The 143,774-nt window shown below is 41.8% G+C and overlaps 2 protein-coding genes across 4 annotated transcripts; both read left to right on the top strand.

The window, feature by feature from the left end:
- Positions 1–11,507: 11,507 nt before the first annotated feature.
- On the top strand, positions 11,508–34,842 carry DGAT2 (diacylglycerol O-acyltransferase 2). Its single transcript, XM_041422396.1, has 8 exons — positions 11,508–11,641; positions 19,857–19,976; positions 20,959–21,066; positions 21,877–21,947; positions 29,326–29,530; positions 32,620–32,794; positions 33,478–33,680; positions 34,466–34,842. Exons 1-8 carry the CDS (start codon positions 11,602–11,604, stop codon positions 34,618–34,620), a joined length of 1,077 nt encoding a protein of 358 aa, XP_041278330.1. The 5' UTR covers positions 11,508–11,601; the 3' UTR covers positions 34,621–34,842.
- A 12,966-nt stretch (positions 34,843–47,808) lies between these two features.
- UVRAG (UV radiation resistance associated) lies at positions 47,809–140,621 on the top strand. 3 transcript variants are annotated; one of them, XM_041422438.1, is made up of 16 exons: positions 47,809–48,096; positions 62,490–62,607; positions 63,989–64,023; positions 65,759–65,920; positions 66,745–66,819; positions 71,270–71,355; positions 87,067–87,172; positions 89,024–89,150; positions 90,076–90,160; positions 90,620–90,707; positions 91,270–91,330; positions 91,904–91,945; positions 93,336–93,501; positions 109,535–109,613; positions 128,314–128,405; positions 136,959–140,621. In XM_041422438.1, the coding sequence occupies exons 1-16, from the start codon at positions 48,016–48,018 to the stop codon at positions 137,659–137,661; spliced, it is 2,106 nt and encodes a 701-aa protein (XP_041278372.1). In that variant the 5' UTR covers positions 47,809–48,015; the 3' UTR covers positions 137,662–140,621. The 3 variants fall into 3 exon arrangements, with proteins under 3 accessions (XP_041278372.1, XP_041278374.1, XP_041278373.1); XM_041422440.1 differs by lacking the exon at positions 91,904–91,945 and having other exon boundaries at positions 93,342–93,501; XM_041422439.1 differs by lacking the exon at positions 91,904–91,945.
- The last annotated feature ends 3,153 nt before the right edge of the window (positions 140,622–143,774 follow it).

The raw sequence follows: 143,774 nt of genomic DNA, 5'->3' as shown, positions 1-143,774 counted from the left end.
TTTAACAGCATGGTGCACTCAGGCAGCTCTAGTCCATCACACGTAACCTCTACATCAATTCCTGCAGTAGCAGGGCTGTAAAAATATTATGCTTTCCACATTTCAAGCTATTCTAACACAGTGGGGAGGCTCAGGTTATTGCTCAGATTGTCTGGCCCAGGAGGAATTAAGATTCAGCTTCCCACAGGTTGTCCACAAACCATTTCTGCCATGCAACATGCAAAGTGCAGTGGGGATGGTGTGTTAGCTGCCTTCCTGAGGGAAGGAAAGTAATTTCTATTCCGAGATCCTTTTTCATTTATAATGAGGAGGTATTTTCAACCATGCATGGCTCTAGAGATGTGCTTTGAAATTCAAGAGCCAGCATAGAATATCTAACCATGCATGAGTCAAAGACTCAGAGAAAAAGGTGTTCTGGCACCAGAGCCTGGCTAATCAGGTTCTTTTGGGTTCTTTTAGTAGCAAGAGGTGCTGGAGGATGTCCAGAGAAGGACAATGGAGCTGGGTAAGGAACTGGAGCACAGGTCCTATGAGGAGTGTATGAAGGAATTGGGGGGGGGCTCAGCCTGGAGAAAAGGAGGCTCAGGAGGGACCATCTCACTCTCTACAACTCCCTGAAAGGAGAGCGGAGCCAGGTGGAGGCTGGGCTCTTCTCCCATGGGACAAGTGACAGCACAAGAGAAAACAGTTTCAAGTTGGAGAGGTTTAGGTTGGATATCAGGGAAAATGTCTTCACCAAAAGGGCGGTCAGACATTGGAACAGGTGGTGGAATCACCATTCCTGAAACTGAAAGGTGTGTGGATGTGGCACTTGGGGACATGGTTTAGTGTTGCACTTGGCAGTGCTAGGGGATTGGTTTGACTCAATAATCTTAGAGGGCTTTTCCAACACAAAGCATTCTATAACTCTATGACTTTAGGACTCCAAGTGCCTAAGAAGAAACCAAACAGCAGAAGGAACATCAGGAGAAAATCAGGTAGGTCCTGAAACTTTGCTCTAAGTTCTATGCTTTGTCTCTTTGCATCTGTATTTCCAATTTTGTAATTGAAAATTTAACTTTTTTTCTGTGCTAAAATAGCCCTCCATTTTAATTGGTGTGGTGGCTGGTGAGCATACTTGCTCTAAAACATACTTGCTCTAAAGCATTGCAAACAAGCCCTAAAACTTTCCACCATCCATTTCTGTAGCATTGAGATGCAGATTTTTGTAAATAGAGGTACTTCAGGGCAAGAGCATTTGTGCCATTTGTGTCTCCCAGACCACCAACAGTGATGCTGTCCTGCATTCAGAGGAGAGAGCTCTGGGACAGGGTGAAAGGAGGCAAAATCATCTTTGCAAGGCATAATTAGCAAGCAGGGTTTTCATTGCAGCTGTTCTCAAAGGTGAAGGCTTCTAAATGAGCATCTGCAGCAGATCTGGGGCCTCTTTTGAATGTCCTGCTAAATCTCATACCATTATTAGTGATTTGTGTTGCAAGAGCTTCTTATGTGTGGTCCAAGGAGTATCACAGTAAGTTTTGATTTGGTACCACAATTCTGTCTTGTAGCTGGAAGTTGCAGCCAGACTTAGCCAAGGGGAGAAATCTGAAAATACAGGGAAAAAAAAGGTTACATCTCTGGGAGAAATGGTGAAATTAGACTTCCAACATGCCTGGGAAGGAAGAGCATTCTTGGGAAGGAGACTCACTCAGACTGAGACCTTCCTGAGTCCCCTTGTTTTGCTTCCAGCCCCTCATCAGCAGAAACCATTTTATTCAAGACCCCAAAAGGCAGCTTGGACTAATGTGAGCCTCTGCACCACCCATAAAGCACAGGTACGTGGGTGACAGTGTGTTCCCAAGCCTGTGGGCAGACCCACATCGCACACAAAGGGGAAAATGGTGCAGCAGATGGCCATGTATTTTTTCTCTTGCACCTTTCCCCAACACAAAGCTCACAGAAGTTCTGGTCCTGAAGACCAAGGATGGGCTAGGGCAGGTCAGACTGGAAGTTTCAGCCTCAACATTTCAGGGCTAGGATCAAAGAATCATGAAATCATAGCATAGTTTAGGTTGGAAGAGACTTTAAATCTCATCTCATTCCACCCCCCTGACATGGGCAGGGACACCTTCCACTAGACCAGGTCCAAACCCCAACCAACTCTGGCCTTGAACACTTCCAGGCATGGGGCAGCCACAGCTTCTGTGGGCAACCTGTGCCAGGGCCTCACCACCCTCACAGGGAAGAATTTCCTCCCAATATCCCATCTAACCCTGCCCTCTGGCAGTGGTGTCTTGGTTTACAAGACAGGTGTCTGCAAGGCAGAAACCCTCCCTTGGAATGGAGAATGCAAAAACTCCCTCCCTCTGAATTATTATAATTTTGAAATTAAGGGGTTCTCAGGCAAAGGTATGGGAACAGGAATAACAGTTCTTTACTAGTATGTACAATAAAGTAAACAAACAACCACAACTATGACATTATCCCAGTGCTGGAGGAGAGGCTTTGATCCACAAACCCTGGGGCAGCCGGTCCCAGTGCTGGAGGAGAGGCTTTGATCCACAAACCCTGGGGCAGCCAGTCCCGGTCTCAGAAGCAGCAGGCTGGAACGGCATGGAACGGCAGGGATGAGCAGAAAATTCCGGTGTGGTGGACAAGAATGTATCAGAAACTCCATGGCAATGGCTGGAACCTGCGGGATGTCCTGGCAGGGCAGCGGGATGCAGGGCCCAGCAGCAGCAGAAATGTTCCCCACTGGGTTGTGGTGGTGGCAGCGAACTCCTTTTCCCAAGCAGCAGGGATGACCGTCCTCCTTCGAAGCCCGGCAGAGAGAGACCATTCCCAACTCTCCAGCCCTCGTCTTTTTACCTGCCTCTGTTCTTGCAGTATCTCTGCTCCAGCCCCATAGCCCCTTCCCCCTGAGAGAAACTCCCAAAAAACCCGAGTTCTCCCTCCCTTCCCCCCCTCCCTGCCCTCTCAAGCACCCAGCTATCAGTGCTTCTTAGCAACTCAATGGGAAAAAAAATCCACAAGTAACAAGGAAAGAAAAGAAAAAACCCAAGCTCTGACAAGTGGGAAGACATTCCCTCTTGTCCTGTCACTCCAAGCCCTTGGCCAAAGTCCCTCTCCAGCTCTCTTGCAGGTCCCCTTTAGTATTGGAAGGCTGCTGGAAGATCTCCCTTATCCCTGTGCTCTCATGCATATCTCCCTTCCTCTTCTCCTTTGAGATCCACATGCTGGGGGTCATCCACATCCAGTCTTCACCTCCTCTCCTACCACTGAGGCAAATCCCTAGATGTAGATATGAACTTAATAACAAACCAATGTCTGTGTGAAAAATGGTTTTGTGATTTGTGTCAATTGGCAATGGAGTCAGCAAATGCTTGTATCTGCTGTGTCAAAAATATATGCAAAGAACGGTTTTGAAACTTTCTGACTGAATAGCCAAATAAAGCTTCAAAATAAAAGAAGTATAGTAAGGTAAAAGACCATGAGGTAGCAAGATGACTGATGCTTAAAATAAAATAGAGGAAGTTGTGTAAAGCTAAGAGATAGCAACAAAGCAACTAAATATTTATGTATAATAAAAAGCTTGATGCACTTGACAAAATCATGTAGCAGACACCAGTGTAAGGCCTCCCTCCAGACGACCACAAGAAGGACAGGAAGCCAGTGACCACCTGGAAAGATATGAAATTGCTGATCCCAGTTTATTGATATTTGCTGATTCAGACTAACCAAGCACACTGGAAAATGCTTTGTAGGCTTAAATCCAGTATATATACTCTGGTGAACTTGCAGTGGTGTGTGCCGTCAGTGGAGTGGTGACTCCCCAGCCACCCAGCGCTGCTTGCTTGCTTGCTTTCTTTACAGTAAAAGATATAAAAATGAGATTTGGTTTGGCTATTGAAATTTTATACCAGTCTGTTGCCTCCAAACTACACCTCCCAGTTTGCAATCCTAAGGAATGCTTCCTAACATCTTAAAAAGGCCACAAGCATCCTCCCCATAGGAGGGATCCTTCCTCACTTTCTAAAAACCTACAGTTTTCTTCAGTGAAGGGAAGAGAGAAGCAGTCGACAACATGGAGCAGAAATACACCAGCTTAAGGGAGAGAGTCTCCTAAGAAACAACGCACAGCCATTTCTCATGGAGCAGATGTGCCCAAAACATGTTATGCTACAACCTTGAGAAACCAAGTGCCTGTGAGCAGTGGGGAACTTGTCTCTCTGGCACCTAGCAAGGTGGTCTCTTCTCACCAGGCTGCTTTGCAAGGCTGGGGCACATCTTTCCTTCTTCCCTGCTTTAAGTCATCCTCTGCTCTGTTCATGGCTGAAACCTGCAGGGAGGATTGCAGGAATCGGCGGCAAGGGGAGTATTTCCCAGTCTCTGCTTTTCTCTGCAAAGGGTGCTGGTGCTGGAGGGGCCCCAAAGCACTCAGAGAGGTTTGTTGCAATTGGTAGAATGCTTGGAAGCTGGAAGGCACAGGATGTGCTAATTCCATGAGGCAATTCTTGGATATGTCCTTGCAAACTGCAAGGGATATGTTGGGTAAATTTCTGCTTTTTTAAATCCTTTTTTTTCCTTATGATCTTGGGACTGATGGATCCTCCACAGGATTTGGGGCCACACCTGTCATGCCCACGGTGGTGGAGAGCCCTTGAGAGGTGTGACTGGCTGAAAGGCTGGGGGGGGCAAAGGACAGCCTTGGTTAATAGCTTCTTATTGGCCCTTGCTGTGCCCAGGGGATGGAGGGTGTATGATGCATTTGCTAGGAATTTGTCTGGCTGAGAGCTGGGATGGAGGCAGGGAGGTGCAGAGGAGCACTTGCCTTGGCTTCACCAGAAATGCATGGTCTGTGTGTGGCTGGTCACCTTGCCAAGATTTGTGCCTCAAGTTTCCCCATCAGAGCTGTCCCATGGCTGTCTGGTTGCAAACACAGAAAAAAACACAGAGGTTTGTGGAATTCTCAGGGAAGGCTTTAGGAAAAGGCAATCTTCATCATGGGCAAGAGCTGAAAATTCTCATTTTTAAAGAAGTATAGCAAGATGCTTCCTAAAAGATCATTATAATCTCCCACCCTTCAATAATAACTTTTTTTTCCTATTAAATTTAACCACTTTCCAATGTCTCAATCTCCCACACCCCTCTTAGCAAAGAAAGCAAGCCTATTTATGAAAAACACTAAAATCACCTTTTTTGATCTGTGTGTGCCAATTCTTGTTTTACAAAACACCCTGCAATTGGATTAAAAGTGGAGCTGGTCAATTGTCTATTAGTAATTTTCCACCTGGTCTCTCTCCTGTGCTGAAGTAGTGCTCATTCAGCACAGGGACCAAAGTTCTTTGGACATACAGTTAATCTTTAGGTGCTCTAATTTTAGACTGCAGCTAGGCAGCTCTACTGTGACTTGCTGCCAACAGCCAAAATCTTTGCTCCCTGACTTGCATCAATCTTCCTATTTGTCTGCTGGGGAAAAGTGAGGGTGAGACTTTAAAAAAAAAAAAAAATAATGCCCTCTAACACAAAGTTCACTGTGAAGTGTCTCTCTTGCAGTTTTGGCCTGAAGTTTGCTTCCACTTGTGAAAAAGAGGAGGTGTAATTGCAGCTTAGAATGGGAAGAAATGGCTACATTTCAAAGCCTCTGTAAATGTTAAATAACTTAACTACAAGAACAAAAAAGGCAAGTGCTATGAAAACAGCTGATGCCAGCTTTGGGCTTTGAAGTGGTTGTACCATTAACCAGTGAGTTGCAGAGGAAATACTCTTTGCTCCAATACCACAAAAACAGTGGCTGTGTACGCTGAGCATGGAGGTTTGCAGCATTGGTGCTCTTACCCCAGACAGTACCTAATAGGTGGTGTGGCATCAGAAAGGATACAGGACCAGTATCCAACAGGTGGACAGAAGAAATGTGGCATTTCCTCCTGTGCTGGGCACTGCCGAGGCACCTGGGGACAGTTCTGGGCCCCTCACTCCAACAAAGACATTGAGGGGCTGGAGTATACCCAGAGAAGGGAACAGAGCTGGGAAAGGGTCTGGAGGACCAGGAGCATCTGAGGGAGACAGGAGGGACCTTTTCACTCTCCCTAACTCCCTGACAAGAGGGTGGAGCCAGGTGGGGGTTGGGCTCTGCTCCCAGGGAACAAGTGACAGGACGAAAGGAAGAAGCTTCAATTTGCCCCAGGTGTGGTTTAGGCTGGATATAAGAGAAAATTTTTTCCCTGAGAGAGTTGCCTGGCATTATAGTAGGCTGCCCAGAAGTGGTGGAATCACGATTCTGGAAGTGTTTGAAAGGCATGTGGATGTGGCACAGGGAATAGGGTTTAGTGGTGGCCTTGGCAGTGCTGGTTTAACAGTTGGATATGATGATCTTAGAGGGCTTCTTCATCCCAAATGATTCTGTGATTCCATGCTCATTGGGGTTTTACCCTCTGCTTGTCCCTTTCTTGCATCAGTGGTCTGCTCATTAGTCAAATTTGCTTTTAACACAGTCTGGATAAATTCAGGCTTTGCCCCACCAGCTAAATAAATGCTTGCTCTTCCTTAGTTTCTTTCCTGGGGATGTCCTAGGATGCAAAAGTCCCAGGGATGTGTTGGTAGGGGTTTTGAACAATCTGGTGTAGTGGAAAGTGTCCCTGCCCAAGGCAGGGGGTTGGAACTGGATGATCTTTAAGGTCACGTCCAACCTAAACCATTATGTGATTCTGTGATTTTGTGTGTCAGTGTACTTCTAAGGTGCCCATAGCTGCAGAAATCCCTCTAGAGAACAGGGTTTGCAAAGCTCTGTCATGCAAACATCCCTTTCCAAGCAAACTCTTTGAACAAGAAGGGTGTAAAGCGCAAATTGACTGAAAATCAAGTCATGGGCTGGACAATTTTAGGCCATATGATGTGGATCCTCCATATGCAAAGGTCAACCAGTTCAATGATCATGGTGGTGCTCAGATGTCCACAGGTACCTCAGCATGGGCTCTGCTGAGGTCTCCTGAGGAGGGAGGCATTGCTCCCTGCTCATTCAGCTCTTTCTGGCTCTGGACATGGTAGTGGATGTCTTTGCACCCTGGCAAAACATAAGCCAATGTCACTGGACTGTGCCAAGGACCTGGCCCAGAATGACTTCATGCATCTGTAACACATTGCCCTGTTATGCTCCCGTTAGAAAGTGTGTGATGGCTTTAAACTGAAAAATAACAGGTTTAGAGTAGAGATTAAGAAGAAATTCCCATGAGACCTTGGCACAGGCTGTCCAGAGAGGCTGTGGCTGCCCCGTCCCTGGGGGTGTTTAAACCCCGGTTGGATGGGGCTTGGAACAACCTAGGAAGTTGCCCCTCTTCATAGCAAGGGGGCTGGGACTAGAAGATCTTTAATGTCCCTTCTAACTCAAACCATTCTGTGTTTTTATGATCCTGTAGTTCTATGATCAGTGGTTGTCATTTGTACAGCAAAGAATGGCCATGCACAATTTGTTAATGGGTTCAGAGATAGCCTGGTTGACACTTATTTTGCATGTCTGGAGTGTGGCTTCAGAATATGGCAGGAACTTTTCTGGTGATGGAGCATTGGAAAGTACCAGTCTGGGCTCCTAAAATCATAACACCTAGTTCAGAAGCATGGACAGGGATAGAACACTTCCACCCAGCCACAAGAACAAACAGGACTTGAAGGATCTTACCAGGAGCCATAGCCAGAAGCAAGAGAGACCAGGGGGAGCTTTGAAGCTCAGGAATTCAAGACTAAGGAATAGGGTGAAGGACCAAGTGTGAAATTCCCACAACTACCTAAATCTGCATTGTTTCTTCAGCTTAGTTCCCCAGAAAGTTTGTGCCTCAGTTACCTCCATACCCTCGGGTTACATAGCTTTTGGGTTTACTTGAAGTTCTGTAGAGAAGCAGGTGACATGTGGGGATGTGGAAACACATATTTTCTCCCTTAGCTCAAGATATTTCTAATCTATTATTTAGGACTGTTTGCTGATTTTCAGTGAGTGGGATGGGAGAGGAAAAGAAAGGTTTCAGGACAAGTACTCTTCAAAGAAGCGAAATACTGCACTGCACTGCTCAAGTAGTGGGAGTCAAAGAATCTGAGAATGGTTTGGGTTGGAAAGTTCCTTAAAGCTCATCTTGTTTCAACTCACTTCCAAGGGCAGGGTCACCTTCCACTAGACCAGGTTGCTCCAAGCCTCATCCTTCCTGCACTTAAATACTTCCAGGCATGGGGCAACCACTGCTGCTCTGGGCAACCTGTGCCTGAGCCTCACCACCCTCACAGAGAAGAGTTCATTCTAACCCTGCCCTCTCTCAGTTTGAAGGGATTCCCCTGATTTTGTCACTACATGCCCTTGTGAAGGTAGAGGCTGTTCTGGGGCTCAGCTGTATCATCAGGTTGAAGCTTATGTTTTCCTTCCTTACAAGAAACTTGGTGCCACAATTTACAACTTCAGGTCACAAAGCAGCTGCTGAGGCTGAGGCTGTCTATGGTGGTTGCATTTTTACTCCTGACAGTTGTAATAATCCATGAAGCACTAAAGGATTTTATTATTATTAGTTTATTTATTTAAATTTTAATGCATCCCTCTAGGCTGAGATACTATTGCAGCATATGGAGCAAGAAAAGCAGCCCAGAAAATCCCCATGTCCTGGGCCTGGGCTGATGCCACAGCATGGGCAGCAGGGGAGCAGGTGATTCTGCTCCTCTGCCCCACTCAGGTGAGACTCCACCTGCAGAGCTGTCTCCAACATCAGAAGGATGTGGAGCTACTGGGGATCTCAGAGCCCCTGCCAGTGCCTAAAGGGGCTCCAAGAGAGCTGGAGAGAAATTTTGGACAAGGTCTTGGAGGGACAGGATAAGGGAGAATGGATTCCCCCTGTCACAGGGCAGGGTTAGATGGGATACTGGGAGGAAATTCTTGGCTGTAATGGTAGTGAGGCCCTAGCCCAAGCTTCCCAGTGTAGCAGTGGCTGCCCCATGCCTGGAAATGTTCAAGGACAGGTAGGATGCAGCTCAGAGCAACCTGGTTGAGTGGAAGGTGTCCCTGCCCATGGCAGGGGGTTGGAATTGGATGAGCTTTAACTTCCTTACAACCCAGCCATTTTGTGATTCTATAATCAGGATTCAGAGAATTTGCACAAAAATATATAAAAAGTGAATATATAAATAGTAAGATGATAGATCTGGACAGATAGTGATCCCAGCAATTCAGCTATTTTCCATTTGTCTGTCTCATGTCATGACCTAGCAGTATGATTTTTTTTCAGGCTTTTCTTTCAGTTACAATAAGAAGAGATACCTCAGCCCTTCTTTCCTTGTAGGTGACTTTATTTAATTCAACAGGGAACACAGGCAGGCAGGAGAACATTCTCTTTTCATTCAGCAGTATGCTAGAGTGATTTATTTGGGCTCTGGGCTCCCTTTTGGAGGTCTTAGCCAAGACCTGTTGGTCAAGACCCTTTCTTCAGACAGGCTTTTGCAATTTTACATTATTATGCAGATTTCCACAGGCCACTCCAAGTGTTGGAACACAGCCTTGCGGCCTAATGGGGAGCAAACCAGTCCTGGTGCTATTTTGATTCATAAGGTCAGGTGTGGGAATGCCTTGGGACCGAGAAGAAAAATAAATGGTTCTTTCACCTCTGAATCACAGATTTAAGCTCTCCACAGCAGAAAATATGAGCCTTTTTTTTCAATTAAACACACTGCTAGACATGTCTGTCTGTGCCAAAAAGTGGATATTGCAGTAGCATCTCCAGAAGCAACTGGAAAAAACTGCTGACAGAGCTAGACATGATCCTGCTCCCACCCAAAAAACTAGTCAAAAGTTGAAGCATTTTCATGTCTGTTTCAGTTGTGATTGCTACCTGTTTTCTGCATGTAGGAAGCTCTACATAATCATTGCTTTCCACCAGTTTTTCTTTGAGTGATGTTGAAGTGCTTCTTACATACAGATTATTCAATTTTCTCCAAATTACAGAAGATGAAACTGAGATTAGGGAAGAGACAGAGACCTGATCCTTTGTCCAGAGCTATAGCAAAGTCTCTCCTTTACCAGCTTACCCAGACATGACATAGTTATAAAGGATCTGGTTTAATGTCATGGAAGCTGGGACAGACCCATCTGTCTCCAGAAATCTCAAGTGGCAATTGCAGCTACATTAAAACTTTGGTGCAAACCTAAATAGCACCTTGTTTCTTATGGATGAGTTGAATAGACCCTTAAACATGTTGTTGGAAGAAAATGAGGCTCAGTCAGTGATTTAGACATTACCTGTAGGTTATCTTAATGAAAATGATACTTAATGAAACCATTAGAGTTTCTGTTAAGTTTTAATGTTTTCATTAATTCCATTTTCATTAAAATTCCTTTAGAAATGCATCAAAGTGACTAAATTTTCCTCCTTTCTACCTTTTATCTTAATTTCATTATTCTTTCAGGAACCCAGAACTGCCAAAGCCAACTGGGGAGGATAAAATCAGCCAAGAGTGGAGTGGGAGAGCATTTGAACAAGAAGAGGGCCATGGTGTCTTAAACAGCCCATCATTAGTAGAGGAATGCGGCGATCCCCTCCCCACCAATGACGGGGGAGAATGGATTGAGAACAGCCCTGAAATTGAAGACTTGGGTGTGCTGGTGGACAAGAAACTGAACATTCTCCAGCCGTGTGCTTTGCCAGCCCAGAAGCCCCTGTGTGCTGGGCTGATCTCAGTGTGGGGAGCAGGGGAGGGGGGATTCTGCCCCTCTGCTCCACTCAGGTGAGCTCCCACCTGCAGGGCTTCCTCCAGCCCTGGTGACGAACATCAGAGTGACATGGAGCTGCTGGAGTGCATCCAGAGGAGGCCGCAGAGATGCTCTGAAGGCTGGAGCCCCACTGCTCTGGAGACAGGCTGGGAGTGCTGGGGGTGTTCAGCCTGCAGAAAAGAAGGCTCTGGGGAGACCTCAGAGCCCCTGGCAGTGCCTAAAGGGGCTCCAAGAGAGCTGGAGAAGGACTTTGGACAGGGACCTGGGCGTACAGGACAAAGAGGAATGGCTTCCCACTGTCACAGGGCAGGGTTAGATGGGATATTGGGAAATAATTCTTGGCTGTGATGGTGGTGAGGCCCTGGCACAGGTTGCCCAGAGCAGCAGTGGCTGCCTCATGCCTGGAAGTGCTCAAGGCCAGGTTGAATGTGGCTCAGAGCAACCTGGTTTAGTGGAAGGTGTCCCTGACCACGGCAGGGGGCTGGAAATGGATGAGTCTTAATGCCTGTGCTAATCCAAATCATACTGTGATTCTATAAAACAGGGCATGAAACAGCCTGTACAGGGTGCGGGCCTCTGCTTGGTCTCCCGGCTGCTATCCCTATCCCACGTAGAAATCGGCATCGCCGGGACCAAGAACTTCCCTCCACCCTCAGGCCTGGGCTGAGGGACCCGGGAACCCGGGCGGGCTGGGCTGGGCCGGCCCGGCCCGCCCCTCCACCCTCCACCCTCCCTCCGTCTCCTCCTCCTCCTCCTCCTCCTCCCTGGGCTATATATGGATACACGGCTCCAATCTCTCCTGCTCCCTGGCTGCACCCGGGCCGCGGAGAGTGGCGGGGCTCCTCCATCCCATGGCCCTGCCCGAGTCCTGACCGCGCTTCCCCACCATGAAGACCATCATCGCTGCCTACTCCGGCGTGCTCCGAGGTACCGGCGGGGACAGGGCAGGCGGCGGGAAGGGCTGGAGATGAGTGCTCGTGCCCGGAGGGGGATGCTGCGGTGCGGAGCAGCTTTACGGTGGTTCAGGGACTGGGATGGGAGCAACACCGAAACAATCGGCTTTATGATATTCCTCCTTGTTTTTTTTTTTTTTTTTTGGCCGCGGAAACGTTGTTGCAGGGGAATAAGGAGGGAGGAGAGCGATGTGCAATGGCGGGGAGGGAGCTGTAGCTTTTCTTGGGTTGAGGATTACAGGTCTCTGCGCAGGTTTTGTGTTTCAGTGGCTCGGAAGCTCGGGGTGCGCTTCTGGGGCTGTTGGAAGCGGCTCTAGCTGGCCTTGTACATTTTGCTAAGGTGCAAACTACAGTGAGTTTGCACCTTTGCAAAACGTGGGCGTGGGGCACTTGCGTAAAACGAGTCTTCCCCTCCCCCTCAGCCCCCTCCTTTTGTCATGCTAGGAAGAGAAGTGTCGCTTTATCGCACTGCGTGGCTGATAAAGTTCAGTCTCGATTTCATATTCATAGAATTTCATTTAGCTTGGAAAAGGCCTCTTTAGCGAGTCCACCTGTTTCATAATACTGTGTTCCCCACACCTACATCAAGGGGAGAGGGGAAAAATGGCAGCATGTTGCTATTTTTGCTGTCTTATAATGAGGAATTTCGTGGTAGCCAGTTCTGCCGAGTTTGCTTTTAACAGCCCTCCGTGCTGGGAAGTGACTTGTTGAGAGAAGTGGAACGGGTGTCAGTGGCTGGCACCCATCGTGGACAGAGCTGCTGCAGACACTGAACACTTCCCTGCACGCCGGAACATGTTGGTTAAAGGCTTTGGAGAAAGTATGGGAAGTCCCAAATCACAAGCTACCTTGCCTGCTTGTAAAGGCATCTCAAAGGATCTTCTAGGAATAAATTCATCAAGTTTAAATGTTTTGCTAGATAGAGTTTTGTATCCCTTCTGAAAGGGTGCTTGTCTGGAGAAGGGTCAGGATTTGCAAACCGGGGGGCTTTGCGTGAAAATGCAGTTGGACAACGATTTAATCTGTGATTTGTGGAGGATCCTTGGGTGATTGCTCTGTGTTGTGAAAGGCTTTTTGCCCTCAAAAAGCAAACTGCTTCCAGGGATGAAGAGACCTGTGAAATGTTTTATTGATTAAACAAATCATTAGCAGAGCTGAAATGACATGAACGTGGTGAATTAACTTTTGAAGTCTTGTTTTTGCACTGGGTGTAGAGCTGTTGTTGCTCATCTCTGTCAGGATATTAGATTGATCTGAAGGATTGGTTATGAACTGACTGGGGAGAAGATCTGCATGTGTTTCCTGTGTTCAGATCTGTTTCTTAAAATAACTTTGCTTGCTTGCATGACTAACAGAGGACAAGTTATATTTTCAGTTGAGAGAGGTTATGTGAATTAGCATCATCCGAACTGTTATATTGAGAGTTAACTGCGAAGTAAGTGCAGAGAATAAATAATTCAGGAAACCTGTAAAATATGTAGGGTTGACCTGAGACCTCATCAGCCACCTTGTTGGCACTGGCATGTTAATGATGGATCTAGGACACATGCATAATTCAAAATGGACTGTGGTTTAGGGACAGTGATTGGCCTCATCTCTAGATAATCCTGATTAGTGATGGAAAGCTGTCTTAACTCTCCTCAGGTCAGTTTTCCTCAGAGGCACCTCATGGGGATCCTGCAGTGATATTTGTGCTTTTTAACTTAATTTAACTTATTTCTGCCTGGGAAGACAAGGGATGTTGCCTTGGTGACTGCAACATCTACCAACCCCTTGCCAGTGCTGTAGCCTGCATGGGCAGGAAAGCACAGGACTGGCTTCAAAGCCAAATCGAGGTGCCTCCCAGAGGAGTTCTGGCTTGGACTGGGTATGAAGATAGTGGTGTGGGACCCTGCAGATCAAAACTGGCAGAGGTGATGTGGTGTGGAGGTTCATTCATGAGACCTTATGTAGTACTTGATCATGTTGAACAACTTGCCTCACTACAGAAGATGTGTAGAACAAGCCCACTATATTTTTTTTTCCTACTTCCCTGAATATTTTTTTCCAAGTATCATGCTTGTGCAAAGGGCTGACTTCGGAGTGAGCATCTGGAAGGCTCATACTGTCCTTTAGTCTTACTGTTTTCCTGGCATCTGATTTTGCTCTGATGCTGGTAAATTTGGCTGAATTAAGTCTGATTCTATTCAAAAACAAGAAAAAAAAAAAAAGTGCAGGCATCTGCCTTTATATCCATCCCTGTATGTATGCAGAGGAATGTCCTTTGATATCAACCCAGTGCTGCAAAAATCAGAGCAGACCTTGGGCCAATGCCTAGGGTTGAATGATGCTCTGAGACACCTGGTTGGGTAGGAGGGGTTGTGGTCTCCTCATCTTGACCTGCCGCACTTTGGCCATAGGATGCCCAGGAGGTCTCCTCCTTGTGTTTGGCAGAGCAGCAAGAAGGTCTGTCTCATCCCTTCCCCTGAGGAAAGATGATGGTGTGGCTGTAACCTTGAAAGGCTGTCCTGTGCTGAAATGTCTTTTCTAATGTTACTTCATCAGCAAGAAGTTTGGGATGAAGAATATGATCTTGCTCAGCTTTACCTTGGAGTTAGTCTTACACTGCATGTGAGGTTTACCAGACCTGAGTTCTGCTCTGGGGTGGGCAGCCTGGGAGCTCCTGTTTTGGGAGAACAGCTTCACGGCTGGCTGTAAGGAGCTGTTGTCTCTTGACAAAGTTCCTTGAGAGGTGAAGGTCTGGGCTTCCTCATACGAAACCCCTCTTTCAGAGTTCTCATGTGCTCTGGACACACTGAGGAGCTGTAATAGGATGAGTAATTTTCTCTTGTCAGACCTGTTCAGTGTTGCTAACTTAAATCTAAACTTGTTGGCTGGTCTGGGACAGCCAACAAGCTTAGATTGTGGGTCTTGTGGTTACATCACTTTAACATACATATTGCTGTGAGTGTGGAGACCGAGGGCTGAGTTTAGTGCTGTAAATCCAGAACTAACATAAGTAATCATGACAGATTTGTTTCCTGGGTCTGGAGAATCCCAGCTCCTTTCTAAAAGAGCTGATAAAAATTTTTATTTGCATGTCCCTGTTCAAAATATTGTTCATCTCCAGTTGTAGACACACCATACTGCAGATAATACGTAATTGAGTAGCTTCCTGGGACAGGAGCAAACTGTTCTAAAGCTGTGTACATGGCAGAATGACTATACTCTATGCTGATTACTCATTATTTTCTTAACAAATTGTTTACTCTATAGTGAATATGCTTGTGCTTGGGGCACCTAAGTAAACCCAAGACACGACCCAAGAACATGTGTTGCTCAAGGGGTTTTGCAGGTGCACTGTGTGCTGTGTGGGCTCCTGCTCTTGCATGGGTGGCTAAGTCCTCCTGAATATTTTAGTACTGGTCTGTTTTTCTTATCTATCTTTGTTCCAATTTCTGCTTCTCTGCAAAATATGTGGCTCAGAATGTCCACTTGCAGCTTATGCTTTGATGGATCTAATACGGTTTTCCTCTAAATAAGCCATGTGCAGCAGGTTAATTATTGGCCAAGAATTAACATGCTAATTGTCTGGAAAGAGTGGCAGATGAAGCATGGCTTTAACAAGGATTCAGTGTATTTTTAACTGCATGTAACACTTGTACTTCTTCTCAGTTTATTTCTTATGTTGACGTTTAATTCGGTCATGTCAGTTTCGTTTTTCTGGTGCCCACCTTTGAATTACTTCCACTCTTGAGATCTTTGATTCTACTTCCCTGGCTAGATAAATGTTGTCTGTGTAATTTATCTGAAATAAACTGTGCTAGAAGAGCGCGGGATGCTGAGTCTGTAATGCAGGAGTCGAATGCTTGGTCAAACCATTTGCTGATTCCAGGATCTCCTTGGCAGCAACTCCTGCATTTGATGTTAGATGGAACTAAATGATAAAAATATGGTGAGCCCATCACCTTGCAGGATAGCTGGCTAATGTCCCTGAGCTTCCTTGGAAGGCTGCAGATGACTGCCATCTCTGAGCAGCAGGGAGGTCTCCTGGAGAAGTTGTTACTCGGTCCCTTGTGAGGAGGAATGTCCTTGAGAGCCATGCATGGCTTCGTGCAGGGAGTATGCCATCAGTACTCCAGGGAACGGGCTGCAGTGTGAGCTGGAGACCAGCTCATCTGAGACCAGGAAAGCTGTTGGTAAAGTATTTCTTTACCAAAGATATGGTGTGCCAAGGCTGACCCTGACAGTCATAGAATGGCTTGGGTTAGAAAGGATCTTAATGATCGTCTAGTTACAGCTCCCCAGTCAGGCTCTCCAGTTCTGGGACAGGTACCCTGGAAAATGCTCCAGGGCCTGTGCTGTGTGGCCAGCACAGGATAAGCTACTGTCTTCAGTGGCAGAAGACAGGGGTTTGGCTTTCTTCAGGACCCAGGATGTTTCCTTGGGAGAAGACTGATAAGAATGTATACGAATTATAGTTATGTCTACCGGGCCCTTTTAAACTAGGTTGTAAGGATAATCTGTTCCCTGAAAGCTACAGAAAATGCCTTGGGTTTTTAATATGTGAAAGGTGCTTGGAGTGGGCCCTCAGGTGAGCGATTAGGAGGAAGTATTTTCTCTAATGGACTGAGCTCAAGTGTCAGTGTTGGATTTTTCTTCTGTGGCTGAGTGCCAACCCCCCCTTCCCCCCCATTTCTGTTGACTTGTCAAAGCTCTTCCACTCCGTGTAACTAGTAACTGGCCTGGTTCTCTAGAGCATGGAGGGTCTTTTCAAAAATGCCTCCTGGCTACTGAAGCTGAAAGGAGATAAGGCTTGCCTGGGGGGTTGTGTCAGTCAGACATGATGAACAAGAAGCTCAGGACTGTCTGGGAAGGATTGTCGTGGCACTAAACTCTGTAAATGCCTGGTTGATGAAATGGGTTAATCTGGAGTCTGCAGGTTTGGTGCAAAGGTAGACCTGATGAACTTGACAGGTTGACTGACCATTCCCACGGTCCTTTCCTTTGCTACTGGGCATCTTTAATTTTTTAACTGGGAATTAAATGCTAATATTCAGGCCATGGCAACTAATGACTTTCCTGATGTCTTGGTTTGAAAAGACAGGTGTCTGCTGAGGAAGGCAGGAGCCTCCCCTGAACTGGAAACTCTAAACCCTCTCCCTCTGAATTTTTATAAATTTTGCAATAAAGGGGGGCTCTCAGGCAAAGATATGGGAGCAGGAATAAGAGTTCTTTATTAGAGAAGAAAATAAAAATAAAAAAAACCAATGCAGTAAAACAAACCAACACTGACAGAGTCAGGATACAACCTGACACCCTGTTGGTCAGGGTGTTGGTAGCAGTCCAATTAGAATTGTGGCTGCAGTCGTCCTGCAGTGGCAGATGTGGTTCTGTTGGAGCAGGGATCTTGTAGAGGGGTGTAGTCTTCCTCTGAAGATCCAGTGGAAAAGGCAGCTGTTGCTTTGGGAATCTGGTGGAAATGCTGTGCTGGTATCCCAAAATCTCAGATTATATCCAATTAGGAATGCTTGGCTCCTCCCTCTGGGTGGAGCATCTCACAATGGGATGCTGTAATTTTATCAGTCCTGCAGTGACATTCAATAGCCCATTAACAGCAGATGTCTCCCTGGAGGGAGGATTGGTCATGGAAGAGATAAAAGAAAAACTGCCCAATTAACAGAAGATAACTGCCCCACCTCTAACAGTTGGCAAATAGAATACACATTGCCTTGCAATCTAGGACACCTGATGTGGAGAATATTGTTCTCTTTGAAGGATATCTTTGCTTTCAGCAAATAACTGACCCAGGACATTTGTCCAAGGGCAGGTGCTTAGAGCTGTCTGGCAAACCACTGCCTTCCCTCTGTCTGCAGGTGTTGAATGTGAGTTTTATGTGGTTTGAAAAACAAGCTGACAGGTTGACTTGTGCTACTCAATATTGGCCTGTTTACAGGGATGGCAGGCAATGCCTGCAATTTGTTCAAACATCTAGAAAATGCTGAAGTACAAATTCTCATCTAGAGGGATAAACAGCTGTTCTCTTTGGTAAGAGGATAGGGATTTAGCTGATCTGAGGCCGGAGTGTTTGGTTTATGAAGCCAAAGAGGTTTGGTAGTGTAAATGCAGGTGCTGGAAGAAAAAAATGGGGGTGGGCTTTTCTTGTGAGTCACAAATCATCTCTAAGACTTTTGGCTTCTTTTGGAGGACATAAATATATGTCCAGTGACACCACTATTGCTAAATGCTTTCTTTAAACTGGTATCTGGTAATCCTCAGTCTATATCAAGTCTGTCCACATGCAATTTTGTAAGGTTTTTGGGATAGCAAATACCTGGAGCTGTGGCCCCTCAGCAACAGTTGAGCAGCCTGGTCTAGTGGAATGTATCCCTGCCCATGGCAGGGGATTGGATTGAGATGAGCTATAAAGGTCTCTTTGAATACAAATCATTCTAAACCCAAAGATTTTTTTTATGCTTGAACAGGTAACTGGCTTTGTAAAAAATAGGGTGAAGTTTGTCCCTCACCCCAGATTTGGGGATTTGCTGCTAGATTTTACAGCATGGGATTTCTGAATCTCACTGCTTAGATACTCTAGTGTGGCAAATCAATGCCCGGTGACAGTTTAACTCAACATATTCTCCTGTCTCGCCTCAGAAACAGGAGAACTACTTGCTGGATTCATTCTTAATACAGCACTATATTATTTTGTAAAGAACTGCCTACAGCTCTAGCTGTTGTTTGAAACTGGATTAGTGCTGTAGGTTTCAGTTTACTCACAGTTGCAGTGGTATAATCTATCCCAGCCTAAAACTTGATTTGCTTAGAATAATTAAATGCCCAATGCAGTACTGGGATTGTTCATGTAACATGGACTAAACAGAACCAAGAGTCTGAACTGGGTGGTCTGGCTCTAAATTTAGACTGCAGCCTTTGGTGTGGCTCCCCCACTGAATGTTGCCAGGAATGAAGCATCTCTGGGTAACATGTGCCAGTGTTTCACCACCCTCATAGTAAACAACTTCTTCCTTACCTAATCTAAATTGACCCTAATTCCTATGAAACAGTTGCTTTACATATTTAAAGGATGCACCAGTGAGAGTATCTTTGTAGAAACTACCAAAAGTCCTAGTGCCTGCTTATAGCTAGAGAAGCTATTTTCAGTGACTTTCATTTGACTGTGAACACTTGCTATGCTATTACTACTAAAAGGTAATATCCTGTCAGTTAGAACTGAACCTATTCAATGTAATAGCTTCTTTCATAGTCCTAATAACAGGCTGATCTTTAAATACAGAAGAAAATATGTAAATACACATAAAGTGATTTGTATTTTGGTCAGTTATTATGGTGCTTGTAAATTAAGTAATGAAGAAAAGTGAAGGAAAACCCACTTGCAAGTGCTTATTTTTGGAGGCTGTGTGTAGTATCAAAAGCTGCAGTGGGTGGTTCTTCATATAGAAAGTGTTTTCAGTGTTCTACCCATTTTTGGGTTTTTTTCCCACTTGAATATCTTAGGCTTCTACAAGAGTGGCTTTCAGCTCCTTCCCTCTTATTTACTGCTTTAGGAGTGCTGATAGTGTTCCTTCCTCCTAGAGCTGTGGATCCTCAGGGTTGTGTGTTGAGGTGTTCTGCCAGCACTTGGGCTGTGCTGGGGAAGGCTGGAGCACAGAGCTTTCCTTGAACAGCCCTGGGAGTTCTGCAACAGGCCTTGTGAAGGGTGGATGAGAATAGCTCAGACCACAGCCAGGTGTCTGCTTCTTGTGGTTTGAGGCAGCTGATCTTTATCTTACTGTGAGCTCATGGGGTTCCTTCTTATCAAACACCACTTAGAGGAGCTGGCAGTTTTAGGTGAGGGTATGTATTAGGAGCATGCATTAACATCCTCTGCATTTTTATGGTCAAGGTAACAGAGGCTTGCTCAGGTGGGTACTGATGATTACTCTTTAATCCCCTCCAGTATTTTGAAAAAAACTGGATGTTGGCAGATGGCAATCCTTCCTCTTCCAGGATGCCCAAACTCCATGGAAAATACCAGCTTTTAGCAAGCCTTGCTCTAAAAGCAAACTGCAGATTTATCTGAAACCTCTTACTAAAATAAGTTGGACTTAATGACCCTTCTTTCTGTGATTCTGTTTCAAAGGAAAAATATTGTTTCCTTTGCTCAGTGTGCAAATGTAACTTTATTTCTTTTATTTTTCTTTCTTTAGGCACAGGATCGAACATTCTTTCTGCTCTGCAGGATTTGTTGTGGCTATTGAAATCCAAAGTAGAGAAACAACTCCAAATCATCTCTGTGCTGCAATGGGTTCTCACTTTCCTTGTCATGGGTAACACCTTTTGGACTAAAGCAAAGGGGTTTTGGCTGTAATTCAGGATGAATTTTAATGCAAAACATTAATTTCTTCATAATTGTTACTTGCTAGATGCGTACTGCAGCAGTGTAGTTCCTGGGATACATGGATACTGTAGACCAGTTACATTGATATTTTCAACTATAAATGACTTCCTGGCTCTAAAAAACCATAAGAGCTATAGAAAGACTGACTGATGTTTAGCTTGTGTCAGTGTCTACCATGCAAATGAGGCTGAAACAATTGGAAATGTCTTACTTGGCTGGCTCATGGGCATATCCACAGAGATTTCTTAGAAGCAGCTGGTAACTGATGCAAGTGATTGCAAAAGGAATGCCTTCCTCTTGGCTTAGTCTCCTTCCAGGAGGTATCAGAGATGAGCAAGAATTGTTTGTGTTAGACCAGTAAAAGAGTAAAGCCTGTTTATCCCTGGGTACTTGGATTATGTGAAACCTCAGGCTGCTCTGCTCCATTGGATTGTTAATAATTAAACTGGAGAATGACTGCTCTCAGCATCTGTCTTGCTCTACCTTCCCAATTCAGTTTGTGCTAAAATGACAATGTCATTTCTGGGTGGGATCCTTGGCAGCCTGATGGGATGGCTGATACAGAGCTGGTGTAACTTATGGAAGTTGTGTGTAGCTGTGGGGGAAAAAAACCCATTGGTGTGGGCCACTAAGAAATCTTCGTGCTCATCAAGTCTGATGAAGCAGCTGCCCTTCCTGGAGATATGAGATGCCTGGAGGCACCATTAAGGGGAGGTTGAGGTTTTCCAGAGCTCTAGAGGAAGCTGCATCAGCCCTACATAAGGGGTTTTTGACCAAATCCAATTTATTTGAGGATTAATGACATCAGACTGAGACTAAGATTTCAGCACAGAAGAATCAAACGGCAAGGGGTGTAAATGGAGACCAAAATCTGATGCAATCTTGTTTTCTTCTTTCTTGCACCTCTCCAGGTGTTGCTTGCACTTTAATCCTCATGTATATACTGTGTACAGATTGCTGGGTGATTGCTGCTCTATATTTAGCCTGGCTGGTATTTGACTGGAATACACCAAAGAAAGGTAAATACTGCAGAACAGATACTTGTTGTTAAAGTGTCCCTGTCTCCATATTTGGACAAAGAAGCACTTCCTTGTAATGCATGACTTCTCTTCTTAGTGGAACTTGGCTGAATCACTGACCAAAAGCGTTATTCAGTGAAACATTTAAATGTCAGCCCTCAGCATGAACAGTGACTGCAGGTTTCACTGATGCTGAGGGCAATACAAAAATAACATTCACTACTATTATGCCATTGCTGGCTTTTACTAACATTTATAAGGCCTAGGTTCTTTCTTTACTTCAGAAAGATCTAAAGATTCAAGACCTTTCTGTCCTCTCCAGCTCTTGAAAGGTTCAGATTGTGATGTGATTATCAAGGTGTGGCTCCTCTGTAGAGTCAGTGTTGCTACAAATTAAGCAGATGACTTTATTTTGGGAAAAAAGCCCCAAACCTATAGGAGCCAGCTCTGGGAACCAGTAGTGGTTACAAGCTCTGGCAACTACTTTTATAGCCAGATGAGCACAGTTGTCCATTGCTTCAAGATAACTGAAACCATCCAGGATTTTGGCCTTTCCCAGAGGTTGAATTGGAGTGTTTCTAGTTTGAATTGTAGAGTTGTCTACAGGGAATTTGCAGTCAAGCCTTAATTTTCTTGAAGTACCTTGTATTCCAGAGTGTGCACCAATTTCAGTGAATGATGCAGGTCTCCCAGTTGGAGGGAGGAAAGTGTTGATTCCTCTAGTGAGACAGCAAATGCTGGAGTCCTTTAGGCTTTTTGATAGACATTCATGTGGAAAGAGCTTTAAAGATGATTCATTTTTTTCAACAGGGGGAAGAAGATCCCAGTGGGTGAGAAACTGGGCTATATGGAGGTACTTCAGGGATTATTTTCCAATAAGAGTAAGTAAAAGTTTAACTCTGTACCCTGGGGTTTAACTGCTTCAGTGTCTTGTACTGGCACTAGTCTATCTATGAACTGTAAGCAGGACATGGATCAGTTACTATTGCCATACTACTGCTCGTGGCAGCTGTGGTTAGAAAATCTGAAATGTATTACCAGTGGTGGCAATGTGGTTGCCAGAAGCTGCTGTTTCTAGTGGTTTTACCAGATTCCTGGAGTCAGTCTGCAATCCTTGTTCATCTCTCCAGCTTCTGGAGACACTGGCGCAGGTTGTCCCAACAAGTGGTAGCTGCCTCATCCCTCAAAATGTTCAAAGCCAGGCTGGATGGGGCTTGGAGCAGCCTGGTCTAGTGGAAAGTGTCCTTGCCCGTGGGAGGGAATTGGAATTGGATGATCTTTAAGGTTCTTTCCAATGCAGATCACTCTGTGATTCTCTTCTGTGCTGCAGCAGTCCTGTGTAGTGCCTGACACTAACACTATTCCCCTCTCATAAATCATAAAATCTAGCTCAGTTTTTGCCTGTTTTCCAGTAACACTTCTGCTCTGGGATGTATTGGGCCAGAATATCTGGGACCTCTGTGTACCAAAAGTCACAGCACTTCACAGGGAGCAGTGAAATTTTGCTTTGGAGAAGTGGATTTTCCAGCAGTGGGAATAGCTTCAGTTCTCCAGCTTGTAACTTGCTCACCACATACTTGTATTTTTCCTACTGGTTCAGACATGTTGCAGAAAGAGGACAGGACTGCCAGACTGCTCTGGGACCACAGAATTAGCTAGGTGACTTGGAAGGGAGCAGGGGTCAAATTCGGCTAGGAGGGAACTCGATCCTCTTTGGAAGGGCACACAGCTGAAAGGACTATTATGTAAGGTTGTTGGCAAGTTTTACTCAGCTTGAGTATGAGGGAGGGACCTTGATACAGCTTTTGAGCTACCTATCCCCAAGATAGTCTAGCCTCAGAAAGGAACAGGGAATCCAGTTCCAGCAGGATGCCAGAGCAGCTTAGACTGGATTCTTCCTTTGCAAAGTCACTTGAACTCTCAGGGTGCCTGAACGTGCTGCTGGTGAACAAGCCTTTTGTTGTACTCTGAGAAGCATAAAAACATTTAGGTTGGAAAAGACCTTTAAGAGAAAGACTGACCATTAACCCAGCACTGCCGAGTTCACCATGAAACTTGCTGTTGTTAACAGGTCATTCTTGGCAAGTCTAAGTGTTCATGGAAAAATTCACTGTGCTTGCACAGGCTGAAAGTCATCCTGGGTCTCATGGCTGACAGAGAACTGAGCAGGCTCTGCTGTTGAAGATGGGTCTCATGTGTGTTGTGTTCTAGTACCAAGTCCTTAATGCTGCACTAAACACTGCTGCCTTGGATATTGCTGAAATGGGCTCTGTTGTGCTGGGGACTTGGTTCTAAAGGGTCACCTGTAGTGCTGGTTCTGCTGTTCCATTATTCCTTGGATGCAAATTTATCCTTGTCTTGATGGAAATATGCTTTGCAGAAGCCCTGCAGGTCAGATTCACTGTGGATATTAAAAGTTTGTCAAAGAGCTGGGTTGTTTAGGTAGGTTTGGAGATGAGATGGGGTAGATAAACTAAACTTTACAGCAGTTTTTAAATAAACACTTGCTAGTTCACATATCTGTTTGTAGGAACTCCTTATGCTTGTAATTCCTTTGCTGCTAAGGGGGAGGAGTTGTGCAAGGTCTATGGAGTCCACTGGTATTTCACATGCAAAGGGCAGAACAGGAGGGCTGACAGCTGGGAGATGACTCCTGCACGTGTTTTGGGGGAACAGCCAGCTGGCTGCAGGGTTGGGAAAAGCTGCTACAGGGATCTTAGGGTTAAAGAGGTGCTAGAAGTGTTTTTCTGCTGATACAGGACTGATGCATGAACAATGCATCAGCATGAGCAATGAATAATGTCTCTGGATATTAAGAATGGTACCAAGAACCAGAATGCCTTGGGCTTGCTAAGAGCATGTGAACTCCTGGGTTAAACTAGTTACCTGTTCTTTCCCAAGAGGGAGACAGGTCTACAGGGATCACTTGTTTAAATGTTCTCTCTGCAAAAATAATTTTTTTCCTGGATTCTGATCTGTGTAATGGCTCGGGAGGACTTGGTTTGTGTCCCAGGCTTGTGGTTTGTCAGGACAGTCCTCTGCTGCTTCTCATCCTGTGCCATGTGTCTGCTGAGCACTGCAAGGACAGATCACGCCAATGACAGTCACACTGGTGGCACTTGTAATGCTGAACTTACCTCCAGCAAAGTCTGCATATAGAGCTGTGGTAGCTGCATCCATACCTGCACAGGCACCAGCTGTGTTGGGCTATCAGCTCAGATTTAATTCATAGAATCACAGCACAGCTGGAAGGGACCTTAAAGCTTGTTTCATTCCTCCCCTCTGTCATGGTCAGGGACATCTTCCATTAGACCAGGTTGCTTCAACTAGGCTGTGTATCCTGGCCTTGAACACTTCCAGGGATGGAGCAGCTACAGCTTCTTTGGGCAACCTGTGCCAGGGCCTCACCACCCCGCACAGACAAGAATTTCTTCCTATTTGGCTTGCTCTGTTAGAGAAGCTGCATGAGAATCAAGCTCTGCTCCAATGTTTGTGCTGATTAGGCTGCTCTCACTAGAGTCAGCAGTGCCTCCCAGCCTGAGACTATTGTACCCATACCTGAAGATATGAGGTCATGTTTTGTAACACCAGGTGGATTTGGAAAGCAGCCTGAATCTGGCTCAGTTACTCAGCATGAGCTGAGTTGGCCACATTCCCACAGACTTCATGCAGCTGCTCTGATAATAACCTATTTTAGGGCACTAGAAACTTAAGTTTGTCTGCTGGTTAATGGCAGGCCTTGTAAATAGTGCTTTAAGCTAAGCAGCACGTGAAGTGGCTGAGGAATGTTCCAGTGAACTGAGTCCTGGGCCTGAAGTGGTAGGTGAAGCCCAAGCCCTTGCAGGTGTATGCATGGGGCTGAACTGGAGCAGACATCACCTGCACACACCATCTCAATCTCATGCTGTTGATCCCAGCAGCCTCCTAAGCACATGGTGATGTGAGGATGTTGTGCTGGGAGTGCCATGACCTAAAGGTTTTGTTTAGGTAAGGAAGCTGTCACCTGAGCATGTGAAAATCTCCACTAGAAGTAGGGCTCCAGATAGCCAGGGCTTCAGACCTTTGGCTTACCTTTGTCAGACAGTGACCACTTCAGGTGTGTGCAGGGAGATCTGCTCACTGCAATGGGAGAGCGGGCATCTGGCCAGAGCAGGAATTGCTGCCAAAAGTGTCTTTTTTTTTTTTTCTCCCCTCAATTTGTCTTGTATACTGTGTCTTGGCTAGCTTCCTGGTAAAGTTCCTCCTTGATTGTTGTACATGATTTACAGAATGGAAATAGAAGAAGGGTTTGATTGCTCTGTCCTAACCTAGTGTAGTGGAAGGCATTCCAGCCCATGACAGGGAGTTAGAACAAGCTGATTTTTAATGTCCCTTCCAAACCAAGCCATTCTGTGAATTTGTGACATATGTAATACTGGGAGCCTGGCGAGGGGTACTCAGGTCCTGGCTTGCACTTCTGGGAAGGTAGGATAATTTCTGCCATCATGCTGCTGGGTGTGATGTGGCTAAGTGCAGTTCTTGGATTGTTTTGCAAGCTTACATGCTCATGAGAGCTGCTGCTGGGATCCTGCAGGATGAGCTCTGGTTTTCTGCTCTCTGCCTGCTACCATAGTCAGTGCTGCTCAGCTCCCACCCAGACAACTGATTTTTTTTTCCTGCTCTTTGGCTCCTGGTGCTGAGCACCAGTGGTTCTGCAATCCTTTCTCCACTACTGAATGTGCCACTGTTCCTAAAAATAAAATTGGCAATATGGTTCTTTAGCTGTATCCGGCAATCAAATGTTAACACTCATTTTCTTTACACTATTACACTGGTTTACTGCTTCTGTAGGCTGGTTTAGTTCTGTGTAAAGAAATCTATTATTATTAGACAGGTAGATGGACTTTGCTCCCAGAGAAACAGGTTTGGTCTCTAACAGCAGCTGGGAACAGGTGTGTTAGTGCAATGGGGTGAAGGTTCATCTTCACTCCTAGTACTGATTGTCCAACTGAGATGCAGCAGGGATGTGCTGACTCTGCCTCACCATGGGAGCACCGAGACCCCAATGATCTGTGTGGGAATGGAGAAGACCGTGGAGGCAAAAGGAAAAACCAGCTGGAGGTCCAGAACAGAGTTGCAGCGGTGTTGTTTAGTAACAGCTACAGCAATTCCTTGGGGCAACCTGATAACACTGTTTGCTTCTCAAGGGGAGGGGTTCAAAGAACCAGCAGTGAGTAATCAGCCGCCTGAAGAGAGGCATGGAATCATAGGATGGTTTGGGCTGGAAGGGACCTTTAAATGCATTCTGGTTCCAAAGCCCCATCTTGTGCATTTCACTATCTTCACTCTTGCTTGAGTCTAGAACTACAAGATTTACACTGCCTCAAAAATTCCTGCTTCTAGATTAAATTTAGGGAGAGATGAAGGTATTGGCGGGTCATACCCTCTCTGGGCTGAGTTTGTGCATTAGCAGATTCAAGACCTTCACTTGCAGAGAACCCTGTCTGATGTCTGTTGGTCTTAGGTTCCCTGGCTTGACTTGGGTGGAAGAACACATAGAATCACCAAGGTTGGAAAAGACCTTGAAGATTGAGTCCAACCATTCCAGTGCCTTTTGGGTAATTTTTCCTAATGTGTAATCTGAATCTCCCTTGGTGCTACTTGAAGCTGTGTCCTCCTGTCCTGTCACTTCTTCTCTAGGAGAATAGACTGAACCTCACCTGCACCCTCCATGTTTACCTTCTGTGAGCCTCTGTGTTGTGGGACAGGTGTAGAGTGCAGTGGCAGCATGAATGGGATAAACAGGGGAAAAGCACACATGTATGAATATGAGGCTAAATCTCAGCCCTTCTCCCTTGCCTTTGTTTAGCTGGATCCCTGCATACCCCTTGTCCAGCTCCTGCAGTGCTGTGGTTGACTGATTGTCATGGGTGTTGCCAACTCTATGGCTCTATAACAGGAGCTCCTGGAAAACAGCCATGGCAATAAGGCTCCAGCTTGGCTGGGGCTCCTGTTAGGTATCCAAGCAGTGGGCTCCACTGGGATCTGGGTGTCCTTGCATGTGGTGGAGGGGTTGGAGCAGAAGAACAGCGTGTATTCCATATGTGTGGCTCTGCCAAGCTCAACATGCAGATGCCTCGTGCTCTAGAATGATAAGGACAAACCTTCTTTCAGCTGTCTTTCCTATTAAAGGATCTGTGCTTGGTGCAGGCGAGAGATGAGGCTTGGAAATTGCTACCTTGCTCTGACAGGAGCTTTAAGGAAGGAGTGTCTGCTGCTTGTGCAACCAAGCCATGTGTCTGTATCTGCCAGGCCTGTAGTCAAAAAGTCAGAATATTGTCTAGGTTGGAAAAGTCCCCCAAGATCATCAAATCCAACCATTCTGCTAGAACTGCCAAGGCCACCACTAACCCATGTGCCCAGGTGCCACATCCACAAAGCTTTTAACTCCCTCCAGGGATGTGGTGTCCACCACTGCCCTGGATAGCCTGTTGTAGAAGTCTCTCTACACCTGAGGAAGAATTGATAAGATGGAGGGGTTGCTTACCATATCACTACTTTTTTTCCTGGAGGTAGGTTTTTCGTCTTTAGTCTGTGATCCCTGTTTCTTGTAACTGATCAAGGCTACAGCCCTTCTATGCTGGGAAGTGAAAGCAAAGTCTACTAATTAGGAAAGAATAGGCAAAGGGGCTCTGCAGAGCTGTTGAAACCACAAGCCTCTGTGCCCTCTTCCTGGAGTTCTACATGGCCTCAAAGTCAGAGGAAGTTATGAAGAGGGCCAGTCAGCTTGCAGAACCTGCTGCTGCATCATGCTTATATCACAGCTGCTGTTTTAAATAGCACAGGAGCTGTAGCTTCATCTGGGGCAGGGCTGAGAACAGGGAGAAGGGAATCAAGTTTCTGGGCATGCTGCTTTAGTCGTGCCAAGACACTCTTTGTCCGAGGCAGTGGGGTGGGTAATGCTGGTGTGACATCTAGGAAATCTGTGGGGGTTTTTTTCTTATGGGAACTGATGGCGTTTGAATATACAGTTTGAGGGATGGGGTGCCAAAGCTTCAGCTTGTAGGTCTGAGAGCTGTTGGGTGTTGCAGTTGGCAAAACGTGGCCCTGTTGCAGCCTGAAAAGAGGAGATGTTCAGATTCGATTTTAGGAAGAGGTTATAGACTCTTAGGGATGTGAGGTCCTGGCAAAGGTCGCCCACAGAAGTTGTGGCTGCCCCATCTGTGGAGGTGTTCATGGCCAGGGCTTGGAGCAACCTGGTCTAGAGAAAGGTGTCTGCCTGTGACAGAGGTTTGGAACTGGATGATCCTTAAGGTCTCTTTCAACACCAGCTATTCTAACATAAGGAAAATTAAATTTGATCCCTATTTTTGTAGGATGATGCAGCAACCCTGCTGTGTTTTGTCCTGTGTGCTTCCTCAGACTGCATGTGTACTGCCTGGGGAAGATGCTCTGACACATGGGATGCTGCTGCTACCTATAGCATCAAAAAAAGCACCCTCTGGCAGTAGTGGTACCAGGGAATGGGTTGTTCTGTGCTAGCTAAGACAGCTGTGGAGAGTCCATGCTCTGCAAACAGAGGAGCAAATGGTTAGGAATATTGCACAGCCTGAAAATAATGTGATCACAACTCCTAGTGCATGCCCTGCAGGAATCAGAGACAGCTTGAGGTGTCTTGTTGACACTTTGGCATGTAGGCCAGGACAGAACCTCTTAAAAGGAGGGATAATTTCCAGTGGTTACCACCCTTCTGCACATTTTCCCACTTGGAAGGTGGTCAACAGGCCCATTAACTGGTTGGCTCCTTTTTCAGGCATTAGGTGAACTTTCTTCTCCTATGAGACAGTGATGTTTATGTTCTTTCCTCCTCATACTGGGATTTGAGCCACTAACATGCTGAGAGAGGGCCTGGAAGGAGGTAGCTGTGGCTACAGCACTGAAGAACTTGATTGGTTTGGGCAAGAGGTGTGTCAGAATACCTTAGGAAGGAGTAAAGAAGCAAAAGGCCCAGGCTGCAGCAATCCATGCCCTATTCCTGCCTGGCTGGCTGGCTTCTTGTGTCCGAGATCAGCCTGTTCATCTTGCTTCCTGTGCTTGGGAAACTGAAGTCTAAATGTTGCTCCTACCAGAGCCTCTGAAATCCAGGAGAGCCTGTACATGAGCTCTTAGGCTGTTCTCCCTCATAGGAAGAGAGACAAAACCTGAGGGATATGAAGTTTTTTTGCTTCTTGCACTTTTATTTACTATCTGAAAATATCCATCTCTTTTTTTCTTTCTTAGCTGGTTAAAACCCACAATCTGCTGACCACCAGGAATTACATTTTTGGGTACCATCCACATGGCATCATGGGCTTGGGTGCCTTTTGCAACTTCAGCACAGAGGCCACAGGTGTTGGCCAGAAATTCCCTGGGATCCGACCATACCTTGCTACCCTGGCTGGGAACTTCAGGATGCCAATATTGAGGGACTACTTAATGTCTGGTGGTAAGCGCAATCACACTGTGCCATTTCTGTTTATACTCTTGGCTCTGAGCTGTCTTCACCTCTGTCAAGTGAAAAGCTGTGTTGGAAACTCATGTAACCACTTCCTGCTGGTAGCACCACCCAAACATTGCTTTCATAGAGCTGTCAAGAGGAAGCTGTGAATAAATGTGAGAAATCCTGTCTAGTGGAACGTGTCCCTGTCCCTGGCATAGGGTTGGAACTGGATGATCTTTAAGGTCCCTTCCAACCTAAACCATTCTGTGATTCTGTGAATATGACTAGTTCGGGCTGCAGGGGCTGCTGTTCCTCTGTGTTCATCCTTAACTCTAGGATACCCTTGTCCAAAACCATAGTAAAGATATCAGACAACTGGTCGTGGAGCAGGTGGAGGCATGGAACCAAGTTGTGCTAGTTATTGTGTGAAGGTACAGGAAGAAATTGCACTGACTGAAAATACTGAGTAGCCATGGCCAGCTTGGCTCCTGGGCTCACTACCACATCACTTGTCACACATCTGTGTTTTGTGGTAGTGAATGCTGTCTCCCCCAGTTGCACTGCTCGGTGCCTGCCAGGGGTAAAGAGTCTGAAGTATTGCACGATACCAGCTGTTCACAGACCCCCTTCCCTGAATGTATTCCTGTATATGGATCCCACAGATGATGCAGTGATGTGAGTGTGCCAAATTACCTGAATAGGTCTGTTTTAATGGAGCCCAGGATTTTAATGCTGGACGGCTTGTAAGTTGTGACTGGGCAGAGGAAACAGTGTTTAAAATATCAATGAAGCGTTCTTGCATGGCCTGAGCTTCCTTTTCAGAGTGAGGGTGCCTGTCAGTTAGAGGTGAGGGAGTAACACTTAAAGACTGTGAATTGAACAATCCAGTAAACTGTTTGCTGTTTCTGGAACTGATCAATCAATAAATGACTTTAAAACAGATATCTTAATAAGACCATGACTGGGAAGACGATAGGAGTAGCTGTACCTGACTCTGACTTGCTAGAATTGACTATTTCTGAGATTACTGTCTTACTTGAGGGAGAAAAAAACTAACTGAATCTGGTGCAGAGAAGGTGTTTGTCCCTATCTAGAAAAGGCATATCTCAAGATGGTTTTTGTCTTCCTGTACTGGTGTTGCTGTGTGAAGCCCATAATTTGGGAATTCCCAGGACAGCAGTACATGAGAAGTTGGGATCTGCTTTCCAGTCTGTCACATCTGTAAATTTAGTTGTGTTGCTTAAGTTTCCATGCAGTCTTTTTATATTTTAAAAAAACATCTTTAATCTGTTCAGTATGACTGGCAGACAAGTCTTGTGGCCAGCCAGAGCTGCTTTCTCCTTTTTGGAAAGAATGTGGGAGTAGGCATTAGCAACATCATTGCTGGCTTGGCTATCTCTGAGCATTGTGTTTAAACCAGAGGAAAAGGGTGCTTCTTTGGTTCCTAGGGTCTAAGCAAGTTTAGAGGTGTCATGATGTTAACCTTCTGAAAGCCATAATTTGTCTTCACTTTCCTGTATTAAAACTTAAGGGTGCTGATACAAAGGCTTTAACATCACTTAGAAAGTGCTGATAATTCCCTCAATTCTTTTTTCTGTGGATGAACCACTTCCAGGTGGAATTATAACAAATCCTAACACTGTACCAATACACATAGTTGGTTTACAAATAGTATTAATTCTTAATTTCCCAGCCTACTGGAGGTTAAGGTACAACAGGGATCCTATAAGGCATGAGGGCGTGACCAGAAATCCCTATATCCTGTGTGAATGTGCTGAAGAGCAGAATTTTATCTATTGCCACTTGTCTCCATGTCTCATTGCACTTTCTGAAGGAACTATTTGATGCTGTGAGCAGCAGTAATCTCCCCCTGCTAACAAGTGTGAAAGAGCTGAACATAAATCTGTTACCAGACCTGTGTAGCCAGCATGAGCCTTTGTGTGGAGAATGGGACAAAGTTGAAGCAGTGAGTATAGCCTGAGCCTTTCAGAGGAAAAACAGTCAGAGATGCAGTTGTGCTGAAAGAAACTAATTCTTCATCCTCAATTCCAGCTGATCTGTCTCAAGTGTGGTCGGCTGTGTTACCTGGAGCTGGGATAGGTGATGACCTTGATGCCCAGATAGACATCAAGGCTGGCAGACTTGTCCTGTCTAAGACCCCAGGGCCTGTGCATCATTTAGTTCTTAGCTCAAGCAATTAATACCATGTGAGTGTAATAGGGTATGATCTAAAGTACTCAGATCAGATGTGTTGTGTTAGGGGAGCGTAAGTGATGGCATCCCATTTTTTCCTTGGCTTATTCTGGCCAAAAAAAGTGAGGCAGGAGTGAGCTTGGACACCAATAGTAGGATAAAGGCAAGAGTTTATAGAGCAGACAATCAAAGTTCTTTACATTTTTAAAGCAATACAGAGGAAATTAAAGGTGTTGTCTCTGGGTTTTCATTTCCCTGGAGTGGGGACTAGTGCTTTAGGGCAGAGATTGCTTACTAAAGGTGAAGGGAGGTCCTGCTGTTTGCAGTGTGGAATGGAGGGAAAGACCTTCATAGACACTTTCCTCAGAGTATGGGTTTACATAAACATCCTGTCCTGTAAATTGCAAGAGCTTCATATTATTTCAGATCTGTCTTAAATGCTTGTCCATTTATTCTTTTTATATTGCTAAATCTATTCCATATCTATTCCACTACCTAATTTTGCTGAGGAATTGGTCAATATCAGACTCTCATCCATCAAAATAACACAAATGCTTTCTTCCTTTCTAAAGGTAAACCAAATCCTACTGTAAAGTTTACATGGAGGGAGGATGTCTGACCACCAATGCCTTTGATATCACTAGATACAGAAAATCCTTGCTGAAGTCTTTTGATAAAGGAGAATTATTGAGAGCTGATGTTTGTGGAGTTTACAGCTAGGTCTGAACTGTTTGTTTAGTTGAGGGATAGGTTGCCTGCTAATACTACCTGCTCTGACCAGAGGGAGGTTGGACAGCTCAACTTGCAATTGAGGCATAAACTTTGTGCTACAAGTATGAGAAGATCCTGAAGTCACCAGTCGGTCTTGTAGCGTTACCCTTGTGTCTGTCTGCTTAATCCAGGTATATGTCCTGTGAACCGTGACAGCATAGACTACATCTTGTCCAAGAATGGCAGTGGCAATGCCATCATCATCGTGGTGGGAGGGGCAGCAGAGTCCCTGAACTGCACCCCAGGGAAGAACTCTGTGACGCTGAAGAACCGGAAGGGATTTGTGAAACTGGCTCTACGGCATGGGTAAGGGGCAACCTCAGTGCTGGAGCAGTACTGCTGCCATCTGGAAGGTGCTTTTATTTGAACAACTTGGTCTAGGTGAAGATGTCCCTGTTCAGTGCAAAGGTATGGGACTATATGGCCTTAAAAGGTTCTCCTCCAGCCCAAACCATTCTGTGATTCTGTTCCCTGAAGCAGCTGATACCTTGGAGGGATTCTCCTTTCTGCAGTTTTGCTGTGTTGTGTGGGTGTTTGCTCAGAGCATTAGACATGAGTGTCCTGTGGCTTCTTCCCCTGAGCAAGGTGCAGGGGTAGGGGGATCCCTGGGACAGCAGGAGGCTTCCATGGCAAGGAGAGGCATGTCAGTATGGGGTGATGACCTGTGCAGTCCCCCTGATCCCTATGTGTCTGAAAGGAGATGGCCATCAAAAACAGGAGTTGAATATATATGGAAGTGTGTTCCATACCTGACTACACAGTGTTCCACAGGCCCATTGTCAGTACAATTCTCTTGTGTGCCTTCAAAGTACATCTATTATGTCATGCCAAGTCTGGCTGGCTTATGTCAGTACCTTGTGCTGCAAAAAAAGCTCTGGGTGATGGTACCAGCACCTGTGCAGCCTGGCAGAACACACAGCAGAAAGTGTGGGGCTGTCATATGAACTGCAGTCTGGGGGGTGGGGTCCTGAATCTTTCTGTCTTTCTAGAGCGGACTTGGTTCCTGTCTACTCCTTTGGGGAAAATGAAGTGTACAAGCAGGTGATCTTTGAAGAGGGTTCCTGGGGAAGATGGGTTCAGAAGAAGTTCCAGAAGCACATTGGCTTTGCTCCATGCATCTTTCATGGCCGTGGCCTCTTCTCCTCCAACACCTGGGGGTTGTTACCCTACTCCAAGCCCATCACTACTGTTGGTAAGGTTTTAGTATAAACATGCTGTGTGCCTCTCCAGGTAGCAGAATACTTGAGTCTATGCTGTACACCTGCTGTAGTTTGGTATTGGAGTCTTGACTATAAAATGGCTTTCCCTTCTATATAAAAACCTTCCAGCAAAACTGAGAATGAGCTAGAAGAGTTTCCAGTGGTTACAAGCCTTCAATCAATGTTCTGCTTCCCGGCAATTTTGCAAGAGAGCTTTTTTTTGGGGGAAAAGGCTGTAGCTCTACTGTCTTTGGCCTTGGATAGCTAAAGTCAGAAGCAACCTGGCTCCCATATTCCAGTGGGATGCATGCCTGACAGTTGGGTATTTAAAGCCAACCCTAAAGCTTGCATTTGAGTCTTCTAACCCAAAGCAACAGGGCTTTAATGGAGGAGGGGAAAAAGGTCAGCTTTGCTTTTGTGGTGTGTATAGGGGAATACCTAAGAAGAACTGACTCTTGGCTCATGTTAATTGAGGAGGAATTTATCACTCTGCTGTAAACAGAAGGGGGACTTCCTAGCCACCTTGAACAGTAGATGCATTTGTGTAGCCAAAGTAGATCTGGTATTGCTGCAGATGTGGTGTGTGTCCTTGTTGTGGGACAGTTGTGCTTCAGAGCCTGGTAAAACTGTGAGGAATCAGGCAAACCTCTGCTATAATGGCAAACTTTGCTGTGCCAGAATGGATGTGCTGAATGACCATAGCTGTGTCCATAGAGGACAAATACTTTAGGTTGTAGGAGCATTTAAGCTAATGTGGATTTTTCCCTTTTTTTATCAGTTGGAGAGCCCATCACCATCCCCAAAATTGGTAATCCATCCCAGAAGGATGTGGACTTCTACCATAGCATATATGTGGACTCGCTGATCAAACTCTTTGACAAATACAAGAGCAAATTTGGCCTGCCAGAGACTGAGGTCTTGGAAGTCAACTGAAGGCACTGGCTCAGCAGCACCTCTTTTCTCAGAACCAACACATCGTTTCCAGGAGTCCAAGTTGTCACTGTGTACTTGAAAGCATGTGTGGGTGTATGTATTCTTCAAAGCAAGTGTTCAAAGTATTGCTAAACCACTTTAAAAATAATAAAGGCTTTGCTTTAGAGAAATCCCATTACAAACATCTTTTTATACAAAAAATAAAGCACAAGTCCCCCTTGCTGTGAGGATTTGGATAAATGATTGCCTTTGTAATCTGCTATATAATGCTGTTGGATCACCAGCAATGGATTAGAAAAATTCCTACAGCTACTGTACCCACTGGCACAAGCAATTTTGGGAGAGTAGGATGCATCTGGTTTTCAGTTTAAAAAGCAGCAGGTTGATTTGAGCAGCATGGCAGTTTTACAGGTATGTTACACAAGAACACTGTTGAGACATGCTTATGTAGTACTAGAGTATTTCTGCTTTGGAAAAGCCCTTTCTGGAAGTACAGTTGGGCTGCCAACCCCCCTGGTGTGGCATCTATGCTAGATGGTGCAGAGAGAGTCAGGTGAAGCTTGATCCACAGCATAGTGGATGATTTTGTGGCTGTAAATTCACCACTATTTAAGCTGTCAGTTTAGAAGCAGATACGTCCCAGGTGCTGCTTGCACAGAGGCTTGTAGCTGGAAATATGAGACTTCTTCATAGCCATAAAACTCCAAGGGTAAGCTCTAGGAGCAGTGGGGTGGTGCAGTTGTGTAGCCCTGGTGTTGTAGACTTTTAGGGTAGGCCTTAGGGAGAAAATGCAGTGGGGCTATTGATGCAAGTGCTTTGGATCCCAGAAGTATTTGGGGAAATCTAGAGGTTACTTCTGGCCTGAAGATGGCTTCTAATTACTCCATCCAGTGAATGTAAAGGAGTAGCCTTTGCACACATAGGATCTAAAGTGAGCTACTTTTAAAAAAGTATTTATAAAATGTTTTATGTGGATGTTAACACTGCTTGTATTGAGATTTCTTGAGAGTACAATTTGTTTATGTATAAACCTGAAACACTGCACTACTTGCATGTCTGACCTGCCTTTTCAACCATTCAGTTGAGTATCTTGAGCTCTAAAATGTGCCTTTCTTCCATGCAAGAGGATGGTACTTCACATTCCTGGAATCTTGCCTCTAAAGACAAATGTTCATCTGTCATATTTGATAGATTATTGTATTACAGAGTATCAATTTTTGTACAAATTTCTAGAAATAAATGTGGGCAAAAATAGTGGGCTGCTTTGGTCCCTTCAGTGTTGCAGGGTTTGTGGCTGGTATTACAGCAGTAATTTGTATGATTGCAGTTGTGCCTTTTTTCCTATGGGGAAGAAATGGTTTGTCTCTACAAAAGCAGACTTGCACCAAAATCACCGTCTCTGGAAGTGTGTAATGGTAGACCTGGAAGAGTTAGGTTAAGCACTGGACTTGATCTTAAAAGTCTTTTCCAACCTTAATAATTCTGTTCTACCATCTGCATGCTACATGCATGGGGCAGCCAGGATAGTTTAAGCAAATCTTTGTGGTTTAGGGTTTTGCCTGGGAATGTACAAGGATCTGAGGCAGCCTCTGTCTGTGGACCTCCACTGAGCAGATACAGAAAGCACAAGCCCTATTGCCCCTTACAGCAGATTGCTTTGGGTTTTATTCTTGGCTTGAAGAGAAAATGCTGGATTGCATCCCTGCTCCTCTGGTGAAGAAATCCTTCCAGACCCTTTCAGTACTTAAAAGAGAGCTTCATAAAAAAGAGTGACTTTCTATACAGAATGTTTAGTGATAGGACAAGGACCAAATAATAACTTCTATAAATAGGTAATAAACCTAACAGAGAAGAGATTTAGATTGGATATTGGGAAGAAATTCTTCCTTGTGAGGGTGGTGAGACCCTGGCACAGGTTGCCCAAAGAAGCTCTTGCTGCCTCATCCTTGGAAGCGTTCCAGGCCAGCAGCATGGTTTAGTGGCAGGTGTCCCTGCCCCATGGCAGAGGAGTTGGAATGAGATGAGCTTTAGGGTCACTTCCAACTCAAACCACTCTGTGATCATTCTTGTCAGATCCTCCAGACTTCTACCACTGGAGGTGCAAAGTGCTGCAGAAATAGCTCACAATGCTGAAAAGTTCATGTGGGCTCTTCTGGTAACAAGGGAGGTTTTAACCTGTTGTTTTTTGACTGGGTCTGGCCTGTGAACCATGGAAGAAGTGATCAATCAGTGCTGGCTGACTTCCACAGCCTCACAATGCTGTTCTCCAAGGTGAAAGCCAAACTTACTCTTTGCCTTTTTCAGGCGTGGCCAATGGAATTTTAAAGTCTCCTGCTCAGGAAGATAAACCTGGTGTGTTGCTTGCTTCCCCTTTTCCTCACCCCTAGTAGGATTGATTTGTATCTCTCTGTTCTGCTAGCTGACATGAAGGTTGTGTTTCCCCTGACTTCTCTGGAAATGAATATCAAGAAAAGCTCTGTCCAAACCACTTATAGCTACTTGTGACATGTCCCTGGAATCCACCTTTGAGGATTCCATGAACTGGAGGAGGTCAGTTCTTGCAGATCTTTTTCCAAGCAGTGTTTTTGATTATCAAGTTTAAGATCAAAGCATAGCTGTAGACTGAAAATCCCCCTAACACAGAGGAGGGAGAGAGTTATTTCAAACAAGGCTCCATTCTTGCAAAAAGGGATATACTAATGGATATCCTGTGATTTTCCATACTGTAAGGTTGGACCAGCTCTGCTGAATTCCTGGCTGTGCTAGGAGTGTAACAAGAGATTGACACTGTTCTTGTGCTATTACCAGTATATTAAAGAGGAATTTTTGTCTGATCTCAGCTGAGATAGGCTGCTGTCCACTATAGATCAGCTCTGATAAAGCTGTTCTTACAATCTGTGTTGAGAAATGAGCATCTTTGCTTTCCTGTGGACCTGTCTTGCCTTCAACTCAGCAACTTCCCCTTCCTCTGCTTTTGTTTAGCTTGATATATGAAGTACATTTGCACTTCTCTGGTTCTTTAACATCTCCCTGTCCTCTTAACATTCCTCATTATACCTGCAAGAATCCTGATAAATCTGTCCCTCATTACAGGCTGGAAGAGGGGACTTGTCACTTTCACCAGTTTTTCTTCATGTATTTATACATAGTTACTGTCCTGTTTTGTCATCTTTGCCTCAAATCAGAGCTCTCCTTCTGGCAAACAGAACAAAAGGGTACATGACTCAGTTTATGGAAAAGGCATGGCAGTTGGATGCAGGCCACCTGCAGTGATTTATCCCTTCCTTGACTGCCAGCCATGAGCATCCTGAGCATGTTACGTGAATCCTGGGTCCAGTTTTGAGCCCTTCATGACAAGAAGGACATTGGGGGACAGAAGTATGTCCACAGAAGGGAATGCAGCTGGGGAAGGGGCTGGAGTGCCAGAAGTGGCTGAGGGAGCTGGGTAGGGCTCAGTGTGGAGGAAAGGAAACTTGGAGGGGACTTTGTCACTCTCTACAACTCCCTGACAGGAGAGTGAAGTCAGGTGAAGGTTAGGCTCTGCTCCCAGGCGACAAGGGACAGGACAAGAGGAAACGGCCTTAAGTTGCACCAGTGAATGTTTACATAGTGTATTAGGGAAAAATTCTTCACTGAAAGGGCAGTCAGGCATTAGAACAGGCTGCCAAGGGCAGTGGCAGAGTCTCCATCCCTGGAGGGATTTAACAGAAGTGTAGATGTGGTGTTTTGGGACATGGGTTAGTAGTGGCCTCAGTATGGAGTGGTTGGACTGAATGGTCTTAGGGGGCTTTCCCAATCTTTGTGATTCTGTGGGTTTGCTCAGCTGTTTTTTCCCCTCTCTGTGAAGCAGGGCAGCATTATTTCCTGCAGCACCAGCTACAAAGATGGGATATCACCAGCCTGCTTTGAGCCCCTCATTAATTAGCATAGCATAGCATAAGCAGAATAATGCTGTTTGCAGTGTGTACACAGCTGCTTTTTTTTTTTTTTTTTTTTTTTTTTTTAATTCAGTGTGGAAGCAGACCTGAGTCTAATGAAGGAAACTGAAAAAACAAACAGAGAGGACGTGCTGCCCCCATAAGGTGCCTGTCAGTAACTCCATGATAATGTAACAAAGCCCCCAAGCATTTTGGGGAAACGCCAAGTAGCAATGCCAAGAAATCACTTACCGAGACTAGAACTGCCTTCTTTGAGGAGGCAGAGACCAGAAATTGATGCATTACCCTCTAAATGAACTTCTTGCCAATTTAGCCCAAGCAGCAGTACCACAAGGAATAGCAAATTATTTTCCTACAGTGCACATTCTCAAAGCTTCGTGCTGTAAAATGATCCCCTTGAAAATGGTTCTGTTTGGCAACAACTTAGATAATTGAAGTTTTTCCATTTAAAGAAAAATCCATACTATCACAAAAATAGGCATTTTCTTGCCTGCTTCTGCCAGAGATTCAAGGGACCACATTAGGCAGCTGAAAGGGCAGGAAAAAATGCTAATGTAGGGATTTCTCTATTTTGCTTTGTGGTTATTTTTTTTTCTCTCAGATGGGGCTTATGGAGTGAAGGTGTTTTAACAGGTTGTAAAAGGCCATAATGTAAGCCTGGTGGGAATTTGAACTCTACCCATGGTCTGATTATTTACTGATTCCCTGATTCCTCTTAGATCTGATCCACACTTCTAGCTAATCATATATTGGGAGCTTTTTCCCCTGTTGTGATAAGGCACTAAATGATGACACAGACACTGCTGCTCTCGAGGGGAACAATAAAGAAGAACTTTATTTTCTGACTCCAACATTTATAGTTTTCCAAAGGTGGCAGTGGATTGGAGGGTGACAGTGCCACCTCTCCAATGCCACTGGACAGACCAAGGGTCCATCAATTCTCTCCACCTCCATGAAAGAATGCAAAACATAGGTTATTTACAGAACTGTGTGTGAGAAAGTTTGTTGAAAGAATGTAAACATCAGAAGGCTTACCAAAGTCTTACAAAATCAGGGCGACATCCCCCCAGTAGTTTTTGTCTTTGCAGTGTGCTTTCTGCTGTGCTTTGATCAAGGCAGCACAGTGCAGACGCATTTGACTGAGCCAATATCAGCCCTTGTGCCAAAATGTCATACTGCCATTGTGTGAAATCTTTGGAACGGTTGAACTTGATGATCTGAGAGGTCTTTTCTAACCTAAATGATTCTGTACTTTTATGCTTCAGCAGCCATAGAACCCATCCATTCTTTTTCCTTGTCACAACAGAAGGTCTGGATATCCCAATTTTTTTTTAAGTAGATGTAAAGGTTTCATCAATGAAGAGTCAGTCAGAATATTATGACCTACAGATGATACCTTGTAAGTATCAAAGATCAAGAAAGTCTTAGTGGTTTGATATAATGGCATTATATTGTCTGGGAGATGCTTATAGCCAATGAAAGTATAAAGTTTTGGTGCAAATGCTATCCTGAGGAGGCTTAACAGCCAGTAGGCTCCAGTTCTATAGTCTATAGGTATACTGATTTTTTCTCTTCTTGTGTATATTTAGCTTTCATCAATGCTTCCATCTGACAGAAACTTTTCATTCAAAAGGCCTTAAAGGTCTCTATAAATATTCCAAAGAAGGATTTACTTTTCCCATAGATTAAATGCAACCACTTCTGGAGTGGAAAGCACAATCATGACACATCAGATTAACTGATAAAATCACATTACCACCTCTGCACAATGAACATGCAGGTGCAGTAAAGGGAGGGACTTTATTTCAAGCAGAATTCAGAAATAAATTTCCTTCAGAGACTTATGGTAATGTACCAGGAGATATTTCATGGCTGTACTAACATGGGAGCTTAGGAATTTTGCATCTTGTTTGGAAGACAGTTCTTGCAGCAGCCTGCAGTCCCAGTGCTTATTTGTTACATGGGGTCGGTGGTCAGAGACAGAGACAACACACACTTTCAGAGGTCCATGCAACAACAATGAGTTTTATTGTGCAGATCCTCTTTGTATAGGGGGTTTGAAACACTTCAGTCTAAACCACTGACTGGTCTGGTTTTAATAGCACCCGGCTCTTTGACCAGTGTGGTGTCTGCGGCTTAGACTGGAATGTGATTGGGTGAAGTCCCTGTTTGGGTCTGAATGTATCCTATCATTGTTCACCAAGGGACCGGTTTATGGAATTCTGCTGGGTTTCTTATTTATAGCTGAATTAATTGCTGAGCCACAGACCAGCTGTGATACTTATTCGGTTGTGAACTAGCTTTTGGCTTTGATCTACCCACTGAAATCCCAAAGCATCTTCTGTTTGATTGACGTGGGCTTTTAATGTAGTCCCCAGTGGTAGCAACCACTTTGAGGCTGGTGGGTGTGATGGACCCCATGTGCTGTTCTCCTTCATTTAACTGCCTTCTCATTTAAAATATATTTGGTTTCATAGAATTACAGAATTATTTAAGTTCTAAAGCCTTTGAGACCAGTGAGCCCAACTATTCCCCCAGCAGAACCCAGCCCACCACTAATTCATGTCTCCACTGCCACATCCACATGCACACATCTGTTAAATCCTGCCACGGATGTGGACTCTACCACTGCCCTAGACAAACTGTTTAAGGGCTGTATGACCATTTCCATGAAAAAAATTTCCCAGTATCTAACCTTGGCTCCACCCTCCTGTCAGGGAGTTGTAGAGAGGGAGAAGGGCCCACCTGAGCCTCCTTTTCTCCAGGCCGAGCCCCCCAGCTCCCTCAGATGCTCCTTGTCACACTTGTGCTCTAATCCTTTCACTACTTTCCCTATCTCATTCACAATATATATTTAAAATATATGTTTGAGTCTGAGAAGGAAGTTTTTTCCATGTAAATAATAGCCCTTCTGAGCACCAGTAGAGTAACAGATATTCTAAGCATCACTTGCCTTCCAAAGCACCAGTAGTCCTCTTCTGTGTCCTGCGTGGAAATTATCTAATGGTTATGAGCTGACTTGAAAATGTCTTCTACTGAAAGTGGATCTCCTCTGCGCATACAATGTGACCTAAACAGCTTGATGGTGTGTCAAAAAGACAGTGAAGTGTCTCTGTCTGAGGCGGGGTTTATCTATAATGGGACACTCAGGAAACTTAAGATAAATTAATTAAATCAGTTTTAATAGCCCCAAATTTATGTAGCTGATGGTGATGGTAAAGTGCAGACAATGGCCAGATGCAAATTAATACAGTCCCCCTTGGACTTTATTGCATTAAAGACTTATATTACTATTAATTTAGAACCAAGGGCCTCTACCTTAAAAAGATCTGACCTTTATGGTGCTTTTCACTGTGAGCTTCTGATACATTGCCTAGGGATTACCAGAACACCTTAGGTATCTGCAAGTGTCTCACAGCAGTTCAAAATAACCTCTGTGAAGGGAGCAAACATATTCAGCTGCAACTAGAAATACAGATCCTAAGAAATACCTTGGACACAAACAGGTGCAAAGTTCAATGCCCACAAAAGCAGTCTCTTGTTTTAGTCACTATTGCTTAAGATTGATCCCTCTCAAAGCAAAGCTAAACTCTTTTAACCCCACATCTATGGCTGTAAATGACATTTACAGCCATAAATAATGCATTCAGTGCATAATTTGTCCTTTTTTCTCTTTAAACAGTTTACAAACTTGAAGTATTTTGCTCTGCATTTGGAATGCTTCTACCCATCAGTGAAGTATGTCATCTCACTGGAGTGATTTTGCAATGATCTCATACCCCAAAAAGAAGCATATTTGACCTGATCTGTGGAAGAAGTAGGAATTATTGTTAGCCACAAGGTCATTTCTTCCCTTCCCAAAGGTGCTATCCAGCCAAAATTTGCAATAAAGTCTATTAAATAATATCTGTAATAACTTGCAGGTAGTATCGCTCCACTATATGTCATTTTGAAGGATATGAGTCCATGTATCTCAACTTCAGTGCAAAAAGACTACTGATAAAGTAGTGCTTCCAGAAATGGCAATTAAATATTCCAGTGTAATTTCTGGCACTTCCTCTCCGGCACTTCATCCAGCTTTCTCCAGAGCCTTTTCAAAAATACACTTCATTCTGCAGGAGTCTTTACCAGATTTTGTTAAAACTGCTTTTTTGAATTTTGTTAGTTGTAATTTTAATTATCTTCTGGTTTTGCTTTCAAAAAAAAAAAAAAGTCCAGAAGAAATGCCTTCTGGTATTCCATAATGTCAAAGTGAGGAGTTGCCAGTGTGAGTTTAGACAACACATAAACACAAGACAGAGCCAATAATCTGGTGATGTTTTTGACTGCTGAATTCATCTGAAGAAAACTGAAGATCACATAACTACAGACTGGCTGAGACTGAAAGGGACCTTAACGCTCATCTTGTTCCAGCCCTCTGCCGTGTGCAAAGACACTTTCAAAGAACTTTCTACTACACCAGGTTGCTCTAAGCCCCATCCAACCCGGCCTTGAACACTTCCATAGATGGGGTAGCCACAGCTTCTCTGGGTAACCTGTGCCAGGGCCTCACCACCCTCACAGGGAGGAATTTCTTTGAAATATCTGATCTAACCTTGCTTTCTGTCAATGTGAGGTCATTCCCCCTTGTCAAAGACTCACAGAGTCACAGAATATTCTGAGTTGGAAAGGGCCCACTAAGATTATTCTGTCATTCCAGGTCCCTGTCCAAAGTCCTCCTCCAGGTCTCCTGGAGCCTCTTTAGGCACTGGCAGGGGGTCTAAGGTCTCCCTGGAGCCTTCTCTTCTCCAGGCTGGACATCCCCAGCTCTCCTAGCCTGTCTTCAGAGCAGAGGGGCTCCATCCCTTAGGACATCTCCGTGGCCTCCTCTGGACTCTCTCCAGCAGCTCCACATCCTTCTGATGCTGGACTCCAGAGCTGGAGGCAGCTCTGCAGGTGGGGTCTCACCTAAGCAGGACAGAGGGACAGAAACCCTTCCCCTGCTGCCCTGGCTGTGGGATCAGCCCAGCACATGGGGGCTTCTGGGCTCTCAGCACACATGGTCAAACCTGTTCAACTTCTCACCCATCAATACTCTAAAATTCTTCTCCCATGGGCTGTTCATTCTTTGCCCAGCCTGTGTTTGTGCTTGGGATTGCCCTGACCCATGTGCAGGACCTTGTAGGAATACAGCTAGAAAGTCAAGCTGGGAGCACTGTCCAGCTCATGACAAAAGTGGATATGTCAGCCTTAGTAGGCCACCAGCCTTGGCAACAGAAAGCAGAACCTTGAGGAAAGAATGCAGAAGTTAGCAGTGTGCTTGGTACGATGTGCTTGGTAAGCAGAACTTATATGAGATAATGCATACCTGCACTAGTTAGTAGGAGGCTCTGAATTAAGCAATGTTACGTAGTTACATAAATGTTATAGTTGTGCTGTTTTTAGCAATTGCTGAAAAGGTATATAAGCTCAGCTTTGTGAATCAATAATGGCTTCATGTGTGCAAACCATGGAGTCAACATCTCTTTCATCAATTGCCATCAGGACCTTGGATGTGATCTGGTTGAACTTCACAAGGTTCACACAGACTCACTTCTCCAGCCTGTCCAGATCCCTCTTGACACCATCCCTTCCCTCTACACAGTAGGGGAAGGGATGGTGTCCACTAAGGTTGGGTGGATGGGGAGGTTATGGATGTGGGATGCACAGAGTGCTCCCATGTCCATAACCTTTCCATCTGCCCAGCCTCAGTGGTGTGTCTACTGTACTTGCTGCAGCTGCAGGAACTTCATCTTTTATCATAACACACCTCAGGAACACCCATGGGGACATAATAAAGGTTATACTGTGATCTTCAAAATGATGCAGACAGATAATGACAACCTTTTGATTTGGTTAAAAAATTCAAATGACAGTTTCCTAGGGCATCAGTAAATTACACAGGCCCTATGTAATGCCATATACACGGGTGAGTTGGGCAGTACTGCTCCAGCATTACTGCCTCCAGTGACTGCTCATAATTAGGGGCCAAAGAAACCACTGTCCAGCTGAAGCTTTCAAATACTCTGCTTAAAATAATCCAACAATCCTAATTAATGAATGAATTATTGTAAGCCCTATAATTCCACAACAATCTGGGTTATTAAATGCCTGTCATCATGTTGAATGGTCACTGTGGTGAACTATACAAGGCAGGTACTAAACCTCCCAGAACTCATGAAAATCAGATGTAAATCTGAAACCTTATCCCTACAAATGCCCTTGGAAATTGTTCTTTTTCGTGCTGACATAACAAAACCTAACAATAAATCTGAAATTTAGAATAAGGCCAAAGCTTGAGCTAGTGTGAGCTGGAAATCTGCCAGGACTTCTTTGCAGCTGTATGAGTTCCACTGCTACAAAATCAGCAATATATCCACATGGGTTTTGGGGTCATATTTGAATTTTTCTCTGAGCAATATTTTACTTTTTAGTCCCTGAATTGTATGTTAGAGCTCTCAGTCTACATCAAGCAGCAAATGCAATCTCCATATACAAGACAGGTGAACTGCAATGGTAAAGAAATAATTTGACTTTTCTAAACACCACTATTTTATCATCACAGTCTGGTCCTATAGAAAAGAATAAAAGTAGGAAAATCCTGCCATGGTAATGACATATGGACTTAAAATTCAGCAACTTTCACTATGTAAATTAGTGTCCTGGTGTTCTCTGGGATAGAGTTAATTTTTTCCCTAGCTAGTATATGGTTGTGTTTTGGATTTAGAATGAGAATAATGTTGATAACATATTTTTTATAGAAGGAGAAGATGAAGAAGTGGGGGGAAATCAGTCACAGAAGCATCATGTTTCATCTGAGGATGGACTTATTTTTTTTTAAACAATGTTTTGGGTTTTTCATATTTTGGGCAAACAAGCAGTGGCATCTTCACACTGCTTCCATAAATTGTTTTCAGTGCTTTATCTCAGGAAAGACTATTCTTATAGCTGTGATCTTCTTTGATTTTATATCTAAGTCTAAGCTAGAATTAGTCTAGGTCTCTGGAGGAAACGTATTGAGAGTCTCAAAGGCAGAAAGCATTCTCAAAATTTCTTGATGTTTAGATAATTTTGTCATTCTGAATGCATTTTTCACACCTTGAGCAAAGAAACCCCCCAGATTTCATCCTAAAAATCAAGTTTCAATCATCCAAGGTGAAGATGGAATGCTTAAAAGGAAGGAGCGTCTTGTACTGAACCAGAAACCAGGAGGTGAATCAGATACAACAGGTCCACAATGACTGTGTTTGAACTTCCTGATCTCAGCATGTCTCAGGAGTCTGGGTGCTTGAAAATAGAACACTGGCTATAGAAAATACTGAAATAGAAGTGGTGGTTTGTTTTTTGGTTTTTTTTTTTTTGGTTTTTTTTTTTTGTTTGTTTTTTTTTTTTTTTGGTTTTTTTTTGTTTTTTTTTTTTTTTTTAATCAGAAAGAAAAAAAAATGGAGACGTGCTTTTCCCCAGAAGATATTCCAAAAAAGGCCACTGTTTTTAATTAATTTTCTTGATCAGAGACAGCAACATCCTGTACTCACACACACACCAGACTCAACGATGTCCAAAACTTAAGCTTGAGGTATCGAGTTTATTTAATGCCTACATGTAGAATCAAACAATTTGGGAAAAGAAGTCCATATAGATGTGTTACTATGAGATAAACCAGGGAATCACCCAGAAGAAAAGTTTAGCATCTCCATTTCAACTAGGAAGCATTTTGGAGAAAAGCAGACCATGGTGAGCAGTTGCAAAGGAAGGAGCAGGATGGAAGATTACTTCATGCTACAAGGATGGCCATCAAACCCCAGAAAACTTGACTCTTCATTCCAGTTTTAATTTTACTTCCTCTTTTTAACAAGTTCACTGTTGAATACCCTAGACCAAAATAAGTGCTGAAGACAGTGCTGTTACAACATCTCACTGGAGCACAGAATATTACAAACCAAGGAGTATTGCAGGTGAATGGAGCTTACTGGGCTTCCAGCAGGATGGTCTCCATGGTGTGAGAGATGCATGGTCTCCTCTGTTCAGGATGGATATTGCCTGGGTGGGATGGGATGGAGGTAGGTGCTGAGGGGATGGTTGCATTGGGCTTTGGTGTGTGTGGGCATCATAGCTGGTATGATGTGAGGCGAGCTGGCCTGATGTGGGATGGCTTGGCATGGAATGGGATGGGTCCATATGCTGTGGGAAGGGTTTGTCTGACATGGGGTTGGTTGGCACAGTGAGGGGCTGGTTGGTCTGTTGTCGGGCAGGTTGGGGTGACATAGGGCAGGTGGATGTGCTATGGAGAAGGCTGGCGTGATGCGAGGCAAGTGGATGTGATGTGGGGAAGGTTCATAGAGTCATAGAATCATGGAATAAGCTGAGTTGGAAGAGACTCATCAGGATCATCAACTCCAGTTCCTGGCCCTGTGTAGGACACCACAACAATCCCACCATGTGCCTGAGAGCATTGTCCAAATGCTTCTTGAGCTCTGTCATATTTGATGCTGTGACCACTTTCCTGGGGAGCCTATTCCAGTGCTCAACCACCCTCTCAGTGAAGAACCTTTTTCTAATATCCAACTCAAACCTTTCCTGACTCAGCTTCAGGCCATTCCTTCAGGTGCTGTCACTGCCCATAAGAGTTGAGAGACTGGTACATGCCCCTCTGCTTCTCCTCCTGAGGATACTGAAGACCTCAGTGAGGCCTACTCTTGTTGTTCAGTCTCTTCTCCAGGCTGAACAAAATAAATGACCTCAGCTGCTCCTTATAAGACTCTCCAGACCCTTCGCCATCCTCATGGCCCTCCTTTGGACCCTCTGCAGCAGCCTAAAGCCTTTTTTATATTGACATGACATAGATGAATGTGACACTGGGCACAGGCGGGCTTGTTTTGGGGCAGGTGTCACATGGGGCAGGTGGATATGATGTTGGGCAGGTCGCAGCGATGAGGAGGGGTGCTGACAATGACACCGGTTCCGATGCACAGAGTCGGGCCCAGCCCCGCAACCCCTGGTTGCCATGGCGACCGCCCCTCCGCCCCCCGCCCAACCATTTCCCGTCCCACCACGTGATGACAACAGCACCCGCACACGTGACGGAGGGCAGGCAAGCAAACTCGATCTCCTCCAATCATCGCCCGCAGTTGGGGTGCCGTCCGCCTTCCGGAAGCGGGCCCTCTAATCGGCGCCGGCGCGCGTTCCAGCGGTTTGACAGGGCTGGCGCAGCGGGGCGTTGATTGGCGTCAGACTGAGCCAGTGGTAGCTCGGGAGGCCGCGTGGGCTCCCGCCCCTACGGCGCCAGGACCAATGGGCGAGCGGGAGGCGGAGCTCCGCCCACCCCCCGGCACTGCGGTAATATGGCTCCGTAGCGGGCGGCCGGCTCGGCGTTGCTGCCGCCATTAACCCCTGCGCGCCCGGCGGCCCCGGGGGAGGGGAGCGGGGACCCTACGTGAGGATGACCTCGGCTGCCGGTCCCGCCGCGTTGCCGCCCGGCTCCGCCGCCCGCGCCCTGCATGTGGAGCTGCCTTCGCAGCAGGTACGGCGGGGCCTCGGGACGGCGCTCGGAGGGCGCTGAGGCTGTGGAGGGTGTCCTGAGGTGTGAATCAGGGGTGTCCCCTGAAGTGTGGGGTGTTCTGAGGTGAAGGGGATGTGCTCTTTTAGGCGTGGGATGCCCTGGGGTGTATACAGGGGCGTGCTCACTGAGGTGTGGGTTGTTCTGGGGCGAAGGGAGATGTTTCCTGACCTGAAGGTGCTCCCTCGGGTGAACGGGAGTGCTCCCTGAGGTGAAGGGCTGGACAGGTACTCCATGGGGTGTCAGTGGGGCTCCCCCGAGGTCTGGGGGTACCTGAGGTAGGGTCCCCGAGCTGATGGAAGGGGAGTCCCTGAGGCAAGGGGCAGTTTGAGCACCTTTCTCTCTTAGGCTGGCATGAAGGCGAGAGGAAGCACGGGGGTAGGGGTCTGTGCCTCTCTCCCGGGGGACTCAGGTGCTGTTTCCTCTCCCAGAACACTCCTTCTGTGCCTACAAAGGATCTGGAGCAGACTAAAGGTGGGAGTTGCAGCAGGAATAACACCGTGAAAATCAGTGTTAAACTTGGGCACCTTGTGAGGCCGGAGCAGCTGGGGTGTCCCCTCCTCCCTCTCTTGGCGGGGTGGGAAGCAAGTGTGGATATAACATGAGGTGTATTGTGAAAAGTGGTGAAATGTTCTCTCCCCATTGCATCTTTCCTTCACCTAACTCTGTTTTTCCTGTTTGCTGATAGTTGGCTTTTGGTTTACTGGGCATTTGTCCCACACTTTCATTTTGGAGAGCACTAATTTTAAGTGAGGAAGGAAGACTCAGTTCTGCCTGAGCATTTAGCAATCCCTATCAAACTGACTCTGTGCCCTTTCCCCTCTTGCATGTGGTGACCTTGATTGTACAGGAGCTGGAGCAGGAGTGGTGAAAGCGGGAGTAATTAGCAAAATTTTGCTTTTCTTTAGAAATAGTGTAAGATGTGAATGTTGCTTTGGCTCATTGACTCAGTGCAGTGGATATTATTACGAGTTAGACACACAATCTGTTTTACTTGACCTACATGTTACCAGGTGGGAGTATAAAGAGTATCTAGAGAAAAAATCAACAGATGTTAACTTGAAGTGGATCTACAACTGCTCTTTCATTAAACATGTTCTAGAAGGCATCCACTTGGGGGCAAAGGGAGGGAAATGGAGGTGGCTGTTGGCCACCTGACCCTAATTTGCAAGGAAGTACTTATTCTGAAATGTGGGTCTGCTCTGTGTTAATAAATATAAACATGAACGCTGCCCTGTATGAACAGGAAACAATGGATTGTCCACAAGATCAAGTATGGCCTTCTCCTTGCCGAATTTTTGGTTTTATTCTTTCTCAGGCTTGTGCAAGGACTGAGTGAATGCTGCAGGGGGAAGCCTGAGATATTAGTCATTGGATTTCGTTTGTGAAAGTGAGACCAAAACAGCCTTTTTCTTCTAGGAGCAGAAACTTTTATAGGAGTTCCTAGGAGCAGAAACTGAGTCATCAATTATAGGATGTTCCAGTTGAGTAAATATTTAGCGAGGATGCTTGTATGTTAATTGTAGCAAGTGTAAGGCTGTGACAGAGACTGAGGTATTCTGCTTTGTGCTCTGCTAACACAAGGACTGTGTGCTGAGGGATCTGGGTACTGTGTCTGTACTTGGAATCAAATTGAGAAACTCAACTGAACACACTGATAGCAAATCATCCTCTTTCTTTGAATTACCTGAGCTCAAAAGTCTGGTACTGAAGTTCAGGATACCTTGAAGGGGCTCAGCACACTGGAGCTATTTTACTGCAGAATTATGGAAAAGATAAGTCATTGCTAGTCTATTGTACCACCTCTGTAATGCCATAGTCTGGCTGACCCAAGCTATGTGATGCTACTTGAGGCAAGGTAATTGTTGCACGAAATCAGCTTGGTGATTTGTTTCAGTGGGCAGCTTTCTCTAGGACACCCAAAGCTACATTTTTTTGACTATAAGAGTTGAGAGCAGGATGGTCTGAGTCATGGCTGGAAATCTCTCTAAAGACAAATTCTCAACTGTGAATTCAAAGTGAGTGCTTTTAATGACTGAAGTGACTTTTTAGGGGCAGAAATACTGACAGTGTAATTTGGATTTAGTGTAGCTTTAATTGTTCCAGTAACATTCACATTGATTAGAAAACAATGTTCCTGCTACTGACACTTCTGCGGGAGAGAAAAGTTAAGTCTGAAACCTTTTGCTACTGTGATGACACGTCAAAAGTGACTGACTGCTTCTGTAACTTGTTTGTGTAGCAGGATGATTGGAGCAGAGAATGTTTTTGCTGTTGTATTCTGTGTTTTAAGTAAGAGAAATAGAGGATATGACTGTAAAGAAATGCATCTGGTTAAGCATAAAATTCCCATTTGAATCCCTTAGTAATTGTGTCAGGATGTGCTCACTTACAGCAAAAGAGAACAACAACAGAACTGAAAATGTGAAATGATTGCACTTTAGGAGCAGAGATTCTTTAGTAATATCTCTTCGCAGTTGCTCGATGCAAGAAAACTGGGAGTGTCATAATAACTTAAGGATTTCTGAATGCTCAAAACAAACTGTTCAATCCTGTCATTATAAGCAGTTCAAAGCAGTGGAGGTGTTGGGGGACCCAAACCTTTCAGACTCTTGTATATCCTCAGTGGAAGGGATTGGACAGAAAAATGCAGCCTGAATGTAGAGAGGCAGTCATGCCACAGTCAAATGATCTGTTGAGCGCTGCTATGCTAATTGCTGGCCAAAAGAGATTTCACGTGTGGCTGTCTAGTGACAGGAAAGCACATAGTCATGGACTCCAGAACCAGTGCCTGGGAGGGTCTACATGAGGGAGGGAGATGGATGTGCTGAGTATGGATGTGGTGGTAAGGAGGGAAGGGGTAAATTGTGCCATTGTGCACGGCCATCAATAGTGGCAGACCAGGCGACTCAATGTTTTCTGTATCTTTCAGGTCACAAACATCTCTTGACAGATAGTGAAAGTTTCTGTGGAGAGGAGCAGCAATGAGGTTTCAGCTACAGGTGTCAGAAATGTATTTTAGGGTAGAGCGAAACAGAGGAACCAGTTAGTGAAACTTCTCAAGGACACTCTGTAGCCTCCATTAACATTAAGGCTGGGATTCCTAAAGGTCCAGTTGGAGTTTTATGCAATTGTGTGAGTCCAAGAGCAGTGCTCATCATACATGACTCCTGTGGCTTCCACGACAGCATCTCTACCCTCAGGATTTGACCATCTAACAAACTCCTTATCCATCTAACAGTCCACTCATCAAATCCATCTCTCCAATTTGGAGAGAAGGATGTTGTGGGGAACTGAGTCAAAGGCTTTACAGAAGTCCAGATAAATGACATCTGTAACTCTTCCCTTGTCCACTGATGTAGCCACCCCATCACAGAAGGCCATTGGGTTGGTCAGGCAGCACTTTGCTTTGGTGAAACCATGCTGGCTGTTGAATCACCTCCCTGTCTCCCATGTGCCTTAGCACAGCTTCTCAGAGAATCTGTTCTGTGATGTTCCCAGGCTATCACAGAGGTGAGGCTGACAGGATGCCAGCTCCCAGGGTCCTCCTTTCTGGTCTTTTTAAAGGTGGGTACTGTGCTTCCCCTTTTCCAATCACCTGGCACTTCACCTGACTTCCAATATCACTTCCAACATCATGGAGAGTGGCTTGGCAACTAAATCAGCCAGTTCCCTCAAGATTGTGATGCATCCCATTGGGTCCCATGGACTTGTGCACATTCAAGTTCCTCAGGTAGTCGTGAACCTAGTCTTAGAGTGTGAGAGGCTTTGTTCCCCCAGTCCCCATCCTGCTGTCCACCTATTTAGGATGTGCAGGAAGAGAGGTTGTCATTGGAGATGGAGGCACAAGAGTTGTTGAGTACCTCACCCTTCTCACAGTTGTTACCAATTTTCCAGCATTATTTATCAGGGGATAACACCTTCTTTGGCTTTCTTTTTCTGGGTAGCACACATGGAGAAGCCCTTCTTTTGTGTCCTCTGCCAGGTTCAGTTCCAGATTTGACTTGTGTTTCTTTCTTTAAAGATGTGCATCACTCATGCACAATGTTTTGGGCAACATGGCAGAAAGGGATGATTCAAAGTGTCCTGGCAAATGTGTTTGAGGGGTCTTGTGTAGGAAAAGTGAAGAAAGTTACTGTATGGGCCCAGGGCTGCACATGAATGAGACTTTAAACTAAACAATAAGAAAACAGTATATTTTTAAACATTAGTTTTCTATTACTCTTGTTATATATTCTTCTGAGTTATATGGAAAATAAAATGCTGATTCTTAAATATTTTACTTCCCCTTTCCTACAAAAAATGGCAGGAGGGGGGCAATCAGAATAATGGATGGAAAGAGTTGTATTAGAATATTGCTTTCACTTCTCTTTGACACACGCTGTCTTTAAATGCTGAGAGGGAGGGAAGTGCTGGTCCAGTGAAAGACCACATTGTGAGCTGTGACCTGCTGATCTTACTCAGTTGTATCCATACCCAGCTGTATCAATGTTTAGTGTTTGTTAGAGATAAATTAGAAGGAGTAGTCGTTAAAGTTACTGGAAAATTGTAATTTTAGCCCAGAAGACTGGCTGTTAAGCTGGGGCTGGAATTTTGCTATCTGCAGTGTACTTTCTGTATTCTGTAAGGGATGCAGGAGTGTTTTGCAGACCAAATGATCTGTTGATAAGTTAGACTGTTATGTCCAAAAGCTGTACTAAGTCAGTTTTCATGCTTTATTTGGGATGTTTGTGGTGGGTTATGGAGTGCTCTTAATTGAGCAACTTGCTAGCTAAAGACCGAAGTCTCATTTATGAAGGGAAACTGACTTTTTTGCTCTTTATTTATCATCCAGCAACAAGATAAGCATAAATATGCTTCAGGTAATTAATCATCATATGCTGTTTGCTTTTGCAACCCAGAGTGTCCTTTAGTGCTTCTTTAAGGTCAAAATTGCCATTGTTTTGATTTTTGATTTGTTCTGTAAGGCCCTGTTTACTTTTTGGGTGCTTCCCTCTGAGTATCACCTTGATATGCCCTGGTTATTCCCACAGCAAATGTGGACCAATGCTCCCTTCCCCAAGGTTATGCTAAGAGGCTTAAGGGACTTCTCTCAACTGCTGCAGTGTGTTATTAACGAGATGGGACTTGCACCCTGATGTCCTTTTCTGTCTGGTGGGTTAGTTCCCAAGCTGTGTCAAAGAAGCAGATACCGTTTCAGTCTTTCATTTTGAGATTAAGTACTTATTTAGCCAAACTCAGAGAAGAGCATCAATAAGGAAAGATGTTATTTCTAGCTACCTCCTCTAAAAGGTTTTGGTTAAAGATGGAAAGACTGTCTAGTTTCCTGTTAGTTGCATCTTATATAAACATATATCAATAAGAGCTTTATCTGGCCAGTGAGCAATGTTTATAAGATTTTCCTAGCCATAGTTTAGAGCAATTTTTTAGGGTGTGCTGACAGTTCTTACTCTTTGGAGCTGTGTTGTTTGCCAGCTCGCTGGATCTGTCGCTCTTGATGTTATAGTGACCATAACCAAATACAGCTGTTGCAACAATACCCAGAAAGAAATTTATTTGCCCAAGACCCTGCACAGGCACATGATTTGGCTTTTGCACCCTTCCTGCTAACATTATGTTTAAGTTAATTCTGTGTATTGAGTCTTGTTTCGCCACATCTAAGCAGCTATGTTTGTGTCCCAAGACTGAATGTGTCTTCTGTACCTGCCTCTACAAAATGTTTTAAATGTGTATTGAGTCTTGTTTCGCCACATCTAAGCAGCTATGTTTGTGTCCCAAGACTGAATGTCTTCTGTACCTGCCTCTACAAAATATTTTAACTAACAGGCTTTTACAATCTTTCTGCAGAAATTAGCACCAAAAAAAAAGATGCAGAAGATTAGTGAGTCGTGTGAACATCATGAGCTTACATCAGTTTTAGTTCTTTCATTCATTTTGGACTCTTAAGTGGTGTAGATTTTCTACATATGATTATGGGGTACAAAGAGAAGATTTCTTGTGCCAGCCGAACAGTTACCAGCTGTTCGTGTAGATTTTCTACATATGATTATGGGGTACAAAGAGAAGATTTCTTGTACCAGCCGAACAGTTATATCATTTTGTGGGGGTAGAAGTTGGGTTCTGAGTTGCTCCTCAGTGAAAATGCAATACTTCCTTAGTGAGGAAGTAGTTTAGAGGTTTAGCTAGTACGAAAGGGTGCAGGGAAGGATAGACCAGAGAATGCAGCTGTCTTTCAAGAGTAATACATAGCCCTAAGTTTTTTCAGTTATAGTATAATTATTTGTTTTAATTATGTTCTGGTGTGACTGTTGCTTTAGTTAGTATTAAAGGAGCAGATAATGCCATAGATGAACATATTTTGTTCGATCTAAAACTGACTTCAGATGTTGCATTCTTTAACTCCATACTGACCTTGCAAAGGGCTGTTTTACATTCAGATAGTTGGAAAATAATTATACTTCTGCATGGACCATGTCAAGTATTGAGATATTCCTTATTCTTCCTGTTTCACTTTCTCTTGGCGTGAATTAGGGCAGACTTCATGTCTTGAACATCTTCCATTTGCTGACTGTTCCTGGTGAAGCTGTCAGTGCAGTGCAGAAGCAGGAGTAGCCATGGCATGGGGTATGGATGATTGGAAACCTGTATTGACCCTTGATGCGTTCACATGAAAGCTACATAGCTGTTTTCCTTCTTAAGGGAAACCTTCAAAAGCCTTTCAGATGCCCAGAAGTGCAAAGGAAAGGAGGCACTTTGATTTAAGGATCTGTGAACTAAAATTCACATTTGTGCATCTTGGAAAACTTTGATCCCGTGTTGATGAAATAGCTTTGATTTTTCTTGTGGGCATTTAGTTTGGGTAAGTCATTCTGCACAGGTTCATTGTATCTGGTTCCTTGCATAAGATGTTTGGAAATGTGAGGTATGTGATGTATGCGAGTGTGTTGCACCTTCACAGGAAAAAGTGTAGTTGTGTTCCTACAGTGCATCTTCCAACTGGTGGTGTCCTCAGTTCTGATTCCTAAATTCCTTTTAGAAATAAAGTCAGTTGCAAGAAAGTAGCTTAATCTTAAAAAGGGAAAGGAGTTCATGGATGTCTGTTGATCACTTGACATGGGGAAATGGAGACAGGAAGAAGGCACAGTTATAAGAAGAACTACAAATGATTCATTGAACTAATTATGGCTGTATATGAACTAATTATGGCTATGTAGCTTTGAGGGCCTTGCTGTCTTCAGATGTGTGCTGGAAGACATTAACATAGAATTCCTTAAAATTCATTATGGTGTGTCCCACAGAAATTACATATCAAATGCTTCTGCTTTGCATCAGAAGTAGATCTGAAAGCCCATTTGATTCTCTTTGACTCTGAACTGTGGAAAACTGTTAAATTGCAAACCTCATAAATCTTCCTAGCGAGTGTGTAAATTAGAGTACAAGCATTTCCTTGCCCTTCTTGTGGTTTTAAGTAGCCATACATCTGAGTAATGCCTAAACTTCCCATGTACTTTTCTTGGGTAGTTATGTTTTGCAGCAGAGGTGACCCAAACCTTCTCTGAGATATGCTCCACTTAAAAAAAAAAAAAAAAAAATTGGAAAATGAGGCAGCTTGAAAACTTACATAAAATTAAGTACGAATTTTTCTCTACCACTTGACTTACAAGAGATTGGATCATGTGATTGCTTCTTAATATTCAAACTGGTACGGAGAGGTGAAAGCAAATAGTGCAAATCTGAGGAAGTTGGAACGTGCAATATTGAAGTGTAGAGCAGTGCTGTGATAATAAATAATGCTCACATTGACTAAATATAGATCCTATTTTGGTAACTTTTTTTTTTGTTTTAGGGCTGGAGGTTTTATACTTTTTAAGAAAAAGACCCAGCTCAACCTGTCTGCTATGAGCTACAAAGCACACAGAGCCCTCTGTTTTAATGTGACTTAATTCTGACAAATATCCAGACATCTAAATAGCTGACATTGCAAGCTCAGGTCCGTTCAGTTCACAAACAGTGGATTTGCTGTAGTAACATTTGTGTTGCTGACTAATCTCTGCCTTCTGCTTTAATGCTAAAATAGTTGGAAGGATTTTGTTTAAATTCTTCCAGAGCTTCTGTGGGTCATAGAGCAAGGAACCAAGCTATGAAATTAATGTGAAAGCAGGTAAAAACAAAGTGTGTACCATATCATACAGAGGTCAAAGCTGATCCTGATCTGAAAAGAATTCAGGGAATTTTCTTCCTTGACAGAATTGTGAGGAATGCACCAGTCTGAAAACAGAGATGGTGCCCAGAGATGAAGACTGTCTTGGCATGTCTTGATTAAAAACTGTTTGATAAGCAGGGAACTCTGTTAAAGGTTAAGGAAGTAGACCTGATGCTGAAATTTCAGCCAGTGTTGAAAGTTTTGTTCTGGAAATACGATAATTGGCTTTTCAGCTCATCAGGCCTCTGAGAGAGCCCTGAGTGGTGATATAACTTTGGTGAATTTGGGCTAAGTAATTTACATAAACTTCTACTTTGCTTGTACAAGATGATTTCCCAGCTTTCTTTATGCTGGTTTTACCATTGTATTTACATTTCAGGCAAAAGTTAGTTTCTGGTTACATGGGTTGTAGGGAAAATCATCAGGAATGGGATGGGTGGGGCAGCCTTTTTCAAATATATATAAAACTTTCTCCCTGTGCAATTGAATTTAGGCTTCATTCTGGAAAATGTATTTCAACTTATAAAATTCTTAAAAAATCTGCCTGATGGAATTTCTGAAACTTGCTTATGGCCATGGGTGCAGTGAGCCCACTGTCACTTAATAACATCTGGAAGTTTTCAGCCAAACCCTCCATTCACAGAGGGGGCTGTTTGATGGCATCTTGGACGGTCCTTGCTGTAAGAAACCAAACTGCCTGCCTTACTTAAGTTCAGATACTCCCTTGACACCTTTGCAAATTTATTCAGCATGTCAAAGGGCCTGCTGAGAGTATAATTGATGAACAGCGTTGCTAACAGAGCCAGTGCTAAAGAGGGAAGACCGTGCTACTGGGAGAAGGCACTTGTGGGACAAGAAGACAGACCTCCCCTTTTCCCAGCTGTGAGCCATTAGATCATCCCAGCTGCCGACAGCATGATAGGCTTCATGTGATTAGAATGGGCTGTGCTGTTGCCCATGTTAGTGACCTGAGCTTCACAAATGAGACTTGGAGCTGGAGCTAGAGTCAGTGTGATGGCTGAGTACCAGAAATAGAACATGGTGTTTGGCTGTGTTCTCATCCAGCCTGGATATACTGACTCTTTTTTTTTTTTTTATTTTTTTTTTTCTGAAGGTCATCAGATTCTTGTAAGGGAATAATGAAGTGGTTAAGATGGAAGAGGAATCACAACTCTCCATGCTTGCTTTTGCTACCCATTATATGACCTTGAACAAATAATTCTGAAATTCCATGAATACTTGAGGCTATTGTAGGTAGTCCTGTTCTCCTGCCATGAGCAGCAGACCTTGTGTTAACAACAGTGCACTTCTCTCTCATTTGACTTACTCCCTTTTCTTACCTCCCTGCTGTGTCATCTCTACAGTGGTTTTTATTAATTATACCAGATTATTAGACAAAAAACAGTGAATAGCTTTATCACTTTTCTTTCTCAGGCCTGGAGGAAAGCAAAGAGTGGCATCTGGATAAGCTTAAGCCGAAAAGAAACTTAAGTGTTGAAGTCTGCCTCCTCTGTCCTCTTCTGTGGTAGGCTCATCTGTGTAGCTGTAGGGAGCTGAATTGGAGGAATTTAGCCAGATGTTACCCTTACCAACCCAGTTAGTTACCCTTACTGACTTTTGTTTTTGGCAGCTTTACCTTGGTTTAATTCTTTGATCCTCACTATAAGACTGCACAAAACACATTGTGCAAGATGGGAACATGCTGAAGGTGGCATTCTAGGCAGAGGTAGTAGAAAGATTATGGTATCTTAGTGTTGAGGGAATTAGAGCATGAAGGGACCAGACAGTTTCAGTCCTTTAGACCTCAAAAGACGTGGCAGACTGTCATCTGATGTAAAAGCTGTCTTAGCAAGGTTGATGATGAAAATACTTGCTTCTGGAGCAGTCTGATTTGAGTGAAGCTGGTCCTGGCTGAGCAGGGATGGTATTGCTGTGCTCCACAGCAGCTCTGTTTGTTAAGATGCTGTTGTAGTATTCTGGGAAGGTGCTTTTCTGCCTCTGCAGGCATGAGGGATGAAACCTGATGGTAGGTTCTGCTCTTCAGATCTCTCCTACAGCTTTCCTGATCAGACTTTCTGTGTATCTTTGGGATAGTTGTTTGCTTAGGACCTGTGCTGTCTTTACACGCAGCAGTGTTTTTAAAACACAAGCCACTCAGGATTTCTCCTAATGGAAAATAAGTGTATCTCTTCTCCTGGTTTGTAGTCATTTATTTTCAACATAGAAGGAAGCACTAATTTCTTTCATCATGTGTGATCAACATGTAGTTGCTATATAGCAGTTGCTTTTAATCAGATGCAACTTAGAATGGCAATTAAAGCAAAGGATAACCAGGCCTCTAATGTAATTTCACGGTTCCATTGGCTTTCTTGGGAATTGCAAAGGTCTAGGACAATTGTAACCAAAATAACTTGTGTCACAACCCCCCGAGAATGACCTGTTAGACCTGCTGTACTACTGTGCTAAGATCACACTGATCCAGATATGCCCCTGTTAAGGCTGCATGTGATGAATTGAGAGCTCTTGGAAAGGTTAAACTACCTTTTCCATGGTGTTAGTTCTGCAAAAATAACATTTTTTTTTGCTGTAAATGCTTCTCTGAAGTCTTCAGTCCTGTATTGCTGGTAACCTGTAAACTCTTTGACGAGATAGTGATAATGAGCTATATTCATTGCATATTTTGCTCTTTTTTTTAAAAAATGAAAACAGGTCCTGCGCTATCATCTTGCACTCACACTGGCCTTTTTGAAGTGACTCATGAGGCTGCCAAGGCACTGAGATTGTTTTTTAGCCCTTGTATTTTGAATTTTAAGGTGGGCTTTTTAGAATGACTGTTCTGGCTGCAGAGTGTCTTATCCTGGGGGAATCCTCCCTCATGATGAAGAATTTCTTGAAACTTTTACAGAAAGAGCAAAATGGCTGAAACTTGTTGCTAAAAGAAGGGACCCTTTTTAGCACTTCACCTAGAAGTAGGAGGAAATGAAAGAATTGTCTATTATCTGCAGCTACTGTATTCAACATAGAATGTACTGGTTTATTCTCTAAAACCAGTTGCTTTTGCAGTTTGAAATGCTCTGGTACATCCTTGTGAAGTGCCTTCCCTTGGCTCGTGGCAGTGCCCGGCTCTCTTGCTCCATGTACACTCAAGCAGGTGGTTTCATTCCAGCCATTCTCTGCTTTCAGCCTCTTGCTGCTGCGTTGTCCCCTCCTTGGTCCGCTCAACTGCTTGTCCAGCCATATTGAGGAACTGAGCTGGTGAAACTAACCCAGGAAAAGGGAGAGGTGGTTATTTTCCATCCAGATTGGTTCCCAGATATGATTCTGTGAGCAGCTGCACAAGTGCTTATTTATGGTGTAACAGATAAGAAAGGGTGATGCAGTGCTGGGGGTTGGCAGTGTTGGGCTGATGCTGGTGCTAGCTGAGCTGCAACATAGTGGGGTTTTTGTTTTGTGTATTCCAATGTCTCCAGCACAAAATGATGTGACATGCATAGGAGGTAACACTAGGTATTTAAAATTTCCCTCAAAATATTATTCACTTTGTCACAAAACAAAGCCCTTGATAAGAAAGTCTAGAACCTATTTCAGTTGTCTTTGGGTATGTCTTTATAGCTGATAGTGTTCTGATTTAAGCTAATTATCTTTGATCAGGAGAGGTTAATTAACTCTGAATGTTGCCTGTGTAGAGTTCTGAGGAAATTGGAATAATTCAGTATAATATCAGTGAACATAGTGGGTGAATGGGAAGATTTATTATCAGGATTCAAGTCGCTCTGTCATCATGACTTCACTAAATGGATAGGAGGAGAGTGCTGGCTAAGCTGGAGATTCAAACAGACATTCATTAGCTGTTGCACATCGAGTTCTCAACTATGTTGTGGTCTCATAGCCCCAGATTTAATGATCCTCTTCCAACGGGTTTAGGAGAAGTGAGACTTGAATTCCCAGATCCTGAAGGGTGCAAGGAAGTCACAAATCATGGAGATAAGGACTCATATCTTGTTCAGAGGTGCAGTTGTGGGTTAGGACACTGGACAGCTTTTTTTCTCCCCCCCCCCCCCCCCCCCCTCGGCAAACCTCGCTGACCTCATTATGTACTGAGAATGGTAAGAAACTTGCTTGACTTTGCTTGAGAGGTAATCAGTGAAACGTATTACTTAAAGCAGGCACACAAATTAGTTTTCTAATGAGACCTGGAGAAAATTGCTGTCTTAGAGTGCAGTGTGGGCTGTTCTTTGTAAGGGATGAAAGGAAAAAAAAGATACCAAAAATGAAGGGAATGAGCATGGTAGTTGATTGATTGCTCTGCTACTGATGTTAACTAAAAGAGAGATGGCACATAAAATTATTGTATCATTTTTATAGGTAGCAAAATTCTTGTGCAAAGCTGTTTCTTAAGGAGTGTTTCAGTTGCACATAAAATAGCCAGCAAAGCTACCCAGCTTTGATGTGAAAAAATGTTAAAGGTCCGTGTGGCTTCTTTTAAGTGAGGCTTAATATTTCTGTTGATATTTTGGATACCATTTTCTAAGAAAATAAGACCATATAGTCTCACAGAATGTTTTTTGTTTGTTGGGTTTTTTGTTTTTAATTTGGTAGTTTTTGTATATACTAGAGGTACCTACCTGGGCATCCCATCTCAGACTGTTTATAGTCTATGTCGTACACAGACTTTGAATGGAGTGACTCCATGAGTGATTTTTAGTCTGTCAAATAAAAATTTAATATTCCTCATACCTTTCCATAAAGGAAAACTAATATATCACTGGAGTGTTATATATCACTGGTGTTAAGTGATATAAAGTGTCATACTATGATTCTAAAACAGATTATGCCCTTTCAACTCTTGTTAAAAGCCTTTTAAGACAAGCGACAAACAGGAAAATTGTCTTTTGGCTTCAAAAGCTTTTAAAATGTGGTTTTGGTCAATCAGCTTTTAAGGTGGATTCAGCCTTATAAATAAAGACGCTTTTGGGAAAAATGGTGTAAGATGAACTCTGAGATAAAAGTATGCACTAAACTGGTTGTTTGAGGCTTGTTGGTGTATTGTGGTGATCCACAAAATATGTGGAGCCATTTGTCAACGTCCCCATGGTAGTGGGTGAGACACTGGTGAGTTGAGAGATTGATTGGGAAAATATGACACTGAAGGATTTGGTGAGAACTTTATGTATTTGAAGTGGCAGTTCACTGAGTGCTAAATTGACAGGAGGCTGTTTGAAGCATGGGTCTTCGAAGTTACAACAGAAACAACAGCTAAGCATTGATTTAAGTGTGACAGTCCTGCAAAATTGCTTTGTTCACTAGTTAAATTTTATAAGATGTTAATAATGTAAAATATTTGTCAAAGATTAAGGGTGTGATGTGCCTTGAAGCTAAGACCTTAGCCACAGCTATTAAAGCTGTTGGGCACAGAGAGATGGGTGTGAGAGATTGATTTGATCTGGTGATTTTCATTCAAGGTGCAGTATTGTAGTAATAAGATCATGTTGGAGTTTAATAAAATCACTTAAGCTAAATATTTTAGTAACATATCCTACTGTATTCATTCCAAGGGAAAAGGACTGTCTCATCACAGCAGATGGTAACTGACAGTGAAATTCTCAGATTTCACTGTGCCCTTAATTTTCCCTGAAAATCTTGATATGTCTCCTCAGGTATTTTACTTTTATTTAAGGTTGTTAGAGCAGTTTCCAGGATTACCATGAGATCAGGAAGCTTTGTTCAGCCAGTTCCTTATGGCTCTGGATTAGGTGGTGGTTTGTTTGAGCTATTTGTCCACTAATGCTTGTTGAAAAGAGCTTTGACTGGGAAGTGTTTCCAGTGAGGTGATGCTGCTGCTGTGTTTGAAGCTGATAGTGTCGCATTGTTTGAAACCACTCGAAGAGTCGAGGTGATTAAATCATGTGGGATAAAAATGACATACAGGACATGAATAAGAACAGCTTCTCTTGAATATCAGTGTTGCTTAATCCAATCTTTGCTGAATCCTGGCTGTTTACATTTGCTGTCTGACAGAGAAAGCTGAGTGTTTGGTGGGATTTTTTTTTTTTTTACAACACTGCTTTGGGAATCATTAAAATGCTTTGAAAAAAGAGAAAGGGTTAATTTTCAACCTAAGAAAATTCTTTGAAATTTTTTTCCTTATTTTTAGCGCCGTCTTCGTCATCTTCGGAACATTGCTGCACGTAACATTATTAATAAGAATGGTCATCGCCTCTTGGATACGTACTTCACTCTTCACTTGTGTGATAACGCCAAGATCTACAAAGGTAAACCAGGCTTGCTGTCAACCTTTTTGCTAGTTAATCTTTGAATTTTTATGATACGGATTCTCTTTCTTCTTTTTTTTTTTAACTTGACAAATTTGAGCAATTAGTTGCATCACCCTTGCTAACACTGGAAAAGAGTTCTTTCGTTTCCTTGATTTCATGAAAGCTTTCATTGTTAGCAGCCAAGGTGGCAAAACAGATGACAGGTCTTGTAGTCTTTTAAATCAGCCTGTTTTTGTCGTTGTTCTTCCCTGAGTGATGATGTAAGAAATTAGGAACCTCCAATAAAAGTTAAAACTTGTAGAGCTTTGGTTGCCTTTTGTGGGGAAGAGTGTCCCACTCTGCATACCAGTTGTTTTACAGAGCATACATCAGCACATACTGTTACCAAAGTTTTCAAAAAATAGAATTGTCATCCAGTGGCATGAAGCATCCAGGCACCTGTTCTAGTTTAGATAACTGTGTTTGAACGTTAGATCTCCTCCTCTCTTTCTTGCTTTTCTTTCCCACTATGGTATATAGTTCATTGTGGAGAGATGTTATTAAAAATACATTTTCATGCTCCTTTGGGTGTGATAGGAGATGAATTTTGATTTTCTCTTTTTATTTTCATCTGTCATCTTGGCTTGCTTTTTTTTACCTTGGTTGGTATTTTAGAAGGATAAGAAGACAAAACTTGAGCTTGCTGCCTGGGCTTTGTTGTGGTGGTTTGTTAAACCTGTCACTGATTGGTGTTAGGGACTCCTTTGCACTTCAGAGCTTTATCCCTGGTCTCCAGTGGGCTGGGATATTGCACAGAATTTGTATTCCTGCCTCTAGAGCTGTCTAAAGTCTTTTAAGCTCTTGCTTTGACTGGGAAAGCCAAGGTTCATGCACCAGCAGTTGCTTATTCCCATTTAAATACAGGGTTGTTGGCACCTTTGTCAGGTAACTTGGTTGTTTCCTCTCTGACCACCTGGAATGGGTCACCATTGCTATTCAGGAAAGTGCTATAATTAATTTATCCAAGCCGCTGTGTTCCAGGAAGATGTTGTGTGGCAAACCAGTCATTTTTGCAAATGTCATCCAAATTCTGTTAATTACTGTGCCATGTTCTTTCCTCAGAAATCAAAGCCTTGTAAAACTTGAGGATTATCATGGGTATAAAGATGAAATACTAAATTTAAATAATGACTGGTAATAAATAAGTGTGAAGGAGTAATTTTAGTCAAAAGCATGTCTGCATTTCAAAGTCTTATCTTATGAATTGCTTACTAATATACTGGATCCACTAACATTTGTCTTTCTTGATTGTTACTTTTTTTTTTTTCTATTTCAGATACTAAGATTTGTATCAGTGTTTAAGCTAATCTAAATGTGCTTTTTACTTATTTTTCTTTAGAATTTTATAAGAGTGAGGTGATCAAGAATTCTCTGGTAAGTTACTTTAATGTGGAAAAACTTTGTTTTAAAAATTGTGTATTTCGTGCAGTATATTGATTTCTCTGCTGAATACCATAACTGTTTAATGTGTCTTTCCACTGTTTGGTTCTGTTAGGAGCATTGTGTTCTTCTCCTCCTTTTCAGATTCTTTTCATGAGGGTTAGGATAGGGAGCTGCTGAGTAGAAATGCTGATTTCTATTAACATCTTCGTGTTGTGTAGGAAAACAGCAAGGAATGTGTACCTGCCAGATATATACATATGTTCTTTGAAGAGCTAATAGTTGTAAGAAACTGAAGTTTGAAAACATGTTAGATTTTCTAAATTTTTCAGTCTAGATGAATGAAGGGGCCAGAACTGTGCAGTTTATTACAAATGAGGAAGGGTAATAATAGGATAGGAGTAGGATGTTGCAAATGTTGGCTAAGGGAGTTTGAAAACCTGCTGAAGAATTTTTAAGGCCTGCATTAACAAGGTAGAACTGCTCCTTTTATAGCACCCTGGATAAATGCTTTGAAACCCTCCTGAATAAAGGAAGAGCTGTCTGCTTACTCAAGGCTGCTAACTTCTCTAGTTTCTCTCTTAAGTTATTAGGATTTTTAGTTCTGTCTATTCTAAATTAGGAAAACAAAAAACAAAAAGGGAAACTAACCACAGGATATAAGAGATGGTATAATAAAAATCTAAATAAAAGATGTCTTGAGGACATCCTGTATACAGCCTTTGGGTATTTGAATGACCTGGTATTCTTGTGCCTAAATAGCTGTGAAATATTCCTTCTTAGGAGGATTTGATTAATGCATTTCTTCTGTAATTCTTAGTGGGTAATTTTGCATCTCCTATTTCAAATTGACTCTTTCTGGTCAGGGATGCTAGGCTTTTCCAAGCTGCTTAAGCACTAGAAGGGAAGGTGAGTTCTTTCATGGGGTGGTGGGTTCCTGCCTTTTGTTTTGCAGGAGCTACTGCTTCTGTGTTTAGCAGAGGAGGGAGAAATAAATATATATAAAAGCACTTTCCCAGTTCTGCTTTTGGACACCCTGGTATCTCTTGGCACTAGTAATGTTAGATTGAATTGGTTTTGTTACAGCTTGGGTCAGTTCTTTGGATGTTGTTAGAAATGAGTGGAAATTCTTGGAACACATTGTCTTTGAAAATCTGAGTTCTGGTGGAATTTGCAGTTTAGCTTAATTTGTGCTGGTTCTGAAAAGCTCCAGGTGCAAGTCTGATCTCATGGAGTAAAGCTGAGTTTTTAGTGACAGCATTTGAGATTGAGCATCAGTCAAGAGGAGAAGAATGTGAACAAATATGTCAGCAAGTTCTGCAAATTTAATTATTGGGGAATATATCAGCATTTAACTTTGGGAATACATGCTATACTCTGGTTTTCAAAAGCTGAATTATAACTGTGAAAGGAATGTTACTTCCATTTTGAAAGTTCCTGATTTAGTTAAACTGAATTAGTAATTTCTGAAGTAAATTATTTGATGTGTTATAGTGGAAGGAAGCAAAACCCATTCAGTTTCTGAAGTACTTTACAGCATGCACCTTTTAACTGAGGCATTCTCTCTAGCACACCGTGTAAGGAAGCAGCAGAGCTTGAAATGGTTGTTGTTCCTAATTCTTAAGATTTAAAAAAATCTTCGAGGTGGGCTTTGCTGCTTTCTGAATTGTCAATTTATGGACTAGTTTCAGCTTGTTTAAACTGTATTTATCCTTCTTTGAATACTTAGAATCCAACATGGAGGAGTCTGGACTTTGGAATAATGCCTGATCATCTTGATACCTCTGTCTCTTGTTTTGTTGTGAGGATCTGGGGTGGCAAGAAGGAACACTTTCAGCTTTTGATTGAATGGAAGGTCAATTTAGATGGGTTAAAGTACTTGGGACAGCAGGTAATGTGAAAATATTTTTTCTCAACTCTTTTCTTCAGGAAACAAAACATCTGGATTAATTATTATATAGAATGCTGAGAAAGAAAATTAATGTGTTTAAATATTGTATTTTAAAGTTTGGGTACAGATATTCATGTTAGTTTACATCAGAGGTTTAAATTCTAAAATCATATAATTGTTGGGATTGGAAGAAACCTTAAATATCATCCAGTTCCACCCCTGTACTATGGATGGGGACACCTTCCACTAGACCAGGTTGCTCTAAGCCTTGCCCATCATGGTGCACTTCCAGGCATTGGGCAGTCACATCCTCTGTGGGCAACCTGTGCCAGGACCTCACCACCCTCACAGCCAAGAATTCCTTCCCAGTATCACATCTAACCCTGACCTCTGGCAGTGAGAAGTCATTCCCCCTTGTCCAAAGTCCCTCTCCAGCTCCCTTGGAGCTCCTTCAGCCACTGGCAGGGGCTATAAGGTCTCCCTGGAGCCTTCTGTTCTCCACACTAAACTCTTGAGTCTTACCTCTGTTTAGTTTCCAGCTATCTTAATTTATTTTTGTCACCTGGAAATGCAATAACAGCAAAGATGCTCTGTCTAGTGTTTTTGATTTCAAAGTAGAATGGCTGAACATGGTGATTGTTGCTAAAGCTGTGAAGGAAACAGGTTTTCCATGTTAAATTCAGTTTTCTGTGAGTTTTTGTGTACTTCTAGAATTACAGGTGATGAAAAACTGCTTTAGACTCTTGGATCAATTTGTGCTCACTTGGTGTGAAAATTTGCATTAAGCTGGCTGTAAACTGATTTGTTTTCTTCCTTCTCTACAGATCCATGCAAGAAACCCAAATGAGATTATTTTTGGTCTCAATGATGGTTATTATGGAGCTTCATTTGAACAGAAGGTAAGGGTGTATTTGTTCTGATTTGTTGGTACTGGTGACAAACTGAAATACAACCTGTGAGATTGATTTTTCACATTTGGATGCTCAGAACATTAAAATGCTTTGTTTTGAGAAGTAATAGTTTTTTGCATGACAGATATGAATTAATATCTTGCCTTGGTTGCATGGATATCTGTGATATTTTGAAAAGACTTGAAGTGTAGCATTTAGGGTCCAAAACCCCTCTGGTTACTCAACATACGCTTTGACTGTATTCTTTGAAGCAGACATTTCATTCAAACATAGGACATATTGAAAGTGATGTGGTTGTTAAGATTCATTTTCATGGGCATATGTAAAACCACCGAGTTTTGGTTATCAGTCTGAAACCTAGAATTTGAAGTTCTTCAATGGGAAGCCATTTATTTGCTCATGCTGCACCTGTTTTACCCCATGGGTTTTTTCCTCAAGGATCCACTGTAGTATTTGTGCCTGTCTGTCCAGTATTGTCTGTGATTATTACCTCATTGGTGATGAAGAAGTTTAAACTAGTTGTAAATAGTGCCTCTGACTGAGTTTTTTTTTTAAACCTCAAGTTGTTGGTGGCAGTACTGTGGTACAGATAGGTTGTGTTAAGGAGTCCCTGGATGGAGAAGAAATGACTCCTTGACACACAGCTGCATTTTCTGCATTGTTTTCCTGAAGCAGGATGCAGTTGTTTTTCAAGATTTCAGTATGACAGCCTGGGCCTGAATTCGAAGATGGGAACATTCTCTTCTTTTTCTGATCGTTGTCAGGACTTGTTCCCTAGTTCATAAGGTTTAAAGGTACTTTTTGGTTTTGGTTACATATCATAGAATTGTTTGGTTTGCAAGGGATCTTCAAGACCATCTCATTCCAGCCCCCTGCCATGGGCAGGGACACCTCCCACTAGACCAGGTTGCTCCAAGGCCCATCCAGCCCGGCCTAGAACACTTCCATAGATGAGGCAGCCACGCTTCTGTGGGCGACCTATGCCAGGGCCTCACCACCCTCACAGGGAGGAATTTCTTTGAAATATCTGATCTAACCCTGCCCTCTGTCAGTGTGAAGTCATTCCCCCTTGTCACAGAATCACAGAATATTCTGAGTTGGAAAGGACCTACTAGGATTATTCTGCCATTCCAGGCCCTTGTCCAAAGCCCATCTCCAGCTCTCTTGCAGCTGCTTTAGGTACTGGCAGGGGGTGATCTAAGGTTTCCCTGGAGCCTTCTCTTCTCCAGGCTGGACATCCCCGGCTGTCTCCAGAGCAGAGGTGCTCCAGCCCTCAGCCATTTTGTGGCCTCCTCTGGACCTGCTCCATTAGCTCCATGTCCTCCTTATGTTGGAGATCGCAGAACTGGAGGCAGCACTCAGGTGAGGTCTCTCACCCTGCAGGTTCCTTATTCTGTGTTTTGGTTGCAAATAGTCGTAGCCTGACATGTACAGGAACAAAGTAGGAAACTCTTGTAGCATTACTGGAGGAGAAATTCTAAGCATCCCAGACAATTGTAGTATATTAATTGTCTTACCTGAATAAAAGAACCATAGCCTCTTTATTGTTATAGTCACTGATTCTTCACTTTTTCCTAGAGATGCCATGAAACTTTTAAATTCTGTATCCTTGACAATGTGTAGGTATGAGGAGCTTTACCTTTCTTCCACCTCTTCTGTCCAGCAGCAACTTGGCTGTTGCTGAGATGCTCAAAAAGTTTTTTTTGAGTCATGTTCTTACTCAAGGTGCAGGTTTTTTACTGCCATGTATACTTAGCTCGTGGCAAGGAAAAAGGTTGTGTTTCAGGGGTTTAAAAAACCTTTGTGGGTGCCTTCTGAACACTCAAGCGTACTCTTTCTTTACCACAGATGTCTGACAGTAACTCTTACAGTGTTTACAGCTTTTCTTCTCAGTGTAAATACAAAAGTGTGCTGCCAGTATAGCTGCTTTGTTCTTGATTACATTTGACTTTCACGTGATGGTGCCTCCAAATTCTGGACTTCAAGAAGTTTGTTATTATTTTGTAGCAGTAATTTTGCTGGAAGATTTCAGCAGGATTCTGGTCATTTCATCAGAACCATGTCTAATGTATTTGCCTTTCTGGCCCTGGACCACTGAAGTGCTCTGTTCCTCTCTGTTTCACCATCTCTACTAATAATACACCCAACCTTTGTTTGGAGTTGCTTAAACTGAACCAATGTTTAAGTAAGATAGATGTGTGCTTCAGGGATTTATTTTGAAGATGTTAACCTGGATATAAAGTATTCCTGATCCTTGAGCAGCTTTCTGAGTCTGTTTGGTTTTGTCTGAGGCTTCATGCCTGTGTATAAAACCAGTATTTACCCAGGTTCAATATAATCAATTATGGAGACTATACTAGCTTTCATAAAGCCAGGCTTCTTGTCCTCTGGTTTCCTCAATGCCTTCCTGACTTATGGATTGCCTTTCAACTATTTTATGCTTGCTGGTTCCAACTGATAGAGCTCACCTTTCTCTTGCAGAGATACCTTTTCAGAAAGTGTATTGAGGGAAGCAAGTGTAGCTTCTAGTTAATGACTAGTTTTCTGATTTCTCTTTAAAGAAGTGAAAGCAGAACTAGTCAATACAGCTCTCCATAGTTCAAAAGTTGTCAGAGGCATGGGGAAAGAAACGTAAGTTACATTTTTTCAGGGATGCTGAATTGTAGCTTCATTTTCAACCATCAAGAAGGAAAGACCCTTATCTTTGGAAAGCTGCATCTCTCTTTTTTCAGTCTGTAGGTCTGCATCAATCCACATATGCATATTCTTAAAGTATTTTGTAGCAGCTGGATCCTGGCCACTTTGCACAAGCAAAGCTTTTTTGTGTGTTTACAAGTACATGTGCCTATATCTAGTAAATGTGGCAGAGAAAAAGACACTCTCCTCTTTCAGAAGGTAAACTTCCTAATAGCTAAGTCTGAAACCCTTACATTACACGTTCTGCAAATTTACTCAGGGTAAAACAGTTTGCATAAAAGAAAAGGCTGAAATAGGTTGCTGCTGCAAATTCTTTCACTCCTGAAACCATTTATTCTAGGTCAGTCCTCTTGTTCTCTGAGAAATGTTGCACTTTGCTTTCTGAAGGCAGTGTTTGTTGAAACACCATCAACTTTGTGCTGTAAAATCCTAGAATTATTTGGGTTGGAAGGGACCTTAGATCTCATCCAGTTTTACCCCCTGCCATGGACAGCGATACCTTCCACTGGATCAGGTTGCTCCAAGCCCCATCCAACATGGCCTTGAACACTTCCAGGGATAGGGCATGGTGATGATGGGAACTTGTGCATTTTCAGTTTTGCACCATCCTAGTTCTTTCAGATAGACATTAAGATTTTTTTAATTTGGTATTTTTTAAATGGAGAGATGTCTGGATTTCATCATTTAGCATCCAGTGTTTTGGGTATGAAAATGGGGAGCTGAGAGAGCTGCTGGGATGGTGCCTCTGTAGCAATATGATGTGCTGCACAGTGTGTAGATCTCAGGATTATTTAGATGGAACCATATTTTTGGTGTCTGCTCTGTGGCCTATGGTTAACAGTTGTGTCAGGAGATGTTGACATTTACCTCTGAATTTCAACATCTTCTGCATGGAGACAGACTCTTGTTGGGGCAGGAAAGACTCTTTAGGCAGGGATTGTGGTACTCAGAATCCATCTCTATCTGTTGGAAAGCTAGCTGATCAGAGGTACGGGATGGGGCTGCTTTATATACTAAAGTAAGTGCCTTTTTTCCCTGCAATCCATTAACTTTCTGACAGTGCTGCCGGTGGCTTGATCTGCTTAAAATGTACTCTGTCATGTAAAGCAACACTTCTAAGTTTGCAGCTTTTCTAGGAATTTGCGTGACTGTGCCTGATGTGGAAGAGCTCAGTATCTGACATTTGCAACATGAGGAATTGCTGGTTTTCTGTTACTGTTTTGATACCTTCTCAGCAGAATGGATACTCTAGTCTCTTAAAAGAACAACCTTACCTTATTCTTACTTTGTAACTTCCAGAAACTTGTTCACTCAAAACTGAGATTACTTTGATCTTTTAATGTATTACAGCACGGGTAAAGGATGAAGCTTTATCTCATATTGATGTAGTTCTCTTGCGCATGACTGAGTGGGCTCTCAGGTCTGAAGCTGAAGAATAGCAGTGTTGTCAGTTGCACTTTTCAGTGTTTCTGTGCATAAAATTCAGACAGTATGGATTGTAAAGTTCAAGAAAACACACTATGTGTCTAGAACATAGATAAACTGATAGGTCTTTTATACCTTTCTAGGTAAGTGGTGTTATTGCCACCTTAAATTGTTTCTACCTACCATAGATAAAACATGTAAAGACAGATTTAAAATACATTAAATGCAGGATCATTTATTCTACTGAAAGTGCATACTCTTACTCAATTTTTTTTTTTTTTTAATTTTTAAAGTAATATTCCTTCTTTTACTCAAGGATCACTCAGGTGCCCTGAAGAACAGTCTTCTCCAGGTGGATCAGAACTGTGTTCGTAACTCTTACGATGTCTTCTCTTTGCTTAGGTAAGGTTTTTGATAATATTTTGTGTAGTGATTGTAACTTCTGTAGTGTCTGTGTGGGAGGAATCTTTCCAAATATTAAAAAAACCCCAACAATTCTGGTATGTAATGTGAGGAGATATCCAGATTGTGCCAATATACTCATGTAGCGAGGAGCTGGGCTGTGGTGTATGTGTGTTCAGTGGTGGTCGCTGGGCTTCTGATGAGGTGTGGATGCTTGAGTGCTCAGAACTGGGACTGGCTGTGGAGCTGGACATGCCTTGTGGATGTCAAAATCATGGAGCTTCTTTGTTAGAAAGTTTCTGTGGAAGGCCTCTACTCTGTTCTCAACAGCAATAATTTTTTTTTTTAAATACACAAGAGCACAGTCAGGACCCAGTTACTCCAACACAGGTGTGGTCTAAGAAAGGTACGGTGTATTTTTTGCTTTTGGGTGGCTAATTAAATGTCTGTAGTGATAAAAAACATATTGTTTAACTTAATACTAGCACTTCTTGTCATTTTTCAGATCTGCTTTAATTATAAGAGTTCAAAAATATTAGTTATGAAAAAGTATAATTGTGGTCCACTACTATCAATAAGTTGGTTTTGACGAATCTCTATTTAAATGGCATTTTACAAGACAGGTTAATAACTTTGGTTCTGCAGTAAAGGCAGTAGATGTTCTATGAAGGAAACCCTTGAACAGGAAATGTTTAATATGCTTTCAAAAGTCTGTGTAAACTTTTGACTTTTTAAATCAGTTGTACAAGTTAAATCCATTTGACAGTGTTGACAGTAGGTGTCAGTGTTGCCTGTCTGTAGAGGGAGGAATAGTCAGCATAGGTTGCCTATTCGGATGTCCTTATTTAAGCTCTTAAAATTTCACTGTACTCTTCCTTGATTCTGTAAAGCATATTTAAACTGAAGGCTGCTTTCTAAATGTTTGTTTTCTGTGCTTTTAGTGGGAAACAGCCAGCGGGCATATTAGGAAGTTCTGATTACATTCTGGCACAGTCCACTTGAAGAGAACTTGTACTACCTAATCTTAACACTTTGTTAGACAGAAAAAGGAAAATGTGTGTCGCGTACCCTGATTACCTCATTCATGAGGGTTTTTCACATTTTGTGTACACATCTATGTAGTATGAGGCATGTTCCAGAAAAAAGACTCACTGTGGTCATGAACTTGACTAGCTGGACCCCTGTCTAGCTCTGTGTAATTGATCTGTAATCCTTCTTCTGAACATGCCTGATTGTTTTTCCTCAAGCTCACAAGAAATTAAGATGTCAGCTGTGATAAAGTTCACCTTGTTGGGTGACCAGTGCTGTTTTCAACCCTGACTACTTGAGCTTTTCTCTGTTTTGGGGATGTGAGAGTCCAGGCTCAAGTTTCTCACAGTGCCTAGGCGTGCTGTTGGGTTTAATTTCTACTAAGTTTTGTGTCTGAGCTGAGACATTCTCCTTTTTTTATTTTGTCCCAAAAGGAACAGTGTTTTCCAAGCCTCAGAACCAGGCCTGCTGCTTGTTGTGTTTTAGTGGATTCTGCATACCGTATCAAGGGGTTTACTGCATTTAGTTACAGCAGAAGTTAGAAGCTGTAATTTGTGACTCTTCCTAGGTGTCATCTTTGTCTGATTTCACTGTAGTTAGGAAAGTTCATCAGGAACTAAGGCAGAGTACTCTGTGTAGTTTAGAATCCTTTCTATTTCCTCTCACATGAACTCTCCTTTTTTACAGGTGCATTTTCTATACTGCTGCTTAGCTTTGATATCAAGCAGAAAAGCCTGGTGATGGTGTTTGTTTTAAAATTGTTTAGTCACTTTTTGTCCTCCTTCTAAGCAGTTTGGTTTGCCACCTCTTCCAGGAGTCCATGCTTGAATAACCAGCTCATGAACTCTTCCCAAAGATAGTTTATATGAGTGTGTTCCTCTTTAAACAAAAGAGAGAGATGGGTATAATTTGAGTTATGATTAATTAGACAGGATGTACTTTGGGAGGTGTCTTGGTTTGAAAAGACAGGTGTATGCTAAGGGAGGCAGGAGCCTCCCTTGAAACAGAAAATGCAAACTTCCTCCCTCCGAATTATTATAATTTTGAAATTAAGGGGGAGCACTCAGGCAAATATATGGGATTAGGAATAACAGTTATTTATTAGGAAAACATTTTAAAAATTAAAAGAAAAATATAAAAAATAAGAATGCAGTAATACAAACCAACACTGACAGAGTCAGAATATGACCTGACACCCTGTTGGTCAGGGTGTTTGGAGCAGTCCAATTGGAATGGTGGCTGCAGTCCTACTGGAGTGGCAGATGTTGTTCTGTTGGAGCAGGGATCCTGTAGAAGGGTGTAATTTTCCTCTGAAGGTCCAGTGATGGTATGGATAGGCCTGGTCTTCCTCTGGGAATCCAGTGGGAAAAGTCTGCCCGTGGTATTCCAAATCTCAGATTATATCCAGTCAGGAATGCTTGGCTCCTCCTCCTGGGCAGAGCATCTCACAATGGGATGCTGTAATTTTATCAGTCATGCAGTGACACTCAATGGCCTGTTAACAGAAGGTATTTCCCAGAAGGAACACTGGTTTGTGGAAGAGATAAAGAAAACTGTTCCACCTGGTTTTAACAGGTGGCCCAGTTAACAGAAGAAACTGCCTCAGTCTAACAGATGGCAATAAAATACACACCCCCAGCCACATCCTGCATTTGCACCTATGACAGGAGGAAATGAGCTGCTGTCTTCTTTCTTCTGTCCATTGGCTGTAAAGAAAATACTGAGGTGTCCATACCATAAAGATTTGCATCTGGTCACATAAATCCCATATTTTGAAGAATTTCTCATGATAAGATATTTGTTTGTAATAAAAATTCACAGGCTGCATATGTGGTTTCCTAATGTTTTTTACAATAAATGTGGATATGAATAACAGCTTGTACTGTCTTTATATAAACTTTTACAAAAGGAAGCAAATCCTGATGACAGTGGGATCTGAGTCCAAGTTGTGGTGGTACTGTGCTGCCAGATGTGGCAAAGCCACTGATAGCCAAAATGGAGAGAACTGGTTCTACCTCACCCCCTAACTCTTGGCTGCACAGTGAGAACTTGTGTCATTGATCTGTGTTTCAAAACTGCTTTTGGGGGAAGAAGTGGTATAGTTTTTTCCTCAGAAGTGAATAGTTAAAATTTATGGAGCTTGTGCATTGACCTTAATGAAAAGTGTATGCTTGGCTCAAATTATCTTGATTAATAAAATTAATTGGGAATGACAGAGTGTGTGAACAATAGAAATTTTTTTTGTGCTGGGTTAAAATAGTGCTTGTGTTCTGATGCTGAGTTTAGTGGGTTTATACGTTAGTTAAACAGGAGGAAAAAGTTAAATGATCAGCCAACTCCTGTTTACACAAAGAACGTTTCAACCTCTGCAGCTCATGACCCTTCTTGTTCTGGGCCCAGGGACAAGATCCTCAGGCAGACATGGTGCTGCTTGTAAGTTGTTTGTGCCATATGGAAGTGACAAATGTCCAACCATTTGCTTTAAAAGGGCTAACTAACAAAAATTCATCACATCAGCTGGAAAGCTCAAATTCCGAGGTTTTTGTTCCTCATCGTATTTCCTGAAAAGAGATTATTTAAAGACTTTCTAAACAATATGTTGCTGGTAGTAATAGGTTATATAGTAACACCTTTCACACAGCACTTGGGCCAAATTCATCTGAGGTCATGTTCTGGACATGTCTCAATAATCAAGTTCTGAGCACGTTTGCAGCACTAATGGGAATAGGTTTATATTTAGTATTCTCTTGGTTTTCTAGCCTTTCTTTTCCTAAAGCTTTGAAAAATAGACATTTAGTATTAAGTGGTGTTGGGAAGATGAGCTATCACTAAAGAAAGGGCTTAAAATGCTATGTAATAAAATTTTACTTCAATCGCTCAATACAAAAATTAATATAGTGTATTTGGCAACAGCTTTTTGTGTTGTTGTGACACAGAGCAATTGGCTTGTGCCTCTGAGTATGTGAATGCCTGAAATCCTCCCATATTCTTCCTGGATACAAAAAGTACTCTAAGAACTAGTGAAAATCTGCCCCTTTGAAGTTTTGCTTCCAGTAGTTTTTATTACTCCATTCAGAACTGCCATCTCTATGGCTTAACTGTTCTTCAGCAGATGGCATGATGTGTTTGTGGTGTTTAGTCAGCTAGTTCGTGTAGATTGAAGACATTTTGCTCGTGTTTTTGCTTTAAAAAAATGTTTTTTTACAACAAAGCAAGCAACATTGGCATCATTTGAGTGCTGGGCTGGATAAAAAGGCTATCTCCAGGCAGCTGCTTAATATTATTAGTGTCTAATCTGGCAGAATTTGATTTGATTAATACTTCTGGGTATTAATATCTCATGGAGCAGGGGTATGCTTCAAGTGACAGAGTTTGCTTTAGGGTTTGCCATCTGTAATATAACTGTTCATTTAAAGAAGAGTGCATGTCTCATCACTGAAGAGATTATTTAAGAGTACAAATGTTGCTAGTGTTTGTCTGTGATCTGAAACTGAGATATTCATAAAATCACCTTCTAGTGACCATAGCTAAAACATGTTGACATGATATAAAATCAGCTTCTGTTTAGCTCTGCTTATTTTAGGGAAGATGCTTTTAAATCGCTATTTTGCTTTTGTTTAAAATCTTTCATCTTTATTAACAGTTTTGTTGAACAAACGGAACTTGATCTTTGAAACTAGAAATGAAGACAAAATACATGTCTGGTGTATGTAGGCTGCTGTGGAGCCAAAAAACTTACTAGTAGCTCCTCAGTGTAGTTTCTCTGAGACTACAGTCACTGGGATTGCATATGCCAAATCTATATGTAATAGCTTTGTGCAGCTATTTTTAACACATAGAAATAACACTGAAAGTGAAACTGTTTTTCATAAGCTCTGAGTAGGGAATAGTAGAGCAGCACAAGGGCTTCGTGGGCTTAAGCTGCTCAGTGCTAAGGTGTATCTCAGGTACATTGACTTGTCTTCTGTAAACTGGTCCATCTTGAACAGTGTCAGTGTCCTCTCTGACAGGAGCTCAGCTCAGCCAGAATTCGCTAATGTATGGTTGATTTCAGTAGCAGTTCCAAACTTCAGGCTTCCATTTGTTTAGTGGGGTGAAAAGGAGGGAGAGTGGGAAGAAGACATGTTCTCATCACCGGCTGTCTGACTTGAGAGAGTTGCACAGCATCTGATAAATCCAGACGTGAGCCATACAAAGCTGTACTGTCTTTTGAACTTCCCTGAAGTTCCTCTATTTCTATCTTCATCTCCATGAAAGAAGTGAACCCAATGGAGCTAGGAAGTAGATGGGACTACATGGAAAAGAGTTGCTTTTTGCTACTCTATTCTTTGTGGCATGCTGGTAGCTGCATAGAGGTAAGGACAGGCAGAAAAGATCAAGTTAAATTTTAGAAGATGCTCTGATAATTACATCTCCTGTTTCTAGCTTTTCTTTTTGCTGTCCTTTACTCAGAGAAGGGTCCCAACTCAGCTGTGACCAAAACCTCTCTAAACATTGCAGTTATGGATGTTCACGCGGTGGAATAGTCACCATCTTTTTGTAGCATGTGAATGGGTCAGGAAATTATCACTAATAAATAACCTGATACTCTTGCAGTGCTTTGCTCTAGCTTTTTCTGAGTACCTTGGCAATCACATTGCAAACTTTCGGACTTCAATGTTGCTGCTGCTGCTGCCGTCATCTTCTCCTAGTTGATGCAGAAATGCACCATCTTAAGTATGAAGAGGTTGTAGGATTCCTCTTACCTGCTCTTAAATCACCAAGTTCCTCTGCTAAAATGTCCCTTTGCTAGTGATCAGCGTCAGGGGGATTTTGTGATGGCCAGGTTTGATGTTTCTAAACAGGAAAGATTTGCACCTGGAAGACTTGGCACTTTGTTCCCAATAGGCAGCCAAGACCAGGCAGGCATCCCCCCTTGGCTTTGGACAGACAAATCCAGGTGGCCTAAGGCCAAGACAAATAAGTAGGAGCTGGAATCAGACCTCTAGAGTCCCTCTGTGTGCTTAATTAAGCAGTACTGAAATGGATGAACAGTTTTAATAAGTGTCATCCTTCTTGGCCTGTAAACTTTGTTGGTTGGAATTGTGCTGTGATGGCTTCCGAAGAAGTAGCGATGGAGATGAAAACTCGGATCTGATTTATTTTTCTATTTTAAGAGGTTCCTTAGGGATTTTTATTGGTGGCATCAGACTTTTGGACAAGTCTCTTCCCAGGCATTTTATCTCTATGGTGCTGAGCTGTATGGGAACTGAGGCTATTCAGTCATCAGAACACTAATCTTACAAGCCTGCCTTTTGCCAAAATATGTAGCAGAGAGTAGCACGGGTCATAGCAGGCTGAAACAGTCCATGAAGCATCAGAGCAGTATGTGCTTGTTAACTGCTGAGTTAGTAGTCTGCTGCTGCTCTGATCTTCAGTCTTCCTAATATGCCATATGCAATAAGCTACCCCTGCAGTGGGACATTTTTAGCTTTGATATATTGCTAGCTCTTGGTCAAATTTTGTTTCAAAGCACTTTTGAGAGGAATTACGCAAAGCTGTGCAGGGCTTAAAAAGTAGCTTTATTCTGCCTCTTTATTTTTAAGAGTGTGTTGCAGTTCGTTTTGTGGGGGGGGGCACCCCGGGATGTCCCCAGAGGGCCCCTAGGCTGTGAGTTGGCTGGCAGCAGCAGGCAGGCAAGGAGACTCCACACGGCTTCTGAGAGTGCTGATTAGATGAAGGTTTATTTGGGGTCCCAACCCCGGGAACAGCATGGTTACTGAGGGGGAAGGGGGAAGGAGGGGGAGCCTAGGGGAGGGAAGGGGCAAGAGGGGGGGAAGAGGCTGACAGAGAGGAAGGGCTAAGAGAGCGACTGATTTAACTAGCACAGCTGAAGAGGGAGGTTGAAGTGGGCGCGGAGTCAGATTTGGGCCAATGGGATGACAGATACAGGATGGTTCAGGGCAGGACCACAGGCTCAGAATATACACCATACATTTCAGAGGGCTGAGACAGAGCATACCATTTAAACAAAATGCAATACGACAGGAGTGTGTAAAAGATGGTATTAAAGCAATACTAAGAAGTTAGAACCCAGTCCTCCTCCTTTTTCTTGTTCTATAAAATGATGAAAACCAACATGTTGTAGAATTGTACAATAGTTTGGGTTCAGAGGGACCTTTAAAGATCATCCAGTTCCACCTGCCTGCCATGGCAGCAGGTTGCGGCAAGTCCCATCCAACCTGGCCTTGAACACTTCCAGAGATGGGGCACCTACTACCACCTTGAACAACCTGTGCCAGTGTTTTCACCATCCTCATTGTAGAAAATGCCTTCCTTATTTTTAATCTAAATAGCAAAGTGTCACCAAAGGAGAATCTAAGTAATTTACTGATGGATACCTGAAAGTTTTAAAGGAGGATTTTGTGAGCATCAGGACTGTTTATTCTTTTACACCTTTATCCTGGATATGACCATGAGAATGGTGCTGTGAGTTGCTTTCTCTCTCCACCCAGGCAAAGATTTTGGTGAATGCAATCATGTTTCTAAAATCCTCAGAACTATTCAACCACACCAGGGAAAGTAAAGGCAAAATTTTGACTGAGAACAAATAAAACAGATTGACGATCTTGTCGTGGGGAAAATGCTCTAATAACTTTGCTCATTAAAGCAGGACAGGAAGTGCATGGATGTCCAAGGAACTGCAGAACACTCCTGAGAGCATTATGACCATCCTTGTTAGGTGGGAGTTTTCACTACTATACCTGCAGAATTCTGCTTCCCCTTGGAAGAAGACTCAGATTTGAATTTGGGATTGGCTTCCAGGAGGAAAGTGCAGCAGTATGCAGCTTTGAAACATCAGTCACCTGAACACTGGCTAGTGTTCCACCTCCTTCCTCCATTGCACAAGCCTGTGCTCTGTTGTGACAAGCACTTTATCAGTTGTGTGGTCTTGAGTGGAAGAATGCAATAAAGTGGAGAGCACCTGGTCTATTTTTGGGTGGAGCCTGGAACACATTCAGTCTGAATTTGTGCGTCTTCCTTGTTCAGTGAATCCCAGTCTTAGGCTTGCTCACTCTCTCAGAGTGAGAATTGAAACTTCTATGAAGATTTGTTAGGAAATGCCTGTTGAATTCTACTAGTGTTACTGTCCACCTGGCTGGCGTTATCTTGACGTGTTTATGCACTTAGAAATTTGATTTGCATCTAATTTACCTTTTTTACTAAATACAGTGTCTTGAATATGCTTCTGTGTGCCCTGACAGCAAGGTTTCTGCAATCACAAACTGGGAAAGAACAAAAAGAAGCTTCCTTTGTAATTTGCCACATTTGTTTTTTGAATTAAAAGACATAACCCATAAATCCATCTATTTAACTGTATGGATCTGTGAACTGTAGTAAGAGAACTGGAGACATCTCACATTTTGTTGCTTAATTTCTCAAAAAACTGAATTTCACTTTAAGGCTCTCCTCGTCCATTCATGCCCTGTGAGTATTGAAGGTGATCTATATCCCAGCTAGCTTCCTTAAATATTCTTTAAACTGGAGGCTGGAACGTGCCCATTTGAAAGATGTGTTTTTTCCTTTTCTTCTCTGTTTCCAAATAGCTCAAAGCATTCACAGTTGCAGTCCACAAATCCACATGGACTTGATTATTTTAAAGCTTAATTTGAGTCTTAAATATGTTAGGCTTAAATGTAGACTCTCCAATGTAAACATAAGGCTTACATGTAAGTGATTTAATTTGTAGGACTCAGAACTGTTTGAAAGAATGATGGAAAGTTATCTGTGCTGCATCAGCACTGTCTTGTGTGAGTGTGAGAAATGATAATCACTTTCAAAAACTTTAAAAGGTTTATTAAAACCTTATCAAAAATGCAACAGAAGACTGAATAGAAAAAATATTGCAGCACCAGGAGCAGAGGATCTCTCCCACCATGTGCTTGCTCACACAGTGGATGTTTCACCTTTTAACCTTTTAGCCCCTCCCAAAGTTCTGTCCATCGACTCCTTCTTCACTGTCCAGTGGTGGAGTTTACTTCCTTAAATCTGGATTGGGGGTCAGGTGCTGCCATAGTAACAAGCCAACTGACCCAAATGTCTGGAACCCAGGCCACTCCCTGATAATATCACAGGGGGAGGTAAAACATAACTGTAAATCTATAAAACTTCCCTTAACATATATACGTAAGATTTGCCTTTTTCTGGTGAGAGTCAATCATCGCCTTACTCGTCTATCCCATGAGTTTCTTACAGCATTGGCTCTTGTAGAGGTTTGATGTCACAAATTAATAAGTGAGACTTGTGTTTTACTGTTTTCTTACTCCCTACTGTCTTTTCTTGCCGTACATCTGCTTTTGATAAATTGTAGGTATAGGTATCTTAAGAAATTGGAAAGGGAGTATATGATTATAAATTTTCTTGTGGGAAAGCAGATGTAGCAAATGATGGTTTAAGAGGTTATGAAAAAAATCTCACAGCTGGCTGGCACTCTCCAGAATCTGAATTTGTGGACTGATAGAAAGTAGTGTGCATTCTGGTTTCTGAATTTAATAGGAAAGTCTTTAATTTTTTTCCTTTGATAATAGATTTGGGTACTTTATTTCCAGGATCCTACATGTCACTTCTTGCCAGAAGTGTTCCATTCTATTTTCTAAATCCCATGTAGTAATTCTCAGTTTAAATTTAGTCTTGCTGTAAACTAAGGTTGTTCTGGCAAATATGACCAGAGGCATTTATTTCTCTCATGAGGAGGAGCCGTAGTGTGTGACTACTATAATTGATTGAGGTATTTATAGCTTAAAGTTCTATACATGAAAAATCCAGATGGGTCTAATAGAAAATAGATATTGGGAGTGGATGATAGAACTGCAAAATCATGTATCAGTTGTCTGATAAAGCTGAGACTCTTTCATTAATGTAAATACAAGCATATGTTACCTTAATGTTGGGGGTTATGATTTTTCCTTTTGTTTCTTTCTCTCGCGGTATTTCGTCCCATTTCTTGCTAAGAGACAATAATGACCAGTACTTAAAAGAGACAAAAGATGTAGCCAGGGGGAGGAGTGCAGCTGGCTGCAGTGTCCTAGCTGAGGGGCATTCTCTTGGGAAGGGCAGAGACACCGCCAGATGACACCGCAGAGACAAGTCCAGGCACGTTGGAGCTCCGGTGCTTGCGGGATGGAGCTTCCTGTCGCAGAGGGTCCGCTCCCCAGGTTTCCCTGTGTGGAGAAGCTTTAAGGCGGTGGTGAAGGAAGGAGTCGGTTCTGATGGAGGGGTTTAATCCAGAGGTTTTATTCTGGGCTGCAGGCCCCTGAATCTAGTAACAGCTCCAACAGAATGGGTGGGTGAGGGGCTGGGCTCAGCTCCTCTTGTGCTCTCGCTCTCAGCATTGGAGAAGGGACAGCTGGTCTGAAGTCCTGCCGAAGGATTTGCCACCACTGCGGAGCCTTTGTCATCTCACTGCGCCTTCTACCAAGGGTGAGCCTTTGCTCATTAGAGCAGCCCTTTAACTGGGACCTTAGTAACACCTGAAATAAACTGGCAGGAGATTTTTCTCCTTTTTAATGCCTTTATTAAAAAGAATCAGCTCAGGTGGGGAGAAATCGACAGGTTGCGCCCACACCGCCGTTGCTCCCAGGAGTGGCACGGAGGAGGAGGATGATGATGCAGCTTTGTCCGCTGGTCTGCAGGCAGAGCTGGGGATTCCATCCTCACGAGAGATTAGCAAATTCTGCTTTTTTGGTCTAACACCTTTTTTGGTCTAACACCTTGTCTCTTTAGTCAACATCCTTTCAGGTTAGGGTGAGAAGCAAAAAGGATCCAAGCAGGCACTGGACTACGTTCCCATCCTTAGACATCACCTAGGTCCCTAGTTCTATGTTGGCTCGTTGTTTTTAGGGGTTTTCCTGAAAAACTGAAAAATTTGGTGCAATGCATTTCTCATCTGCATACTAGCTCTGATGCCACTCCCATTCTCCAGGTACCTGCAGGGTCCCAGTGTCACTCCCTGGCAAGCTTCAGGGGAACAATGGTTAATTACCAACCATTAAGAGGTAATTGAAGAAGAACTCTTAACAGTGAAGCTAACTTAACAGCAACTGGTCCAACTTGTTTTAACTCTGCAACCTTAAAAAAAATAGATAACTTCTTATTCATAACAACACTTGATCTGACTGGAAGGGACCCTCATCATCTATTGGGGTGCCTCAGGGGAAAATCCGGGAGCCTGTCCCCCTCCTCACTCCTGGAGGGCATGTGTCCTTGGCTGTGCTGCAGTCCGGCCCCACTTGGTTCTGCCGCTGCCTCAGGCTTTATTGCTACACTCTGACTCAGCATCCCGAGTCCACCCGACACCTGCGGCTCCTGCTAAGGCTGTGGGGTTTTCTGTTACATATGGTTAGCCTCCCCCGGGTGAAGTGGCGGGGTGTGTGTGCCTGCCTCTGCCATCTGAGCTGCTGCTCTGAGGTTCCTATTTTTGCTGTGGCCTATTTTTGCCACCCAGCCCGCCCACCATTACCATTGGAGGTAGATGCAGCTGACCTCGCGCCACAGCGCCCCCTGGAGCTGCGGGGAATCACCGCACTTGCCCTGCCTGGCTGGGAGCCACCAGCGCCCCTGCTGGCTGTGAGCGGAACTGCAGCGAAGGGGAAGCTCTGGACGGCTGAGAGAGGGGGGTTTTTACTATTGGGCTTCTTTTTGTTCTTGCGGCCATTGTTGTTCTTTGTTTGTCTTGTTGTACAAAGAAGTACTAGTAAAGCCCTGTTATTACTTTTCCCATATCTTTGCCTGAAAGCCCCTTAATTTCCAGGTTATAATAATTTGGAGGGAAGGAGGTAATTTTTCCATTTCAAGGGAAGTTCTGCCTTCCTTGACAGATCCCTGTCTTTCAAACCAAGACGCTTAATAGGCACAACTCTCACTACACTGCAGCTTTCAGTTTTTTAGAGATTGCAGCCAGGAATGAACTTGCTATGCTAACTAGTAAATCACTGGACTAATTAATGACCAAGAGAGACTAGGATACTGCAGCATATTGAAAAGGAAAGTGCTCCAGCTGAACGTTTAGACTTACTGCAGGCTTAAAGAAAGAGAATGTGTTGTTACAGCACATTCTGAAGTTGCAAAGTCAAGTTATGTTGGACCACTGCACTGTTCAGTCCTGGGAAGTACGGAAAACTGATTGATCTTGCAAACAAGACAAGAACATTATGACAAATCATCTAATGATGAAAGAAGTCCGAAACATGCTAACTGTTTTTTCCTCTTGTCCCTATTCAACCCGGTAACCAAATTGGATTGATTGGTGGAACACTAGAATGGTTTCAGATCTTACAGCCAAGGTAGAAAGTGGGTTTTGGGCTTTTTTTGGGGGGGAGGGAAGGGGGCAGTAGTTGTTGGGGAAAGCAATTAGATGTAAGACTTGAAAAGCCTTGAGAAAATAACCCAAATAGCCTGTATTTCAGGAACTTGGGATGTAGAAAGTATAGAGGAGAGATATTGAAATTTTATGTGCTGGTCCTTTGTAGACCAAGTAGTGATTTAGCTTGTGTTAGTCTTAGCTTACAATACATGGATTGCAATTTTAATATATCCAACTGTTTTCTAAACTGTCAAAGGGAAAGTGTTTCAGATCTTCTTAATCTCCCACATCTCAGAAAGCTGGTGCTACAGGAATGGAAGTAGAACAGCAGCCTTGTGGAACTCCACTTTCAATCAGTCAGGATGCTCAAGACTTTAATGTCTGCTTTGCTTTCCCATTCTTTCCCAGGCGTCAGCATGGAACTGGCCTGATGTTGGACAATTGCAGAGCTGCTCTCAGGGCCCCAAGCAACAGCAGTAAATCTGTCAGTCATCATGTTCTAGTTGCTCTGCTTCTGGCTGACAGTGGCTGTGAGCTGCTGCACACACTGAGTGACAACACTGTTGGCTAAACTATCCCTTTAAAAAGGCTGGAGTTTCTGCTGTAACTGGCTTGGCTTTCCCAAGTGCTGGAGAAAATTTGGTAGCAGGCCAGTGGCCTCTTCAAGTCCTCAATTAGCTTTTAAAGTGCTATGGAAGTGCTATTTTTAATAAAGTACTTTAAAAAATGAAGTCTTGGGCAATGTAGGAAGAATCCCACGTTGGCTGATGGCATGTAGGTGATGTAATCAGTTGGCTTACTGTTGACTGTTATTAAACCAAGCAGGATTGTACTCAGAGGACAGCTTGTGCTGACTAAGCTGTAGCATTGGACCTGCATTTAGCCTAGAAATGGAAACAAGATGTGGTCAGTCAGGGTTGAAGTTTCTCTTTGTTTATTCTGTATATGTTTTAATCCAGATTTATGGCCTCAGCTTGCTGATATCCATTGTGCAATCATAATTGCTTCCACCAAAGTCTGCTTGTGCTGAAGGGATTCACAAAATTTCCATGTTGGCATTCTTAATAGCTTAGTTTGTATTCCCCTTGTTGGATGACCAAAGATTTCCACAAGGGTGCTTTTTTTTTGGCTGAGAAAAAAAAATTCTGTTGATGGTTGCTGCTTTTGTGACAGGAAGTCCCTAAAATTTTAATCTTGTAAGATTTAACTTTGGATGTGTCCGTGCTACCATTTTAAAGTTCTCAGAACAACTGGGATTGAGTTAACCCATATCGGTAGTTTTTCTGTCTTGCAGTGTAAATGGCCCTATTTGGCATCAAGGCAGCAAAGTTTAATTGTGCAAGGAATGAGTGGATGATGCTTGGCTTAAAAATAAATAAGTTTCTTACTAAAACCAGATTTTATTGCTGAATTATTTTGTATAGCTGTTTTTATATGTCAGAATTTTATATTTAGATACTGACTCACCCAATTGAACAAGTATGTGACTATATGTCTTGTTTCGAGAAGTCAGTCTCTGTAGATGTTTGTTCCTTATCCTTTGAGCATGCATAGGAGAACTTGGTTGCTACACAACTTGTAGGTTGTTAATGAGTGTTGATCAAATCACTGTGAGGAACTCACATGGCAAATGACCTTTCTAATAATTTCTTCATTATGTAGGTACTCTTTCAGTGAGTAGAACACATTCCAGGAGGTTTTCCTGCCTAAATGGAGTGTTGTGAAAACTTGTGAGACTGTCTCGTGATCACCTAAGGGACTAAATCAAGAATGCTCTTCCAGTGTTAAACTACATAAAGAGGAAGAGGAAATGTCAGTAATTTATTACTCTTTACCAAAAAGTTTTATCTTGGATAAGGCTTTCTAATATGTAGAAGGAAAACATTCCAGATTTCTCTTTTTGGAAGAAGACAAGTTGGAAAGTGTGAAAGTGGATGACATGGCAGCAGAGCTCTGAGTGATGTTCAAGGATGGTCAGCAAACCTTGGCTTTGACCTGTGTAACCACATGTTCCATAGCCAACAGTCTCAGGTTGCATTCACAAAGGTGGGAGGTGTAAGAAGTAGTTCCCAGTAGGATCAGGGTTTCCAGGAGGTCTCAGTTCTTCATTAGGTATGTTTACACCAAGCCCTTGGGTGATGTAGGACTGTTGGTCTCAGCAGTCTTGGCCTCCTCCCACCCCCTCAGCAGCCAGCAGAGCAGTGTTTCTTCATATGGGATGGCCCCTGACCAGCTCTGCAGCTGCTGGTGCTATGAGCAGTTCGAGAAACCAAAGAAATTACTTAGACTTTTGCTTTAAATTACGCTATTGCTGGTGTTTAGGAGGAGCAACAGTGTGAAGGAACTAAAGGCATCTGGCGACTTAAGTATATTAATTTAGAACTGTAAAAGTTCTAAATCACAAGACCTTGTTTATTGATATTATTAGCACTGTTTGTTTCCACATAGAACTCCTCTTTTTGTAATAAATACAATAATTTCTATTCTGTGTTAATTTTAATAAAGATGTTAATGTCTCTCTTAGACATGTTTTTGCCATCTTTTTCCTCTGCCTGTTTTTGTTCCAATAAATATGGCAAATAATTGGTTTTCTTTCTTCATCCTGAAGCCAGGGCTAACAATCAGTAATGCATAATCATAATCTTTTAATGTTTTCAAATGTGATTCAATTAAGAAACCTATGTTTTTGCTACAGAAGGACCCATAGCATAGTGGGAGATACTGAAGAATGTTTCAAGTTCTTGTCTGGGTAGCTGTGTATTAGCTGAAGGATACTTGTACTTTTTCTAAAGCTGGCCTGTGTTAACCATCCTTGTGTGTATCTATTTTCACGTTAATGGTGATTTAGCTTAAGTGAGGTACCTGTAATTACCTGCTCTCTCACCTGCAGCCTGGTCAGTATCTGTTGAATTCAAAAACTGAAGAGGAGATTTTGATACTTGGTTGAATTTAAAGACTTGGCAGTTTTCTTCATAAACTATGCAAGTTATCACAGAATGGTTTGGGGTTGTGGGACCTTAAAGCTCATCCAGTTCCAACCCCCTGTCATGGGCAGGGGCACCTTGCTCTAGACCAGGTTGCTCCAAAGCCCATCCAGCCTGGCCTTGAGCACTACCAAGGATGGGGCAGCCACAGCTTCTCTGGGCAACCTGTGCCAGGGCCTCACCACGCACAGGGAGCAATTTCTGCTCAATGCCCCATCTAACTCTGCCTTCCTTATGCTTCCTCATTTGGTATTTTGAAATGGAAGCTGACAGTCTGAGTTCGCATTCCTGTTGCTGGTTTTGAGGTGTTTGCACATGTGGGGAACCTTTATCACAGCTGTAACTTTCTCCTTGCAGGCTCCACAGAGCTCAGTGTGCAATTAAACAGACTCAGGTAACTGTTCAGAAAATAGGAAGGGAGATTGAAGAAAAGCTGAGATGTACATCTACAAGGAATGAACTGGTATGTTTGATTTATTAAAACCTTATTTTGTGGGCTTGCTGAAGCATTTGACTGATGTCTTGACTGTAAGCTTTTTTTTTTTTAATTAACACTTGAACTTGGAGTCTTTCTTTACACCTGTCATTTTAAATGGGAACTCATCTGAGAGCTGTGTAATATCATCAGTTTGAGTTGTGTGAGTTACTCCATGGATTGATAAATCGGTTATCCTATTTTTACCTGTATTTTGTATAATCATGCTGTCAAAGCATAAACATTGCACAGTGTATGAAAGAGGTCTTTCAGGAAAAACAAACTTCTAATGATTTATATGAAACTTGACAGGAACCTGTGGCGGATTTAGAGTGAGGTGAGTCTATTGGCTGTATCTTCTTGCACCCTGACTCTCTTTGGATGAACAGAATTCATACAAATGCTGTCATTCAAGTGGCATATTCATTTTAAACAGAAATTTTACTAGATCTTACAATGGCTTTTGACATTTGGTTTTGCCTGCTCTCCTCCCCTCCCCTCCCCAGAGAAGTCTGTTGACTTTAGTTTCTGCTTTCTGCCCAGAAAAGCTGATCTTGATTCAAAGATGAGTTGACAGAATAGGAGTGGTTTGTGGTGACTTCATTATGTTGGTACTCGGTGGTATGTGTCCAGTGCCTTGTAAAGGACACATTTGCAGTATGAAGTTAATTTATTGCTGTAAAGCAGATTCTGAATTGAGAGTACTCAGCTAAGTTCCAAAAGTGTCAAACTGGTTCAAGGATTTGACAAAATGGGAAAAATGGGAGTTTTTTTACCCTCAGTAAATACAGGGGTTATGTTGTAGATGAAGAGGTGAAGAAGTCACCTTCCATACGGGCCAATATAAAATCTCTTGTGAGTCATTCCAGCCAGAGCTTCTTTGCCTTCTGGTATCTTGACTGTTTAACCATTACCTTTTCAGTTATGGATATGCTCGTTCCTCCTTGGAAAGGCCTTTAATTTTTAATATCTGAGAGCAAAACTATATCATACAATACTAGTATGTTTTTGGTTGGAAGGGACCTTAAAGCTCATCCAGTTCCAAACCCCTGCTATGAGCATGCATACCTTCCATTAGACTAGGCTGTTCCAAGCCCTGTCCAACCTGTCCTTGACCACTTCCAGGCGTGGGGCAGCCACAGTTTCTGTGGGCAACCTGTGCCAGGGCCTCCTCACCCCCACAGCCAAGAATTTAGTTCCCAACATCCCATCTAACACTACTCTCTGGCAATGGGAAGCCATTTCCCCTTGTCCTGTCATTTCAGGCCCTGTCCAAACTCTCTGGTTCTCTTGGACAACTGGAGCTCTAAGGTCTCCCTGGAGCCTTTTCTCCAGGCTGACCACTCTCTCAGCTTTTTCTTTGTATCCTTTTATTCTCATCATCCTGAAGCTGGAAATTGAATCTGACAGTGCAGCTTGAATATCTCCAGCCTTTTTCCAGGTCCTGCCTTCACTTTGTATAGACTTCTTACTGCTCACCGTCCCTCTTGCTGGTGAGCCCTTTGCCAGGGAATGAATGCTCATCCTGCTGCTAGTGCTGTGCTGTCAGTTTTTATGTCCTGGTGAAGCACTATTCTTAATTTTCGGTCTGGGCTCAATAGAGATGCATTCCACAGGAGGATCAAGCACTGTGACACACAGCTGCGTTTCTTTCCTTCCAAAGCAGCAAAATTGTTAGTCTTTGGAATCTGTTGCCTGTGGTAACCTATGAACTCCATTCTTAGGCAGGTGCTAGTCTTGTCCTGTTTTTTCATTCTCTCCTACCACCTCTTTATGAAACTGCTTCTGTGCAGAGAAGCTTTTTTTTTTTTTTTTTTAATCTGTATTTACTTCCCTTAGAAAAAGGAGAGTGAATGTTTACAGTTGAAGATCCTGGTGCTGCGTAATGAACTGGAGCGACAGAAGAAGGCCCTTGGTCAAGAAGTAGCCTTGTTGCATAAGCAAAAAAGTACTTTGCTTGACAGAGGTAAGTGTAGAAACCTTAGCCTAGTTTATGACCAGAATGAAAGTGCTGGTTTCTTCTCTGTTTTCATTGTCTGCTGTAATGTGCTGCTGTGTTTTTTCTTTACCTGAAATTTGCAGCCACGTGTAATTTCTTCACTCTATATTATACTGAGTTTTAGACAGCAGTTTCTGGTATCTTGTCTTTAAATAACTTCTTACTCTGACACCTCTCCAAAGCAATCTTAAATCTGTGTTTAACTGACATTTTATGAGAACATCAGAAGAACTGCAGTATAGTACAGTGAACATTGCCATCATAAAGGGACTTCATGTCACAAGGGAAGTTGCTGTACCTGTGATTTGGATTCAGTTTTAAGTATTAGAAGACAAATATCCGTCTTAATCTTTTAATATGTAAGTGACAGATGAAATACTCGGTCATCTTGGTATCATCCTTTACAAAGAGGATATCATCGGGGCCAAGTCTCCTATAGTGAAATGCTGTATCACTGCCTCTTTGGAGCTCACCAAGACCAAACTATACACATACTTGATTTTGTTGCAGGATTTTTTGTTTTCATTGCTTAGTTGAGTCTAAAGTAATTAGTTACTACTAAAAAGGATGGTTTTTACCATGTACTTTATTCTGGCTGTGCAAGTGTTGGGATCCCGTAATTGGATGACTGCACTGTGTGGTTGTGAGAGGAATAGGTATTAAAGGAAGATGAAATCTGATGGGTTGTATTTGGCTGGTGAATGATGTGTAGTGCATGAAGACAGGTGTTCCTCCTGTGCTGTCTGACATTCTCTAGTTTGGGAGCATAATATAGAAAATTCTTATATAAGAATAAGTGGAGGATTGTTGCCAACATTTTGTCAGTATCTACTTTTAAAACTTTGGATAACTAAGAATTTTTTTTTTTTTCCTGATTCCTCCTGTTGCTTAGAAAATGCATTTGGGACTGAATACCAGAAACTTGAAGAGCATAATGAATCTCTATATGAATCAAGAAAGGAATGCACTGCTAAGAGGTAAAAGGACCTATGTTTGTTCTGTAACTGGAAAAAAAAGATAAGCTTGAGAGCAAGCATTTGAAAATGGGACTTCTTGCACCAAATTCTTCCTCATGTTGTCCTAAATCTTCTGTTAAGATATCCCTGCTACAATTTGTAGATGTCTAAAGTGATTACCAGTGGCAAGTCTAGAAGAGAAGAAAAGTAATGCTTGGTTGTACGTGTAGACTCTGATAGGAATTTCAGGTGTGTTTAAGTGTAACGCAGCTTTGTAATACCTGATTCTTGTAGTCAAAATATGTCTATAATGTATGGTATGCCTGAAGACAAACATTAGCTTTGTGTACTGTATTTTTTTTTGGATGGATTTACCTAACTTTTTGAGGTGATAAAAGCTGCAGAAGGGATATGACAGCTTGATACCTTTATTTGGAGCTTTTGAAGAAAATAATAGTTTTGGAATCTCTTTCTCCAAAGAGAACAGTTTTTGAAGATAAATGCCCAGCAGACTATTCGATGCAAGCAGTTGCTGTCGGAGCTGTCCTATATCTACCCTATTGATTTGGTATGTTTTCAACATCCTGACAATTTGCTCAATGTGAAATGTAGTTCCTATTTATTACACCGCAAACAAATATTATGCTTTACTTGTGACAGAATCTGCTCTTTGCTCATTCTGTTTATTTCAGTTTTTTCTTACATTTGGTCTTTAGATTACAAACTTTACACGGAGGGAACTTATGCCAGCACCTCTTACACAGTGTCCTTTATGAAAATAGAATAGCTGTAATTTAATAGATGTTTTCCATTTTGTGTACAATTGCATAAAGTAACCCTGACAGTAGGCTGAGTGCATAGAAACATGTTATAATGTTGAGATTCAAAATCTTTTATATAATGAATTAATACAAAGTTCTTTACTCTTTAAAAAAGTTGCATTTATTTTCCGAACTGTGTTAGATCTGGATTAAAATACTGTGTCAGTCACTCTAGGTTTAGTTGAATATTTCATTTTTTAATTTTTATTTTATTGTTTGTTAGCTTTGTTGTCGTGTTTTATGCAGGTTTTGGTGTTCTCAATGTTATTGTTTCATGCTCACTTTCCACTGTTGATGTTAAATTTACAGAACAACCAAAAGGATTACTTTGTTTGTGGAGTCAAGCTTCCTAATTCTGAAGACTTTCAAGGTAGCTGCATATTCTTAATGTAGTTGTTACAGTTAACAGTGCTTTTAAACTTGGCAAAATTAAGAAAACTGGTAGCAATAGCTTGGGGTCCAAATTTTTGACCAGAAAGATATAGACTAGAAAAAACCAGACAAATTATTTGTTGGTACTTCCTAGCTAAAGCAAAGGAGGTTCCTTTTGACTCTTACTAAAGTACCTCTGTGTTCTAAGACTGCATATTGAAACACTGGAACAGGCTACCCAGAGAGGCAGCGAAATCTCCATTCTTGGGGATGCTCAGAATCCAGCTGGACACAGTCCTGGGGACAACCTGCTCTGAGTCAGGGGTGAAGTGCCTTCCAAACTCGGTGATTCTGGAAAATGTTGGTGCCTGACCTAGAATTCCATTGGGGCTACTTTTAGTCCATAAATCTTGGTAGGGCAACAGCCATGAATCTCCATTTGGTTTACTGTCGTTGCTGGTGAACTTGCCAAATAAATACCTTGCAAAAAAAGACTTTGAACATCTCTGACAGTATGGAGTACTTTACAAGTGACCTTCTACTTCAACTGTCATCCCTCATCCTATTTCAGAAGCAAATATATCATGTGCCTGCCTGTATAACAGTTGTACAGGTAACTGCATGCATTCATGTACAAATGTTTGATGTGAACTGGAAATTCATTAAAATCTCCTTGAGGATTTCTTGCCCCCAGTACGTGTTCACTCTGTTTTTTAAGCAAAAACCTCCATCAATTGTCTGATTCTTTAAAGCCACCCCATAGTAATTAACTTATACTAATAGTATGTATATTGGATGCTCGAATATTGGAGGAATAATCTTTAAAACAAACTAATTTTTCAGCAGGACAAAAATCAGTCTATTGCTTTGTTTCCTTGATTGCACTAAATGTGGTAATGAACTCAGTTTGCTGACTCCTGAGGAATGAGTGGTGTGCCATCTTCTGACCCATTTTCACTTTCCTGGTATTAATTTATTGCAAAAGAATTACTAATTCTTTTTCCAAGTCTTTAGAAGAATTGTATTGTGGGGAAGAAGTACTAAACATTCAATTTAGTGAAATAGGCAGTTAAATTTGAAAGCCAGCTGTCTGGCATGGATCTTATCTCAGACTCAGTAGATACTATATTTTAAAAAACTAGGCATCAAAAAAAATCCCTAGAAAACCAGTTTTGCTGCAAATTTGGAACCTTTTTTACAAAATCCATTTTGACAGGGATGTAACTTAAATACATACATGACAGGCTCTGATAGAGCGCAGTATGGTTGTTGAATATTATTATAAGCTTTGTTGAAGGTCCTCTGTTCAGCTGATTTCATGGATGCATCAGAAGGGATGACTATTATGCTGTCTATATCCCTTAAAAATAATGAAAAATAGAGAAAAGAGAAAGGAAAAGCCTTTATATGGCTAAAAGATGTAGTTTCGTTTGCAAGATCTGTGTGTATTCCTGGCAGGTGAAGCTTTAAGGTTGAAACTTTAAATGTCAAATTGAAAATGATACTTTACAAAAATGGGTTCTAAGTTTTTCTGGCTATTGGCAGAGAACAGAGTTCATAGCCTGGGGTCAGTGTCTCTCCAACTGATCTCACTTGTGAATAAAGTTGAGGAGGAATGCAGCTTTCTCCTGATCCCACTCACACGGGAGTGCCGACTCCATCTAGAGAAAGGCAGAAATCTTAATACTTGAGTTTTGTCTTGTGAATTTTGTTTCACTTTTCCCATCTCTTCTTCACCCTCGCCCAATCCTGGCAGTATAGCTTTGAAAGTAAAATTTCAAAGCAGGAGAACAAGGCATCACCAGTTTTCTGTGTCTCATCGCAAGAGGCAAACATAATACAGTGCAAACACTTGTAAAGCTCTCCAAAACGACAGCAGGTCTCCTTCTGTCCTTGAGTTCTGACTTCTGAGAGCTACAGTAATTGTTGTTCTCTGAGCAATAAAGATGAATATGAGGATTCAGTAGATACAGTTAATAATAGAATCTTTTTGTCATTGACAGCAAAAGATGATGGAAGCATTGCTGTGGCCCTGGGCTATACCGCTCACCTAATTTCCATGATATCCTTCTTCTTACAAGTGCCACTCAGGTATCCTATAATTCACAAGGGCTCCCGGTCTACAATCAAAGACAATATAAATGACAAGCTGACGGAAAAAGAGCGAGAGTGAGTATATTGTAAAAACACTGATCTACTGTCTTCAACAAATCAACACCAAAAAACCCATCTTAAACAGTCTGAGGTGATAAGGAATTTCAAGTTACTTGTTACTGCTTTCAGTAGCTGTGGAATAGTCATTGAGTTTCTCTTGTTGGAATTTTGGGATAGAATAGAGTAACTCAGCTTTGTTATTCTGGGTCAATTGTCACATATGTGGCTTTGATTTGGCATCCAGTAATGCTAGAAAGACTTAAATAGTGTTTCTTAGTGTTTCATGAGTTTTGGTTTCTATTTGGAAAACTTGCCTTTTATGTTTTGCTACTGGCTATGGGAATAAACTGCAGATAGCAGGTGTTTCACTGGGAGGCTGCTGCCAGTGCCAGAATAGTGGTTGATAAATGGGAGAAAACAGATAGCTTTGTTTTAACACAGAGTTTTTTAATCAATTGAAAAAGCACAGTAACCTGCCACCTACTATAAATCAACTGAATATTCAATGTAGAGCTTTTCATTTGCTCTGTAATCATTGTCTTTGAACATGTAGCTACGCCGTTACTGTTTTCCTTCTAGGAAACTGTCTTGCTGTCTTTAAATTCACTCTCTGAATGTCTTCTCCTGCATTTTGGAACTTTGTTTCTTTTCCCACTGTCTTGGCACCTGTGTGCTCTAACATGAAATTGGTGGCAATTACTGGTTAAGGTTCCCTTTGTAGCCTGAAACCACTGAACTGCCAGGAATGCAACACTGACCATTGGTGCAAGGCCAACTACTCTGTTCAGATTCTGGGCAAAGTTTACCCAGAGACTTTACGGACTACCCATCCCTGGAAATTTTCAAGGCCAAGTTGGATGGGACTTGGAGCAGCCTGGTCTAGCTGAAGGTGTCCCTGCCCTGGCACGTGGTTGGAATGAGATGGGCTTGAAGTCCCTTACAACTCAGGAATTCTGTATGTGTATGGATGGCTAGAGTCAGGCTTGCAGCATGAGTAACTTCATTTTTCTACAAAAGTTTCAAAAATAAGCAACAGAAGTGATAGGGGAAATGAACTTGTGGAAAGTAGCTGACTCTTTTGACAGGAAGCTGTGAAAAAACAAATTCTTCTCTTTGAAATATGCAGTCAAAGTTTTACAACATTTTAACACTAATTCCTCACAATTCAAATAAAGATGGAAGGGTTTTGTTGTGCCTAGGTGACAGAATTTGGATGTTTTAAAGTGTCTGATTTCTCTTTGAAGGTTAGTGACTTTTGGCAGGATGGGCAAGGTAATTTGCCTTAATATTTAAACTTTTCTTCCTGTTGTGACACCATAAAACACAACTATATAGTTATGTCTTGCAAAGTAATTTTGATACCATTTTAATAACTTGTCTGAACACACTTCTGCGTACCTTAATAGAACATTGACCTGTTTTGCTTCAGTGTAGTTCTTGAAGCAGATAATCATACTCCTTCCTGTACATCACTTTGAGAAGGGTTGCAAACTAGAACGTTTGTATCTTGAAAACAAATTTCTGAGTAGCAGAGCTCCTTGTGTGTGGGTGTGTAAAGATTACTTCAATTTCCTGTTCTCTCATACAGCTTAGAAGGTTTAGTCCTTCTAAGGACTACAGCCTACAAACTACAGCCTTCCAAACTCTTGTGACTTAATACTTGATTTCACAACAGATTTCTGAAAAGGAGAGTTTTTAACTAAGCAAATGAATCCCTATTAGGCTATTTACCTATGTTGTGCAAGATTTTTTCAGAATTAGCTCAGGCTGGAGATGTTCTCTTCCCAGCTATTGGAGAAGCAATCCTACCAGCTCCAAGGTTTTATGTCAAATGTCTTATATTGCTGGGATCATGTTCCTCCCTTGCTCCTAATTGTGTTGAGCACAGCAGTTAATATACATTATTAGATTTCTTTATTTCAGTTACTTGTGTTTTAGCAGCTTTTTAAGCTCCAACATAAATTGTTGAGTAATTGCAGTGATGTAATCCCTGTATTTGATCTTTACTATAACACATAGCATCCTCATTATTGACTGGCTTATGCTTACATACTTGTCTTTTTTTTTTTTTTTTCATTGCAGGGTATTGGATGTTAGGATTTTTCCTTTTTTTTTGCATTCTCAGGAAATTTTTCTGCCATTTCTTGTGCGAGAGATGGGAACGACAGATACTTAAGAGTGACAAAAGATGTGGCCGGGGGTGGGGACGGGGGACACTTTGTTTCTGTCTTTTAGCTGGGAGGTTTTCTCTTGGAAGATGCAGTGGTACTGAGAGAATTGGCTGGGAGTTAGGGGCTGGCTCCGCTCTCATTGTCTCTCTCAAGATCAGATTTGTGATTTTGGTGCTGGGAGCCACCAGCGCCCCTGCGGGCTGTGACCGTAACTGCACCGAAGGGGCAAAGTGCTCGATGGCCAAGAGGAGGCTGTGGTTGTGTTTCTGTTTTGAGTTTGTTGTTGCTGCTGCTGTTGTTGTTTGTTTGTCGTTATATATACTAGTAAAGCCCTGTTATTCCTTTTTCCATATCTTTGCTGGAAAGCCCTGTAATTTCAAAGTTACAGTAATTTGGAGGGAAGGGGTTCATGTTTTGCATCCCAGTAAGGTTCCCACCTTCCTTGGCAGGCACTTGTCCTTTAAGCCAAGACACAGGGTTTCTCTGAGATCCTTATTAGGAATGTCTAGAAATTGTTCGTTGGGGGAAATAGCTGAGGTTTTCGCTCAAGAGCAAATTCATAAGTACAGGTGTTTGTTTTTAAAGTCATACTGTATAAAGATGCTACTATACTTTCAAGTTTCTTTAATGACTTTTCTAAGCCCTCCTATTGAGCTGATTAAATATTTTGAGAGGTTTCAGAATGTAAGTAACTTCTGGGAAATGCTTTATCTGCTTCAGATTGGTTTACTTGCATGATTCAGGTCACTTCTATGAGGACCTTGAGAATTTACAATTTTTCTCTGTTACATTGGGACTTTGAAGTAGGAGGTCGTGGTGAGAACTCAGCTCTTGTCTGGCCACAGTACTGAACTTAGAATGAAGTACAGAGTGACTACCAGTAGCATATAGTATATGGTCAGCCTTGTAATTGTAGAGATATTAGTGTTTGTAATCTGCTTAATAACTGTTCCTCTCTTGTATTTCAAAACCTGATTTTGGTACTACCAAAATGCTCTAAGTTTTCTCCTGTGATGTCTACTTGTATGACTTTTTGAATTACCATGTTAAGGCAAGAATCTGATTTTGACAAAATTTCTCATTAACTCACTTCTTCAGTGGTCCCTTTCAGCATCTCCAGAGTGCATGCAATATGTAGGAATTCTCAGAAGTTCTGGAGTCTGAAAGATTTCAAAGCAATGAGTGCACTTTGAGTCAGTTTGCAGAGGACACCATGTTTGACAGGAGCATTGACCTGCTCGAGGGGGCAGGAAAACTCTGCAGAAGGATCTGGACAGGCTACATTGGTGGGACGAGGCCAGTTGTATGAGGTTCAACAAGGCCAAGGGTTGTATCCACCCTTGGGTCACTACAATCCCATGGAACACTGCAGGTTTGGGGCAAAGTGGCTGGAAAGCTGGGAAGGGCCCTGGGGGTGCTGATCAACCGTGGCTGAACATGAGCCCAGGTGTTCCCAGGTGAGCAAGAGGCCAATGGCACCTGGCGTGTACTAGCAATGATATGGCATCAGGCCCAGGGCAGTGACTGTCCCCCTGTGCTGGGCACTGGTGAGGCACTTCCAATCCTCTCTGTCTCCCAGCAAGACAGACATTGAGGAACTGGAGCATGCCCAGAGATGGGTATGGAGTTGGGGAAGGGTCTGGAGCACCAGGAGAGACTGAAAGAGTTGGCAGAGCTCAGGCTGGAGAAGAGGAGGCTCAGGGGGGACCTTTTCACTTTGTACAACTCCACAGGAGGGTGGAGCCAGGTGGGGGGGTTTCTGTTCCCAGGTAACAAGTGACAGGATGGGAGGAAACAGCCTCAAATTGTGCCAGAGAAGTTTTAGGTTGGATATTAGGGAACATTTCTTCCCTGAAAATGTTGTCCAGCCTTGGTCCAGTCTGGTACAGTGGTGGAGTCAACATCCCTGGAGGGATTTAAAAGCTGTGTGGATGTGGCACTTGAAACATGGGTTAGTGGTGGCCTTGGCAGTGCTGGGCCAGTGGTTGGATTTGGGATGTTCTTAAAGATCTAAGAACTTTAATGATTCTGTGATTCTATGGATATTTAATTCCCAAATTAAAGCTACTTAGACAGCAATGTGTTCCTCTCTCCGGTGATGAACGAGTTTGCTTGCAGAATAAATCACCTAAATTCTTTGGCAGTGTTCTGGTGGAACTGAAACCTAACACTTCATCATATGCTCAACAACAGAGTGAGAATGCTAAGATGAAACTATTTCTGATATGTTCTGAGACTGTGTTTCTCAAGCCCTGTATTTAATGCTTCTGTTAGTCTGCTCCCAGATTTTTAATAAAGAATGACTCCCAGCTTAGGGCAAAATAAGGATTGTTGTGTCTGGAGTGAGACATACATTGTGACATTCCCTGTGTTGGTGTTGCTACTCGTGTTACAGTATTTTTGAGTATAACCCTATTTTTCCTTTTAGAGGAATATATATATATATATTATATATATATATATGTATGTGTGTGTGTGTGTATATATACATATAAAATATATATATTATATATATATATAATTATATATATATATTATATATTATATATGTGTGTGTGTGTATATATACATATAAAATATATATATTATATATATATAATTATATATATATATATATATATATTATATATATATTCCTCTAAAAGGAAAAATAGGGTTTTTTAAGTTTAATCACTTTTCTGGTTTGCTTTGTGTATCTGGACAAGTGAAATGCACATTCAGACTAATTCTTTATGTTGAATTTTTGAGCTATCACTCCTACTATGTCTCTTAAAGACTTTCAAGAGCGCTTACTTACATGCTAGGTAATTTGGAGCTGGAAACTATTTCAAGAAATAGTTTTACTAAAATTATTTCTCTGTAATAATAGTACAGAGAAATCAAATAGTACATACAATCTCACGGATGCTACACCTTCTTCCCAACAAAATGTGTTAAGGGTGGACTAGTAGGAGCAGTAGGAAGAAAGTTGCCACCTCAGTGTCGTACTTCAGGTTGGGGAAAAAGTGAAGGGGTAGAAAATGGCAACTGTAAAGGTTTCCTTGGTATTTTGTAATTTAGAGAAAGACTTTTTTTTCCCTTTCACGGTGCGTGACAAGCACAGACAGCAAAGGCCAAAGGATTCAAACAGCTACCGTGCAAGTCTTGGGCATGTACATTGAGGCATCTGGCATCTTTGCAGCTGTTTTATGACTTGGATGTACCTCAGGAACCAAAAGATGTATGAAATGGTGTAAGGGGGAGTGAAATTAAGGATGCTGGCATGTGTTGCTTGTCCTGTCTAAATTCCTTTTGTTGTCATTAAAGTAGGAAACATCTGTCTATTGTAATACTGGGCCCTCATAGAAAACTAATAATATAGTTAAAAGGGATAGGTTTGCTCTTGAAATAATTTCCTGGAAACTATTTTTCTGAGTTGGAGTTACACCTCAAATTTGTCTTTTTATGCAGCTCACTTTGATCATTATTGAAAACCTTAAGCATGCCAGAAGATTGCAGTGATTAGTCCATTTTTGTCTTGATGTTTGATTTCTTTAGGTGCTGATACTTTGAAGGCCAGTTTGAATTCATTGCTGTAACCCTTTTGGGAAGGGCAAATGTACAAATAAAAAAATCAGGTCACCTCCACTGGGATGGTGCAGACTTGTTGCAACTGAAGAGTGCATAAAGCATAAATCAGAGGTGCCCTTCTTGGGTCTTCAGAGTGGTTCTGGATTCCTTAAGGATGCAAAGCATTGAGTAAGTTTATCTTAGTACAGACCTTGATGTACAAGGTCTGCAGCGCCTTTGCATGTGGGGAATGTTGATGTATCTCCACAGTTTGTTGACTGAACCTTGAACTCAAACCTCAGCAGACTGGATTAATCCAGTTTGGGGTGCTTTTCATTTTTTTAGGAAACCAAATTTCAGAGAAGATTAAATAAATCAAGAAGGACATACTTAGAATCAGCACATACTCAAGCAATTATTTTGGTGTATTGTGTTGTATTTTAGACCTACTCATTTGCGCTGCTCAGAAAAACTGGTATGTTGTGTGTGGTTCATGCAGTGTTAAATCATGGAAAGTGAGTTACTGACAGTGGAAGTTCTGATGTAAAAAATTTCAGGATAAAATACGAATAAAGCATACATATGGGATTCCTTGCCACTTCTGCTCCAAAAATGCTTCCAAATTATCTTTCTCGATTATCTTTAATTTCTTTGAAGTGTGGCAAGCTGGATTTGCAAGTAAGTGGAGATAAGTGTTGCTGAATTGGCCTATGGATAATTTTGGAGCATTTGCAATCCACTTGTTGAATGAGCATAATCTGTAAGTGATCCCCCTTATTGTGGCCGTACGCCAGTTTGGAAGAATGGGAAAATAAGGATTTCAGCGGCAGTAGACTTAGTACAACACCACTAAAGTTGTTATTGCTCTGTGCCTGGTAACAGATAAGTCACTTGCAAACAAAGCAGTCTGAAAAATTAGAATACAAGCATGTGAAGAATAAATTTTCACTGACGTTAAGATTTTCCAACTCAATTGACACATCTTTAATCATATTTGGTACTTCGGCTGAGGTAATGAAATGGCAGCTTTGGGAAGAAATCTTGGCAAACTTAGATGGAGGGAGATGGTTGCTTGGGAAATCTAATAGCTATCAAAGAAAAGTTGATTCTTTGGGGCAGATTGACTGTGTGTTAAGGGTTCAACTGTATTGCTCAAAGAAAGCTTTTTGCCATGAACTTATCTTGAACTGTATTTTTACATTCTACAGTTCTTGAGGATATTTATTTAGCTAGAATCTTGGCTTATTTGATTCTTGATTAGCAAAACAATACTTTTGCCTTCATTGAGTCAGCAGTTCTATTGCTGTGGATAGATAAAGAATTAGAACAGGTGTTGTTTAATGAATTTAGATAATGTTAACACTGTTTCTGGGAACTAGAAGTTTTAACATGCTCCTGGCCAGTCTGAGAAAGCAGATTTTGTTTACTGCAGTGTATGAGACCACTGACCCCAGACATCTGAGACCAGCTGAGAAATGTTTCTGTGAAGACATACTAGTCTTAATTTACTCCCATTGGAACACTGTACTCCTGTTGAGATTTTCTTTTTTCCAAAACATTACTTCATTTTTTTAAAATAAGCAGGGACTTGACCTGTGTAGAGTGTCTTCTAGTTAAAAATGATTCTTCAGTGGCAGTGAGATTTAAAGTTCTGATAGCGAGGTTGTCTGCTCTGTCCTTGCAGATAGTCCATGTATTGTGACATTCATCGTGGCTTGTGTGGTGCAAACCCTGAATCCAAGCTGAAATATGTCATGGAAATGCCCAATTTACAAAAAGCCATCAGTGTCACTGGCTCCATAGATTCATTGCTGTGATTTTGAGATGTTTGAAATCATTTGCTGAAGCAATAGAATGATACCCTCTTGTACAAAGTGATGACTGTCTTGTCAGGAGCTGCCTGATTTTCATCATCTGGATCTTTGCTTTTATTTTCTTTCTACAGTCTGTACATATTGAAGCTATCATGCATTCCCCAAGAGCAAGGTCACAGCAGTTACACTTATCATAGAAAGATGCTTCTGCTTTTGGTTGTCATCATCTGAAGAGTTCAGAAAAGCATTTTGAAAATACATTTCATAAAGTTAAACTAATGTTTTATTTCCCCAGTAAACAAATTATTTATTTATTGTCTAAAGCTTGAATGGGGATATGCTTTTTCCTCATGGCAGTCTGTATTTTTGTCATCAAATTTGTTTTACAAGTGTAGCTTTTTCTGTTAAGTAGGAACTCAAAACCATACAGTAATCCAGTCTGAATTTGCTTGCGATTGGTAACTCGTATTTATGTCTTAGTCTGTAATTACAAGCAAAATGCATGCTTGTAATCCTTTCTTCTGTCTTTTCATTTAATTTTGGGTCTTCTGCAAGAGATCTGTGCAGTCTCTGCTCTGAAACTGATAGAGTTGTGGTGCAGCTTATCTGAGACGGAAGCAGGTTTTAAAGGTGTGCAGCCAAAGCTTCTTGTGCCTCGATCTTCAGGTAGAGTGCTAAGATGTTAGGAATGCTGGATATTTTGGTGCTTGTGGCTCTTGAGCAGTTTATTTGTCCTAGTATTTGATTTGAAGTGTCCTGAGAAATTGTGATTTCAAGTGAGCTGTCTGGACAGTGGTCCTTCTGACTTAAAAGGCTTTCAGGGTTTAATTTCTTCTGGTTTAGAGAAGCCCCAGGACTTTTAAATAACACAAGATTCCTCCTCTGAATACGACATTCCATTACAGTGAGCAAACAAGGTGTGGTAAGGTTGGAGGGAAAATACTAGTTCTTTCCTCCCCTGCCTGCCCCCCTTGCAGACCCCAAAAGGGGGTGAAGCTGAAATAACTCAAATGTCAGTAAATATTTGAACCTTTTCTTCTACACTCCTCATACTTCAGACATATCAAACAAGAACTTGTGGCTTTTTCAGGCCATTATCTTACCTAGATTGTGCTATTTAGTCCTATCCTTGTATAGAGTGTCCTATCCATGGTCTAAAGCTTAAAACAAATTTTTTTCTTAACTGACCCATTTTTAGTATTTTTGTGTGAGACACAATTGTTCCCCCAGATCTGGTAGATGACTCTGCTATGACATGAGTGACTTACAGTCACAGAAATTACATCAGTTCTTTATCTGTATGGTAATGAATAACTGGGTTTCAGCTGCATTTTGCCGAGTCTGTGCTGCAGCAACCTCTCTGCAGTTATTCTGCTTACTGTCTTTGATAATGAGAAGTGAAAGAAAGTGAAGGTTGAGTTAATTCTCTGATAAATTTGACACAATTGGGCAGGAAGTGTCAAAGATAGTGTAAATATGGTCATGTGAAAATGCAGTGGTGTCAGCTTCATTTAATCTTTGGATTAAGATTCCAGTCTGCACTTAACTACTGGGTAATGTCTTGATGTCAAAATGGATGATAGGCGTTCTCATGATTTGGTATCGTGGCCAGCACTGTTTAACTTCTAAGTCAATGACATGGACAGTGAGATGGAGTTTGCCAATGACACCAAGCTGTATGGTGCTAGAGGGAAGGGATGGCAAAGGGACCTGAACAGGCTGAAGGGCTGGGCCAGTGCCAGCCTTGTGAAGTTCAACCAGGCCAAGTGCAAGGTGCTGTACTGGGATCAGCAATCCCAAGCACTAGTTCAGGCTGGGTACAGAATGGATTGAGAGCAGCTCTGAGCAGAAAGACAGCTTGGGAGAATGGTTGGATGAGAAGCTGGACATACCCTGGCCATGTGTGCTGGCACCCAGAAGTGCCCGTGCGCTGGGCTGATCCCACAGCATGGGCAGCAGTGAAGGGGGAGATTCTGCTCCTCTGTCCTGCTCTGGTGAGACCCCACCTGCAGAGCTGCCTCCAGCTCTGGGGTCTAACATCAGAAGGATGGGGAGCTGCTGGAATGAATCCAGAGAAGGCCACAGAGGTGCTCCAAGGGCTGGAGCCCCTCTGTTCTGGAGGCAGCCTCCAAAACGGAAGGCTCCAAGGAGACCTGAGAGCTCTTTCCAGTGCATAAAGGGGCTCCAGGAGAGCTACACAGGCATTTTAGGCAAGGGCCTGGAGTGATGGGACAAGGGAGAATGGCTTCCCACTGCCAAATGGCAGGGTTAGATGGAATATTAGGAAGAAATTGAGGGTGGGGGAGGCCCTGGCAGAGGTTGCCCAGAGAAGCTGTGGCTGCCCCATCCCTGGAATCATGCAGGGGCAGGTAGGACAGGGCTTGGAGAAACCTGGTCTAGTGGGACGTGTCCCTGCCCATAGTAGGAGGTTGGAACAGGATGGGTTTTCAGGTCCCTTCCAACACAAACCATTTTGTGATAATTAAGTGTTCTTAAAACATAAGTGTCCTAATGTAGCTTGTAAAGCTGCAAATATTACTGGTCCTTAAAGTTCTGAATCACTTGGAAAGTTAAGGCTATGTAACATGATTCCAGACTAGATTGGAAATTTTACTTAGATTTGCCAAATGAGATGTAATACGATATTTAAATTGTGCCAGACTTTAGCCTGTGCAAGACAGTTGGATGTGATGTGTAAAAACCATTATTTTACTGACTTCTTCCCTTAAGAGCTTTCTGAAGTACAGATTAAACTTTGAGACCTTAATATAATTTGGCATATGGCAGAGGTCTGAAGAGAGAATAAAAGATCTAAAACATATGGTGTATTACCAAAGTAGAAGCAGGTGAAAGCAGTTAAAAATGAAGCAATTTTATAAGTATTAAAAATAGTTTGTGTTAAAGGCAGGTGGTTATAGACAATAAAAGTAGGCCATCAGTATATTGGTACATATGTGATATTTCTGGATGCAGAATTCATAATTTACAGAACACAACGGTAAATTTATTTGGACTTGAATTCTTAAGAGATGCTTGAGGTCTGAAATAAATGTATGGAATAAGGATTCTTTCAACTTTTCCTAACATTTACCATCTGCCTGAGCCAGGAATCCTGTAGTGATTTCCTTGAGTGTTCATCAAGCACCAAAGTGACTATTTGAAACAGGTAAAGATGAGAATAAGATATGAAATTAAATGAGAGCTTGATGGCTGATGAGTACTTGTTGAGGGTCAGCTGGAAAAAGTAGGACAACGAAGAGTTTTTAGTGATTAGAGTAGAATACTTAGCACAATTTATTTGAGTTGTAAGAATGGTCTAATGCTTAAAACACCACAAGTAGTCTAATCATTGTTGTAGTTTTGAAACAGGACTCTGGTCTTCCAGAACAATATCTGTGAGCAGCTTTAAAATATCTCTTTTTCTGTAGTCAGTTTTCTGGTTTTTAAATACATCAGTGCTAGTGAGCAGTTTTGGTTGAAGACACTATATTAGCAAATTGTTGCCTATGCTCTTACCAAAGCCAGGGGTTTTAAAAGTCAGTAAGGGAAGGGTTGCAACACTTTCTTTTGTTAAGAAGTCAGTGATACTCCTCATAAGGAAAAAAACCCCACCAGAATAGATTATGGATATGAACTGCAGGCATCACACCTCAAACTGTAAATATGAAAAAGAAAAATCCTTGCAAGAGGCTTTTTCTCTGTCTGCACCTGAAATTTCTTGGTTTTACTTTCAGCAGCACATGAGCACAATCTTCATTACATCTTGAATCATGGAAAAGATTTATGTTAACAATGGAAGATGACTTTAACAACCTTCCTACCCCTAGGAAGGATGACATTTATTTAGAGGAAGTTGTTATGATAGCTGAGTGTACAGGATGGTTTGAACTTGCCTTAGAGGTGATACATTAGGCTTCTTTGTGCCTGTAGCTTTATGATTACAGGATGATCTCCTTGTATCTGGATGAATGCCAACACGGAGCAGTGGCTTGTGGCTTCATGGGGTGGGCAGCAGCCTCTGTGTCAGATTCCTGCAGGGATCCCATAGAATTACAGAGCTGACTCCTAGCAGAAATGCCTTTAGGCCCCTAGACAAGCACAACTGGCAAAAGTGTTCATCTGAAGCCATGTCTGCTGCTCCTGTACTGCCACCAGACCACGAATGTGTTTAGACATATTCAGGAATGCTCCATGAACTGAAAATTGCCAACAGACAATTGATTTGTCTTGGTTTGGCACTGAGATTTCTGTTCAGCTGTTTGCATGTGCATGAAATCAACTGGAGTGGAAATGCTGACAGCCAGCCACCATTGGTTTTTCATACTGACTGGAAACACATACACTGGGTTTATCTTTTTTAACAGAAAGACTTTTACATCAGAGTGGATGATTTAGTATCCTGTCTAGTCTTTGTAACCTTGATGTGATTTACTGTAATGATATTATACTTTGCTTTTAAGTTTCTTAGAGTTACATGTGTTTCTTATGTCTACAGAGTGTTCTACTTGATTAAATACCATGGTAGAATAAAGTGTAATTAGACTAGGCAAAGTAACAGCTCCCTGAGAGTCCTATTGATGGTGTAGTTGGGTACCTTTAAACTTGATACCTGTCAGAATGATATTTTTAAATGCAAATATTCAAACAGTTAGCATTTGTGAAGTGTTGTGAGGTCCTTGAACTCAAAACTTAATTCCATTGTTGATGGTAATGTGCTAGTTTTGTAGTTTCAGTATGGATTACAGGTAGACTTTCAGCCCTGTTTTTTATTTAAAAGTCTGACTTGATGGTACACCATCAGGGTAACTGTGAACCAAGCACATAACCTCTGCCTTGCTTTTTCTTTTTCACAATTCTATTGAGCCTTGACCTGCTCACACTTGTTTCCTTATTCATTGCATATCAGCAGATCCTCCATAGGTTTAAATATTTGAATATTAAGTGACTTTGATAGAAAAACAAATTTTAAGCTGAAGAGTTCTTTATCCAGCAGCTGATGTCTGCTTAGGAAGTGTGGCAGGAATTAATAGGGAATGGATTGAAATAAAGTGGTGGATAATGACTTGCTGAAATTAAGATTGCAGGTAGAGAGGAGGGGCTTATTCTTGGGTACCCTCTAAGCAGGAGAGATGGGAGAGAGGTCAAGTGGGTGAGAATGAGAGAGGTAAGGTTAGGGTATATGAATTGTCATCTCTATTTTAAGCTCTGCTAAAAGGAGGTTATTCAGAGATGATTAAAAGTGTCTTTTATCTGGTTCTATTATTTTGGGTTTATTTTACTTAAATTTTTTGTCATCTGTGAGAAATGACAATCAAAACAGCTTCTTGTGGGTCTGGGAATGCTTGGGTCTTGAACATAATAGTGTTGGTTCACCACGGGAGAAAGGTGGCATCACCATAGAAAAACACAGGTTTTGTCCAAATTGATATGCCATGGAAGGGGATATGAGCTATGTGCCTAAAAATGTCCTGCAAGTGTTTTGTGGTTAATTGTAGATATGTATTATGATGCAGCTGGGTAACACTGGTCATCTGACTTGTATCCCAGTGAGCCCTATAAAACAGAACATGACTAAAAAAAAATTAGTAAAAACTTAGTGTTGGTCACATCCTATAGGATTAAATAAGCAAAGCATGAGACTCCCAAAACAAATGTAAGCTTTTAAGATTAAGAATCTTCTTTATGTTACCTTAGACGTTCAAAGTACATATTGACCATCTGGTTCAAATCAGTAGTGTACAGTTTGGATCACTCTTATCCAGAGTTCTCCACCTTCTTAATTCAGAGTGGGGCTTGTTTAATTTTCGCATCTTTGGCACAATTTTCTTAGATCCTAAAGCCACCTTTACGCATGCCTGCTGGCTGATTATTCCCTTAATCACTCCTAGTTCTTGTTGCTTTTCCCCAGTACAGGCTCCTACCTTTGCTGACATGTCTTGAAAGCAGTGGGAATACCAGATACAGAAACAGCTCCAAATGGAGTAAACCTGTTACAAGTTACTAAACATGGTGGGTTTTTTCTTGCATCAGGTTAATCTCCTCTAAACCAGGATCTTCTTTACAAATCACTATTAAAACTACCATTGCTGCGTTGCCTGTCTCTGTATACAGAAATAGGTCATCTTCTGTAAACTCAGGGTGTGTTAGCACTGTATTTTAAGAAGTCTACATGCTATTGAAATGTCATATTCCGTAGCTGTATGTAAATGACAGCATATTTTTACAAAGGCACATGTTGACCCTCACTGAGCAGAAGCTGTTTTGTTCATAATTCCTGACTGTTCACATGGCAGATGCATGGTTTCCTAGAGTGTGTAAGTACTACTCTGAGGAGGACCAGAGCTCACCTTCTGAGCTCTGTTCTGAACTGAGAACAAATTTCTAACACTTGATAACTTCTCTCAGATAATCTTTTCTATTGATTATAGAAAGGGTACCTGTAGCTTGTGGTTTTTGTTTCTTTCCACTAAACATATCACACTTATTCAAATTTTTTATCTCAGAATAAGTATCTGTGTTTTGCTTTAAAGGAGCTTAGTGATTTTTTTTCCCCCAAATATATCAGCAAGAATGGAAAGAAGGAAGGTGCACTTTGGAGTAGAATAGGTAGGCGGATGCCATTTCGAATTTTATTATGCATTTTGTGATTATAAAAACACTGAAATAGTGTTTTTGAAAAGTATTTTATATAACTAAATCCTTACACAGCAGACTCAGCTTTGCAGCATGCCAAAAGGAGAGATTAATCTTACAGTCAATGCTTTTCTATGGAGTGGGCAAGAAGAATTTCACACAGGGAGGCAGCAGTTCAAGTTGGGTTCAGTTATACTCACTGAAGCACTATATAAAATGTTTGGGTTCCTCTCCCTTTAGTGTATTGCTTGTGATCAGGCTTAATGGGCAAGCAAGATAAAACAAAAAGAGAGAGGCATAAAACCTAGTAATATTTTTCTGTTGAGTCTCATAAATGTGTATATGCAGAGACATCCAGTGGAGTTTTCAAGACTTTAAGTGATTATGTTGTGAAAGCTGACCTGAGGATGTACGTGGTTTAAAGCCTTTCAAGATTAATTAGTGGAAGGGAGAGGACAGAAATCTGAATACTGGCAAAGAAGCAGGATCAACATGATAAGCAGAAAAGCCTGATTTTCCCTTTTAAAAGAATCTCTGTGGGAGATGTCAGTGAGCACCATATACCAGTTTTTACCCTCTTTCTATACTGCATGGATCCGAGCGCTCTGAGTCTAATAATAGAATGCATGGTTCCTGTTACCAGTGACTTCATGAAATGCTGCCTTCTAGGGAAAATGGTTTGTATTCCTAATGGTGCTTTTATTGTAAAAAAATATTGGTTAGTTTTGGACTGTTAATTGTAAAGTTATTCCTTAAATCTAACCCTTGTTCTGTTTGGGTAGTGTAATTGGAGATATTGAAATGAATTCTTCTTGCTTTGTATTTTGCACTTAGAATAATGTGTTGCAGAATTTTTGTAGCATTTAGGAAGGTTTCATTTCCTTGCATGGGGAACTAGTTCGATTTATAGATCTATTAAGCAAGGTTAGCTAAATATATAGTATTCACAGAGATTTCAATATTTGATCTGCTGTAATCATGACTTGTTAACGTTTAGCTTTAATGATACTATATAATTCTTAAAATTACAAGTGTACTCTCTTATGGGGCTGATGGATGATAAAATTCACTTTGCCTAATCACCTCTCCAGAATGTGTGTTGTTTCTAGTAGATATTGATCTCCTGTATTTGTTATCTTATATTTGAGAGAGACCTCAGTTTCTGCTGTAGGGTGGGGCTTATGTGGGTAATTCCTTCAGCATCTCGATTAGGAGCTGCAGGACATGGTTTGTGAAAAGGTAAAAACTTGATTCATGCTGTAGTTCCCATAAAAATAAAATTTAGCTTGTTCTAAGATTGCTGAATTGACCATGATGACCTAATAACCTCTGGTGCTGAGGAGGAGGCAAAAGGCAATTCTTAGAAGTACAGTGTGCAGCTGTTAAAGCTGTGTGAGAACTGCTTCACTTAAGCAGAGATTCTTTAAGCAGATGTATAAAACTATATTCTTTAGTGCAGAAACTGTCAAAAATTTTCAGTATGTAAGGGACTAATGTTTTAGTTCTCTTGTCTCATGCAGCAGTGCCATGCTATGTTCTTACAAGCTATTTGATACATTTGGGCATTTTAAATGGTAAGCAATATTTATTATGTAGAAAAAATAACGATCAGTAATAAAATGTTTGCAAGGGCTGTAGTGATCTATGATGCTGTGACTCAAGACTTGGGTGCATGTGTGATGTTTGTTGAAAGGAATCACTTCTATTCTGAATGTTGTTCTGGGTTTCCTGAATACATCCTATGGAGGGGTTCCTGGGAGAAGTCAGCAAGGGAAGCTTTTAAAATTTTTACCTTCTCAGAAAAGGAATCTTTTGAAGTTACTTAAGCATCTGAATAATTTCACCTTAAATACTTTCCCCCCCCCTTTTTTTTCCCATCAGATTTCCTTTATATGCAAAAGGAGGGGAGAAGCTTCAGTTTGAATATGGAGTTTATCTTCTCAACAAAAATATAGCACAGGTTAGTACACTTGAGATTATTTTTTATTATTATTTATATGTATTCTCTGCTTCGTGTCAGTATGATGTGAATGTGCATGTGCTGTCCTGTAATGCTGCTCTCTGTGGTGAAAACCTGTGAACTAAGAAAAATATCCTTGAAAACATAATTTTCACTTATCTTCAGCTTTGTGCTTGAGATTTCCTTCTGTGGTGCTTAGAGAAGGACTTGCCAGATAATAATGATTTTTTTTCCTTTTCAAATAGTACATTTTACGAGTCTATAGACTTCACACTGTTTTGAAAACTGTAAATATTCTCATTTTTTTTATTCTGTCACACTTGAAGATCTGTTTGTGTAATTCTTGCTCATGTGTCTTTAATTTTGCTGTATTATTACTTCAGCTAGTACTCTACCCTTACAAGAAAACACAATACATGTAAAATATGAAATATCACAAATGTGTGACTTTTATTTAAAAAGTTCTGTAATCAACCTTACTTCGTTCTTTTTAATGTGTTTTAAGAAAACATCCTTTATTCTGAAAAATGCAAGAGACTTTGCAAAGTTGTATTTGAGATGGCTGCAGTAATACCTGCAGCTAACACATTTGGTATGGAATTCAGAGAATGTTCAGAAAGCTGGTCTTAAAGAGGTCTGACTGTTTCAATTGGTATGTAGTCCTAGGACAGGGTCAGCTGCTTTTATGCTGTCCCTGGTGATGTTCTGTAAAGAAAAACCCACCTGTGATATAAGTACTGCTTAGTTCCAGTGCTTGACTCTCTTGGCCACTAAAGACAGCTAATTTCTGACATTGATTTGAAAGCTGTCTTGCCTTTGTTTATATATTATAATAATCTGATCCATTTAAGTCTCTTCCTCTTTGCAAACTTTTATGCATTGAAAAACTGCTTTTCAACACTTCTCTTGTCTCAGATTCTCCATCTGAATCTACATTTTTCTTGAAATGCAATGCCAAAAGCTGGATACAGTGAGGAACTGTTGCTTTCAAAACATTGAGTAGGATGGGAGATATGCTTCCCAAGTCTTGCCCTTTTATTTCCAGTTCATTGGTTCTAATAGGTTTGTACTCTTAAAAGCCTAGCAGAGTAAATCTTATGATTCTGTGCAACCAACAGCAACACAACAGTCCATTGTGAATTTGTGCAGGTTGTTATGTTTGTTGCAGTTATGGAGACAGGCACGACTGAGCGCACTGAGTTCAAGTGACAACAGCCAATGTTTATTGATGGACACCCCCTTTTACAGGGAATTCAAATTTCCCATGCTTGAACACCTGAGTGGTTGAGATCTCAACACCACCCAGCTCACTGGCCAACTAGCTGTCTGCATTCAGGATTGAATGTGGGGTTGGCTGGCCTCCTCTGAGTTCAAATCCAACATTGTCTTCCCAGAGACTTGTTTGCTTCCACTCTTTAATGAGCTAGACTGGTCAAGTTGGGGTCTATTACAGCCAATTTTAACTGTGCAGCTTCAGACCAGCTGTAGCTGTCACAGCAGGTGATTTGTTTAATTCACATTTTGTATGCTGTATCTTGAATGTATTGTTAAAGATGAACTTTCTTGTTCTTAATCATGTTTCTGCTTTGGTGGCAAAAAAAAACAAAACCAGAGAACTCAGTCTCAGCTTTATGCTGGCTGCATCTGAGCCTATGCCCTATCCAGATTACCTAATTAAAATATTGGATAGAACTGGGGTTCTGTTATTCCAGGTGGAGTCCCATTTTGCCAGCACTTCAGTTGTAGTCATGAACCATTCTTTATTACGCCCAAAGAGTACCTTCTCTATATTCACTTGTACTTCATCAATGTCCCATTTCCCTACCATGCTTGTGAGTATATTATAGCAGAAAATGCCAAGAGATTTAAATTCCAAGAGAAATATGACATTTCTGTTCCTAACCTGTTTGAAATTATATTAGTCTTACAGTTTTATTCTTGAAAAATCTGACCTTTTAATGCATAGTTTCTACTAGTCTTGTTTGTTTTTCCAGTTTTCTCTTCCATCACTTTTTTGCCATTCCTTATCCCAAATTGAAGTAAAAGTTTCAGAGTCTTTCTGTGTTGTTTGTTTTTTGAGCTTGGATTGCATTTACCACTTTGCAGACTTGCCCATGCTTAGTGTATTTTGGACAATAACCTCTGAAATTACTTAAAATCTAAAATATCTTAAGACAAAGTTAATCGAGCCCTACTAATCTTGGAAATTGGCTTAGCCAGGCTGTTAATGTATCTTAGACTATACCTCCTTGTTGGTGGTATTACTAATGGCAGCCAGCTGTTCACACTTGACCTCCAGAGGGGAGATTAGTGAGAAAAAGGAATTAGTCTTTCCCTCAAATGCTTTGCTAGATCTCTCTCTTCATTACTATCAAAACAATGCTTTCCTTAATCTCTGTTTACTAGTTCATTCTGTAACTTGTGAGTCGTGATGCTGCTTGCTTTGCCTTTCGGCCCTTCTTTGTCTTTACCTTATTCTGGAGTTTGCCATTTAGTTATGTGATGCAAGCAAGAAGCTCTGTCATTTTTTTAATCGAAATGATGAATTCTTCATTGAGCCCAGGGTGGTTGTCTTTCCTGTTTGTCCAATTTGGGTTACTTGACACTTGTGCCTGTGGTATTTTTTAATAGAAACTGTCACCACTTCACTTGTTTTCCTGTTTATCTCTTTGACTTGTCCCCTCTGAGTTATTACCACTCTTGGACCTACTGAAACCTCTCATTCGGATTTTTCTTGTTCTGTTTCCAAAGAACTCTGGGTGGTTGAACACACGGTCACTCACCCATGTTGCCTTCCAATTCCTTGCAGTTGGTTTCTGAAATCACTGGCATATGTTTAAACTTAGAAAAGTAAATGAAGACTTTAAGTATGTTTTGGTATAAAAAGAGTTTCCAGCTCTACTTGGGGTCACTGGTGCTGGTGCAAGCTAGTCAGTGGCCAAACTTCGAAGTGGTTAGTAGAACACTAGTGGTTCACGTGTTAATGCTTGAGATTGTATGCTGTTGGATATAAAAACATGATAAAAGTAAATTGGAATTTCTGGGGGTGCTTCTACTACTTATTTAATCATGAAAGTGTTACAATGTCCACATAAACTGTTGTAGTCACCTTTGTTTTGATGTCCTTGGTCAAATACTGCTGCTTTATATAGTTCTGCCAAAGGGAAATTCCACTGTGAAAGCAAAGCAGGTAAATAAAGTGCAGAAATGCACCACAAAACCTCTGTGCTCTGGGACTGACTTGACCTAAAAACCCAGGATTGTCTGGGTTCTGGTATGTTTCTTGGGATGCTGAAACTGTTGAATTTGCATGGCTTTTAGCAGACCTTATGGCTGCTTTCAGAGAAGTCTCCAGATATGCTTAGTTCTTGTGAACGTGTGAAAAATTAAATTTGGACAGAGACTTAGCAGCTGCCTCTCTCTTATCTACAGACCATCACCCAAAGGTGTTTACCTTAATTCAGAGAACCAGTCCTCTTTGTCAGGAATAAATGTAAATCAGTTGCTTAATTCCTTCTGTGGTGTGGGAAGGTTGGAGGTGCCTGGGAAGAATAGTGGTGACTTCACTGGAGCATGAAAACAGGAACCTGGATCTTTATCACCTCACTTGAATCATTCATGCAAGTTTTGAGCACTGTGACAAACAAAGAGCCCAGAAAAATTCAATCAACTTAAAGAAATACTTTGAAATTATTTGTATAAGCTTCCCTGATTTCACAATTTTTTTTTCCTTTTACAATTACCTAGAATTCTGGCAGCAAGGAGAAATGTGAGTGTGGAAGAAGTGAGATGGGATTGATATTAAATAAAATTACTGACTTAAAAGCTCTTCTAGAGATAAAGGGGTACTGTTTTGTAAAACAGCAGGATAATAATACTGGAAACCACATCTTGCACTCAGGAGAATTCAGCTGGAATTAGAAGCAGCTTAGTGCTGGCTTGGTAGAGTTTTTTTTGGAGAAACTTGCTTTGCTGTTACATTCCAAAGTTGAAACAATGTGTGTTAATTCCGAGAGTTCATAATAACTTCCATCTGTATATGAGCACGAATTGTTTCAATACCCATATTTTCTGTTTGTAAAATTGCATCCCTCAAAGTTCACAAAGGAGCTTTTTGAGTTGGATAACATTATCTAAGGCTGTAAATTTCCATTTAAGAGTTCAGCTGTTTGACTCTCTAGCATAGAAACGCAGGGTTTTTTTCAAAGATATATTAGTCACGTCTAATAACACTTAAAAAAAATTCACTATAATTATCAAAGGTGAAATACAATAGAGTTACTAAAAATGGGGGTGAATTGCACAGCTCTCCAAAGCATTAGACATTGGGAGAGCATTCAGCAAGTACTAGCCCCATAAACTCTGTAGCTCTTAAGTTAGTGGTGTGTATGGAGTATCTGAGGAAGCTGAAGCTTTAGTAGGAGAAAGAAGTGAACTCTTGTCCTGGTATTCACAGCACAGTAATTGAGATTACACCATTAAAACCTCTTGTTATGGTGGATAAATATTAGGAAATCCCTGAAGCTTGGTGAGGTTTTTTGTGGGTGATAAGTGAACACAGAAGAGGGTCAAAGTGGCATCTCTCAGAGTTCTGAGTATGTTCTTTGTTCTGAACATAAAATGTGGATGTCACCCAGTTCTGCTGGGGCAGAGACATGGCCTTGTGGAACTGACCTCTCACAAGTGCTTGAGCAGTGGTCTTGCTGCTCTAGGTTTTTTTCATCTCAATAATTTAATTAATTTTTAAACTTTGAAGTAGGGGTTATTGAGAGAGCAGTGGCTTTCAGTTTTGAGTTGCAGGCCTGTAAAAAGAAAGCATCTTTATTGCTGCTTTACTGTCTGCTTTGCTGTCTCTTTCCTTTGTTCCCAGAGCCTTAATTGCTTCAGCCTGACTTCAGTGTAGGTCCTTCATTACATATGATGAGTTGATCTTAATTTAGTGACCATCCTCCCTCAGGTGAGTGAGTCCCTAGTGAGCACACACAGTGTTACTGTGGGAGAATAACTTGCCCAAAATTGTATGCCCAGAAAGTTGAGGATGGTGAGGTCCTGGGACAGGTTGCTCAAAGAAGCTGTGGCTGCTCAATCCCTGGAGGTGGCCAAGGCCAGGTTGGATGGGGCTTGGAGCAGCCTGGTCTAGTGGAAGGTGTCCCTGTCCATGGCAGGAGGTTGGAATGGGATGAGCTTGAAGGTCCCTTCCAACCCAAACAATTCTATGATTCTATATTAAATTATTTCCGTCCTGTATTGGTCGTTATGTCTATTGCATGCATTTATGATGTGTAGCCATTGAGGAGAGCATGTCCATCTTGTTCATCAAAGTTCTAATTTCTTTAGGTATTCAAGAGGTTGTCTCTTGCATGATGCTTGACAGGCATTATTTCTTGTCCAGTTCCTAGATTGCTTGTAGAGGACATAATTTCAATAGAGCTGTAAAACTGGTTTCTTTAGGTACCAGTAAGAAGGGAGTTTACTGCAGCTATTTTCTTGCATGGGGCGGTGAAGTTATTTACATTCTACATGTCAAATGATTTTGCTGTTTCAGTCAGCCACTGAAGGACTTAAAATTAATTTGCCTCTTAATCTGCTGGATTTCTTACTCTAAGTCTTATCTCAGGTTTACCACAGAACCAGAGGGCATCTGTGTGACTGTTGTGAGACCTCTTTTATTCTTTTGCTGTGACCTTGGTCACTATCTCCATCTGGTTTTATTTGACATGGCCTCAGGAGTGGTGGTCTAAATTAATGTCTTGTCTAAATTAATGGCTCTTGGAAACCAGACTTGTAAAACCAGGTGTCAAATAATTTGGAGCATTTTACAACTCTGTGTTTTCCTACAGCCAACCCAAAGAGTGAATGTGTCTAGTTTTACCTCAGTTCATAGAATCATACAGCAGTTTGAGTCGGATGGGAACTTGAAGGCCATCTTTTTTATGGGTAGGGACACCTTCCCTAGACCAACATCCTCCTTACACCAACCCTAGACCAAGTTTCTCCAAGCCCTGTCCAACCTGGCCTTGAACACTTCCAGGGATGGGGCAGCCACAGCTTCTCTGGGCACCCTATGCCAGGGCCTCACCACCTTCTAAGAATTTATTTCTAGTATCTAATCTAAATCTGCCATCTTAGTTTAAATATCTTCCCCTTTTCCTATCCCTGTCTACCCATATAAAAAGTTCATAGTTGGTATTTGTTAGCAGAGTCTCTCTGCATATGGCGTTAGATAGAGCATCATCTTCCAGGCATCACTTCCAAGTTTAGTGAAACCTGTGGAATTTGTTACACTGTATGAAATAAGGTTATTTTTTCTTCTGTTCAGCCTGAATGCCGTGCTCAGGATTGTTTCACAGAGAAGGCTTCTTTTCTCATCCTCATTTGTTTTGTCAGACCATAATTGTGTTGTGTTAGACTGATACTCCTATTCACATTGGCATCACTTGCTCAGCCCTGGCCAAAGAATAGTTCTGCTTTCATCTGACAGTCATTAGCAACACATGAACTTTGCTATTTGATATGAAAAAAAAAAAAAATCACTTTCTTGTCAGCTCCCCCAAGATTGTTTTTCTCATCAACAGAGTACAGATCCAGGTAAGTAACTAATGTCTAGCCCTCCTCTTGTGTGTCCATGGCCACCGTGTCCACATGGTGGCAGATGGCATTTACGTGCTTTGTGTAATGTGCTTGAGAAGCTGAGCGGCCAATGCTGCTTTCCTGGGAATGCTGCTTTGTGGGGGAGTTGCCTGTCTAATGCATAAGTAACATTCATAGAACCATAGAGGAAAACCAAAATTCTTGTTATATTGTAGGTGTAATTAAAGTGCCATCTTCCTAATTGCTGCATAAAATTAAAGTTGAATGCTTATGTGCTAGTGCCATATGTAAATGGCTGAACTGAAACTCAGCTGTTAAACATGAAATGAGACAAGAGGTTCAGTTTCTGGTTCTGTTAGACTATCAAACATTAGAGAAAATCAGCTTTATAATAGAAACTAAAAACTTTTCCATGGGAAGTTGAACAGCAGAAATGTTTGGCCTAGAAATTTGTTTTGGCAATAAACACTAAGGAGCAGTCTTTTAAGAATTCTGTAGGTAGTGGTGTATATGCAGTGGATATGACCCTTTGAGTGCAGGATACTGTGACTTGCACACTACATCTTTTATGAGGCCCCTAAACTAAGATCATAAAACATACATTTCAGAAGGAATGCACTATCTAAATCCTAGGTCAATTTAGCTACATACAGAAAAGTGTTCTTCAAAGAGCATAGGTTGAAGCCAGAGTCTAGTCCTTGTCTTGTGAAGTGCCAGGCTTTCATTTCAACATTCAGAGGAAGGAACTGCACCTGAAACACCACAAAGTACCTTCTCCAGCTGTGTAGAGCCAAAAGCTCTTAGGAGAGGTTTCATTCCTGAAACTTTCCTGGGGTAACAGTGAGCTGATACTTAGCCAGATCATTTAGAATTGGGGAATTTATATATGTTTTTTGCAAACTTTTTGGAAAGGCTTTCTTTTTTCCTTTCCTATCACCCATGCCAAGAAAAAAATAGGTTGAAATGAGACTGGATTAGCTGTAACTGAAGTCCTGGCTTTCATTCAGCTGAAAGCCTGCCTATCCTTGTCTGTAGGCAAAGGCCAACATTAACTTGCTCTGTGAAGGAGCAGATCTTGGTTGTTCAACTCGTACAGATCCCAGCACTTGCAGCCTAAGCCCAGGCAGTGCTGGAGGCTCCTGCAGCTGTGGTGGGATGACCAGTGTGGTTGAGTGACTGGAGGGATGAAGCACTTCTCATATATGGACAGGCTGGGAGAGCTTGGTTTTTTCAGACTGGAGAAGAGACAGCTTGAGGAAGACCTCAGAGCCCCATCCAGTGCCTGAAGGGGCTCCAAGACAGCTGAAGAGGGACTTTGGAGAAGAGCCTGGAGTTACAGAACAAGGGAGAATGGCTTCCCACTGCCAGAGGGTGTGGCTAGATGGGATATCGGGCCGAAATCCTTGGCTTTGAGAGTGGTGAGGCCCTGGCACAGGTTGCCCAGATGCTGTGGCTGCCCCACCCCTGGAAGTCTTTGAGGCCAGGCTGGACAGGTCTTGGAGCAGTCTGGTCTAGTGGAAGGTATTTAGGCCTGTTTTGGTTTGGAAAGACAGGTGTCTGCTAAAGAAGGCAGGAGCCTCTCCTGAAATGGAAAATGTAAACCCTCTCCTTCTGAATTGCTGTAAATTTTAAATTAAGGGGCTTTCAGGCAAAAATATGGAAGCAGGAATAGCAGTTGTTTATTAGGGAAGAAAATAAAAGGATAAAATAAACAATGCACACTGACAGAGTCAGAATACAGCCTGACACCCTGTTGGTCAGGGTGTTGGTAGCAGTCCAATTGGAATTGTGGCTGCAGTCCTCCTGGAATGTCAGGTGTGGTTCTGTTGGAGCAGGGATCCTGTAGAAAGGGTGTAGTCTTCCTCTGAAAATCTACTGGAAGAGGCAGCTGTTCTTTTGGGAAATCCAGGGGAGAAGCCGTGCTGGTTTTCCAGAACCTCAAGATTATATCCGGGTAGGAATGCTTGGATCCTCCCTCTGGGCAGAGCATCTCACAATGGGATGCTGTAATTTTATCAGTCATGCAGTGACATTCAGTAGCCTCTTATCAGCAGATGTCTCTCCTGAGAGAGGATTGGTTGTGGAAGAGATAAGGAAAACTGCCCACTGAACAGAAGACAGCTGCATACAGATGGCAAATAGAATACATCTTGCCTTGTAATCTGGGACAAGGCCCATGGCGGGGAGGGGCGGGGTAGGACTGGATGAGCTTAAAAGTCTTTTCTAACCCAAACTGTTCCAGTTTTCTGTGAGTAGGAGAGGTGGCATCACAGCTGTGCTTAGAGTCAGTCAGTCCTCCAAAATGATTTTGTGGGACCAGCCTTGCAGGCATTTTCTGTGTATTACATAGCTTGTACTGTGTAGCTGTAATCATCTCTGTGCATTAGCTCTTCAGACTAAAAAGGTTCCTAAAAAAATTAGTATGTTTCTAAAATAGAACCAAAATTGAGTAATCAAAGGGCAAATAAATTCCTGATATAGTTAATTTGACATAAACACATGTTGTCTGCCAGGTTCAGCTGCTTTGTAGTGTATATACGTTCCATGTTACAAAATTGAAAGAGATAGGGAGGTGGGAAATCTGTTATCAAGCCCTGGCACGATGTATCAGTGTAGGAAAAAGCTGCAGTGTATAGTTTTTCCTAACAAGTTGGGTGTGTGCACTGGAGGCAAAGCTGGACATTCAAATATAAAGTGTTCACATCTGTGGAATTCCAGGTCCTGCTTGGTAAGCCTGTTTCTTCCTTCGGAGCCTTCTCTCTTTCTGCCATGTGGCCCATTTCTTAATGGGAAAGAGAAATTATGGTAAAATGCACCTAATTTCTTAAAACTTCACTTGCTTTAATGCATAAAAAAATCTTCTTATCTCTTTATTTGCAAGCAAGTAACAATCTGTGACTTGTGGGGTTTAGATTTTTTTTTTCCCTGACCTTCTGTTATTTTCAGGTTTCCCCCCCATATTCTGTCTTCTTCTGTTATATAATTTAATATATATGTTCTGTCCTCCTTGGGTTAGGGTTGGTCTCATACTTCTGTGCTTAAGATTTGGCACATCAGGGCACAAAACCTATTTTGAACGCTTTTGGTATGTCAGCTACTTAATCATCTATAAATGCCTTTCAGGTTTTTTATATACTGGGGTTGAAGTTTGGAGCAAGTTGTTCTCCAGCAAATGGAATCAAAGGGTCTCATATGTATGGGCTCATTCCATTCACTTTTTGGTCAGTCCAGAATGTTTGGAAATCCAGAGCTTTAAAGTATTTTGGTTTTCAAGAGACTGGAAATACTGAAGGGGTTAGTGCAGCTCTCTTTGCTGGCCTTGTGTGTAATTCATTTGAATATTTGTGAAGTTAATATTATGTAATTAGGAAAAAACCAAGCTCTGCTTCATTTTAGCATGTATAAGCTGATGTTTTCAGGAAGACCAGTGCTGAGCTGTCCTTGGTTTAATGCTTTCTGACCTCAGCTTTTAAGTTTGAAATACCATCCATCATATGGGAAACCATTTCCTGTGTTGGTGTGTTTTACTGACAAGTGGAGTTCACTGAATGCTGGTGTTATCCTGATAGGAAGCAAGTCTTTCATAGGTTAAACTGTTCATTCTGTACTCCTCAAATGAGCGGGCTTCCCATTTGATTCACAATCTAATCTTTTTTTAGAAGTCAGTCTCTTTTGTTTACTGACAGTAATGTAATAGATACCTGGAAAGCAGTTCAGCTGAAATGCAAGATGTGGCTGGGAGCAGAGAATCCCCAAATTCTTCTTCCATTTAAGCTCTGTGTCATGGGCTGAATCACTTGCTCTTTGAGTAAAGCTTTCTTGAAGCAAAAGCCTTTTCACCTGAAAGAGCAGGGTTCACAAACCTGGATGAATGAATGGCCAGAAGCTCAATTTCACCCATTTTAAAACAAGGGCTTTCTCAACACAACATGAAAGAGCAAATAGCTGAAAGATTTTACAATATCTAATGGAGCTCATTGTTTGCTCACTGAAATAATTCTGCGGGTTCCTTTCCTGTAATATCTTAAGGTAGAGGGTAGAGCTGGACTGATGTCATATGTGAAAATTACCTGGTTTTGGAGAGGATTTATTGAAATGTGGAAGTAACAGAGAAATGGAAGAGGAGTGTGTAGCCCTGTAACCCTAACCATACATTTTCTCTGATTTCTATCCAGGACAGGGTAGGAGAGTTCTCTGTACATACCTGTGTATTCCCTGAAAATATTGTCCTTCTGGTATTTGTAGGTTCATATATAGGTAAAAAACAAACTTCAGGTATGCAGATTACATTTGGGGAGCTAAACACACAGAGAAAATGTAATTTTTAAGATGGAGGCACAGAATGTTACTTATCTTTCCCCCTTTGACTTTTGCATGTCTGACCTCTTGTTCTGTGCCTGATGTAATGATTTTTAATACAAAAGCTCAGGATGAATGAAGTCACTGGAAATAAGTGTACCCATTTCCTATAATCCAGTGAACATCAATTAGTGATACTGAACCCTTTTGAGAAGCTCTGACCTGAATCTGTAAAGGTTATGTGCTCTATAGTTTCATCTCATCAAGCTATAAATGCACCAAGACTGCAGTAAGCATGGTTTTAGTTATTTGAGTGCTTCACAGAGGAGTGGGGGAGGCTTTTTGGATGCTTGGAACTGCTCTATCTTCTAAATTGCCTTTTAAAATATTCTTTTATGAAACAGTCATGGCATATGAGGTGTACCTTTATGGGCATGGGGGCCCATATATGTTGGTTTTTGTAACAAGCCCAGTAACTGCTAAGTTTTACAGGAATGCTTTACTTATACGAGTGGCTATTTCTCCCAGCCTGTCTTTGACAATGGTTCCCCTTAATGGACACCAGACTGAAACCATGAAGGCTAATGTTTGAGACCTCTCTGGAGGGGTGTTGTGTTTACTCTCAAGAAGAGTTTCATATATAGCAGTGAGAGAGTTCTTGAGGAAATGCAGCTTTTTGACTTATCTAAATGTTTAGTTCCACAGTGTGTTCTACATGTACTCAAACACATACTCCTATTTCCTTATTTTCTTGAGGTCTATCTCCAATAAACACTATCGCTGTGAAACCGAAATCCAGTATGAAATATTGCTGAAGTTTTAAAAATAAGAAGAAAACTGCTTCATAAACATTTCGTAGAATAGTGTAAGTTGCTGTGCGTTTAGAATTCAGGCTGCTGCTGTCTTTGAATAAAGATCAGACTTTATGTTTTGATGGATGCAAGAGGAAGAAGCAGCTTAATGTAATTCTGGGACAAATCAAAGAAGCTAAAAGGGAATTAGGTCTGTTATCAGATGAGAATATAGTTTTCCTGATCATTCTGAACCATTCCTGTATGTAGATTTCATGCATGAATTTCCCCTGCCCTTCACATGGAAGTGATTTAAAATTCTTCAGGCTGACAGGAGAGGAAAGGAGACAGGCTGTTCTTGGGGCAGGAAGAACCAGTGGTGAGAAAACGTTTCCGTCTCAATTTGATGCAGTTTGTGAGAACTGAATCAGCCAGAGAGCTCTGTGAGGACATTTTGCTCTAATGTAGAGATGAATGTTTCTGAATTGTACTAGTGACTGTCTTGGTCCAGGGACTGTGTCCACTCCAGCGTTAGTTATCTCTGTTACAGGTCAAAGTGAGAAAGTGACGGGCTGTCAACATCAGAAGGACATTGACCTGTTAGAGCGAGTCCAGTGGAGGCTATGGAGATGATCCAAGGGCTGGAGCCCCTTTGCTCTGGAGACAGTCAGGAGAGTTGGGGGTTCAGCATGGAGAACAGAATGCTCCAGGGGACCTTAAAGCCCCTTCTAGTGCCTAAAAGGGGCCCCAAGAGACCAGGAGAGGGACTGGAATGACAGGACAAGGGAGAATGGCTTCCCACTGCCAGAGGGCAGGTTTAGATGGAATATTGGGCAGAAACTCTTGGCTGTGAGAGTGGTGAGGCCCTGGCACAGGTTGTCCACAGAAGCTGTGGCTGCCCCACCCCTGGAAGTATTCAAGGCCAGGCTGGACAGGTCTTGGAGGAGTCTGGTCTAGTGGAAGGTATCTAGGCCCATGGTGGCGGGGTTAGGACTGGATGAGCTTAAAAGTCCTTTCCAACCCAAACCATTCTAGGATTTTGTGATAACAGGAAATTATCTTATTGACATCAGCACCTCCCTTGTAAATGTGGGACAAATCAGGTTAGTTCAGACTAAGCATGCTCTAGAAATAACTGGTTATAAGTATCCTTCAATGGTATAGCATAAAATGCAGTTATCTCCTCTTACTGCTTTGGTTGCTTTTTGTGCGCCTTATTTGCTATTGCTAAATTAAAATTCTGGTGGGAGTCTTTTAAGATGGTTTTAGTGAAGGCTTTAGGCACGCTGGGTTGGCTTGAGGTACTTGAAAGAGTATGTTCAATGGATTAATGAAGGACAAGGATCTTCAAGGATGTGGATGTAACTTGCTTTCTTGTTTGTTTAGTACTCCTGAATGTGTTGCAAAGTAAACATCTGCTTTTCAGGTGCAACTGGGAGACATACACAGGCATATAAAGATAAATCATAATAACTATTGAGAGAGCTGTTATATTTGAGCACTTCTCTTGCTTGGATGAGGGCTGTCACTACTGTAGCAGTCCTCTATTTGCTCCTTCTGGAAGCAAGATTGAGAACTTCAAGACTTGTTATAATCACAGTGGTTATTTTTCTTTTTTCAGCTCCTACTACCTCAAGACTCTTAAAAAAGTTTTAAAAACCCTTTTGTTGTGTTTACTTCCAAACTGTAATTGATGCTTGCTGGTAGTCTTTTTAAGTATAAAAAATGAAAATTATTTTTAGATGCTTAGTTTGGAGGTACATTATCTAAAGAACTATTGATACCACAACATGTTTCACTAATGTTGTAGCTTAAGGGTTTTTCAGTAAACCCACTTAGGCGTTCAGAGCTAGAACTAGACAGATTCAGTAAAACAAAGGCAAGCAAAAAATTTTATAATTGCTCCCAAAAGATATAAACACACACAACTGTTTATATAGCAGCAGGCCTTATTTCACTGATTCCCCATAGTTGTTTATATAGCAACAGGCATTATAACAACACCATTTTCTTTATTGCAGTGCTTAGTAATCTGAATCTCTGCCAGTGTTCTGTTATACTCTGACAAAGTCACCCAGACTCTTGTAAAACAATTAACTATGTCATTTTATTAAAACTTCTAAAATTTAATATTTCTGTTTGACATTCTTAGTATTTCAGTGTTTGACGTTCTCTGAAAACCTTATGCAAATGCTTGGCTTGTGACCAGCTCTTCAAATTTGATTGAAACAATAGTTTTGTTTCTATTTTTCTCTGTAGGTTTTCACATTTGTGGAGCAGATGTTTTTTTTTTAGAAGTTCTTGATGCTATCAAGAGAAACTCCTCATATAGCTGAAAATACTTCAAAATTGATTTTGACTGCCTTAATATTGCAAGATCTTTGCACAATGTAATAGTGGGTTGAGTCCGCCTATTGTGTAGGTACAGGTACTGCTTCAACATCGAGAACCAGTTGCCTGCAGTGGGGACTAAGGGAAGTCCAAAATACAGCAGATTTTGGCATAGACTTGAATATTATGCACAATATGTACTAAAGTGGCAGCTATTTTGAGCTTTAATAACATATCCTGCCTGTTAGACTGCTTCCACTTAGAACAAGAATATGGCTGGGGAAACAATGTGAGAAATAATGAACAGGTGAGGGTAGAATTGGAGTCATTCTGCACTCCCCACAAAAAAAAAAAAAAGATAATTGTGCCCAGGTACTCTGTGGTTTCTGGCTGGAAGTAAATGTATATGCTTGTATGCTATTAGTTATTAAATACTGCTGCAAGAATTAGGGCAGGAAGTGGACAGTTGTTTTTTGCACATAAATGCAGGATATCATTGGTTTTTCTTAAGAGCAGGCATAGAGTGGCAAACCTCCTAATTTTGATCTTTGAGTGCAACCTGCAATGAATAGAAAGATAACTAAATGGTCTCTTTCAAAGCAAACTTGATTGAAAAACTTCAGTAGTCCTAGTACCTCTTATAGACTTTATAGGAAAGTAACTGAACTTTTGCAGGTTTGTATTTTAGTTAGTTAACAAATTATATATCTCTACTGGTAGATTTGATGAATGAACATTTTGCTGTGGAATTTAGGAAGGCAGTAATCTTTTCTGTTGTCTAACATGATTTTAGGTCATGAATTTAAGTCTAGCAATCCAGCTGATGAAATGAATCCTTCCTGTTTGGGAGCTGTTTGGTTGGCAGTGGAGTAGAGATGCTCAGATTGGAGCTGTTCACTGCTGGTTCACTCACCTTCCAGTGTAAGTTCTGACCATTGCAGAGAAGGAAATACAGGTAGAAACTGGAGCAGCTGAATATTATTTTTTCTCATCTTAGAGTGTAAAATAATTATGCCTATTTTGTTACAATTTAACTTCAGTTTGTCATGCCTCATCTACAGCTAATGCTGTGGTTTTGTTGGTATTAGTCTTTTAAGGAAATTTAGTCTTTAAACACTTAGAAAGCCAATGCAAGTTTTTTAAGAATAAATCTTACCTTTTGCTCTGAGAACCACTGTTTTAAATGCAGCTTATTTTAACTTATGGTTTTCTGTGATGTTGGGATATAGGTATAATAGAAAATACCCACTGGTATGATTAGCTGGTTTTATGTAGAGAAGTTGGCCTTAAAGTAAATGTATTATCCTATTTCTTGAGGTTTCTCTGTACAGATAATTCTTTAAATTCTTCTGCCTTGAACTGTTCATAAAATGTGATGCATCTTGTCTCCTATATGTTGTTTCTGTGGAGTAAGTGTTGCTAGTGACAAATATGAGAGCAGCACTTGGGAAAACAAAGCTGTGCATAGGAGCTAAATATTGGTATAGAAATCAGAATTAATATTTTATCAGTGGAACATTTTTAATGATTTATTCAAAGTTCTGTGGAGAATACATGGTCTTCTATGTGAACACAAGTCTTGGACATCTCTTCACTCCAATTAAAACAGGATGTAATATCCTGAAGAAACAATCTGATCTTTAAAATGTTAAATAAAATGCTGCTTTTGAAAATTATTGCATTGGAAATGTAGTGTGGAGATGGGTGACTTGTAATAGCAACAATTGAAATTTTAACAGTTTTTTAGGAGAATCAAGACAGCACATGGTTACCTCTGTCTGCTCTTGTTTTCCTGCCCTTTTAATTCTTATGAGCAAAGCAGCTTCTCCCTACATTTTTCTCTTTTTAAAATTGATTTTGATGTTAAGAAGTACTTGTGTGAATCCTACTGTAACAAGTTACAGGGAATCATAGAGTGGTTTGGACTGCAACAGACCTTAAAGATCATCCAACTCCACCCTCCTGTCATGGGCAGGGAAACCCCCTCTAGATCAGGTTGCTCCAAGCCCTATCCAGCCTGGCCTTGGGGCCCCATCCTTCCAAATGTGGGGCAGCCTCAGCTTCTCTGGGCAACCTGTGCCAGGGCCTCACCAGCCTCACAGCCAAGAATTTCTTCCCAGTATTCCATCTAGCCCTGTCCTCTGTTAGTTTGAAGTCGTGTCATTTCAAGCCCTTGTCCAAAGTCCCTCTCCAGCTCTTGGAGCCCCTTTAGGCACTGGAAGGGACTCTGAGGTCTCCTCTCTGAGGTTCTGCCTTCTCTACTCCAGGCTGAACACCCCCAGCTCTCCCAGCCTGTCTTCAGAGCAGAGGTGCTCCAGCAACCCTTGGTGTATCTCCATGGCCTCCCCTGGATTCAGTCCTTATAACTGTTGTTCAGTGCCTTACTATTTATTGGATGAGGTGGATTAACTAGCCCTGCATGTGTGGTGTTGGATGTTAAAAAAATTAAAATTAAGGGAAGGTGTATGAGAAATGCTTTATGGATTGGGGAAAAAAAAACCAGTCCTTACTAATATTTGTTATTTTACATTGTCAGAGGTTAAGAAGAGGAGGAAGAGGAATTCTGATCTTTTAAGTAAAAAAAGTTGGTTTTAAGCTCCCTCCACCTCCTTGTTTGCATTTGTTTGGTGTTGTACCTGTAGTGGCCTGCATCATGCAGCAAAGCAGAGATTTCCTTGTCAGGATATGTGAGACTACTACAGAATTATGCAAAGTGGGAGTTAACATTTGCTGCATTAATGGAGTGATAATTTTGAATCCAGACTAAAACCCGATTCATCAGCTGATTTTTGAATTTCTTTATTTCTGTTCATAGAAGGCAGATAAGTTTTTCAGTGATTTCTGGATTTGTAAATACATCAGCAGCAGCTTGTATTGATGCAGACACAAGGCAGTATTGCTTTGCTTTTAATCAATTACAAAGCCAAATAGTATGCAGTTTATGAAGTTAAATAATAACTTTTTCTAGGGGTTTCATGAAACTTGCGTCCTAACTTTACTTAATATGCATTTCTACTATTGGAAATATGAAAATGTCTTTTAGTAGAAGCAGTAGTTTGCTCATGTTTGGATACTGGGGTCTCCCATGAATTGTTCTGATCTTGGCTGTTGGAGAGATCTCTTAACCCACCTTATTTTCGTGCTCTGAAACCTTAAAATGTAAGAATGACTATGAAAAGGGGTATTCCATGAACTTTTCCTTGTGGGAGGAGGAACAAATGTAAAGTTTTTGAGTTCGTGGGCTTTTTCTTCTTTATTTCTTTTGCTCCAGGCTAGTTCTCCAGTTAACGAATTCCACCATAATCCCATCAGGAGAATGTGATGATGGTTTTGTAATTTATATTGTATGGTTGTCTTAATCCCGGTTCTGTCATTGTAGCAGAAAATATGAATCCAAGCCCACCATATGATTTGGCTTTGTCCATATGGAAATAATAAACTGTAATAAATGGCCAGCTGTTGTACAGTGCAGTACTGAGGGTGATTTTGTTCCAGAGTAATTATTCTTTCTAAAACTCAGACAAGCATAAAAATGATTCCCAATTTCAGGAGTCTTTTTCTCTGAAAAACTGATTGTTTGGGAGAAATCAAAAATTTTTGAAACGTAAGATACTTTCCTGCATCTTGCTGTCAGGAATTGTGGAAACTGGTGTGTGATTCTAAACAAAAGAAATTTAACTTTGAGTGGGACTGTTCCATGGTTCAGCAAGTAACTCTATCAGCACTAAATTTGTGCAGTTACTGTGTGTGCCTGTGTTGGAGTCCAGCAGAGACTTCTAAAGCGTGTTAATGTATGCTGAGAACTGCTTATTAAATTGGTAGTGCATCATTCCAGTAGCCTTAGAGATACTCGAATGTAGGTGATGGGGTCTTTTTTCATATTTTAACCACACAAGGGATACATTTCTCTGCAAAGTTTCCCTGAAATTTTGAGATTCAAACTTGAAACACAAACTTTTTCCCTTCCATGTGCTGTGTCTTCAGAGTTATTTTTAACTTGGTGACTTGTTAAACACAGAGGTTATAATTCTCACCAGTGACAGTTATGTCCTGTGGATGACGTAAGAACAACTTGTAGGAGTCAATATTCAGGTTAAAGTATGTCAGTGTTTAAAGCCTTTCCCTTTGCTAGGTAGCATCTGATTTGAGTACTGGATTTAATTATGACACTAATAACAGGTGTTTAAATGCTGATATAAACTGTGTAAGGAGCACAGATATTGATCAGTTGTGTAACAATATATATTTTTTGCTCATTGATGTTACTATAATAATTCCATTACTGGTTCCAGTATACACTGATACATTCAGACTTGAGAAGTACACACAAATAAATATTTGGAATTCATGAATACAGAACATTGTGATGGAAATTGGTGTCTTCCCATAATGGCCATGTTTTTATTAACCTGTGAGCCTGCTTTCCTGTTGCAGATAGTAAATGGAGCAAGTGTAAGGAAGTTTAAGAGTCAGGTTGACTGATTATTTTGTCCCTGTTCTTGGGCGGGTTTTCTAATACAAGCAGTAAATAGACCATTTTCTTATAGGGGAATAAATATCTTGGAACTGCTGGATAATCATCCTAAACTTTCTAAAAACCTAGTGACTTAACTGACCATGATGTTATATTCTTTGGGATTTGGAAAGGTGTGCTAATTTTAGGATTTTTTTTTTTTCTGATTTTGTAGCTTAGATACCAGCATGGGCTGAGTACTCCAGATCTGAGACAAACTCTTCCTAACCTGAAAAACTTCATGGAGCTTGGACTGATGGTTAGGTGGTAAGTATTTTTTGTAATTTATAAGAAGAGGTGGGTGCTACAAGAAAATTGAAGGTAAGGATTTGTCTTAGACAAGCAGCTCCTCTTCACAAGCTGAGAATGCTTGGTGAGATTATGACCTTCCCAAAATAAAGACTCTGTAACTGTCCACAAAATTCTACTGTTTTCTTGCACTCTTACAAGTTCTTCCGTATGATGGGCCCACAGCCCTTCTCAGAGGTTGATGTAGCAAGGGAATCCTGTTTAAAAAACAATGTTCTTCACTAGAGGGAGGTGAATTAATTGTTGTCTTAAGACTGTGTTTTATGTTTGGTAGCAGGTGGACCTTCTGTATCAAACTGCTTAAGCAGAACAAGTCATAGCCTGGGCAGTCCCTGACTGTGTAATTCAAGTGAGCTGCATAGGAACCTGAATGATAAACAACACAACCTCTCTGTAGTATAATTGCTGCTAATGAAAATTGCTGTTGCATGTTCAGTGTTGTTGCTAAAATGAGAAGCTACATTAATAAATAACTGAAGGTTATAGTATCTTCCACGGAAATCCCATGTACTTCCGTTCTAATTCATTTTGGAGGATTCAGACTCACCTTCCAGTGTCTGCAGAAAATCAAATCAGACAGGTTTCTATGTTTTAAGGCTAAAGTTAGTTTAGTTTTATCTTGCAGCAGTTGTTTGAGCAGGAGGCTTAACCAGTTCTCCTTAAATGGAGGTGAACATTACTAAATATGAAGAACAGTTTACTACCCAGTGGATTTCAGCAAGTGATGGTTTGTATTCACATGGTTTTAACTTATGCTCTTTGAATCATGTGCACTCATGCAGCCTCTTGCTTTAAGCAATTATTTTGTCCTGCATTCTCCTCTAATCACAGAACCATAGAATAGTTTTGTTTTCCTGCCTTCTTAACTCTCATGAGCAAAGCAGTTTCTTCTCCCTGCATTCTCCTCTTTTTAAAATTGATTTTGATGTTGAAAAATGCTTGTGTGAATCCTGCTGTAATAGGTCACAGGGAATCATAGAATGGTTTGGGCTAGAAAGGTCTTAAAGATGATCCAATTCCCACCCCTTGCCATGGGCAGGGACACCTCCCAGTAGATCAAGTTGCTCCATCCACCCTGGCCTTGAACACATCCAGAGATGGGGCAGCCCCAGCTTCTCTGGGCAACATGTGCCAGGGCCTCACCACCCTCACAGGGAAGAATTTTTTCCCAATATTCCATCTAATCCTTCCCTCTGGTAGTGGAAAGCCATTCCCTATTGTCCTGTCATTCTAGGCTCTTGTCCAAAGTCCCTCTCCAGCTCTTTTGGAGACTCTTCAGGCACTGGCAGGGACTTTAAGGTGTCTGGAGCATTCTCTTCTCCCAGGCTGAACACCCCCACCTCCAGGTTGCTGTTTGGAGTCTTGGCTAAGGAAAACAAATATAGGAGTAGGAAAAGTTTCCTCTTTCAGCAATACTGTAAAAAAATGTTGCCTGATGGAAATTCAGCTCAGCCAACAGAGGAAGTAAATAGGTCCTGAGAAACTCAGCCCCTTGTGCAGTTTTATTCTGTAAGTAATTTCAGGCACAGCTGAAAAGATTCTCTCTGCTTTTGGTTTTTTGCTTTCTCTAGCAAGATGCATAAAGAAAAGCCTTCTTCATTGGGAAACTATCACATTGAGTTTTCATGTGGCATCCATCACAGTAATGTAAAAATCCTCAGATGGTGTGTGATCCCCTCAGAAAATTTGAAGATGAAGGGCCAGACTATGATATCTGTAGCATTTCTTTCTGCTCTTTAGTAGAGTGGGAGTGGTGCAGCTCATGGGTGTCTACTACAGTCTTGAATAAGCAGAAGTGGGTTGACACTGGAAATGTGAAATGGGAATAATTGTCAGTGTGGATACCTCTTCTTCCCTTCTGGCCTGTGCTGTCTCGGAAGAACTGATCTGGAAACTTTAGTTATGCTTCCGAGGTTTTTCTTTTTTTTTTTTTTTTTCTGGCTGGATAATATTTCCATGTAGGAATATTAAGCATAGTTCTTCTGAGTGTCCCATTCCCTTCCCCCCATAGATGTCTGTGCGTCATTTCCTTCTCATGTCCAGAAGTTGTATGAATATTTGTTCATTTTTAATTTTTTTTTTTTAACTGATGATTCTGATCAATGCTTCTTAGTGCTTCCTAATAATATAAATGGAAATGAGGCTTTACAGGGAGTCTGTCTTGAGGGGAAAACTGGCTAGACTTTCATAATTGGGCAGAATACAGATGTCCACTGTCCTGTGAATAATACCTGATTATGAACATTGAAACAAGCAGACAAGCCACTAGCTGTTAAAATGAGTATTTGAAGGAATTTTTTATTTTCAGGTTACTGTGAATCATCTGACATCCTCTGATACATACTGCAGTCAGTAAAATATTTCCAGGTTATTCTTTGTTTGCAGGATAAGAGCAGGGAGACAAGAGGATTTCTTATCCACATACTCACTTGCACTGCCTGTTTTATTTGGTTCTCTTGCTGGTCTTCAGTTTCCTTTCTGAGCACTGTAGCTGGGTTTTTCTGAATTTAAGTTCTGTCACCACCATCATCATTGCCATTTTAGATTAAAAGCAAACCCCAAAAAATCTTCCATGGCTTTTCTAGAAGAGCTCACTTATTTCATACATAAATTTGAGTAAATTTGTCTGTAAAGTCTCTACTTCAGTCTTTTATGAGTTCCCGTTTTGCCTGGAGCTCTGGGCTAGCCTTTGGCCCTTTGGAAGGTCTGCAGAGTTCAATGTTTGTCCATCAAAGTTTAGTGGCTGGTTCCCTGAGCCTGGGGAGATTTGTCTTGTTTTGGTTTCTCAGGTATTACACTTGAATGATTAATACATGTTTTCACATCCCAACTTGTGTGATTTATTGCAGCAAGCTTGCAGGTCTGCAAACTCTGCTTCCATCTTCATACCTCTCCTGGAACCAATATACTGCTGTGTTTACTTTTGTCCCCGAATCTTTTCTGTTTCCTTTTGGGAATACTTCTCTCTGTTTCCAGTTTTTTAGTCCTGGAGTTTCACTGGCTTCCAGAAAAGTAGCTCAATTTTTTAGGTTAACTTTTGTGGATGCAAAAGGCCCTACGCAGATTTTGTCTTAAATCCTTTTTCTTGTGATCAGGCAGTTTCTTCCAGCATTTGAGACCGAATCATAGAAGGATTTGGATGGAAAGGGACCTTAAAGGCATGTTGTTCCACTCCCCAACCATGGGCAGGACAACTTCCACTAGAGCAGGTTGCTCCAAGCCCTGTCCAACCTGGCCTTGAACAATTCCAGTGATGGGGCAGCCACGCTTCTGTGAGCAACCTGTGTCGGGGCCTCACCATCCTCACACCCAAGAATTTCTTCCTAATCTCTAATCTAAATCTCCTCTCTTTTAGTTTAAAACTGTTCCCCCTTGTCCTGTCCCTCTCTGCCTCTTTAAAAAGTTGCTCTCCCTGTTTTTCATAAGTTCCCTTCAAATTCCCACTTTCGTGTAGCCTGTCCATTTTTAACATTTTTAATTAAAATAGTTTTTTTTCTTTTTGCATGTTCAGATTTACCTTTCCCAAGTTTTGGCTCTTTAGATTATGGTTGCATTAAATCAAGAGGCTCTGATTCATTTTCTCTCCTATTCTTCAGCTTTTTTTCTTTTTTTTTTTTTTTTTTCACTCTGTAACTTATGAGGGATAGTATGTGTGATTAACAGAAAGTAAAGAACATGCTGCAAACCTGAGCGGTCCAGCAAGAAGATTTTTTCTTAGTGAATAGACAGTAGACTTATCTAGTGTGGGCAAATACATGATCCTCCTTTTGAATGGCTTGTCTGTAGGCAGAGAGATGCCCTTTTGAGCTGCATTTAAGGGCTTTCCTCAAAAATACTTGAGTACCAAGGCCTTAATTTGTGTTTTGAAGCTATGTCTTGATTAATATACTGTTAGAATTAAGAGGAGCCTGAAACATCTTAGTTATGAAAACTCTGGTGGCTTGATTTATGAAGATTTCATTTTTTAAAAATGTGTTGCCAAATTTTTTAGCTGCCAAAAGATACAGTTTCATCTTAACTTCATATTGGCAGCCTTTCTGTTGCTATTGTACATTATTTTACCACTAATCTCTAAGAAGGTGAGAAACTATTACTGCTTTTTAGCACAGTTGACATGATACTGGCTCTGAACTGCTCATGGAGCTTCAAGCGTTTCAGATAGCTATAAATAACTAAAACACCTTCATTGAGTATTCTTACTGCCATGAGGTCATAGTTTACAACACACAAAGATCAAATGGTGTTTAGGTTTTTGTGGGTTTTTTTTAAAGCACTCTCATAGCAAAGAGCTGTAGCTGTGGATTTTGGCTTTTGGCCAGGCAATCAAAATTTAGTATTTTGTCCAGCTGTGATCCAGTAATGTTCCTCACAGGAAACATTTTGTATGGAGGAAAAGATACATATTTGAGCCTGTAAATTGTATTTTGTCCCTCATATTGCTTTACAGTTTCTCTGAGCCACTTGCAGACAGATTGAATAATCACAGGTGAATCTGACCGAAGAAACATTTTATAAAAACTGCAACCAGAATGTGTTTATTAAGAAAATAATTTCAGAAATGTTTGTGTCTTACTTCAGTGACAGTTTATCTCACCTGTTTACAGTGGGGAGTCTGTGTCTTCCACCTTAGGGCTAAGAATGCTCAAACTGACTGTTTTTTAACTAGCAAAAATTAATATTTTGGGAGAAAATAGCTACTTTGTCATTTTGCTGCCAGAAAAACTTAGAGCTGAAGTCAGGACTGTTAGAATTGGCTTTTGAGGTTTGGATACAATTGAAACATTGAAATTGGTGACCTGAGCCTTCTCATTGTTTTTTTGGTGTTTGTTTTTTTTTTTTTTTTTTTTTTTTTTAATTTAGAAATCCTGCTTTCTGACAAGAACTGTACATACCCATATGTGTAACCAGTTCGAGTGTCATCCAGCCTGATGAGTAAAAGTCATCAGGCTCTAATGACAGTTAATCAAATAATTTTTTATACTCAACAAGTCACAGGCCATTCTTTTTGGACAGACGTCCACACCTGTCTGGTGTCTCAGGAGACCAACCAAGGGATTGTTGCTGGAAGTTGAATCAGCCCAGCCTGAGTAATTCAGCTCAAGACTGTGCCTTAGAATAAAGGGCTGTGCTCCTGCAAGCCAAACCTTTCTCTGGGGAAAATACCTGACAGTCTCTAAAGTGTGTCAGTAACTGGATGATAGTTTTTTAATATTTCTTTATATATATACTTTTTTATATACTTTTTAATATACTTTTATATATTTTTATTAATTTCATAAGCTCAAAGGACAAGGGATAATGTCTTTAAACTGATGGAGGGTGGGTTTAGTTTAGAAATTAGAAAGCAATTCATCCCTGTGAAGGTGGGAAAGCCTGTGTTCAAGGCTGGGTTGGATGGGGCTTGGAGCAACCTGGTCTAGTGGAAGGTGTCCCTGCCCATGGCAGGGGGATGGAACTAGATGGTCTTAAAAGTCGCTTTCAAACCAGACCCTTCTGGGATTCTTTCTCTGGACTTTACGTTGATATGAATGCTGTGAATTCTAGTAGCAGTACAGCCTCAAGGAAGACACAAATGGAATAGACACCCTCCATCAGCTGCTTGTTTTCATAGGTATTAATAGCAGCCTTGTATTTTTGACTTCTGTGCCTCTGTCTAAACATTACTTTTGGACTAAAACCTCAACATGACTTCCACTCTCACCTGGAGGGAGGTGATGGCACAGGAAAAAACAGTTTAACCCAGTGTACCCAGAGTCTTATGGATTTGTTTTACTTGCCTGCAAGACTGTGGCCATTGTTCTACTTAAAAGAGAGAGATTTATCTTCTCATGTTTGCCTTGTAGACACTTGTCACTCAGCCTGAGCTTGTTGCCTAGGTTGCCCCTGTGATCAAGGGAAGATGACTTTCCCACTGATCATCACTGGCTCTCAAATAGGGGGTGACCACCGTTCTCTCATTTTTCTTCTCCAGTGACTGTGGAACTCTTGAATGGCTGATCTCCAACACCCTTTATACATATTTACTTCTATCTAGATGCCTTAGGTAATATTTGATAAGCAGATAAACCATACTGTGGACTTCATTCCTTCATTCTCAGATTTAGGATGTTATCCCTGTATTTATTCCTGACTGAAGCTCAACCCATCCTATTCATATTTATTGGTAACAATGGACAGTTTCTGAACTCTGCCCCCATATTTCTCCAGCAGCTTAAAACCTGGTTTTAAAGTCTTAAGGTCCATTTCAATGTATGTCAACCAAGGAATCTGGCTGCAAGCCGTTTTTGTTCAAATACATTAGTTTGAATATCTGCTCAACAAATGGAGATAATTCCTGCTTTACTGCCCTATGGGGCAGCCCTTACATACTCTGCTAACTGAGAAGTTATTTTGTAGATGAGAGTGATGAATAACTTACTGCTGCTACATTTATATCACTTGGTATAGATCATTCTGCCAGTTCAGTTTAGTAAGGAAGGGAAGATGTTTTGGCTGCTGGACTAAAGAGATATTGTTCAGGCATACCTAACATGTTAGCTTGAGTAGCCTTGTTGTAAGAACCTCTTAAAAAACTCTCCTGGCACTGCAAACTAATTAATTTGTCACCCATTTTCGTGTAAGGTCTGGTTTTACAAAGGAATTTAGGAATGTTTCCTTTGAAGGGGAATTTTAATTTATATGCCCACTGCAACGTTTTTAAAACTTTTTCTTGTGCTAGACACCTCAGTTTTCATACTGGTTTACTTGGACACTTAAATGTCTTCTGCTTTGTAGAAAAGTTGCTGCTATGCCTAAATTGAGCTAATGAACACTTGCTAAAGAATCACAGAATACCCTGAGTTGAAGAGACACACAGGGCCAACTCCTGGCCCTACCAGGACATCCCAGCAATTCCACCCTGTGCCTGAGAGTGTTGTACAAATGCTTCTTCGTGTCTGACAGCCTTTGGGCTGTGACCACTGCCCTGGGGAGCCCGACCACCCTCTGGGGGAAGAACCTTTTCCTGATAACCAACCTAAATCTCCCCTGACACAGCTCCAGCCATTCCCTTGGGTCCTGTTCCTTCCTGGTCACAGAGAGCAGAGATCCGAGTTGCTGCTCTGCTGCCCCTTGGGAGGAAGCTGCAAACATGAGGAGATCCTCAGCCTCCTCCAGGCTGAACAAGCCAAGTGACCTCAGCTATTCTGCAGGGGTTTGTTGGGGTTTGCCAGTTAGGCAGTCCTATGCCATATTGAAGTCTCTGTCCTTTAGAGTCCAGCTGAAGAAAAATTAACTTGAGCAAGCTTGACACACAGCACAACAGATAAGAGGTATTACTCACTCAAGACAACAAAGAGACTTTGCCTTGGGTTTGATCTCTCCTATAATTACTTGTGTTTTGCAAAACAGTGTGCCTCTGCAACTTCAGAACCTAGGCCTGCTTTCTGCTCTTCTTTTCCTCCATGTCCTTCTCATCTGAGGTGACACTTATTCTTGTGAGGTATTGCATCTTGTGCTGCAAAGTGATGTATTCAAAAGGAGGGTCTACTCCAAACCCATCTATAGGTTGTTCAAGCCACTGTGTTTTAACTTGTCTGGGCCCGATTCTTTTAAATGGTGTTCATGAAGGAGTTTCTTACTGACAGTGGTTGAATCTTAGAATTGTATATTCAGTAGATCAATAATAGCTGGTTTTTTACTATTTTTTTTTTCATTTGGAAGGAAAATGAACCAGCTGCTTATGTTAATGTATAGCATGCTATTTATATATAGGGTGGTGATTATAGTTGGATAAATATTGAGCTGATGAAGGAAAGTTCTCATAACACACCTGAGATGGCATAAAGTGGACTTTCCAAATTATAGAGCTTGAGACGGTGAAAGTGGCTTGTAGAACTGTATTACAGTAAAGTTAGACTTGTAAATTAGGCTTGATTGGTTCATGTTCCTTAAGAATTAGAGGTTGGCATTTGTCCAAAAAGTTTTGGAATGACTGGCACAGAAAAGCAGAAGATCTGGCAATAATATCCCTCTGCAAATAGTGAAGTTGGTGTGGTTTTTCTCCTTTGTGCAGCTGTCAGGGAAGTCCATTGTTGATTCTGTGCTTATAGAGGATTCAGATGTTATTACTCACTTTTGAAGAGTTTATGATGAGCCAGTACGGACCATAAATACATAAATATATGGTCTATAGTAATATTCCATAAGTTTAGCTTAATCCTATAAAATGGTGTTAACAGTGCGAATTAGCATAATGTGATGGTTTCTTGGATGATTAGCTTGCCAAACCATGGAGCTGTGTAAGTGTTCCTACAAGACCTCGCTGTTTTTCACTACAGCTGTCCTCTGGGCTGTCTTCTGTGGTTCATATGGCACTAAACGTGTTAGGGGTTTTAGCACTTTGGGATAGAAGTTGTTGGCCAAAGAGAGCCTGGAGTTGTGATAAAACAATTGCTTCAGCCTTCGATTAAACATCTGTATTGCTCATGAGCGTGCCTGATGGGTGTGATCTATTCTTTCCTTCTTTTATAGTGATCGACACCATACATCCAGTGCAATTCCTGTTCCAAAGAGACAGAGCTCTAGCTTCGGCAGATTGGATATTGGTTTTTCCAGTGGGCTTCCTTCTCCAGATAAAGGACTCCGAAAACGAGCCAGCACAGGAAGCGAGAGACTGCAGTACAAAACTCCTCCTCCTAGTTACAACTCTGCTTTAACACAGCCTGTTGCTGTGACAGCCTGTGTGGGAGAGCTGGATAAAAAACCTGGACCCATATGTTCTTCCTTGGACACCTCTATGGACTCCCCCAAAAGAAATACCAAAAAAGGCCAGGACTTGTGCAGTAGTTTAAATGGAGAAAATGGAAGCCTAAACAATACCCAAGACAGGCAGGAATCTTTCCTAGGACGTTCTAGTGCAATAAATGGGGCGTTTCTGCCTGGCAAGTGCTCTGGCACCATGAACAACGAGCAGCCCTGTGCGTTTCAGCCCTCACTCAACCCCGTGCTTTGCTGCACTGTGGAGCAGGCAGAGGAGATCATGGGTATGGAAGCGACAGGATTCAGCACAGGAGATCAGCTGGAAGACTTTACCTCCATCCCAGTGGAACATGCTGTAGCAGTTGAGTGTGATGAACAAGTCCTAGGGGAGTTTGAGGAGTTCTCTCGAAGGATCTGTGCACTGAATGAGAACATGTCCAGCTTCCGCAGACCTCGTAAAAGTTCGGACAAGTGATTCGGACAAGTGAGCTTGGAAGGAGATTTGATAGCAGACATTGAGGTGAAATCAGTGATCTGGAATAGAAATAAAATTGCACTTATTCTTTATATTAATTATGAAAATAAAAAAGCTGAAGTTGTTCCTATGGTGTTAGACAGATGGACTTGAGCACAAGAACACAGGATCATGGTGTATTCACATCCCAGGTAACTTCATTCTGCTTTAAGTCCTTTTCTCTCTGGTATTTATAATCTGTTGGAGGCTTTGTGGGGTTTTTTTTCCTAGGGCATTGGAATCCATTTATAATGGCTTTTCTGAAAACAACTTCTAGTGCTGATCAGCCCCTTCTATGAATGTTTGTTATGTTCTTAATTATTATTTAGAGTTAAATTTATTTTAATCTTTTCAGAAGAAAAACCCTTTAATATATTTTTATGGTAAGATGTCTTGACATTCTCCCATGTATTCCTGTGTTTGCTTGAGCAATGTAGTCAGTATTACAGAAATACCATGAATTTGCTACAATTGGACAACTTTATTTTGGCTGTGCTCTGTAGCCTTTGAAGTTCTAGTTTGCACTGAGTCTTCACTTGGCAGTGTAAACTGGCCAGAGAATGAGCACCTGTGTGATTATTTTGCAGTTTCCTTGCACCTGGTTAATCACAAATTACATTTGGGGGTTTTTCCGCCCCTCTTTTCCTCCAAACTTGCTCTTCCTACCAGTGGAAACCTTGAGAAGTTCTGTGTAATAATCTCAGCCTGACCATTCCCCACTTAGGGTGGGCACAGATCTCATCAGTAGAGACTTAATGAACGCAGTACCAACATGGGGTTCAGCTGCTACCCTCCAAGGTGTGCAGTGGGGACAGTGTGCCCTGAGACACTTCAGACATCTTCCAAAAAACCCAGACTGGGAATGAAGCACTTTGGAATTAGGTGAATGTGTGGAATTGCTCCATCCTCTGTAAAAAGGAGGCACTTAACATTATTCATCTGGATTTTTATTTTTTTAACTATCTATACTTTGAGGGAAGAAACTTCCAGTGGTTTCCTGGAGGTGCAGTTTGCTATTGGGTAGGTAACCACTGCCACATGTGTTCAGCTGCACTAATGAGAAAGCATTTGCAGCCTGCAGCCTGCAGCTGCTTTGTGATTCCTGGTATGTATTTCAATTTGGATTTCATTGCTCTTGCTTTCTATATTGTATACTCAAGAATCTGAGCTCAGTTGTGAGCTCTGAAATATAAAAGTATATAGCAGAATAAAAATATTTCATCTTGTCTGACTTTTTTTTTCCTCTCCCTGGTTTATGTTCTCTTTTGAACCCACAACGTAGTCTTTTCCTAACTTCACTGTAAGGCTAGCTGAAATTAACTTTTTAAAAATATGGATATGTATAATCTCAGCTTTCTGTTATCAAAACAAGACGTGTTTGTGAGAACTGGTATACATAATGGCACTGTTCTAGAATATGCATTTTTCCAGGTAACGCCTTAATGATTGCATTAAAACTATACTCACATTTCTTTGGTTAGCTTTTATTGGTTGTGTCCACAGTTGAGTGGTTGGATAGAGCCTCTCTGCAGCAATTTGCTGGCTTCAGTCTGTCCCAGGATGATGTGCTGGATGGGAGCACTTGGAGATCTTGATTTTGAGACACTGAGCATGATTTCAGGTACACAGTTGGACACATCCATGAGTATCTTCTCCCCCATATTAGCTCCTTTGTTCAAACCCCATGAAAACTTCCCCAAAGGAAGTGCTGCAGAAGCTTAAAGCACTGCTATAATCTCTGGAAAGGAACAGGTAGAAAGCTCTTGCTGTCCTTTGGCCTAGAGAGGGAGAAATAGACATCTGAAAGAACAGCACTTCGTGGTGATGAGCATAAGATACTCTGTCCTGGGCCCTGTACCATCTTCTGATACCAGTACAATTTCAGGTGAAATTCAGTAACTTAAGGTCAGTTTTGCACCATGTGGGATGGGATCTGTCATACTCGAGGCAGCACAGGCCTGTTTGTGCACACACTTGTGTTCCTATATAACAGAAAAGCATTAGCTTGTGTGTGATGGTGACTTTTCAAAGCAACCCAAAGAGTAGTTGTGAAGTCACTGTGTTTCGTAGGTGAACATGGAGTGTCTCAGAGCAATTTAGCAATGTGTGAAATTAGGTTTGTACAGCATCAGTGGGACTTTTTTTTTCCATTAGTTTTTTATTTCTCAGGTTGCACAAACCAAATGAAGTCTAGTTCTCCTCCCCAGTGTTGTGTTGCTGTTCCTGTTTAACCCTTGTAATTGGTAATGTGCTAAACACTACGGTTGATTTTTGCATCTGTTGCACAAAGCTGATCAGATGGGCTTTCTATGGATGTATCTTTAGTTAACCTTAAATTATCCCTGTGTTTCTCTTCCACTCCTGCCACTTTCCATGTAGTAGGTGGCGTGAGGTGGGACAGCATCACAGGGCTGATGAAGCATTGACCAGCTCCTTGTGGCTGTGAGGAAGGGGGTTGTACAGACTGCAGCTGTGTCATAGCTTTCTCCTTTTGGTGTTTATTTTTTTAACCCCTGTAAATTACTTTGGAAATAATGTAGTGGAAGAGAAACAAACAGGAAGTTTGAGGGTGAGATAATGGATCACAGTGTACGTTGAATTTTCAAGAGCCTTTCAGTTCCTGCACAGCTGTGACACTTAAAAGTCTGCAATTGACTGCAAATTGAGAAAGCATTTCATTGCAATCTCAATCTAATCCCACATTAGAAATCCTTAAGATTTTTGAGCATATTAGTTTTGGAATATCAGATCCCACTATATTTTTATAGCAAGCACAACAGCATTGGTTTATCCTTGCTTGACCAGGTATTTAAAATAAACGAGACCAGAATATTGCATAATAAATGACACATTAAAATTATGTTGGCAATTGCAGGAAAGCTCATCTGTCTTATAAAATAAAATTTATTTGTATCTCTCAATTTGTATGTGTTCTTCAATGGCTCCTTTGTGTTTGTTTTCTTTATGAGCCTGGTTTAAACCGCAGTAGCCTTCCCAGCCCCAAAACTCCTTGGCTTATTGTTCATCAAATCAATATTGCTTCCAGTGTGAATGGTTGGGCAAGAAGATTTGCCTGAAGAGCTGACTGCTTTGATGGCTCCAAATCCTGTCTCAGAAGAGCTGGTACTGCAGTTTTTTTTCATGCTTCTCCTCAAAAGATGGCATGCAGCTAGAAAAATAGCTCCAGCCTACATTGGATTAAGCTGGATTTGTAGACATTTATGGGTAGTGGAAATACTGTGTTCCTTCATCAGGGAAGCACTGCTACTCATCCAGCACCTTCTGTGATTCCAGCTAATAATCAACATATGTCTGCTCCAAATGCTGATGTGTGCCTTGAGGAGGAGTCAGCTGCATGAGTCTTGGCAGGAGTCTGTCCACAGCTCATGAGTCTGGTGGGAAGCAGTGAAATGTGAAGAGCTACAGGGACTCTCCAGGCATCATTAGGAGGTTTTTTTGGGTTCCTTTTCCTCCTACCCAGTCTATCAGCAGAGAGTAAAAACCCAGGGCATCATCTGTATAGTCCAGGAGCTGAAGTGGGAAGGTACAGGAGAGAAATTTACTTTAAGCTATCTCACAATGTTGAACAGCATTATTGAAATACAGTTGCCTGAAAGCAAAGAATTGGAAAGAATAAGATCGAGGTGCTGCTGGAAGAGTGGACTTAATCTAGGTAAACCTTGGGTTCTTCTGTGCCTTATTCTGTCACCTTTCAAATGGCCAGAGAAGTTATGTTTACTTCCTGTCTGGATTTTGACCTTTTCCAGGTGGAAGTGTTTTAAGGTGCTCTGTCTGCTCTGAAATGATGTGGCATAGCTGGTATCTCTGGGCAGTCATGAGCACCTCCAGTCTGCAGGCAAGCTGTTCTTAATGCCAGGTGAAAAAATATTTTCCAGGGGAAAAAACACTCATGATTCAAATATTTTAATTGCTCATTATTTTAATAACATTTTATTTTGTATATGGTAAATTGCAATATTGGTTAACAATTTTTCATTAAGTATTCTGAAAGCTTTTTTTCCCTAAATAACTGAGATGTCATGTCTGCTGCTGCTCAATTTAGTGTTGAATGTATTGCATTGACTGGGTCAACATATAACCTGCAGGACTCTTCAGTCTTGCTTGACTAGGTTACTTTATTAGAATCATAGAATAGGCTTAGAAGGGATGTCCATAATCATCCAGTTCCACCTCCTGCCATGGGCAGGACACCTCCCACTAGACTTGGTTGCTCAGAGCCCAATCCATCCTGGTCTGGAACACTTCCAGGGATGGGGCAGCCCCAGCTTTCCTGGGCAACCTGTGCCAGGGCTCCACCATCTTCACAGGGAAGGATTTTTTCCCCAATATTCCATCTAATAATCTCTGACAGTGGAAAGCCATTTGCTCTGGTCCTGTCATTCCAAGCCCTTATTCAGAGTTCCTCTCCAACTCTTTTTGAGCCCCTTTAGGCGCTGGCAAGGGCTCTAAGGTCTTCCTCGAGCCTTCTCCAGGATGAAGAATACTATTTCTCTTGTATTTTTTCTCATGGCAGAGCTGCTCCAGCCCTCAAAGCATCTTTTGCTGACGGTGCTTGAACTGTGAGCTGAGCCTGGACTTCCGTGAGTCCATCTGTCCAGCTGCCTTACATAGTGCATTTCTTTATGTCTCTGTTAAAAAGGAGTTTGTAAATCATGTTGTATGGTCTTGTCTGAGGTGTTAAGTGAAACCATGGATGAGAACCAGTTACCGAATCACAGAATCACAGAATAATTTTGGCAACTCCTGAACTGCCATAGCATACTTAGGTTTATATAAAACAGATGTACAAACATAGAACACTCTTACCTGCCTCAAAATTTCATGCAAAATGCATTTATTTTGAAATACAGCAATAAGGTAGCTCAGTCAGTTAAGCTGCACAAAAATCTGTAAACCTTGAACATGCAGAGTTAGTACACGTACAAAACCTGCCTGCCCAGCCACTGTGCTTCTGCCAGGCACGAGGGTGTGAGATTGTACCTTGTGGTTAGGGCAGGCAGAGCAACTCCTGCTCTTGGGGAGGCATTTCTCTCTTTGTGATTCATACAGAAGATGGCAACATGGTGACATCACAATGGATAGTTGTTACCTATCCCTACTGAAATCTGAATCCCAGCAGTATTTCTTAGTGACTGTTCTACTTACGAGTCTTTTAGGACTTCTCCTTTCAGGATGGCACTATCTAGCTGGCCAGATTGCTGCCAACACTGCCAATGCTGCCACTGCTAAGTGCATTTATTTTCATCTGAGATCTATACATGCTACAAGCAAGGCATTTTCTGGGAAGAAAATCTCCTTTTTCTTACAGGGTGTCTCCAAAGGAGGATGTACACAGAATTCCTTGTCCTTCCTTGATGGAGCTCTGCTGCAGAAAACCATCTGTCTCTTTTTTTCAGCCCTTGCTTTTCTGATTTTTCTTTCAGGAGTCTGGTTTCTCCAGCACCAGTTGTGTTGCATACTCAGGCAGGACACAATCAGTTCTTGTGCAAGAGAATGACAAAAGCAATTGTATGGTGGTTTCCTGCAGTCTGGGAACACCTTCTTTTAAACCCTCTGGGCAGGCTGAAAATTACCTGGAATTCTCTAAAATCATTCCCTGTTTTCTGTTTCTCTGTTATATTTGCAACTGCAAAAAAAAAAAAAATTACTTATTTTGGAAAGAGATTGATAACTTCACATATTTTTCAGATGGCCTTGAAAGGCAAATGCTCTATGGATTCTGTTTGGCTTCTCCACCCATTGATGTCTGTCACATCTCCCTTTGTCCTGTGTGGGTGTTGGTCTCTTCTCTCAGTGAATAAGTGATAGGACAAGAGAAAACAGGCTCAAGATGTGCCACAGAAGATTTAAATTTGATACCAGGGAATTTTTTTTTTTCCCAAAAGTTGTTGTCCAGCACCAGCACAGGCTACCCAGGGCAATGATGGAGGCCCCATTCCTGGAGGGGTTTAACAGATGTGTACATGTGGCACTTGGGGACTTGGGTTAGTGTGGCCTTGGGGGAACAGTTGGACTTGATGATCATGGAGAGCTTTTACACCTTAATGATTCTG

The sequence above is a fragment of the Onychostruthus taczanowskii genome, unplaced genomic scaffold, assembly GCF_017590055.1.
Source record: "Onychostruthus taczanowskii isolate IOZ18803 unplaced genomic scaffold, ASM1759005v1 scaffold73, whole genome shotgun sequence".
In the NCBI taxonomy this organism is placed as follows: domain Eukaryota; kingdom Metazoa; phylum Chordata; class Aves; order Passeriformes; family Passeridae; genus Onychostruthus; species Onychostruthus taczanowskii.
The sequence above is the reverse complement of the archived record's forward strand: the minus strand, read 5'-3'. Positions and strand labels throughout refer to the sequence as shown.

Excerpts from the sequence above, each read along its gene's own strand:
- UVRAG (XM_041422438.1), top strand. The coding sequence starts at position 48,016 with ATGACCTCGGCTGCCGGTCCCGCCGCGTTGCCGCCCGGCTCCGCCGCC. Across the intron at positions 89,151-90,075 it reads AAGTACTTTGCTTGACAGAG|AAAATGCATTTGGGACTGAA; the intron begins GTAAGTGTAGAA and ends CCTGTTGCTTAG. Across the intron at positions 91,331-91,903 it reads TAATTCTGAAGACTTTCAAG|AAGCAAATATATCATGTGCC; the intron begins GTAGCTGCATAT and ends ATCCTATTTCAG.
- DGAT2 (XM_041422396.1), top strand. The coding sequence starts at position 11,602 with ATGAAGACCATCATCGCTGCCTACTCCGGCGTGCTCCGAG. Across the intron at positions 21,067-21,876 it reads CTGGAATACACCAAAGAAAG|GGGGAAGAAGATCCCAGTGG; the intron begins GTAAATACTGCA and ends TTTTTTCAACAG. Across the intron at positions 21,948-29,325 it reads GGGATTATTTTCCAATAAGA|CTGGTTAAAACCCACAATCT; the intron begins GTAAGTAAAAGT and ends TTTCTTTCTTAG.